The 115,724-nt window shown below is 43.3% G+C and overlaps 5 protein-coding genes and 1 pseudogene across 13 annotated transcripts in view; 3 read left to right on the top strand and 3 right to left on the bottom strand.

Annotated features, from left to right (window-relative positions):
- ZNF71 (zinc finger protein 71) overlaps positions 1 to 28,121 on the top strand; it is a 42,141-nt gene extending 14,020 nt beyond the window's left edge. For 2 of the 7 annotated variants that reach the window (XR_003790772.1, XR_003790773.1), the window contains exons 3-7: positions 847 to 973; positions 7,753 to 9,217; positions 13,075 to 13,224; positions 26,712 to 26,794; positions 27,934 to 28,121. Coding sequence is in view for 2 of the 7 variants with exons in the window: in XM_029202710.1 (XP_029058543.1) it covers positions 847 to 973; positions 7,753 to 9,188 (1,563 nt within the window). In the remaining 5 variants the exon portion in view is untranslated. Of the gene's footprint in view, positions 1 to 846; positions 974 to 7,752; positions 10,199 to 13,074; positions 13,482 to 26,711; positions 26,795 to 27,933 lie in introns of those variants that run through there. The other 5 variants (XR_003790776.1, XR_003790777.1, XR_003790775.1 and 2 more) reach the window with 4 other exon arrangements.
- On the bottom strand, positions 14,212 to 17,397 carry LOC114884131 (zinc finger protein 248-like). Of its 3 annotated transcripts, XM_029202825.1 has the most exons (3): positions 17,263 to 17,369; positions 16,710 to 16,836; positions 14,212 to 16,343 (listed from the first exon to the last, which is right to left on the bottom strand). In XM_029202825.1, the coding sequence occupies exon 3, from the start codon at positions 15,853 to 15,855 to the stop codon at positions 15,403 to 15,405; it is 453 nt and encodes a 150-aa protein (XP_029058658.1). In that variant the 5' UTR covers positions 15,856 to 16,343; positions 16,710 to 16,836; positions 17,263 to 17,369; the 3' UTR covers positions 14,212 to 15,402. The 3 variants fall into 3 exon arrangements, with proteins under 3 accessions (XP_029058658.1, XP_029058677.1, XP_029058668.1); XM_029202844.1 differs by lacking the exon at positions 16,710 to 16,836 and having other exon boundaries at positions 17,263 to 17,397; XM_029202835.1 differs by having other exon boundaries at positions 14,212 to 16,836; positions 17,263 to 17,363.
- Positions 27,531 to 38,802, top strand: SMIM17 (small integral membrane protein 17). The gene is made up of 4 exons (XM_029236457.1): positions 27,531 to 27,537; positions 27,934 to 28,158; positions 30,580 to 30,656; positions 38,692 to 38,802. The coding sequence occupies exons 1-4, from the start codon at positions 27,531 to 27,533 to the stop codon at positions 38,800 to 38,802; spliced, it is 420 nt and encodes a 139-aa protein (XP_029092290.1).
- An 18,391-nt stretch (positions 38,803 to 57,193) lies between these two features.
- Positions 57,194 to 68,637, bottom strand: LOC114884036 (zinc finger protein 781-like). Its single transcript, XM_029202511.1, has 5 exons — positions 67,063 to 68,637; positions 66,470 to 66,561; positions 63,527 to 63,653; positions 61,336 to 61,431; positions 57,194 to 58,006 (listed from the first exon to the last, which is right to left on the bottom strand). Exons 2-5 carry the CDS (start codon positions 66,500 to 66,502, stop codon positions 57,519 to 57,521), a joined length of 744 nt encoding a protein of 247 aa, XP_029058344.1. The 5' UTR covers positions 66,503 to 66,561; positions 67,063 to 68,637; the 3' UTR covers positions 57,194 to 57,518.
- Positions 68,638 to 76,819: 8,182 nt separating this feature from the next.
- On the bottom strand, positions 76,820 to 103,564 carry ZNF582 (zinc finger protein 582). The gene is made up of 6 exons (XM_029202858.1): positions 103,365 to 103,564; positions 101,977 to 102,065; positions 100,232 to 100,358; positions 99,885 to 99,980; positions 90,540 to 91,727; positions 76,820 to 80,166 (listed from the first exon to the last, which is right to left on the bottom strand). The coding sequence occupies exons 2-6, from the start codon at positions 101,983 to 101,985 to the stop codon at positions 79,322 to 79,324; spliced, it is 2,265 nt and encodes a 754-aa protein (XP_029058691.1). The 5' UTR covers positions 101,986 to 102,065; positions 103,365 to 103,564; the 3' UTR covers positions 76,820 to 79,321.
- LOC114885155 lies at positions 92,291 to 93,179 on the top strand (annotated as a pseudogene).
- Positions 103,565 to 115,724: the final 12,160 nt, after the last annotated feature.

Genomic DNA, 115,724 nt, shown 5'->3' with positions numbered 1-115,724 from the left:
CCACCACCACCACCACCACCACCACCATCACCATCACCACCACCACCACCACCACCACCACAATCACCATCACCATCATCATCTCTCCCTGCTAAGCCACATTCATTTCATCCCCAGGGCTTACAGCATCAGCTGGAAAGTCTCTTATGCTTCCACCACATGAACTTCTCACGATTCCTCAATGGTCTAATCTGCCTTTTAAGCCTCATGTCTTGACCCAAGCTCTTCCTCCCTCCGGAATCTCCCCCCAAGGACCTGACCACTGATCCTTCCCCCAGCCTAAACTCAGTGTCACCTTTCTGAAGTCTTCCCGGACGCCCCCTAAAGCTGCTGTTGCTCAGGCGCCTGGAGAATTTTGTTCATACCTTCATGACAGTATTGACCAGATTGTGGGTCAGTTACAGGTGTTTTCGTCTGCCCCTCCTTTGAGGAACTAGTTCTTAAACCTTCTGTGTCTGTATCCCGCACCTTGCTCAGTGCCTGCAGCTTTGTAGGGGCTCAGGAATCTTTGGTGAACTACTGGGTTCCATCTAGGTTTCTGCCTTTGTTGGGCTTCTAATGAATGTGTTGATTCACTGGGTTATGATCATTTTGCCTTTGATTCCTTCTCTGTGTCTCAAATCTGTGACTTTCTGCTCTAAACAGCCTCATATTTGTTTTATTTCTCTGTCAGAGGACCATCCCCAAATAATGAGGCACCAAGATAACTGAGTGGCTGATCCTTGTTGAAATCACTTCAGATACATCTTGTGTGCCTTCCCGAAATCCTCTTGGCTTTTCTGGCCATTCTTCCAGACCTCTGTAAGGAGGGCCCTGCGGTGAGTGGTTGTGGGTTTCCTCTTACAGGAGTCAGTGACGTTCAGGGATGTGACTGTGGACTTCACCCAGGAGGAGTGGCAGCAGCTGGAACCTTCCCAGAAGGACCTGTACAGAGATGTGATGCTAGAGAACCTCCAGAACCTGGTCTCACTGGGTAAGGGGCAGCTTCGCTGAGTAACTTACCATCAGCCTGTCACGTGAGGACTACAGAGAGATAAGAAAAAAGATTGACAGATTTGACTACGTAGAAAGTTTAAATCACTGACAGATTTGACTACGTAGAAAGTTTAAATCACTCAAAGCTAAAAATAAAGTTGACAGATGATGAAATGGGGAATAATATTTACCACATGGATAACAGTCAAAGGATTATAATTATGTAAAGAGCTCCTAGGAATAAATAAGAAAAAGACTGAATGATGGCCAGACTTATAGCTGGAAGTTCATAAATGTGGAAATACATGGAATCACACTTTATAAAAGATTTTTAAATCTTACTAATAGTCAAAGAAATACAAACTGAGTCAAGGAAATACAGTTTTTGCTCATGAGGTACACAGAAATGAAAAAGAATAATAGCCTGCATTATGAAGGTATCGGGAAAGGGACTCTGTCCTTTTAGGAGTATAATGTTGGGACAACTCTTTTGGAGGACAGTTTGGCATTATCAGCCAAATTTTGAACAATTCCATTTTTAGGGATCTACCCTTTAGAAATCTTTCTATATGTGTACAAAGTTTTCCTTAGGAAGAAAAATAGAAATGACCTAAATGCCCACATGTACAAGACTGACTAACATATCAAGGTGTAGCCATATGATGGAAACCATGCTTTTCAAAGATGAGCACTCTTTGTAGGCACATGTCCCTTGATGTGTTGTTGAAACACTAACTTTCAGAGCTAGAGTATGGTCCCATTTCTTCAACAGCTTTTGTGGAAGTATAATTGACCTATAATTAACTGCACATATTTAAAGAATAATTCAGTGTATTTCAACATCTGTACACATCCAGGAAACCATCACCATGATCCAGATAATGAACATATCCATTACCCCGAAGAGTTTCTCATGCCCCTGGGTAATATCTCCCTTCCCTCCCCATACCCACCCTCCATCCCCAGGCAACCACTGGTCTGCCTTATGTCACTGTGGTTTAATTTGCATATTCTAGAATTTTATATACATGGAATCATACAGCATGTAGTCTCTTTTTGGTCTGACTTCTTTCACTTGGCATGATGATTTTGAGGTTCACCCATGTTGTTGTATGTATCAATAGTTCACATCTTTTTATTGCTGAATACCATTCTGCCTATGGATAGACCACAATTTGTTTATCCATTCACTTGTTGATGAACATTTGGGTTGTTTCCAATTCTGGACTATTATAAATAAAGCTGCTGTGAACGTGCGTGTACAAGTTTTTCTGTAGGCATATGCTTTCCTTTCTCTTGAGTAAACACCGGTGAGTAGAATGGTTGGCTCAGATATGAGGTGTATATCTAACTTTTAAAGAAACTCCAAACTTTTTTCCAAAGCAGTTGTAACATTTGACATTTCCACCAGCAGTGAGTGGGAGTTTCAGCTGCTCCATGTGCTTGCCAAATCTCAGTATGCTCAATCTTTTTCATTTCAGCCTTTCTCGTTGGTGTGTAGTCTTATCATATTGTAGTTTTCATTTGATATTGAGAATCTTTCCATGTGCTTATTTGCCACATGTATATTCTCTTCAGTGAAATATCTGTTCAAGTCTTTTGCCTGTTTTATTTAGTTGGGTTGTTCGTTTCCTTATTATTGAGTTTTGAGAGTTCTTTATATGTTTATTATTATTATTATTATTGACATAAGTCCTTTATCGGGTAGATGCTTTGCAAATATTTTGTCCCATTCTGTGGGTAGACTTTTCTCTTTTTTGATGGCATCATTTGAAACACAAACATTTTTAATTTTGATGTGTTCAATTTATTTATTTTGTTGTTGTTGCTTGTGCTTTTGGTATCGTATCTCAGAAACCATTGACCAACCAAGGCCATGAAAATTTACTCCTGTGTTTTCTTCTAAGAGTTTAACAGTTGTAGCTCTTCATGTACATCTTTGGTTCACTTTGAGTTAATTTTTGTGAATGATGTTAAAAAGGGGTCTAATGTCACTCCTTTGAATGTGGCTATCCAGGTTCCCCAGCATCATTTGTTTGAAGAGAAGTTTTTAATTGGAAGTCCAATTGATAAATTATTTTCCTTAGGGATCATGCTTTTGGTGTCAGATTTTAGAAATCTTTGCCTATCTCAAAGCCACAAAGGTTTTCTTCTGTATGTTGTATAGTTTTAGGTTTCATATTTTGTTCTATGATCCCCTTAGAGTTAATTTTTCTAATGATGCAAAATGTTAATTCAAGTTCACTATTTTTGTCAAATAGATGTCCTGTTGTTCCGCCATGTGTTGAAAAGACTGAATATTTCCACTGAAAAATTTCCACTGAATTTTCTCCACTGAATTGCCTTTGCACTTTTGTCAAAAATCAGCTGTTCATGTATGTGTGGGTCTAATTCTGGACTCTGTTCTGTTTCATCCATCTATTTGTCTGTCTTGACACCAATACCACATCATTTGACCTGCTTTCATTTTTGCCTTTGTGGCTTGTGTTCAGTCTAGGACGACTTAATCTCCACAAGACCCTTCTGAGTGTTCTGCCCAACGCCCCATGAATTATATGGTGCGAGTTACATGGCTGGTGTGAGGAGGCACTGTTCCCAGCCCTGCGTCGGCTCTGGGTACTGTTTTCAATTCCTTTCGGGTGGTTTTCTCCAGCCTTGGGTAGTTTCTGTGTATGAGTGTTCTGATCAGTAACCCAAGTCCTGGAGGGAGGACCTTGCCTGTCTCCAGAGCCCACTCTCCACACTTTCCTGTCCAGTACTCTGTTCTGTGAACTCCACCTGCCTCCGTCTCTCAATTCCATCTCCTCAACTCAGGGAGTCTGCGGGGCTTCACCTCAGTTTCCCCTCCTGTGCTGTGGCCTGCGAACTTTCCTGCGAGTAAGTTGGGTGGTCGTAGGGCCTGCCACTGTTGAGTCCTATGTCTCAGGAATCACTGCACTTTGTTGACTCATGTCCAGTGTCTTGAAAACCTTTGCTTTATATATTTTGTCCTCTCTTCCTCCCATTGCTTTAGGCTGTAGGCTGGAGGGAAATCTTATCTTTGTTACTCTATCTTGGCCACGTTTCAGAAAAACAACAACAACAGTGTGCGTTCATATGTGTGTGTGCATACAGGGTGTGTTGTGCATATTTTTTTAAAGTATGCACTGGGAGAAAATTCTAAAAATATACATCAAACTGTTAGATGGTGAGATTGCAGGAGACTTCCATTTTATGTTATTTTTTGAGGTTTGATGTTTTAATAACAAGTGTGAATTACTTTGTGATCAGAAGCAATTGTGGAAATACATAATATGGAAAAAGAAACTATAAAGGACAAGAAATCTAGTACCATGAAAAAAAATCCACATTTAGACCAAAAGGAATGAATAACATTTTGGATGTTTGTAGCTTGTTGCCGAAATGGCCTCTGCAGACGTTGTCCTGTTAACATTTCCCTTGACCGTGGGCAAGAAGGCCCATGTCCACACACTGTCACCAGCCACACATCATCAAATGCTTTGCTCCTTGCTGATCTGGTTGGTGAAAAGCCATATGGCAGGGTCCTTTTAATTTGGCTGATGTTGAGCTGTGTTTGCATACCTTTTCACGAGTAAGAGCTGATGTTTGCTTTTTTGCAAATCATCTCTCCTGAAGGGTGTTTGTGTGTTTTTTTTTTAATTGAAGTAGAGTTGATTTACAATAGTGTGTTAGTTTCAGGTGTACAGCAAAGTGATTCAGTTATATACACGTATGTATTTTTGGATTATTTCCTATTATAGGTTATTACAAGGTATTGAATGTAGCTCCCTGTGCTATATAATATATCCTTGTTGCTTATCTAGCTTATGTATAGTAGTGTGTATCTGTTAATCCCGATCTCCTAATTTATCCCTACCCCCCTTTCCCCTTTGGTAACCATATGTTTGTTTTCTGTGTCTGTCTGTTTTATACAGATTCATTTGTATTATTTTTTAGATTCCATATATAAGTGATTTCATATAATATTTGTCTTTCTCTGTCTTACTTCACTAAATATAATATTCTCTAGGTCCATCCATGTTGCCACATCTCCTGAAGGGTTTTAATCCCTGAAAGGGAGGCCGCCTCCTTTTAACTGCCCCTTAACTCTGGGATTTTGCTGTCATGCTCCCTCCAGCTCTCATATTTATTCCAGAAGACTTCCAACTGTATTCACAACCGAGACTCTGCTGCCTCCCATCTCTGCAGGCTCAGGCCAGTGTATGTCCCCAGCACGTCTCAGACCCCATGCACCCCAAACCAAATCCACCATCAGCCTTCCTTTCCTCCTCCTACTGAGAAGTCACCCCCACCCATGCCACGGGGCCTTCATGCCCCATGCCTCCATCTGCCCTAACATCTGGGCGTCACGCTACACCCCAGGGTCACTAAGCCAGGATCACTCTCAAGTATTTCTCAAATCCTTTGCTCTGGCATGGGAAAGCATAAGAACACAGCAAAACAGTGACTGACCAGGGCCCGTGGCTCTGTGGTCATAGGCTTCAATCTCAGCTCTGCCTCTAGTATGCTGTGTGACCTTGAGTAAGTGACTTAATTCTCAGAGCTTGTTTCCTTGTCTGTAAAATGGGTATAATCTCAAACATAACTACATGGTCGTGGGGACCACACGGAATGATCTGTGCCAATTGCTCAGCCCCGTACTGGGCACATTGCAAGTGTGCAGTGCATGTTTACCTGCTACCTTCTGTGTGCCAGATCCTGTAACTAACCAGGCACAGGCCAGGGTCTTGCCCTCCTGGAACTCACTTTCCACTACGGGGCAGGGGCTGGTAGTAAACAGATCAAGGGACAAAGACAAGTTGCCACGGGCTATAACGAACGATCACTAGGAAGCAGGCAAGAGGATAGCAAGAGAGATCTTCCTTTGCACCGTAGGATGGAGGATAAATGCTAACTGAGGCCTGAGGATGAGCACGCAAGGAGTATCAAGGAGCCAGCAGGTGCAAAGGCCCAAGGCAGGAAGAGCTCAGCACAGACAAAGGGGTAAAAAGGGAACTGCAGGGCAAGCGTGCCTGAAGAAAAGGAAGGTGCGTCAGTCCGGCGTGGTCGGCAGGATCCAGGCTGGCTCTGTCTGCCCAAGGGCCCAGGAGGGAAGGTCTTGGCCCTGATTCTCAGTGTGCTGGGGAGATGCTGGAGGGCTTGGCCTGCCTGAGAAGATCCCTACCACTGAGTGGACGGCGCCTTGTAGAGGGCAGAGGGTGTAGGCAGGAAACCTGCGGTGCCTGACTCGATGGTTGGCTGTGTTGGTGGAGAGATTTGGTCTGGCTCAAGCTGCTTTGCCCATCCAGTGGCACTCAACAGCCTGGATGATGGGAGGGAAGGGGCGAATCAAAAATGACTGCTAAAAAAAAAAAAAAAAAAAAAAAGACTGCTAAATCTTTATTTTCAAAACACTTTTTAAAATGATGGTAAAATACATATAACACAAAATTTACCATTTTAGCCCTTTTTTAGGTGTACAGTTCAGTGGTATTGAGTACATTCAAATTGTTGTGCAACCATCACCACCATCCATCTCCAGAGGCCTTTTCATCTTCCCCAACCTGGTCCCCAGTAAACACTGCCCGTTCCCTCCTCCCCCAGCCCCTGGGACCCACCGTCCACTTTCTGTCTCTATAAATTTGACTCCTCTGGGGACCTCATATGAGTGTCCTTCTGTGTCTGACTATGTTGCTACATCTCTTTGATGAGCCTTTCTTTCTTTTTTTTATCATTTGGGGTGGGGGTGAGGATTCCAAAATCACAAGTTTCCTGTTAACCGGGTTTGCCATACCCAAGAGGGACACAGGAGGCTTCTGAATAGTCCTCAGCAGAACTCAGCAGGTCTGGGTGGGGGGCATACATTTGGGAGGCATCACTATATAGAAGATTCTATATAGAAGTCCAGACTCCCTTGGCGGGGCCATGAAGGCATGACATGACTTAGGGGAGGGGGGGGGTCTCAAACTCAAGTGTTGGTGGGGCCAGGTGGGGGTTAAATGAGGGGTCGGGAACAGCTGCTGCTCCACTCCTGCTTTTTATCGCCTCATAGGAATAAAGGCTTTGTGTGGTCATATCGTCACACTTTTCGTGACATTTTTGTGTAAGATCTCACAACTTTTAAATGTTGGGAATGAAGCCATTAGGTCCATGATACAGAGTCCGGACCTCAGACAGGAAACAGAAATGAACAGGATACACGTGGGAGGGGATTGGAGACTTCGCTTGGTGACCAGGAAGGGATGGATGTGCAAAGAGGAGAGGACTGGAGCCAGCCCCACGGGGATACCTGCGCTCCACGACTGGGCAGTGGAGGAGGGGAGTGAGGCCTACGGGGCTGGGGAGGGCGGGATGGAGCTGGGCCGGGGCCCGGAAAGACGGGGTAACCTGCACGCGCCGTAAACGTCAGCTGTATTTGTATCATTTCTAATACAAAATCGATGCTCTGAGAAGCATGACTGGTTGGGGATATTCAGGAGGGACCCTGGAGGGGAGGAATCCATTGCAGAAACTCCTCACTCAGGTTTGCGAGAGCCTTTCTGACCCGCCCCCTCTCAGCCCAACTTGTGTGTCTCCTCCGAGCTCCGAAAGGGACATTTCTAGTTCTCCGCTCACCTCCTAGGTTGGTTCTGCCTTCTGAAACCACGTGTGTCGTCAGCGCATTGCTTTGCTCTTAGCTTCTCCATCCGTGCCCTGTCGTTTACCCACCCCCGCTTGGGAAATTACTTCCACCCAGCATTAACTGCGTACATTTCTTCTCTCCTCCTCCCCCGCCAGACTTGGAAATGAGACCTGAAATGAAAGAACCGGACCTGAAGGAAGAGATTTCGGAAGACAAACCATCCGGGGCCTGGGGTTCAGCCGTGGACGGAGCGCGGACGCAGGGTGACAGGGTGGAGTCGCGGCGGGGAAGCGCTAGGACCTGCCCGGGGCGGCTGGAAATCTCCCGGGAGTCGGACCCCGAATGTCGTGAATTGCTGGCGTTCGTTAACCAGAGCCCCACCCCGGCGCCACCCAGGTCGGGGGGTCCGAGGGAAGCAGGGATCCACCCGTTTGCCATGCGGGGCAAGAACCTCGCAGGTAACTCGGACCTTGGTAAACCCTCTAGACCGGACGTGGAGAAGAAATCCTACGACTGCAGCGAGTGTGGCAAGGCTTTTGGCCGCAGCTCGTCGCTGGTGAAACACCAGCGCATCCACACCGGGGAGAAGCCTTTCCAGTGCGACGTGTGTGGGAAGCACTTTCTGGAACGGTCGTCGCTGACCATCCACCAGCGGGTCCACACGGGCGAGAAGCCGTACGCGTGCGGGGACTGCGGCCGCGCCTTCAGCCAGAGCATGAACCTCATCGTGCACCAGCGCACGCACACCGGCGAGAAGCCGTACGCGTGCGGCGTGTGCGGGAAAGCTTTCCGGAAGACCTCCTCCCTCGCCCAGCACGAGCGGGTCCACACGGGCGAGAAGCCGTACGCGTGCGGAGAGTGCGGCAAGGCCTTCCGCCAGAACATGCACCTGATCGTGCACCAGCGCACGCACACGGGCGAGAAGCCGTACGTGTGCGGCGAGTGCGGGCGCGCCTTCAGCCAGAACATGCACCTGACGGAGCACCAGCGCACGCACACGGGCGAGAAGCCGTACGCGTGCGGGGACTGCGGCCGCGCCTTCAACAAGAGCTCGTCGCTGACGCTGCACCGGCGCAACCACACGGGCGAGAAGCCGTACGCGTGCGGCGAGTGCGGCAAGGCCTTCAGCCAGAGCGCCTACCTGATCCAGCACCAGAGGCTGCACATCGGGGTGAAGCCTTTCGAGTGCGGCCAGTGCGGCAAGGCCTTTAGCAAGAACTCCGCTCTGACCCAGCACCAGCGCATCCACACCGGCGAGAAGCCGTACGCGTGCTACATCTGCAAGAAGCACTTCACGGGCCGCTCGTCCCTGGTGGTACACCAGATGGGCCACACCGGCGAGAAGCCCTACGCGTGCGGCGAGTGCGGGAAGGCCTTCAGCCAGAGCGCCTACCTCATCGAGCACCAGCGCATCCACACGGGCGAGAAGCCGTACCGGTGCGCGCAGTGCGGCAAGGCCTTCATCAAGAACTCCTCGCTCACGGTTCACCAGAGGATCCACACCGGGGAGAAGCCCTACAGGTGCGGCGAGTGCGGGAAAACCTTCAGCCGGAACACCAACCTCACGCGGCACCTGAGGATCCACACCTAGGGAGCTTGGGGCGCCCCAGTCTACACCAGGTGGGCGGCGTCCTTAGCACGGGCCGTCGGCTCTCTGGGAGTTCTCAAGTGGGGGCCGAGGGTGGCGCAGCCCCGCGGCTCTTAGGAATTGTGGGGGTCTTGGTTCCCACGCGCTCCTTCCCGGCCGGGCGTCCACACCACCGAGCCGGAACGCAAGTTCCTCCGTGCCCAGTGTACTTGGGAACGTTGCAAGGTTGGCTGTGGCTGGTAACTCACGGGAGTTCCAGGAACGGAGCGCGTCAGGGTTCCAGACCAAGCGCTCAGTACATTTTAAGCGCTGAGATGGAGCCTCCGGTCGGTCTCCGTTCCGATAGTAAAGTTGGGGAGAGGCGTGCAGGACTTGATAAGAGCGTGGGGACGTTTTTCCCCTTGTCACACACACCCTCGGTCTAGTCCAGACGTAGGTTGTCTGTGAGTTTCCCCTATGGGGAAGAGCTAGAGGGGGACCCTTCGTCGTCCTTCCACATCCCAGACCCCCTGCAGTCTCCCTAAACCGTACTGGAAGCTTCCTCCCCCCAGGCTAATAAGCGGTAGAAGTTGGCAAGTTCGTGAGAGGAAAAAAATTCTTTTTCAGAGTTAGCAATAACAGTAACCGGTTTGGCTGCCAAAGTTTCTCATAGTGGTCTGTTAAATTTTTTTTTTAATAAAACTTTTCATGAAGGGAGACCAGTGTCATCTTAAACAGTCATCAGGTGAGAAAGATACAGGTAACAGGTGTGCTGTCAAAGTCGGTTTCAGTGCTTGTGGGAGAGGGCAGGGGAGCGAGTAACAACAGGCTTGATATTCAGGTTAAAATACTTAACCGGATTCAATAAGTTGCACATCTGAGTCTCTTTACATAGTTATTTTTTGCAGTTAAACTTGGAGTCTCCTAAGGCTGACCTGAAGCTTTGTGTACACATAGAGTTCCCCCAGTCTCCCCTCTCTGGGAGCTTTTCCACCACCTTTTTATTTTAATGTTTTGTGCTACTGGTCACAAATGTCCTGGCGTGTCTGAATGTCCCACACTTCCTGACGCCGGGGTGCAGAAAGAATAATTCATTTTAAGCAACCACTTATATCAGTAAGCACACTTCGTGTTGTAGGTAGGAAAAACAGCCATGTAGAAACATGGACAGTTTTTGAATGTCAGGGTGCAGGCATCAGGGTGCAGGCATCAGGGTGGGCTTGATCCAGATGCACGGCGCGTCAGAACCACAGCTCTGCCTCCCCGTGGTCTGCTGGCTCTCCCTTCACGCACTGGCCTCGTCCTCAGGCTGGCTTCCCTTGTGGTTTCATGGTGGTTTCCAGCAGCTCCTCTTGACACACTTCCTCAGTCTCGTGCAGATGGAGACAGACCTCTTCCAGTCATTGGCAAAAAAGCCCTACGCTTCATTCCGCTGGACTCACCAGGGCTGATTGTTCTGACCAGAGAAGTGCCATGTGCTGATTGGCTTAGATATGGGTCTTGCCCTCATCCTTGAAATAGTAGCTGTGGAAGGGGAATGAATGGGAGTGACTGCCCAGATCGGCCTGAAACCACTGTCCACCCTTGACGTGGGCATGGGGTCCATTCTGCCCAGGTCACAGTCGGGGAGAAGTGGGATGACACGGAGAAGCTGGCCCCAGCGTCATCGGATGGCCTCTCTGGCTTTTGTTGTGACAGTGAGGTCCTGCTGCACGTGACATTTTCTTTGGGGAGCCTTCTCATTGCCTCAGTCACCACGAGAGCCTCCGGTCCTGGCTGTCCTCTGTGCTCTCTTGACCACGGGATGGGGGCAGGGCCCAGAGAGACTGAGAGGCTCCGGGTTACATCTGTTTGCACCAGCTTTCGTCGCCATGCCCCCATTCCTGTTGGCAAGAACAGATGTCATGTGATCAGGTTTCCTGCTTGGGGGGGCGGGGCAGGGGTGGCCGGGTGAGTGACTGTGACGCACAGGGCAAGTGTGAAGCCTTGGATGGATCGAAGGTGAGCCCCAGCTGTGAGCGAGTGAGTTCCTTCTAACCCTCTGTGCTTCGGTTCCCTCTGCTTTAAAAAGGGGGTTGTGGGCATCTCCGAAGTCGATTGATAGGATAGTCAGGGGCAGGCTAAGCTGCAGGTCCTGGCAACACAGAGCCTCAGACAACAGAGCCCCCAGCCTCTCTGCCTCTCTCCTGCTCCCTCGCTTCTCTCTCAGTCTCAGACCAAAAATTCCACCCAGTCGCACTTCTTGTGGTCACTTAGGACCTACATCCCATCCACCCCTGAGGACACAGGGCTGGTCAGAGCTGGCTGCCAGCCGCCATGAGCGTTCCAGCGGCAGGTCAGGGGAGGCATCCTGGAGGAGGTAAGTCTGACCAACACCTTAGCACCGGACCGGAAGTGGCCCAGTGTCTCCCACTGTCTCCCACTGTGTACCACGCCTTTGACAGCTGCCTCCCCTCAGGCCTACATGGAGGCTGGGAGGTGTCGTCCAGGGGTGTTTCCAGGACGAAGTGGAGACAACCATCCCTCAGGCTGCACCCTGAGGACCTGTCCAGGCAGATCGTGCAGTCAGGCAGGAGCATGAGACATGGTCTTTCAATAAAACGAGCACGTGGAGCTTGGCAACCTTCTAGGCCTCCCAGTAGGAGCTAAGAGTCAGGGTCTCTGACGGTTTGGCCTAGCAGCCATGTCGCCACCCTCCTCCTGTGCTTCCCTCCCATCACCTCCTATCATGAGACGGGACACTCAGCCTCTCCCTGCTAGACCTTTCCACACCTGGCCCAGTCCTCTCATCAAATGGGAAAGGACGGGGAGGAGGGGTGTGGGAGCACCCTCTTATCTCAGCGCCACCCGGTCCCTGGTAGGTCAGGACGGGATGCAGGTAACTGAGACGTTGGACAGAGACAAGCCCTGGAGAGTTATCAGAGGCCCGTGGTCACCGTCCAGTATTATTCACTGAGGGCCTGGACACAGATCCAGAAGCTGGTGATGGCCAGGAATCTCCTGGAAGTTTTGGAATTTCAGGAGAGGTGCAAACCATCCTCTCTCAAATCACAGGTTTATGACCCCCCGACATACTGGATGGGATTCTTGTGAACATAAAGTGCTTTGAGTCAAGCAGGCTTATTGTCTAATGTATGCCTCATCCACAACCTTAATAATATCTTATTATTTTACTATTGATAATAGTGCTCTATTGTTATCATTAATTAATAGTAAATAATAAATACAGTGCTCTATTATCAACAGTCAAATAAAATATTAATAAGTACTGTCTAGAATGCTATTATTATCCTGGCTTTTCAGCTGAGGAAACTGAGGCTCAGAGTACTAATGCTTTGCTCAAGATCTTGGAGCTGAAAGCTTTTATGTGCAATGTTTCCGTTTCCTAAACAGCACCAAATTCCCATATTTAAGAAATGCTACTTGGGCCAGGCCCAAGCAGGCCACACCAACGACATCTGGGGCAAGAAACAGATTGGACCCCTGGTCTGCAGCCCCTGCAGAGTGGAGGAGTGATCAAGTGGGCTCTGGGGTCAGGGGATCCTGGGCTCAACCACTGGTACTGCCACTCACCCAGTGGTCAGCCTGAGCTTGCTCGGTGCCTCCTTGTCTGTTCAATGGAGGTGATGCCTGACCTCCCACACAGGGTGGAGGTGATGGTGAGGTCACAGAGCTGGGTCAGCATGGACGAAATGCAGCAACAAACCCCAAAGACCTGGGGCCTAATTCCTTGCAGCCGATCGTAGGAGGATCTCCACAGGGTGACTCGGGGGTCCACACTCCCTCTACTACCTTCAGCTCACCGCTTCTGGAAACACTCTGGGGTTGGCATCCAGGGGGCGGATGGGGGAAGGGCAGGTGGCAAAGGCCCAGCCTTTTCTGGACACATCCCTCTCCTCACCTTCCACAGGGAGGAGTGGTCCATGCCCCTTCCTGGATGCAAGTGGGAAATGCGGTTTCTGGCAGGACAGCTGCGTCCCAGGACTAACTCTGCACCAGGAAGGATGGAAAGTGAGGAGTGTGGGGGGTTGCTGTCTCCCCCTGCCACCCAAAATGCAAGGTGGGTGCTCATGCTTTCCAGTAACATGTAGACAGCAGCTACAGTTGCAAAAGGCTAAGTTTCTAGCCATTTAAGGATGTTATAGATTGCATGTGTTCTGCCTATATTCATATATTGAAATCCTAACACCCAGTAACTTCAAAATGTGACTGCATTTGGAGATAGGGCCTTTAAAGGGATAATTAGGGTTCTGTGAGGTCATATGAGTGGGCCCTAATCCAATGACTGGTGTCCTAAGAAGAGAGAGAGAGATGCCAGGCCGCACACGGGCAGAGGGACAGCCACGTGAAGAGGCCACAAGAGGGCCACCATCTGCAAGCCAAGGAGAGAGGCCTTAGGAGAAATCAACCCTGCTCACACCCAGATCCCAGACGGTGAGAAAATAGATTTCTGCCATTCAAGCCCACTGCACTGTCTGTGGTCTTTTGCCATGGCAGCCGGAGCAAACGAATACAGTGAGTGAGCTACAACAAGCTCCCACTGGACAAACCTTTCTGGCAGAGACGCCAGATCCTGCAGTGGATAAGCAGCCATTTAACAGAGAATCACGTTTATTCCTGGTAAAGTGCCAGGTACGCAGGTGATGTTCAGCACCAAGGACAGCAGCTGGTCTGAGCCACAGTAAGGGCTTCCCTGGCGGCTCAGTGGTTAAGAATCCGCATGCCAATGCAGGGGACACAGGTTCGAGCCCTGGTCCGGGAAGATCCCACATGCCGCAGAGCAACTAAGCCCATGCGCCACAACTACTGAGCCTGCACTCTAGAGCCCGCGAACCACAACCACTGAGCCCACGTGCCACAACTGCTGAAGCCTGCACGCCTAGAGCCCGTACTTCGCAACAAGAAAAGCCACCACAATGAGAAGTCCGTGCACCACAACGAAGAGTAGCCACCCCTCGCTGCAACTAGAGAGAGCCCACGTGCAGCAACAAAGACCCAATGCAGCCAAAAATAAATAAATAAATATTTAAAAAGGCCTAGAGGGAAATGAAAGAACGGAGCCGGCCAGTCTCCTCCACTTAGTCCCAGGAGCCCACCCGAGGGAACCACCAAGAGGGACCATGAGACCAAACGGGTTTTGCCAGCCTGTGCTGAGGAAGGGTGTGGAATTCCACAAATAACTGTTGGTTGATGGCAGGGGTTGGCCAACCTTTTCTGCAAAAGGCCAGAGACTATGTATTCTTTGCAAGCCACAAAAGCTCTCTCTGTGTCATATTCTTTTTGCTTTATTTTACAACCCTTCACTTTATTTTACAGTGTGAAAGCCATTCTTACCTTGGGGGCCATGTGAAAGCAGGTCTGGCCCCCGGGCTGCGGTTTGCCAACCCCTGCCTGATCTAATCTCTCCCCTGGTAACGGGGATAATTTTTGGAGTCTGGTGCAACATGAAAATATGGGGCCTTCTGTCCAGAGGTTATTAAGCATTTCAAAATGGTGACTGCAGAGCGTGAGACCGAGCGTGGGCCAGGCCCTGTGTGGTTGCACAGGTCGCACACTGCTGAAGTACGGCAGCTGTCGCCTGTCCTGAGGGAATTCTCAGGAATGTGTCACAAGCCCCAAGGGCATCTCTTGACGTCCCTGAGTTAATTCTAAAGTGATGACGGGAGGAGGCTGAAACTTGGCCGCCATCTCAGGCCTGACCTGTGACAGGTTATCTGGGAGAGTGGGCAGAAGGCTGGGCTCCCTGGCGGGCACCCCCGCAGCAGCGTGTGTCTTCTGGTGGCAGGTGAGGTTCCCGATGCGCCTGAAGGCCTTGCCACACACCTTGCACTCATAGGGCCACTCCCCGGTGGGGATCCTCCGGTGCGCCGTCAGCGTGGGCTGGTGCCGGAAGTCTTTCCCACACTGCCCGCACTGGTAGGGCTTCTCCCCTGTGTGGATTCGGCCGTGCTGGACCAGGGCGGACTTCCGCACGAAGGCCTTGCTGCACACGCCACAGTGGAAGGGCCTCTCGTCACTGTGGATGGCCTGATGCTAGAGCAGGAAGGACACCTTCCGGAAGCTTCTCCCGCATTCGCCGCAGCGGTAAGGGCTTCTCGCCCGTGTGGATCTTTAGGTGAATGGAGAGGTGCGCCTTCTGGCTGAAGGTCTTGCCACACTCCGTGCACTCAAAGGGTCTCTCTCCGGTATGGGTCCGCCAGTGCACGGTGAGGTAGCCCTTCTGGCTGTAGGATCTCCCTCAGGCTTTGCAGTGGAAAGGCTTCTCGCCCGTGTGGTTGCGCCGGTACACCACGAGCTGCGCCTTCTGGCTGAAGGCCTTGCCGCACTCGTAGCACTTGAACGGCCGCTCGCCCGTGTGCGTGCGGTGGTTGTTGACCCGCTCGGATTTCTTGCACAAGGCCTTCCCGCACACCCTGCACGGGTGGGGCCTGTCGCCTCTGGCGGCCCACTGGTGCCCGAGGAGGGAGGAGCGCTTGGTGAAGCGCTTACCGCACAGGTCACACACGAAGGGCTTCTCCCTGGTGTGGATGCGCTGATGGTCCACCAGGTTGGTGATGAGGGTGAAGGCCTTGCCGCACTCACAGGACTTGTAGGGCCACTCGCCGGTGTGTGTGCGCCGGTGCCCAAGCAGCTGCTTGTTCTGCACGAAGGCGCAGCCGCACTCGGCACACCGGTAGGGCCGCTCGCCCATGTGGATGCGCCGGTGCACTGTGAGGTTGGCAAGCTGGCAGAAGGCCTTGCCGCCCTCGGCGCACGTGAACGGCTTCTCGCCGGTGTGGACGCGCCGGTGCACCGTGAGCGTGGCTTTCCTGAGGAAGCGTCTCCCACACTCGCCCCACGCAAAGGGTTTGTCCAGGGCGTGCACGCGCTGGTGCTGCGCCAGCTCGGTGCAGTGTGCAGAGGCCTCCCCGCACTCCTGGCACACAGGGCTTCTCAGTGACAGCAGGGGCTCTCCCAGTTGGGATTCCGCGGGCCGCACTTGTGGGGTCCCCTCCCTCCTGGAATTCCTGGCTGGGGGTCTCCTGGCTGATGCTCTGAAGGGGCCCTTCCTGAAGCTGTCCCGGCCTCTCCTGATGCACAGCCCCAGGGGCAGCCACCTCCCAGATCTTCCAGGTCCAGCTCAGGGGATACTCCTGCAGGGACAGCTTCCACTGGGCCATTCCTCTCCAGTCTCCATTTCTGAAAGAAACGGAAAACACGAATGTCAGCCATGTCACCTACTCCCAGAGCTGGAAGGGGTGAGGGCTGGGGGCTGGGAAAGCAAAGAGAAGCCTCCTCAAGTACTTGCCAAGGGCTCTAGAATGAGGTCTAGTGTGTGTGTGCAATGGACAGAATATATGTGCCCCCCCTGCAAATTCATATGTGGAAATCCTAATCCCCAGGTGATGGCATTAGGTGGTTGGGAGGTGATTAGGTCATAAAGGCAGAGTACTCACAAATGGGATTAGTGAGATCTCTCTCACCCCTTCCTCCTTGTGAGGACACAGCGAGAAGGGGCCACCTATGAACTAGGAATAGGGCCCTCCCCAGAACCCCCCGTTTTACCCAGGGAGCTCAAGTTCTGGAAGTTCTCAAGCATCACATCCTTGTACAGGCCCCTCTGAGCCGGCTCCAGCTGCTGCCACTCCTCCTGTGTGAAGTTCACGGCCACATCTTTGAATGTCACCAACTCCTGTGACAGCAAAGATGTCTGGTTCAACCAGGCCGGCAGGGCTGGAGGAGCCAGGGAGGTGGGGCAAGGCCCTGGCCTCAGTGGGTCCTCCCAGGGAATATCCCCCTCCCCCAGCACAGAATGGCACTGGCACACAGTAGGTGCTCAAGAAATGTCAGCTGTCATTAGGATGACATCATTATTAGGGCTGGGACTCGATTTGGTTTGGGGCTTCAGGGCTGTGTGGCGGTCCCCAAGGCCATCCCAAAGTTTGATGATTCTCTATGAGGACTTGTGGGACTGGGCATAAAGTTGTATTCGTGGCCACCCTGCCCCAGGTGACAGGGCACAGGCCCCGGAGGGGGGCTCCAGCAGGGCCTCATTTGACTCTGGCGGCCCAACCTGAGCCACCCACGAGGAGGAGGGCAAGGAGCTGACACTACTCACCAGGGCCTTGTCAGCCAGCAGCTGGGCAGCCATCCCTCCACTGCCCACAGTGACCAGGGGATGGGTGGTGGGGTCTGGGGGCTGATGGAACTGTGGTGGAGGGAGAGAAAGAGAGGGGGGACAGTGAGAGACCAGGCCTAGCCCTGCCCCCTGGATTCACACACACACACACACACACACACACACACACACACACAGCTCTTCTCATCCAGAGAAACACACAGAGACACAGCACACCCCCCCCATGGGCTCACGCTACCCAGACACCGCCACAGTGTGGTGGCTGGGGAAGTAGGGAGTGGGGATGTCTCTCCCAGGTGGGTTCAGACCCAGGGCCACTCTGCCTACACACCCCCATCAGGACCTGGACCTGAGATCCACCCTTAGGGCCAAGCGGCTGAGCCCCCACCACTGCCCCAGGCCCCAGCTTACACTTGGGGTCCGGCTCTGCTACCAGATGAAAAAGCCCCCAGGAACAAAGGCCCAGGGACAGAGAAATCAGTCCCAGCTGCAGAGTGTTCATCACGCCCTTGACTGCTCCGTACTGCATCAGCTTCCTCTGGCCACCATCCCTGACCCAGCTCGTGGGGCTCTGGAGAGAACCAGGGCCTCTCACCTAGGCGCTGACCCAGGCCTTGACTGCCACTCTCCTTTGACACCTGTTGCCTGGGCTGGTGAACTGTGAGGCTGCAGGAGCCAAATACCTGGGTTTCAGTTCTGGCTCTGCCACTTACCTGCTGTGTAGCTTTGGGCAGGTTACTCAACCTCTCTGTGCCTCAGTTTCCTCATCTAGAAAATGGGCATAAGGTCCCCATCTCATGGGGTCATTATGACATTTCAACAAGTTAGTGTAAGTAACTCGTTATGAACAGTGCTTGCCATGTGGTAAGGGATATATGTTTTATTGTTGTTGTTATTTTATTATCGCCATCTATATATTCAACATTCTTCCTACTAAACTGGGCTTCCCTTTATTATGTTTTATTCCAGTACCCTACAAAGGATTTGGCTCACAACTAGCCACCCCCCACCCCCTCCTTTTTTATTATGCTCAAATACGCATAAAATTTAACATTTTACCCATTTTAAAGTGTACAATTCAGTGGCATTTAGCACATTCATAATGTTGTGTAACCATTACCGCTATCTAGTTCCAAAACATTTTCATCACCTCCAAAGGGAAACCTTGCACCCATGAAGCAGTCCCTCCCCATTCCCTCCTCACCGCAGGTCCTGGCAACCACCAATCTGCTTTCTGTTTCCATGGATTTGCCTGTTCTGGACATTTCATACACAAGGAATCCTACACTACGTGGCCCTTTGTGTCTGGCTTGTTTCACTGAGCTGGGTGTATTTGAGGTTCACCCATGTAGTAGCATGTATCAGGGCCTCATTCCTTTTCATGGCTGAAAAATGTTCCATTGTGTGAACATACCACATTTTGTTATCCATTCTCTGCTAATGGACATCAGGGTTGTTTTCACATTTTGGCTGTTGTAATGCTGCCATGAGTATGCATGGTCAGGTGCAAACATACCTTGAAGATATTGTGGGTTAGGTTCCCAACCACCACAATAAGGCAAATATCGCAATAAGGAGAGTCACACAAATTTTTTGGTTTCCCAGGGCATATAAAGTTATGTCTATATTATACTGTAATCTGTTAAGTGTGCAGTAGCATGATGTCTAAAAAAAATGTACGTATCTTAATTTAAAAATCCTTTATTGCTAAATAATGCTGACCATCATCTGAGCCTCAGTGAGTGGTAGTTTTTTTGCAATAGTAACACCAAAGATCACTGATCACAGATCACCGTAACAAATAATTTTTAAAAGTTTGAAGTATTTCCAGAATTGCCAAAATGTGACACAGAGACAAGAAGTCAGCAAATGCTGTTGGAAAAATGGCACCAATAGACTTGATCAATGCAGGGTTGCCACAAGCCTTCAATTTGTAAAAAAACGCAGTATCTGCGAAACACAATAAAATGATATATCTACATTTGAGTACATAAGGTGCACACACATTCTAAATACCGTATCTATGTGCATATGAGATGTAACCACACACTAAATACCATATGTACATGCATATAAGATATATAGAAACTGATATACATGACATGTGTATAAGATATATGCACAAAATATCACATATACATGTATATGTGGTTCAACCACACACTAAATGCCACATATATATGTATATAAAATATATGTGATCTTATATCTGTGTGCTATGGTACTAAATACCATTTATACCTGTATAAATGTGTAATGTGTAATCATGCACACTAAATACATAGGCACGTGTGTAAGATATATGTAAACTGATTATATATATACTACAGTTCTGAATACCATATACATTGGCATATAAACTATTTACACAGAACAAATACCATATATACATATATATAAGGTAAATAAACTCTAAATACCATATTCCCTGTAAATAAGGTGTATATATAAAGATATACTAAATGCTGTACATACATGTATATATTAAGGTCTATTAGTACATGCTCACATGAAATACCATAATTACATTAATACACGTAACTACGCCAAATACCGTATATATGTATATACATGTACTCTAGTAAAAACCGTATTTCATTTACTCCAAGAGACCATAGGTTGAAAGAAAACATGATTTTATCTCACTAAGGAAAAAAAAGAATCTGCCAAATAAACCACAATATACCGTCAGTGGTAAGACACATCCAAATTTCGGAGATATTACACTATGAAAAAAAACGGATCTTTGAATTAAGGAGTAAAGTTGAATCACTATATGTTCGGACTGAAACGACCCAGGAACACAAGCTCTAACATTCTCTGGCTGCACCCCACTGCATGGCCTGGCAGACGCCCCACCCTGGAGAACACTGTTCTGACAGAGACCAGACTCTGGATCCAGACTGCCTGGCTTCCAGTCTCGGCTCTGCCACATCCTAGTTGTGTGTTCCTGGGCAGGTCACTTAACCTCTGTTTCCTCCTGTGTAAGGTGAGGGACATAATACCCCTACTTTATAGGGTTGTGAGAATTAAGTGAGTCAATACAGATAAAGACCCCTAGAATGGTGCCGGACACGGAGCTTCCTAAGTGTGGTTATTAAGTCGCACTTAATAACCCCCTGGTGGTGATGGTGCGAGGGGGTGGGGTGGGGAGTCTTTTCGGTGCCTCAGTTATGGGGAAGTCACAGTGCGTACCGGATCAGGCTACTGCAAGGGTTTAACGAGCTGAAAGGGCGTCTCTCTCACTGCATCAGCATCAGCATCACCGGGAAAGCTTAGGAGGCCACGGCCCCGGGGGACACACCCAGGGAATCTGGGTCGGTCTTCCCGGGAGAGGGGCCCCGAGAATCTGCATCTCTGACGACCTCCGGGCGGGCGACGCTGGCACTGCTGGAGCGGGGCACCCTCTGCGGGGCGCGGAGTGAGTATTCAGCTAAGCACTCAGCTTAACTGACTAAGCACTGAGCACTCAGCTCAACGCCCGGCACTGAGGAAATCAACGTTCCGTGACTGCCAGCGGCGGCGGGGCCGTTACTATTACCTAAACAGTAGCGAGAACGGAGCAGATCCGGCGGATGGAGCCCCGCGGAGCACCTCAGCTACAGGTGGGGTCCTCGCACCCACTGTCCAGGCGGGGAAACTGAGGCACGCAGGGGCGGGGCAGGGATTCAGAGCCCCCTCCGGGGTCCCTCCCGCGATCCAGGGTGCATGGTCCTCCCCGTCGACGAAAACCCGGCGGGACCGCTGTGGGGTTCTGACCGCAATGTGGCCAGCGAGAGCGCGGTCTGCGCCTGCGCGGCTCGGCTGCTCCCGCCCCGCCCCCGCGCCGCGTGAGGCCACACCCACCCCGCGTTCCCAGACTCCTCCGCGCGCCGATCGGAGTGGGCGGGGACTGAGAGGTGGGAGAAGAAGAGGGATTAGTGGGGAGCGGGGAGATGGAGAGGGGCTTGGAGAGAGTGGGAGGGGAGGGGGAAAAGGAAGGAAGGAGGAGGAGTTAGGGGAGGGGTGGAGGGTGGCGGGGGAGATGGAGAGGGGCGGGGAGGAGAGTGGTACTCCTACTGGGAGAAGGGGAGGAGGATTAGGAGGGAGAAATGGGGAGGAGGGAAGACCAAAAGAGGGGCAGGAGGGGAGGGGCTTGAGAGGAGAGGGAGGGGAGGGGGGAAAGGAAGGAGAGGGAAGAAAAGAAGGAAGGGAGGGGGTTGGGAAGGAGAGCGGGGAGGGGAGGAAGATGCAGGAATGAAGAAGGGAAGAAAGGTATTGCTTCAACAATACTGAAAAAAACAACAAGAATTGATTAGGACTGGTTGGGAGACAGGTCTGCCCGGTTCAAATCCCAGCTCTGTGTCTTTGGACCCGTGTCCTAATGTTCTGAGCCTCCGTTTCCTCGTCTGTAAAGAGGTTGCAGTCACTAAACCTGCACTATGGATGGGATTGTTGTGTGGATGACGTGAGTTAATTAGCATAAAGTCCTTTCAAAAGGAACTGGGGCCCGCAAAACAGCGCTGTCCTACCCAACTTTATGCACAGATGCGGAAGTTCTGTGTCCGCGATGTTCAGTATGGTGGCCACTGACCACGTGTGGCTCTTGAGCACTTGGCATGTGGCCATGGAACTGAATTCTTAGTTGTACATAATTTGATAAATTAAAGTTTTCATAGTTGCTATGGCTACTGGCTACTGCGTTGGACGTTGCAGTTCTAAAGCCTTAGCTGTTTTCGTGACATATACTAAGCTCGTGTTTTGTAACAGTTTGATGGGGCCTCTTAAAATACCCACAGCAACCACAATAGCAACAGCACTTTGGGGGTCTTTTTTAAGTGCCAGGGATTGTCCTAAGGACTTGACGTGGATTAACCATTTGAATCTTCTCATAGTCATGAGACGTTGCCTCTCACTGGGTATAACAAGTCTTACTACTGTTATCATTTGAGTGTGTACTGTGCTCTCCCTGAAACTCTTGATACACATATCATGTCATTTAGCTGCAGGAGGAGAGGCTTAGGTATAATATATTTGGGAAAGGCCACAGGACAGGGTCAGCAAGATGGGAGTAGAACGTGGTTGCGTTTTGTCTTTATTTGGATCTGCGCTAGAAGGTCCTGAAGCTTGCAGAGATGGAGGAGGCAGAGCAGAATCTGCCTGCCCTGAAGCTGCGACCACCGTCCCAGGGCATGTGTGTGGTCCTAGGACTGGGGCCCTCACGCTACCTCTTCCCATAAGCTTTAAAAAAAATTTTTTTTTTATTGCTCCTCTTTTCCCCCCATTTCCTTTTTCCATTAAAAATTTTCTCTGGGAATCCCCTGGCGGTCCAGTGGTTAGGATTCTGCGCTTCCACTGCCAGGGTCCTGGGTTCTATTCCTGGTCAGGGAACTAAGACCAGGAACTAAGATCCCACAAGCCAGGTGGTGCAGCCAAAAAACAAGCGTACAAGTATATAAATAAATAAATGTATTCTCATTTTCGATATTAAAAATGGCCATGATTTTTTGCAGCTTCTGCTCTCAGGAGCTGGACTCTGTTTTCCCATTCCCTGAACATGTGCCATCTTTGTGGGTTGCTTTGACCAATACGATATGGCAGAAGTGATGCTGTAGGATTTTGGAGGTTAGACCTTCTGATTCTGACACCAGTTCCAATGTGTGTGTGTTTTTCCCAAAACCACCAAGCAGTTCTCTGACACCAGCTGGGAGTCGGAGACATTATCTACCTGGAGATAGCATCAGTTAGCGATACCAATACACCTTCCCAGAATGATTTCCCTACTGGCACTCCCCCTGCCAATGTATAAGAATGTCTGTCTTAATTACTGCCTGGCCCATTTATGTGGGGTGGCTGGGCTGTGCATTCCCTAGTTTTTGGATCTTAACTACATGAAAGAAAGCCAAGGTTAGGGGTGAGCTGGTAGCGACTGCTCACTGTCCCGCAAAACGTGTCTCTACTTCTATTGTGCCAGAACCCCTAAGTTTTAGCTGCATTTCCCAGTCTCGCTTGTAGCTGGATGTGGCCAGGTAACTAGGTTCTGACCAACGAGGTGCAAATGACAGCATCAGGTTATAGCTTCCGGGGTGGACTGCTGCATTCAGATTCTGGCTTTGTTGTTCCCCTGTTAAGGAATGTTGGGAAAGTGACTTAATTTCTCTGCACCTCAGTTGCCTCATCTGTACAATGGGGATAAGGATAGTATCTACCTTATAGTGTTGTAATGAAGAGCAAATGAAGTAATACAGTGAAGCGATTAGAACAGTTCTTGGCACAGAAGTGTTCTATTATGTGTCATAATTATCATTATAATAATCTCATTATCACTTCCTAAGGTTGATGTGAGGTTCAAGTGCAACCATGCTCCATGCCTATTATCAGAACAAATTTCCCTGGGGTTTATTGGTCTCCCACGACCAGGGAGAAATATTAGGAGGGAATTAAATCCATCCATCTCCCCACCCACTCACCTCCACCGGCATCATCACCCTAGGAGGCTCCATAGATTTTCCATTTCCTTCATCATAGATACTCATTTACCCAACCAATATTCTCCAATGCATGAAAATTCATAGAGGGAATTTTCCTTTTGCCGAAGTTTCTTTAAAGAGCTGCCTACAGGGAATGTGGGTGTTTATTTATGTGACCACCTGCTTTACAGAGAGAGGCAGGTGTGAAGTTGCCGTTTTTCACTGCTGAATTCAATGTATCACAGGGAGGTTGGTGTGAGCAGAAGTGTGTGGAAAGGGAGAGGAGAGAATTAGGTCAAGGAGCCTGAGGTTTTTTCCTTTCTTTCATCCTTAGTGGTGGAGGAGAGGCGGTTTTAAGTATGTGAATATGGAGTACCTCTGCATCTTCTGATAATCAGGCATCTCAAGAGACAAGAGGCTTCAGGGTGAGTGGAGAGTCACTCATTCAGCGAGTATCTGAGCAGCTCCTCTGTGCCAGGCACTGTTCTAGGGGCTGGGAATCCAGCAGTGAGCAAACCAAAGCCCTTTGTCATATGGAGCCACGAGCACTAAATTCTGAGCGTGATCAGAGGTAATTAGGTGGAGGGTGAAGGGGAAGCCTACTTCAGCTTGGGCAGTCGGGGAGGCCTCTCTGAGGAGGGGATATCTGAGCAGAGCCACAGTTAGCAAAGACCGCTGTATGCATATCTGGAGGAAGGGTAGCCTCCTCTCACCCAAGGTTCACTGGAACCTTGCTCAGAAGACAGGAAATATAGGCAGCACCCAAGAATCTGTCCTTAGAAAGTTGGCTAAGTAGCTTAGGATTTGTCTGGGTAAGAAATGGTGAGGAAGACTTGAATATACTGATATGGAAGGAGCTCTGGTTACAGTATTAAATGAGAAAACAAATGAACAATTGACCACAGTGTATCTTGTGTATTCTTATTTATGTTTTTAAAAAGTATATATATACATTATATACACAGTGCATATATATACTGTACATATATAACTATGTAACTATATATAAAGTATATATACTTATGTCTATATAACTATATAACTATACGGCCTTATATATATAGAGAGAGAGAGACAGAGAGAGAAGTATCGATAGAAGAAACGCTACTACTTCTGTACAGGTTGTTAATCTATTGAGATGCTTCTCTGAAAGTTGGTAAATTGCTGCTGACTGAAGGCCTCTGACCCTGCTGCCTTGTCCTGTCCTACGTATCACCCAAAGTGTGCCAGATGTTGGTGATTAAAATTCTCAGACTGACTCCTACTTCTTTACAGGCTGCTAATTTATTGAAACACCTCAGTGAGACAGGGCAGAGTGTACTTACTGTACCTCACCTGAAACTGGGACCCGCCTGTTGCCCTTCAAAAAGTAATGATGAAATCCTACAAGCCTATGGGACAGTATAGAGAATAAGACAACTTACCTCCCATGTATTTTTTTTATTGACATATAGTTGATTTACAGTGTTTTGTTAGCTTCTGCTGTACGGCAAAGTGATTCAGATATATATATGTATGCATTCTTTTTATGTTCTTTTCCATTATGGTGTATCCCAGGATATTGAATATAGTTCCCTGTGCTCTACAGGAGGACCTTGTTGTCTATCCATTCTCTGTATAATAGTTTGCATCTGCGGATCCCAAACCCCCACTCCATCCCTCCCCCATTACCTCCCATGCATCTGCCACTCAGAACTATTTGATTTTTCTTAAGTATGTGGGTACATGACTTTGATTTCAGAAAGAAGGTTTTTTTTTAAGTAATTTAATATTTTATTTATTCATTTATTTTTGGCTGTATTGGGTCTTAGTTGCTGTGTGTCAGCTTTTCTCTAGTTGCAGCGAGCAGGGGCTACTCTTCGTTGTGGTGCGCGGGCTTCTCATTGCATTGGCTTCTCTTGTGGAGCATGGGCTCTAGACGCACGGGCTTCAGTAGTTGTGGCACGCGGTCTCAGTAGTATTGGCTCACGGGCTCAGTAGTTGTGGTTCATGGGCTCTAGAGTGCAGGCTCGGTAGTTGTGGTGCACGGGCTTATTAGTTGCTCTGCGACAAGTGGGATCTTCCCGGACCAGGGCTCGAACCCATGTCCCCTGCATTGGCAGGCGGATTCTTAACAACTGTACCACCAGGAAAGTCCCATAAAGAAGTTTTAAATCACTGTACACCTCATGTCAAAATTGTATCCCAATTCTTTATTCATTTTATCCTAATGTTTTAAAAACATACATATTTTTCCACCTTATGCCTTTATTATTTATTTAAGAGCTTATTTGATACAACACTCAAAAGGGACAGAGAATATAAGACAATAAACAACGTTCTCCTAATCTTCCAACACCGGATTCTCTTCTGGTAACCACAATTATCAGTTTCTTTAGAAACCTTCAAGAGATACTGTACACACACATGCACACACACAGCCCTCATCTTATCCTATCAGGCCCAACAAACCAGGGAATCAAAAGGTAGGACTGTCTTTCCCATCGCTGGTGGTCTGGATCTTTGGGAGGATGATGTGGGTTTCCATGGCAATCAACTATCTCCCAGGGATGGAAAGAAAAACAGGTTGGCTGCCCAAGGATGGATCCAGGATCCTCTCTGGGAGGAGAGGACTCTTGTGGAGAACTGACCGCCATCCCCCAGCCCCCTCCCTGGGGAATTTACAAACCCTATTTTGGGGTGAGGCTGGGAAGGGGAGGGCTGTCTCTTGTGGTGTTGAAAAGCCTTCTGAAGTAGGCTGTCTGTGGGGTGGAGTAGGTTTTAGAGCCTGTGAGTTTCAGGTCTGAATCACAACTCTGCTACTTACTGGCTGTATAAGCCAGGTGATCTGGTTTAATAGGGATCAGAAGGGTGACTGCTGTGTGCTAGACAGTGGGAATTAGGGTGGGCAAGACCATTCATAGTTCACCTCTCAGAGAGGAACTTACCTTCTCCAAATCTCTCTTTTAAACTTATTATTTTATTTTTCTTTCTTGACAGTCAACAAGTACAAACATTTTCTCTGTCAAAGATCAAGATTTCCTGCTGATCTCACTTCAGCAACCCCAGTCTCTGCTCTAGAGGTGAGTGACTGCTGTGGATTTGGGGTGCACTGGGAGTGTGCTTTTACTTTTCATTTACATACATCTCTGTGCCTACAGAAGGAAATGGAATTTGTGTGTGCATATCTGCAAATACATTGATACTGGCCTGACTTTCCTTATCTTGGCTAATATTACCCATCCCATAATAACAATGTCAAATGCATATCAGCCTCTTACTATGATATACGCACTGTTGTTATTGACTAAGTTGTCATAATTAAATCGATATGTCATATTTCATTGATGTTAAGGTGCACTTTTACTTTTTTATTGCTAACATCTGTGACATTGAAATACAATGGTCAATGTTTGGATTTTAGGATTTTTAACTTCTTATTTGGTAAGCAGTACACGTGGAAGCAAAACTGTCACATTCACGGCATGCCATAGTCCGGGAAGAAAAATTAATTTACACCCTGAGATTAACCAAATATAACAGGGTCATCCTATTTAGTCCTGATCCCCCCAAAACAAAAAACTTCCTGTAAACCTGGAATTTAAGCATAATCAACTTTATCCGTGAGTTTTGCCATGCTGAAATTTGAGGGTCTGTCATGAACTTTCTGACTGTGATAATCGTTTAACAAAATTAGTGGTTTTTTGGGGGAAATTCACTGGAAGTTCAGCGACTCGAGTCCTTCAGTGAAATGACTCAGTGCTTTCACTCCCGGGGGCCTGGATCCAATTCCTGGTTGGGAAACTAAGATTCCGCAAGATGTGCAGTGTGGATTTTTTAACCCTTATTTGGCAAATCCTTCTCCTTCTCCTTCTTCTTCTTAATGACAGCAGAGGAGAAAGTCATGCTATAGGGGGCTGGAGGGAAGAGTAGGATCCTTCTCTCTGTAGCTACAGGGATTATGGGGGTAACTCTCTTTTCCTAAAAACTTCTAGCTCTATGCTTTGGGTTGTGGAATGTGTGTATGTGTGTGCGTGTGTGTGTGCGTGCTGTCATTTGGCATGCTGTCTGTCTCTCTCCCCCCACTAGAATGTAAGCCCCAAGAGGGAAAGGAGCTTTGCTTCCCTCACTGCTGTATCTCTGGCACCTAGGAATCATGCCTGACACAGGGCTGGCACTCTGTAACTATTTGTTGAGTGACTAAATGTCTGTCTGTCCTCAGGTTCTGAATCCTGTTCCCTGGGAAACCCAACAGAACCCTGGACTGGGGAGAGGAGAAGAAGCCTGCCTTTAAAGTTGAGCCTCCTGGAGAGATGCAGTCTCAGGCCTGAGAAGATGCAGGGGCTGCTGTCTCAGGAGGACAGGGCCTGGGAGAAGCGTGCTTCCCTCACCAAGGACTGCGTGGCTGTGGAGGTTGGGGCCTCTGGCTGTGACAGTGACAAGAAAGGTGAGGGGCAGTGGTACTGTGGAGGGGGGGAGGTCATGGAAGAGCCTAGGGAAAGACACAACTTCATTCCTTTGCTCCTTTCAACACAGTTTTATGGAGCCTTGTGTCAGTCAGCTTTTGCTGTGTAACAAGTCAGCCCCAAACTGAGTGGCTTAAAGCAACAGTCATTTAGCTGCTAACAATTCTGTGGGTTGGCAATGTATGTGGCCTCAGGGGACAGTTCTGTTGCCCTTGCCTGTGTCGGCTCCCGCAGTGCAGCTGCAGTGAGCTGAAGGGCAGCTTGTTCATCTAAGATGGCTTTACTGGTGTGTCTAGCTGGTTTGATGGTGCTGACATAAAGCCATGTGCCTCCAGCAGGCTAGCCCAGGCTTATTCTCACGGGGGTGGTTGCAGAGTTCTTGGGACCAGCAAGCAAGGGAAAACCCCAGGTCACAAGCACTTTTTTAGCCTCCACTGGCAACCCAGCTCTTCACCGGCCATTGGTCGAAATAAGCCATATGGTCAAGCTCAGAATCAGTGGGGCAGAGTGGGGAGGGCAGCCCAAGGGTGTGGACAAAGGGAGCAGTGAACAAGCTGGAGGCCACTGGGGGCAAAAATCTATCACAAGCACCTACTATGTGCCAGGCGTTAGGGTCTTGCTGTGAACAAGATGGATTTGTAGAGCTCCAATTCTTTTTTTATTTTAATATTTATTTATTTCTGGCTGCATTGGGTCCTAGTTGCATCATGCGCGATCTTTCATTGTGGCGTGCAGGTTCTCCTGTGGCATGCGGGCTTCTCTCTAGTTGTGGCATGGGGGCTCAGTAGTTGCGGCACATGGGCTTAGTTGCCCTGCGGCATGTGGGATCTTAGTTCCCTGACCGGAGATCGAACCTGCGTCCCCTGCATTGGAAGGTGGATTCTTAACCACTGGACCACCAGAGAAGTCCCAAGCTCCAATTCTAGAGGAGAAAACAGGCACTAAAGAAAGAAGTTACAAAATAGAAAGGTCATGTCTGACGAGACCTATGGAGACAGTAAAACAGGATGATTGGTGGGGTGTGACAGTGTGATTGGGGAAGGTGGGAGAAGCACAAGAAGGATCAGTTGTTCCAAGGATGGGGGAACAGCTTCAAGGGCAGCCAGAGCTGCACGTGCAAGGACCCCACATTGGCAGCAAGTTTGCTGTGTTCAAGGAGACCACGGGGAACAGAGCAGGGAGATGGGAGGGAAAAATGATAGAGATCATCTGGGACCAGTGATGGGGCATCTTGTCGACCTTGGCAAGGAGTTTGCGTGTTACTTGAGTATTGGGAGAGCACTGGAAAGTTCTGAAGAGGAGAAGACAGGATCTCATTTGTATTTCAAAAGATTCTTCTAAATCAGTAGTTCTCAACTGGGGACAATGTTACACCCCACTGTCCTCCCCAGGCAACATAAGAGATCTTGAATTATCAGAACTGGGGAAATGCTGCTGCCATCTAGTGGGTGGAGGCCAGCAATGCTGCTTAGTGTCCTACGGTGCACAGAACAGACCCCCCCCACCACAGGGATTTCGCAGCCTGAAATGCCAGCAGTGCCCAGGTTGAGAAACTCTGCGTCCAGCTGCGTGTGAGAATGAACCGTAGGATTAGGAGGTCAAGAGTAGAAGCTGGGAGGCCAGTTGGGAGATTCCTGCAACTGTCCAGGAGTGGACAGGGGAGGAACAAAGAGATATCAAGGGTGACCCCTGGGATTTTGGCCCAAACATCTGGCGAAGAGTGGTGCCATTTGCTGAGATGGGGACACCTGAAAGGCACCCCGACAGGAGAATGGGGGCTGGACCTTCTACTAGGAAAGGTCCTTCCTTCCACAGGAGATGAGCAGATCTGGGACAGAAGTTGTGGGAAATAGAAATGTCAGTTCTGGCAGTGAGGAGGAGGTTTGGGGCTCCCGGCAGGACCTGGGTGCAGAAAGAGTGGAAAATGGCCGTCTCTGGTCCAACCCCCAGTTCTATCCAGTTGAGGAGTGAGAAGGATGTTGAGGTTCGAATATGGGGAGATTTCTTCACCAGAGGCTGGAACCTGGGGAAGCCTTGTTCCTCCTGGTTTAACTCTATGGCTTTTTCTTCTGCTTTCTCACTCAGTTTTTGCCAGAGGCCTGTAGAGAAGGAACTATTGTACCCATTTGACAGGTGAGGGAATAGAGGCTCAGGTGGTGGATCACATCAGGTGACTCGCTTTAAGTCTCCCAGGTAGTTACTGACAGAAATGGGATCAGAATTCAGGTCTCTCCTTCTCTCCACCCCACCTGAACCACATGGGCAGAGTGTGTGTGTGTGTGTGTGTGTGATTTAGGATATCAGCAGAAGAGAGTTGGCAGACAGGAAGAAAGCAGAACCCATCCAGCTGGCCTGGTCACTCACTCATGACTCCTTTCTCCTCCATTCCTCCCCTCACCCAGACCTACCTTCTCCCGAGACTGGGCATCCCCAGGAGTGGAGCTCGGTGGAGGAAGACGAAGAGTCAGAGGACTCCCAGGTAAGCTGGCGATTCCTTCCTCTTTTGATGATGCCCCACTCTGCAGATCTCAGTGGGTTGTCACACTCTCTTCCTCAGCTTGGGATTTCCCTGCCCCACAAAAGTCTGTTTGGGGATGTGAGCCCCAAGAGGTCTCCCATGGGAAACAGGACATATTCCATGGTAGTCAGACATGGAGTGGAGGGTCTCAGGTGGTGGGGGCAACTCCACTCATGTGTACCCTCCAACCCTTCACTCATAAATCCTTCATAAATTAACCATTCATTCATCTGTCCTCTCATTTATTCACCCAAGCATCCATCTGTCTACTCACCCATATACCCATCCATCCATCCATCCATCCATCCATGTGAGGTCATCTGTCTATTGACTTATTCATCCATCCATCGACCCTCCCAACTACTCACCCTTCTACCTATCCATTCATCCATCTACCCACTGAACATCCACCATCCATTCATCTGTCCTCTGATTCATCCACCCAGCCTTTCTTTTACCTACTCATCCACACACCCATTCCATCCATCCATATATCCAGTTATCTATATACCCAATCATCTCCCCATTCATCCATATGCAACCACTCCATCCATTCAGCCCACCCACTCACCCCTCCATCGATCCACTCATCTATCTACCCACGCATTCATCTGTCTACTACCTGTTGGCTGTTGGAAGGATGTGGCTACTATTCATCCACCCATATGCCTACTCATCCATCCATCCATCCATCCATCCATCCATCCATCCAACCACTAACTACCTACTGGGTTTTAATCCAAGTACTGCAAGTAAAACCAAAACGAGTTATCAAGCACATTCCTCTCACTGAAATACCTAGTGTTTTCTGTGGGGGGCATAAGACATCAACATGTGAAATAATAACAGTGGTTCTTTTATTTACGTATTTATCTTATACATTAGGAAAAAAACCACATAACCACTCTTGGCAACACATGAGGGTCCCATCTGCCAATCGTATATCAGAAATCCAACTTGGACTGGCTCAAGCCAGGAAAAGGTTTATTGACACAAGGTGGGGGGAGGCAAGCTGAACAACCAACCATGATAGTGTAGAAATAAGTGCTGGCTGCACGTGAGATAGCTCAATGGAAGAAGAAAGTAACTCTGTGGGCCAGGAGGTTTATTCTTGAATACCCAAGAGACACCATACCTGAGATTTTAGGGATGAGTAATTTCCCAGGCAGAGCAGGGGAGGAAACAGCATGTGCAAAGACGGAGGCATGATGTAATAAGGCACATTTGGGGAAACACTGGAGTTAGGGGCATAGCAGGGACTGGGATGAGTGGGATCATTCATTCAGTCCATAACTATTTGTTGCGCACCTACTATGTGCCAGGCAGTGTTCAAGGCAATGAGGGTGCAACAGTGAATGGGAGAGCGATGGCTCCTCTTTTCATGGGTTCACAGTCACCGAGGTAGACAGACAATCGGCAAAATGAGTAGCTAACCTATACTTCATGCTGGATGGTAATAAGTGCTATGGAGAAAAATTAAGCAGAGTTATGGGCGTACGAGGTGAGGGTAAAGGTTGCTATTTTAAGAAGATTTTCAAGGAAGTACCCCTGAGAGGGAGCTATTGGAGTACAGACCTGAAGGAGGTGGGGAGTGAGACTGGCAGATATATCTGGTGGGGAGAGGTTCTGGGCAGAGAGGGTACAGCAAGGGCAAAGGCCCTGAGGTAGGAGTGCGCCTGGAATGCGTGAGGAACAGCGGGGCTGGGGACTGTTGGTTGGCTGGAGAAGAGTGGAAAGGAATAGTAGGATATGAGGTCATGGTGGTGATGGGGGTGTATGATGTAGGGTATTGTCAACCATGCTAAAATATTGGCTTTCACTCTGAGTTGGGTGGATACTGTAAGGCAGAGAAGGTTCCAGCTAATGTTTCACAGGACCCTCTCGCTGCTGAGTTCCACGCCAAGGAGGTTGGGTGTATCTTTTTTTTTTTAATTTTAAAGAAGTGTTTTTATTTTTATTTATTTATTTATTTGGCCGTGCAGCATGTGGGATCTTAGTTCCCCAACCAGGATGGAACCCTCACTCCCTGCAGTGGAAGCGCAGTCTTAACCACTGGACCGCCAGGGAAGTCCCCAGGTGTATCTTGTAGGCAGTGGGGAGCCTCTGGGGATTTGGGGATCTACAGAAACCACTCTGTTGGCCTCTGAGGAAGGAAGGGAGATTGGATGAGGCAGAGGGAGAGGCAGAGGTGTAGAAACCAGTTAGGAACCTCCAGCTGGTTGGAAGTGATCCAGGTAAGACACGCACTGATGTCACACGTATTATGGGACTGACATGATTCTAAGTGGTTCTTGTTATTTTATTTTACATTTTTTTAAAAAATTTTTTATTGGAGTAGAGTTGATTTACAATGTTGTGTTAGTTTCAGGTGTACAGCAGAGTGAATCAGTTATACATGTACATATTTTCATTCTTTTTTAGATTCTTTCCCCATATAGGTTATTACAGAATATTGAGTTCCCTGTGCTAGACAGTAGGTCTTTATTAGTTATCTATTTTGTATACAGTATAGTGTGTATGTTAATCCCCAACTCCTAATTTATCCCTCCCCTCCCCTTTCCCCTTTGGTAACCATAAGTTTGTTTTCTACATCTGTGACTCTATTTCTGTTTTGCAAATAAGTTTATTTTCATCACTTTTTTAGATTCCACATAAAAGCAATATCATATGGTATTTGTCTTTCTCTGCCTGACTTACTTCACTTAGTATGATCATCTCCAGGTCCATCCATGTTGCTGCAAATGGCATTATTTCATTCTTTTTTATGGCTGAGTAATATTCCATTGTGTATATGTACCACATCTTCTTTATCCATTCCTCTGTTGATGGACATTTAGGTTGCTTCCATGTCTTGGGTGGTTCTTGTTATTAACTCGACACTCACTAGCTCTCATTATTAATTCATGAGCCCTGTGAAGTAGTTAGTATGGTTTCCCTCCCTTTAAGATGAAGCTAGGGTGGGGGAGGTGCCCAGAGACCTCTGTGACATCATTCATTCATTCACTTATTCACTCCGTCATGGCTCATTCAACCAACATTGATGGAGCACAGGCTGGGACCCAGCAGGGGTGGGCGGTGGGTCCTGACCCAGCTGACCTTTCTGCATGGACTCAGCCTCCTTCCTATAGGTGGCCCCCTTCCAAAAAATAAAAAAGAGAAGATCAGGCCATATGGGACCAGAGACCTTTAATATCAATAAGAGGCAGGCTCCACAGCCCTCACCATGGGGCTAAATCAATTTATTTGATTCTCTTAATAGTTCTTGATGTGGGATCCGTTACAATTGTATTTTACAGACAGGGAAACTAAGGCACAGAGAGGTCAAGTACACTTTCCCCAGAGCACCCAGCTTGTAAGTGGTAGGGGTGGGATTTGAATCCAGTGCCTTTCTTAACCACTAAAGTATCCTGTCTGTCTGGGGACTTTATCCTCCCCCAAGAGAGGACTGGGGATAAGGGGTGAGGGCTTCTCCCCATCCCACTACTCAGTTATGTCCCTCCACCCCTCAGGTGGGGAGGAGTGAGTGAAGGAATGGAGGGGAGGAAAGGAGTTACTTTCCTAATATTTCTTTTTTTTTAATTTATTTTACTTATTTTATTTTTGGCTGCATTGGGTCTTCGTTGCTGTGCGTGGGCTTTCTCTAGTTGCGGCGAGCGAGGACTACTCTTCGTTGTGGTGCGCGGGCTTCTCATTGTGGTTGCTTCTCTTGTTCCGGAGCATGGGCTCTAGGCGTGCAGGCTTCAGTAGTTGTGGCACATGGGCTCTAGAGTGCAGGTTCAGTAGTTGTGGTGCACGGGCTCAGTAGTTGTGGCGCATGGGCTTAGTTGCTCTGCGGCATGTGGGATCTTCCCGGACCAGGGCTCGAACCCATGTCCTCTGCATTGGCAGACAGATTCCCAGCCACTGCACCACCCAGGGAAGCACCCTGATATTTCTTCGTGTTTTTTAAGATTTTTTTTTTTTGATGTGGACCATTTTTAAAGTCTTTATTGAATGTGTTACAATACTGCCTCTGTTCTATGCCTTGGCTTCCTGGCCGAAAAGCATGTGGTATCCCAGGTCCCCGACCAGGGATAGAACCCACACCCCCTGCATTGGAAGGTGAAGTCCTAACCACTGGACCGCCAGGGAAGTCCCCTGACATTTCTAAGAGGCAGAAATTCCCACTCTATGGCCCCAGACATAGGAAAGCAGGGAGGAAAAAATAGTCCCATCACTCCCATACCATAAAATACAACCATGTGTCACAAATGCAAACCTTCTCAGAGTATGAGGTAAGGAAAGAAATAGACTTGGTAAAAGTTGCTATAAAAGCAAAACTCATCTACAACATTAGAAATCCAGATACAGGTTCCCTTCGAGGTGGGGTAAATGAGGGAGCATGAGGGGGGACATTTTGGGGTGCTGATAATGATCTGCTGCTTCTTCTGGGTGCCAGTTACACGATTCACCTTCCGGAGATTCATCATGCTTGTAGGATACGTGCAATTTTCTCTTTGCTTATTATACTTCAACAGAATGTTTTTAGAAGGTTGTCCCGTTTCCTTGCAGGCATTTTTTTTCCTGGAAGTTGAGACTGAACTAGGATTCTTGTGCAAGGGATTTATTGAGGAAGTGTGTTCTTGGGTAGAACCCGTAAAGGGTGAGGGAGGCTGGGAAGGAGGAGAGGGAGTGAGGCAAGTATTATATGGGTTTAACTGAGGTCCGGCTTCAGTCTGATCCCACAGGGAGCTCTGGAGTGTGAATAGTACCAGTCCTTCTCTGAGCCAGTGGGGAGGCTATTATCTCCCATCGCTGGTTGTGGACAGTGAGTGTAACCTTCTAGGTAACTCTCTAGAGAGGTGGCTCCTCTTAGCAAAGGGCATTTCTTAGGAGAAAGGGGGCAACCATAAATATAAACCATAAACCATCAAGTTAGCAGCCAACACTCACAGCAGCTGGAGGAGAAACAACGAGGAACTAAGTGAGGCACTGACGGGTCCATTACGTGTGGTGTCGTGTGCGTGTGTGTATGTGTAAAATTTTTGGATTTCGGATGAGCCATATTAACTACATTTTCTTCTTTTTTAAAACTTTTTGTTTTTTTACATTTTCCTGAATTTATACTCTGCTTTTTTAAAATGGAGGAATACCTGGGACTTCCTTTGTGGTCCAGTGTTTAAGACTCTGTGCTTCCACTGCAGGGGGCACGGGTTAGATCCCTGGTCGGGGAAATTGAGATCTTGCATGCCGCGCAGCACAGCCAAAAAAAAAAAAAAAAAAAGAGGCATAATTATTTCCAATAAAATGCACATGTCAGTAAGTGTCGAACCATATGCTTGTGTAACCAACCTGCCATCATCCTAGAAAATGCCTTCATCTTCCTTTCCAGTCTGACTTACTCCCTCATCCCAGTTCTGATTTCTGGTTGCATAGATTCGTTTTGCCTTCATATAAATAGAGTCCTACAGTAAATGACATATATTTCTTAACCCCCGAAAAAGGAAATTATAGCAAGATTATTATTCTGCCATTTGGTGTTTTCACAACAATATCGTCTGGATAACTTTCCATCCTGATCACTTTCATCCTTTTTAAAAATTACGTTTTACAGCTGCCGAATATTCTATACAGCAGTTGTGTCATGCCCATTTCCTCAACAGATGAATTGTTAGGTTATCCTTGTTTTTGTTGCCACAGGAGAATGAATGTTTATCCAGTTGGCTTCATTTTCTGTAGTGTGGATTATTAGAGACTTCATAAGATCTCTGAATGTAGATCCACTGAATCCAAAATTCCCACGGTAGAGCCCAAAATATGTGAAAAACTCCCCCAAGAGGTTTCTGATGCTCTGCCAGGTTTGGGAACAGCTGACGTGGGTTATTCTCTCCAGGTTGTAAAAGGAAGGTTTGAAATGAGGTGGCATCCAGTGGGGGAGAGCAAGCTAGAGGGAGGAATTGGTCCTTTCCCGAAGATTAGAGATGAAAATCCCATTAATGGTTTATAACATGCTTTAACATCTCATAGTACGTGTCCCCTTCATTTCTCTCCTTTAACGGAATTTTTTTAATGTTCACCACTGCCTAGCTCTCCAGATAACTCATTCATGCCCATTCCTAAAACTTCCCAGATATTTTAATAGCAATTGCATTTAACTCATCGTTATTTTGCAGAAGAATTGTCACCGTTTTAAACATTTTGTCTTCCCATCCTTCGTTGTGGTATGTCCTTTTTTGGGGGGGGGCCGTGCCACGCAGCATACGGGATCTTAGTCCAGGGATCAAACCCGTGCCCCCTGCAGTGGAAGCACAGAGTCCTAACCACTGGACCGCCAGGGAAGTCCCTGTCTTTCCATTCATTCATTCATTTGAGAAATATTTATAAACTTGGACTCTGGGTCAGGCACTGGAGATACAGCCACGAGCAAACTAAAATCTCTGCCCTCTCTGGACACGGGAGAAAGAGAGCTGGGGAGGGCAGATGGGTGGTCTACCGTGGGGAGGTATTGGGGGATGCTGTTCTATACAGAGTGGTGCGGGCGGGGGTTTCTAAAGATGTGGTGGAAAATGTGGAGCTGGAAGATGTGGCGGAGATATCCAGGCAGGAGAAAGCATAACTGCAAAGCTTGGAGGTGAGAGTGGCTGGGGCAGAGTGACTTTAGCTTTGGAGGGATCGCTCTGGCTGATGCATACAAAAGAAATTGGGGGTGAGGGGAGTGTCAGGATAAGAAACAAGAGTGCCCAGTTTTTAACCCAATTGTTTGGAGGTTTTTTTGTTTTGCTTTGTTTTTTGGTATTTAGTTGCATGAGTTCTTCATATGTTTTGGATATTAACTTTTTGTCAGATGTATGATTTACAAATATTTTCTCCCATTCAATAGTTTGCCCTTTTGTTGATAGTTTCCTTTGCTGTGCAGAAGCATTTTTGTTTGGTGTAGTCCCACTTGTTTATTTTTGTTTTTGTTGCTTGTGCTTCTGTTGTCATATTAAAAAAAAATCATTGCCAAGACCAATATGAAGGAACCGTTGCCTTATGTTTCTTCCATGAGTTTTGTGGTTTTAAGTTTTACATTCAAGTCTTTATTCCATGTCGAGTTAATATGGCAGTATGGTGTAAGATAGTGGTACAGTTTCCCATAAAATAAACTCTGAAATTGAATTAAAACAAAGAAAGAAACAAGAGTGATGGTGACTTTGACCGGTGTGGTGGTACTGGGGGGAGTGGATGGAAGTGGTCAGCATCTGGTTGTATTTGGAAGGTGAAGCCAACAGCATTGGCTGGTGGGTTGGAGGTGGGTATTGAGAGACAGGAGTCAAGGGTGCCACAGTTGGATGCCTGGAGGGACCTGAGGGGTAGACTGGGGGAAAACTGCAAGAGATTTTTTTTGGCCAGTGGGGAGGGATATTAGGATATTTGGGAAATGTAAAGTTTAAGATGCCCATGAGATATTCAAGCGGAGATGGCAGGTATACAGTGAGATTTATGTCAGGAATTTAAGAGAGGGGTTGGGTCAAGAAAAACACACACACACACACGTACATGTGAAGATCATTAGAGTACAGGTGGTATTTGAAACTGTGAGAATTTATATATCATTTTGAAATTTTCACCACATGTATCATCATTCTGATATTTCCTCTGCTAGGACATAGGTATAGTACTTACTTTTGTATATTTATATCTGGTCACTTTGTTGTATACTTTTTTATTTGTTTTTATTGAGGTATAGTTAATTTACAATGTTGTGTTAGTTTCAAGTGTACAGCAAAGTGATTAGTTATACATATACATAAATTTTCTTTTTCAGATTCTTTTCCGTTATAGGTTATTACGAGATATTGAGGATAGTTCCCTGTGCTATAGTTTGTAGTTTTTAATTCAAACAGCTTTACAGCTGATACACTGTCTCATTCCCAATCCTGTAATCCCATTTTCCTGCACGTGACAATGGTGGCTCCCCCTCTGATATTTATAGTTTTTCTTTCTTCTTTTTTTTTTGTGTGTGTGTGTGTTTCAGGGCTTTGTGGAGTGCTCAAAAGCTCCGCAACAAATGACCATAGTCTTGGTAGTGTGTGTGCTTTATTTGTTCCTGGTTTTAACAGGGATGCCTATGATGTTTCACATTTAACTATAAAAGTGGCTATTGTTTAGAAATAGATGCCCTGTGTCATGTTAAGGAAGAGCCCTGATTAAAAATCAGGAATAGGTCTTGAATATTATCAAATGCCTTTTAAACATCCATTGAGATGATTTTTCTTTTGTATTTAACCTTTTTGTGTGAGGTTTTGAATTACTGTATTTCACTGACCTTAAGACATCATCGATTGTAAAACACGCATTATTTTGTATACCCCTGAGAAAGAAAAAAAATGCTACTTAAATCTAAGATGCCACCAAGTGGAAGATGCATCCTGACTTCAGAGAAGGTGAACACGTGCAACTTAGAAGCGATAAAATCTGGTAGATTTCTTAACTACAAATCATCTTTGCATTCTTAGGATGGTGGTACAGCAGTCTTTTCAGATATTGAATTCTATTTCTTGATATTTTCTGTAGGATTCTTGCCTCTATCTTCTTATGTAAGACTGGTGCTATCTTTGTTAAGTTTTGGTATCGTGGCTAAGCTTGCATCATGGAAGGACTTGAGTAAAGTTTAACCTTTTTCTGTGCTTTCGAATACTTTCTGTAGCTTGAGAAGTATCAATTCCTTGACATTTTGAAAGAATTCACCAGTAAAGTAATCAGGTCCTAGAGCTATGGAGGGGCCGTTTCAGTGAGTTCTTGGATGGCTTTCTCCATTTCTTCTCATGTTATTAGCTTATGAATACTTTTTACTCCATTAATTTTTATGATTTACAGTGTTCTCTTATCCCCTAGGCTATGCTTCATTCCACTAAGCTTCCCCCCCCAGATGATTAGCTTATTTGTGCACAGTATTTTATAATTAAACAAAATCTTCTCTTTATTTTATTCTGTCCCCTTTCTGCCTTTCAACTTCGGTTTGTGGTTATTAGATGTGTCAAAGTTTTATCTAGTTTATTATTAAGTTTCTGAAGAACCATCATTAGGATTTATTTATGTCCATTATTTCTCTAGTTTATAATTTGTTTTCCTTTAACATGTATTGGGTTTATTTATTTATTTTTTATTTATTTATCTTTGCCGTATGCGGGCCTCTCACTGTTGTGGCCTCTCCTGTTGTGGAGCACAGGCACCGGACGCGCAGGCTCAGCGGCCATGGCTCACGGGCCCAGTCGCTCCGCAGCATGTGGGATCCTCCCAGACCCGTGTCCCCTGCATCGGCAGGTGGACTCTCAACCACTGCGCCACCAGGGAAGCCCAGTCATTTTGTTTTAATAGGACTTTCAGTGGCCTCCCCGAGTTTGCTAGAGAAATCAGGGCAGGAGAAGTATGGGCTTCTCTCTCTCTCCATTCCCCTCTCTGGATGATTGCACCCAACAAGCCAACAACTGGCCCTTGAAAGAAAGAAACACAAGCCTCAGCTGTTTCATTCATTAGTATTTTATTGGTTGCAAATAGGAGAGTCAATTCAAACGACCTCAAGCAAAGAGATTCATTATAGATTCACTTACACCAAAGTTCAGGATGAAATCAGCTTCATTTAGAGCTGGAATGAACTGTTGTGATGATTGAATATGTAAATGAGGATATGTAAGCTGTGTTAAAGAAGTTATTTGTAAAAGGCATTGACCAATGCAGAAAATAATTTAAAATAAAATATCTCTTTTCAGGAATGGTATTCTTGGAAATGCTGGGAAAAGATTCCTGGGTCTTGGAAGATAATTACTAGAAATATGCAGGGGAGGTAGTATATGTTTTTTTTTTTTAATGTATTAAGTATTCCTGGAACAAAAGCAGTGAGTTGGAAGGGGAGGATTGTCCAAGTAAAGAATGGATTTATAAGGAAAAAAATTTAGAGCTGGTTCTCCAGGTCTAAAAATATTGCTGAGGACTTTCCGCTGGCCTCCTAGTTACCTTCCTTTTGGGGGTGACCTCCTTCTCCTTCTCCACGTGCCTGGGAGAATAGCTACCACCCCCATTACCTACTTGGCAAGGCGGGGAGGCGGGGGTGGTTTCAGGGCAGATTCTCGTCACACACACCCCACCTCCCGTCGCTGCTTGGCTGCAGGGACCAGAGTCTTGCAATAAAGGATGCAGAGGCCCGAGGCAGGAACAAGCTGTTGGAGGAGCAGGCGAAGAATAATGTGCAGCTGGGCAAGAGTGGAATGGAGATGCCTGTGGAGACCATCATAGATGTCCAGGCCAAGGGACTGTGATTAGCTCAGACGGAGCCGGTATTCTTAATCACATTTGTGAGATATTGAAAATAATCACGCTAGTAATATAAATCATATTAGCAGTGGTTATTTATTTGGGCTCTACCACATGCCAGGAACCTCATTTCATGGATGATTAAAGTCTCCACCAGCACCGCTGATGCTCTGTTCTCCACCCAACAGCCAGGCAGATCCCATTAAACCATAATTAAGACCATGTATAATGCACACCTCAGCAAGTAAAAGCTAAAGTCCTCACAATAGCCGGGCCAGCCAGCCCCACGCAAACCCGCTTGCGCCCCCATCTCTGCTTTTTGCTCCCTCCGCTGCTCCAGCTGCTGCTCCAGCTGCACTGGCCTCTTTGCTGTTCCAACAAGCGCATCGTGCACCAGCCTCAGGACTTTTGCACCAGCTCTGGAATGGACCTCTGCCTGGAATGCTCTTCCCCCAGAAGCCCACATGGCTCCCTCAATCCTACAGGTCTCTGCTCCAACGTTCGCCTCCTTAGAGAGGATTTCCTTGACCACCCCCTCCGCAGTTCACTCTGATCATCCTTATAGCCTGTATCACCACCTGACAATTACGGATTAATGCGGCTGTTTTCTGGCGTCCTCCTACTCGGGTGGCTTTCCCCAGAGAAACTTGGTCTTGGGATGGTTGAACTGGAGAGGGCTGCAGAGATCAGGCTCTGTCTCCCAGGAACCCTTCCTACACCCACACCACCTTGTGGGGCCCCAGCCTCTTGGACCCTCTCCCCCAAATGCTTGAAACTGCTCTGTCCCCTCCTGGAATGGAGATGTTGGACCCAGGGTAGTATCTGCATATAGTATGTGGGGTACGTGATGGAGGGGGAAATAGGTCAAATAAGTTGGCAAATATGGCAAATTTAAAATCATACGGAAATAGATGGGATGCCCAGCCGCTGGTCCATAGCTTGTAATTCTCATCATGAGACTGCCTACTCCGAGGATGGGCAATTCCGGTTGTGAGAGTGGTTTTGGGGTCGGTGGGCTTGCTGCAAGCTGCCACCAGGGAGCGGCTTCAGCATCCAGCACCGTGGTGTTCATGGACTGTCCACTTCTCTTCCTCTTGACCTTATCTGTATGCCTAAATTTCAAAAGCTCCGAAACAAACATTTTCGATGACTGCTGCTCCAGGGGCTCAGCTCCTTCTGCAGCTGTAGACACTCAGACTCTGACCTCGCGGGGGCTCCATTCTTTCTGCAGCAGGAGGGTCTACAAACTCCTGCTTCCTCTGGGGGCTGCTGACAGCAGCAGGAGGGACTCAGGGCAGACTCGCCACACACATCCCTACAGCCCATCCCTGCTCCTGGGCAGGGACAGGAGGTCACAGCCGGCCAACCAGCCTACACGCGAGGCCGGAGCAGCACAGTCCCCCACGAAGTCAAAATCAGCTTGGGAGCCCTTCATCCAGCGAATACAGGCTGGTGCCTGTGGACTCAAGGGGCGCCGGAGCCCTCTGCGCCTGCGCACTCGAACCAGGTAGGCTCTCCCTGAAGTCTTGATGGGAGGGCTCAGTGGACAGTCCTGTGGCCCCGCCCACGGCCCTGTGGCCCCACCCCCACCCAAGGCGGGGCTGACCCGCAGCTCTTCAGCTGCTGAGGGCCTGTTTCTTCTGTTCTCTCGGGTCATTGAACTCAGCACCATGTCTGTAAACTAGGTTCCATTTTACTCATTCACCCATTTCACCTGGCATTTACTGAACACCTACTGTGTGCATAGGCCTGAACTGAGCAAAGGTCAGAGGGAGGAGCCAGACTGTGTGTGGTCCATGACCCTGAATGGCTCTAGGGCTGGGGCTGGGCATTTCGACTATCCATTCAGTCACTCAGTATTTCTTGAGAACCTACTGTGTGCTATGGCCTGAGTGATGTCTGGGGCACACAGAGGAACCAACTCTGTTGTCCCTGATTCTTAATGACTCCAGGGCTGATGCTGGGATGTATAAACTACTCATTCAGTCACTTGGCACTTCTTGGAGACCTACTATGTGCTGAGGTCTGGGCTGGGCAAAGTTTGGATCACAGGAATGGACCAGAATTGCATGGTCTCTGACCGTGAAAGGCTGCAGGGTTGGTGCTGAGGATGTTCGCCTACTCATTCATTTACCTGACCTATTCATTCATGTCTACTGAGGGCCTACTGTGTGCTAAGGCCTGGGTTGCATGATATCTGCGGCACAGGGAGTGCCAACTCTGTGGTCCCTGACTCTGAATGACTCCAAGTGCTGGTGCTGGGGATATACAACTGTTCATTCAGTCACCTGGCACTTCATCAGGACCTACTGTGTGCTGTGGCCTGGGTGATACCTAGAACACAGGGAAGACTCAGACACTGTGGTTCCTGACCCTACAGGATACCAGGGCCAGGTCAGGGGTTTTTCTCTTATTTATTCATTCACCTGATGTTTCTTCAGGACCTACTGTGTGCCAAGGCCTGTGAAGAAAATGCCAGGAGAGAAGTAAAAAAGGCTGACAGATTCTCTCCTCCCAGGCCCCTCACTAGCTTCTTTTGTAGGGCTGGGAGCTGAGGGAGCTGGTGGACTGGGAGGCAGATGTGTCCCCATTTGTTATATGTCTGCATCTCTCCCTTCCTGGCTTAGCTGAAGATCACTTGTGCTTGAGTTATTTTCAAGGCTTGACGTATCAGTTTCTGATAAATTACAACAATTTTTCAACCTTTCTTGGGGGGCCAAGGAAATCTAAATATGGACTGGTCACTGGCTGATATTAAGAAATTATTTATTTCATTATGTGATAATAATATTGTGGTTGCAAAGATTTTCTTTATTTCTTAGAGATGCAGGCTTAGGTATTTACCAGTGAAGTGAGATATGTCTGTAATTTACTTTAAAATAGACCTGAATAGATAGCTAGTGGGAAGCAGCCGCATAGCACAGGGAGATCAGATCGGTGCCTTGTGACCACCTAGAGGGGTGGAATAGGGAGGGTGGGAGGGAGGGAGATGCAAGAGGGAAGAGATATGGTGATATATGTATATGTATAACTTTGTTATAAAGCAGAAATTAACACACCATTGTAAAGCAATTATACTCCAATAAAGATGTTAAAAAAAAACAACCAGACCTGGAAAATATACATATAGACATATTTTCATGACCTATTTTAAAAGCAAATATATGTTATAAAATGCGGTAAATTTCATTATTTAAAAAATTTTAGGTATTATATTTTTATGTTACCAAAATTATCATTATTATTATTTTTTGTGTGTGTGTGTGCAGCACGGGCCTCTCACTGTTATGGCCTCTCCCTTTGCGGAGCACAGGCTCCGGACGCGCAGGCTCAACGGCCATGGCTCACGGGCCCAGCCACTCCGCAGCATGTGGGATCTTCCCAGACCAGGGCACGAACCTGTGTCCCCTGCATCGGCAGGCGGACTCTCAACCACTGCGCCACCAGGGAAGCCCCCAATATTATTTTTTAAAACACATCTTTGTTGGAGTATAATTGCTTCACAATACTGTGTTAGTTTCTGTTGTACAACAAAGTGAATCAGCCATATACATAAATATATCCCCGTATCCCCTCCCTCTTGAGCCTCCCTCCCACCCTCCCTATCCCACCCCTCTAGGCGGTCACAAAGCACTGAGCTGATCTCCCTGTGCTATGCTGCTGTTTCCCACCAGCCAACTATTTTACATTTGGTAGTGTATATATGTCGATGCTCCTCTCACTTCTCCCCAGCTTTCCCCTCCCCTCCCCCGTGTCCTCAAGTCCATTCTCTATGTCTACATCTTTATTCCTGCTCTGCCACTAGGTTCATCAGTACCATTTTTTTTTTTTTAGATTCCATATATATGTGTTAGCATACGGTATTTGTTTTTCTCTTTCTGACTGATTTCACTCTGTATGACAGACCCTAGCTCCATCCACCTCATTACAAATAACTCAATTTCGTTTCTTTTTATGGCTGAGTAATATTCCATTGTATATATGTGCCACATCTTCTTATCCAGTCATCTGTCGATGGACACGTAAGTTGTTTCCATGTCCTGGCTATTGTAAATAGAGCTGCAATGAACATTGTGGTACATGACTTTTTGAATTATGGTTTTCTCAGGGTATATGCCCAGTAGTGGGATTGCTGGGTCATATGGTAGTTCTATTTTTAGTTTTTAAAGGAACCTCCATACTGTTTTCCATAGTGGCTGTATCAATTTACATTCCCACCAACAGGGCAGGAGGGTTCCCTTTTCACCACATCCTTTCCAGTATTTATTGTTTCTAGATTTTTTAAAATTTATATATTGGCTGCGTTGGGTCCTCGTTGCTGTATGCGGTCTTTCTCTAGTTACGGCGAGCCAGGGGGGCTACTCTTCGTTGTGGTGAGCAGGCTTCTTATTGCGGTGGCTTGTCTTGTTGCAGAGCATGGGCTGTAGGCGCGCAGGCTTCAGTAGCTGTGGCACACAGGCCCAGTGGTTGTGGCTCACGGGCTCTAGAGTGCAGACTCAGTAGTTGTGGCGCACGGGCTTAGTTGCTCCGCGGCATGTTGGATCTTCCCGGACCAGGGCTCAAATCCGTGTCCCTGCATTGGCAGATGGATTCTTAACCACTGTGCCACCAGGGAAGTCCCTGTTTCTAGATTTTTTGATAATGGCCATTCTGACTGGCGTGAGGTGATACCTCATTGTAGTTTTGATTTGCATTTCTCTAATAATTAGTGATGTTGAGCATATTTTCATGTGCCTCTTGGCCATCTGTATGTCTTCTTTGGTGGAATGTCTATTTAGGTCTTCTGCCCATTTTTTAATTGTTTTTTTTTCTGATATTGAGCTCCATGAGCTGTTTTTATATTTTGGAGATTAATCCTTTGTCCATTGTTTCACTTACAAATATTTTCTCCCATTCTGAGCGTTTTTTTTTGTCCTGTTTATGGTTTCCTTTGCTGTACAAGAGCTTTAAAGTTTAATTAGGTCCCATTTGTTTATTTTTGTTTTTATTTTCATTACTCCTGGAGGTGGATCAAAAAAGATCTTGCGGTGGTTTATGTCAGTGTTTTTCCTATGTTTTCCTCTAAGAGTTTTATAGTGTCTGGTCTTACATTTAGGTCTTTAACCCATTTGGAGTTTATTTTTGTGTACGGTGTTAGGTAGTGTTCTAATTTCATTCTTTTACATGTAGCTGTCCAGTTTTCCCAACACCACTTATTGAAGAGGCTGTCTTTTCTACGTTGTATGTTCTTGCCTCCTTTGTCATAAATTAGGTGACTATATGTGTGTGGGTTTATCTCTGGGCTTTCTATCCTGTACCATTGATCTGTATTTCTGTTTTTGTGCCAGTACCATACTGTCTTGATTACTGTAGCTTTGTGGTATAGTTTGAAGTTGGGGAACCTGATTCCACCAGCTCTGTTTTTCTTTCTCAAGATTGCTTTGGCTATTCAGGGTTTTTTGTGTTTCCATACAAATTGTAAAATTTTTTGTTCTAATTCTGTGAAGAATGCCATTGGTAGTTTGATAGGGATTGCATTGAATCTGTAGATTGCTTCTCTGATCTTCCAGTCCAAGAACATGGTAAATTTTTCCATCTATTTATATCATCTTTGATTTCTTTCATCAGTGTTTTATAGTTTTCTGAGTACAAGTCTTTCGCCTCCTTAGGCAGGTTTATTCCTAGGTATTTCATTCTTTTTGTTGCAGTGGTAAATGGGAGTGTTTCCTTAATTTCACTTTCTGATTTTTTGTTGTTGGGGTATAGGAATACCAGAGATTTCTGTGCATTAATTTTGTATCCTGCAACCTTACCAAATTCATTGATTAGTTCTAGTAGTTTTCTGGTGGCATCTTTAGGATTTTCTATGTATAGTATCATGTCATCTGCAAACAGTGACAGTTTTACTTCTTCTTTTCCAATTTGTGTTATTTTACTTCTTTTTCTTCTCTGATTGCTGTGGCTAGGACTTCTAAAACTATGTTGAATAAGAGTGGTGAGAATGGACATCCTTGTCTTATTCCTGATCTTAGTGGAAATGCTTTCGGTTTTTCACCATTGAGTATGATGCTTGCTGTGGGTTTGTCATATATGGCCTTTATTATGTTGAGGTAGGTTCACTCTGTACCCATTTTCTGGAGAGTTTTTATCATAAATGGGTGTTGAATTTTGTCAAAAGCTTTTTCTGCATCTATTGAGATGATCATAATGGTTTTTATTCCTTAATTTTTTTATGTTCTGTATCACATTGATTGATTTGCGTATATTGAAGAATCCTTGCATCCCTGGGATAAATTCCACTTGATCATGGTGTATGATCCTTTTAATATGTTGTTGGATTCTGTTTGCTAGTATTTTGTTCAGGATTTTTGCATCTATGTTCATCAGTAATATTGGTCTATAATTTTCTTTTTTGTGATATCTTTTTTGGTTTTGGTATCAGGGTGATGTTGGCTTCATAGAATGAACTTGGGAGTGTTCCTCCCTCTGCAATTTTTGGAAGAGTTTGAGAAGGACTGGTGTTAGCTGTTCTCTAAATGTTTGATAGAATTTTCCTGTGAAGCCATCTGGTCCTGGATTTTTGTTTGTTGGAAGGTTTTTAATTACAGTTTCAATTTCATTACTTGTGATAGGCCTGTTTATATTTTCTAATTCTTCCTGGTTCAGTCTTGGAAAATTGTACCTTTCCAAGAATTTGTCCATTCCTTCGTAATTGTCCATTTTATTGGCATATAGTTGTTTGTAGTAGTCTCTTATAATCCTTTGTATTTCTGCAGTGTCAGTTGTGATTTCTCCCTTTTCATTTCTAATTTTATTGATTTGCGTCCTCTCCCTTTTTTTCTTGATGAATCTGGCTAAGGATTTATCAATTTTGTTTATCTTCTCAAAGAACCAGCTTTTAGTTTTATTGATTTTGCTATTGTTTTCTTCATTTCTATTTATTTCTTCTCTGATCTTTATGATTTCTTTCCTTCTACTGACTTTGGGTTTTCTTTGTTCTTCTTTCTCTTGTTGTTTAGGTGTAGGGTTAGATTGTATATTTGAGATTTTTCTTGTTTCTTGAAGTGAGATTGAATTGCTACAAACTTCCTTCTTAGAACTGCTTTTGCTGCATCCCATAGGTTTTGGGTCGTCATGTTTTCATTGTCATTTGTTTCTATGTTTTTTTGTTTTTTTGGTTTTTTTGCAGTATGCGGGTCTCCCACTGCCGCAGCCTCTCTTGCTGCGGAGCACAGGCTCCGGATGCGCAGGCCCAGCGGCCATGGCTCACGGGCCCAGCCGCTCCACGGCATGCGGGATCCTCCCGAACCGGGGCACGAACCCGTGTCCCCTGCATCAGCAGGCGGACTCTCAACCACTGCGCCACCAGGGAAGCCCTCTATGTATTTTTTTATTTCTTCTTTTATTTCTTCAGTGATCTCTTGGTTATTTAGTAGCGTACTGTTTAGCCTCCATGTATTTGTGTTTTTTACAGTCATTTTCCTGTAATTGAATTCCAGTGTCATAGCATTGTGGTCAGAAAAGATGCTTGATATGATTTCAATTTTCTTAAATTTTCTGAGGCTTGATTTGTGACCCAAGATGTGATCTATCCTGGAGAATGTTCCATGTGAACTTGAGAAGAAAGTGTGTTCTGCCACTCTCAGTTGGAATGTTCTATAAATATCAATTAAATCTATCTAGTCTATTGTGTCATTTAAAGCTTGTGTTTCCTTATTTATTTTCTGTTTGGATGATCTGTCCATTGGTGTAAGTGGGGTATTAAAGTCCCCTACTATTACTGTATTACTGTCGATTTCCCCTTTTAAAAGCAAATATATGTTATAAAATATGATAAATTTCGTTATTTAAAAATTTTTAGGTATTATATTTTTATGTTACCAAAATTATTTTTAAAGGTATTGAATATGGGCATTTATTGTATTTTATACCTTTCTGTGTAATTGAAAATCTCCTAACAAAAATTTTTTTTAAAAGGAGTCCTATGCTGCATTACAACACAGGACAATTCATTGGTCACACTCGGCCGAAAAGCATTCTTCATTCATAACTGAAAAATATTTTTCAGTGATCTCTTTTTCTGGAGCCAAACAAATCACAGTGAGATCAAAATAATCATAAGGAATTCTTTTAATAAATCTTATGCCCAAACTTTGTGAAAAGATAACATCCACCCCCCTTGTCTAAGGACACAAGGGGTCTCAGATGATAATGGATAAAAGCAAGACGGAAAACTGTTCCACATGTTACCATTTGTGTAGAAAGGTGTACTATACAACTTTTTGGAATATTTATGTATATAAAAAATCCACATAAATATTTGCTTATATATGCATAGAATGTTCTGGAAATATACCAGGAAACTGTTCGGGGTGGTTGCCTCCAGGGAGAGGAACTTGCTGGCTGTGGGGGAGGGGGAGGATGGGGTAAGATTTTTATTTTTCTTTTACTTTATAAATTGGGGACATATGGATTACATAAAATAATTTTTAAAAATAATTTATTTTTGGCTGCGTTGGGCCTTTGTTGCTGCGTGTGGACTTTCTCTAGTTGCATCGAGCAGGGGCTACTCTTCATTGTGGTGCACAGGGTTCTCACTCCCGTGGCTTCTCGTTTTGGAGCACGGGCTCTAAGTGTGCAGGCTTCAGTAGTTGTGGCACGTGGGTTCAGTAGTTGTGGCTCATGGGCTCTAGAGGGCAGGCTCAGTAGTTGTGGCGCACGGGCTTAGTTGCTCCATGGCATGTAGAATCTTCCCAGACCAGGGCTCGAACCCATGTCCCCTGCATTGGCAGGTGGATTCTTAACCACTGCACCACCAGGGAAGTCCCATAAAATAATTTTGTAGAGGTCATGCCATGTGATTGACACTTGTCTTCCACCGAAACAGCAGATGGATTGCATTAGTGATTACCATGTTTCACTCTTCCCTGTAGCCACACCATTGGGTAGGCCCTTCCTAGGCTATTCCTGGCTTGGCCATGGGGCCTGCTTTGGCCGATGGGATTAGAAACAAACTTGAAGCTGTGCCTGTGTGTCCCCACTCTCATAAATCCCTGCTCTGTCCATGAGAGCACACCCAGGCAAGATGTGAGTCAGCTGAGCCCTTCTGTACCAGCCAGCCCCCATCCAACCCACAGCTGACCACAGATGCATAACTGAGCCCTTCATGTGTTACAGTGGGGTTCCAATGGCCATGCACCTGCTGTGAGCACACCAAGAGTGAGGGTGCTATGGCGCCCCCCCTTCACATGCCCCTGTGGTGGGCTTGGGTTTCTTCCCCATACACCCCCAGCTGCACGCCTCTTGGGCTGGGAAGTGCAGCTTGGTAGCACAGACCCTCTATGTCAGTCTCTCTCTGTTCTGCCTGCTGCCAACCTGCTGCTGTGCTCTCCTCCAAGCTTCTGAGGCTCCCTTTCTGTCCCAGCTGAAAGGGCTTTGAAGGGGCTTCCCAGGGTGCAGGAACCTTTCCTCTTTCACAGCTCCCTCCTAGGGGCACAGGTCCTGTCCTGCTTCCTCCGGTTTGTTTGTTTGTTTTTTCTTTCTTTCGTCCTACCCTGCTACATGGTGATATTTCCTGCACTTCTGGTGTCTGAGTTCTTCTGCCAGCATTCAGTAAGTTATGCTATGAGAACTGTTCCACGTGGAGATGTACTTTTGATGTATTTGTGGAAGGAGGTGAGCTCCACGTCCTTCTATTCTCTTCTATTCTGCTATCTTGATTCACCTGCCTCCAGAGCTTTCTTTATCCCAGGAGCTGAGAACATTGTTGGCTCAGTGAATGACCTCACAAACAACAGCCAGGCATAATGCTATTATTACAGTCATCATCAAAAATTCTAAGGGCTACATGCTGTGTGATTCCACTTATGTGACACCCTATAATGTTATATAAGACAGGAAACAAAGCAGTGGTAGCCAGAGGCTGGGGGCAGGAGGAGGAGACTGACTACAAAAGACGTAAGGGAATTCTTGGGTCCTCTACATCCTGGTTGTAGAGGTTACATGCCTGTATGAGTTTGTCAAAGTTAGAATTCTACACCCAAAATGAGTACGTTTTACTGTATGAACTTTTTAAAAAAATTTTTTTATTTTAGTATAGTTGCTTTACAATGTTGTGTTCATTTCTGCTATACAGCAAAGTGAGTCAGTTATACATTTATGTATATCCCCTCTTTTTAAGATTTTCCCATATAGGTCATTACAGAGTATCGAGTGGGGTTCCCTGTGCTATACAGTACGTCCTTATTAATTATCTGTTTTATATATAGTAGTGTGTATATGTCAATCCAAGTCTCCCAATTTATCCCCCTCTTTCCCCCAGTAACCATAAGTTTGTTTTCTACATCTGTAACTCTATTTCTGTTTTGTAGATAACTTAATTTGTACCTCTTTTTTAGATTCCACATATAAGTGATATCATATTATATTTGTCTTTCTCTGTCTGACCTTACTTCACTCACTATGACAATCTCTAGGTCCATCCATGTTGCTGCAAATAGCATTATTTCATTTCTTTTTTATGGTTGAGTAATATTGCATTGTATGTAGTACCATGTCTTCTTTCTTTCCTCTGTTGATGGACATTTAGGTTGCTTCCATGTCTTGGCTATTGTGAATAATGCTTTGGGGTGCATGTGTCCTTTTGAATTATAATTTTTTCTGGATATGTGCTCAGGAGTGGGCTGCTGGATCATATGGTAACTCTATTTTTAGTTTTTTGAGGAACCTCCATACTGTTCTCCTTAGTGGCTACACCAGTTTACATTCCCACCAACAGTGCAGAGGGTTCATTTCTGTCCACACCCTGTCCAGCATTTGTTATTTGTAGACTTTTAAATGATATGGCCCCTGAATTGACTTCTTGCACCTGGCAAGTTGCTGCTATCTGGAGCTCAGCTTTCCTGGGCTCCTGCATTTACGGGAGTTCAGAAGCAGCCCCCACCCCAGTAAGCCCAGCATCTTAAGAATGACCATAGGGCTTCCCTGGTGGTGCAGTGGTTAAGAATCCACCTGCCAATGCAGGGGACATGGGTTCGAGCCCTGGTCCGGGAAGATACCACATGCCACAGAGCAACTAAGCCTGTGCGCCACAACTACTGAGCCTGCACTCTAGAGCCCACAAGCCACAACTACTGAAGCCCGTGTGCCTAGAGCCTGTGCTCCTCAACAAGAGAAGCCACTGCAATGAGGAGCCTGTGCACCACAACAAAGAGTAGGCCCCGCTCACCACAACTAGAGAAAGCCCACGCGCAGCAACGAAGACCCAACGCAGCCAAAAATAAATAAATAAATTTTTAAAAATACTTAAAAAAAAAAAGGAATGGCCATAAAGCACTTTCTGAATATAGTGATGCTTTCCCCATGGCATGGATTCAAGGAAAGGCATTTGGCCCTGTCTCACGGAACCTAATGATAGAGTAAGAGAGAAACTCACTAATAAGAAAGCAAATTCAGCATCCCCAAGTTTTCCCAGGTCTTTCCTGTGTATCAGGCAAGATCATTTCTGGTCGTTCAATGTCATTTAGTCATCAGTTAGGACTGAATAGATTGCATTTGTCTACCCAGAAAACTACTGGAAAAGCAATAAGCTGCACAAATTAGCACATTGAATATGTAATTCCTGATGTGTAAACCTATAAATAAATTCAACCCAGCTCAAAATTTTATTCCAACTTCTGAGGCCAAGCACTATTAAAACCCATTCCTGAGGCCATTTTCTAGATTCTGATATGAATGTTGATAAATACTTTGGGGAGTCCTTCATCCATTTCCTAATCTCTTATATCAACCTCTAGACCACTTGAGAATCAGACCTTTCTTTCTGTCTTTTCTTTCTTCCCTTCCTTCATCCCCCCATTCTTCCTTTCTTGTTTTTAAATCAGTGAAGCCATAATATTGGTAAGCTAAAAGGGAAATTGGTTAACCTTCATCCATGGCTATCTCAGGCAAATGTGAATTAGTTGGTATGTTTTTTGTTTTAAGGTTTCTTAGCGGCTTAGAGTTTCAAAATCTCAAAATTCTCCCACAAGTCCTCATTCCAATAACCAGGATACCAACTGTTCCTAATTAATATCAAACATTCTACTTAAGAGACCTGCCAAAATTGTGAATTAACCTGGCACTGTAGCTCATTCTTTGATAGTTAGCAAGCACAGCCTGATAGCTACAAGCAAGTCTTTCAACTATGTTACAAAAATGGCTTGTGTTCTACTCCATGCCTTAAAGCAAAAATTTTAAGAAACAAGCCCTTTTTTCTTCTTGCTTTATGCTATTCAGTTCCACTATGAACAAACATCATACATATTTCTTGGACTGGCACTTCTTGTCCTCTTTGAATTCGTCCAAAGCAAAAGCCATCTAGGCCGCAGCTGATCAGCTGTTTTACAGTTGCTATGAAGGCATATTACTTCCATGGCACAAAATATGATTAGGAGCCTCACACTGCTTTGCTCCATTTCATCCAATAACCGTACTTTAATAATAATTCCACATTTTCTAAGGATCTTTTGCCTAAAACCCATTCAAGGTTACCAATTTCTATATTGGTAGGTTTCCTTGTTTGACAGCAAAAGAACTTAATCTAATTTTAAAATGAAAACAAGGGACTTCCCTGGTGGCACAGTGGTTAAGAATCCGCCTGCCAATGCAGGGGACATGGGCTTGATCCCTGGTCTGGGGAGATCCTACATGCCACGGAGCAACTAAGCCCATGTGCTACAACTACTGAGCCTGTGCTCTAGAGCCTGCAAGCCACAACTACTGAGCCCACACACCACAATTACTGAAGCCCACATGCCCTAGAGTCCATGCACCACAACTACTGAGCCCATGTGCCGCCACTACTGAAGCCCTTGTGCCTAGAGCCTTTGCTCTGCAACAAGCCACCGCAATGAGAAGTCCGCACACCGCAACAAAGAGTAGCCCCCGCTTGCTGCAACTAGAGAAAGCCCGTGCACAGCAACAAAGACCCAGCACAGCAAAAAATAAATTAAATAAGTAAACAAATAAATTAAATAAAATGAAAACAAAATGCTTGTGGGAAACAACCTACCAGAACATGAAACAGGTCAGCTCTAGCAAGCAGAGCAGCAGGAACTCAGGAGCCATCTTAAAATTGTGGCCAAAGGATGACTCATATTCAGCTTCCTCCTGAGTCCCAAGGAGAGAGTATATGACTGGATTAAAGTGAACTGTGTATAGCTGGCAATGCAAACAAAACCTCAGCGAATGACATCAGAACAGCCCAACCAACACAGCTGGGGGAAGGAGTCTGTATTTGTGTATGCATGGTTTCTATTTGTACTGTAGACAAAAACAACACATTTCATAATTTTAACTTTAAAAAGTTTGTGTTTATAACTATGCCATATTATATAGTTATGAAAATTACATTCTCAATAAACTACAAAGCATTGTTTTGTGAGCATAGACATCCACCTCATTCTTTCCAGTGACTGTTTAATAATCTACTGAACTGATTTTCCACAATTAAGTAACAAATTTACTACTGCTGGACATTTAAACTGTTCCAAGTTTTTTACAATTCTGTAATGAATGTGCTTATGCATCTATATTTCTGCACCTGTGCTTTTCGAGAAGATAAGTTCCTAGATGTAGAATTGCAGCAGTGATTAATTACATTTTAAATACTGACAGGTCACACCATATTGCCTTCTAAAATGGCTTTCCACCTATTTACCCTCCCAATGTAATATAAAAATATGGTTTCTCACATCTGCAATCTTCATTTAAGATTTGCTGTTATACTGTGTATCTCATCTTATCAGACTTTGTCAGACTGTGTATCTTACCTTATCCTTGCTGCTTTCCAACAGCCCTTTTTTAAGGGCTATATGCTTCGTAATACATGGTTAAAATATATCTCAGTCTGGGGGCTTCCCTGGTGGCGCAGTGGTTGACAGTCCGCCTGCTGATGCAGGGGACACAGGTTCGTGCCCCGTTCTGGGAAGATCCCACATGTCACGGAGCGGCTAGGCCCGTGAGCCATGGCTGCTAACCCTGCGCGTCCGGAGCCTGTGCTCCGCAACGGGAGAGGCCACAACAGTGAGAGGCCCGCATACCGCAAAAAAAAAAAAAAAAATATATATATATATATATATATCTATATCTCAGTCTGTCATGTGCCTTTTAACTTTGAATACAGTGTCTTATACCATGGAAAAGTTTAAATTTTTTACATGGTCCTATCACTCTGTCTCTCTTCATGACTTCTGGACTCTGTGTCCTGCCTACCAAAGCCTTCCTGAACTCAAAGGGATAGAAATATTCTACATTCTCTTCTAGAATCTTAATATTGTTTCATATTACATCTTTAATCATATTGAATGAACTTCTCTGTAAGGGGTTAAATGTGGATCTGACCTTATTTCCAGTTGGATAACTGTCAAGCACCATTTAAGTAATCCATCTCTCCCACCGACACATCAAAAATAATTACTTTTGCAATAAACTAAATTCATGGGTATACGATCTTTTTCAAAAATTTCCTTGTGATGCTTTCCTATTTACCATTCTACATGATTTTCAGAACAAAACTGTCAATGTAAAGATATCCTATAGGGATTGTGACTGGAATTGACTGTACAAACATGTTAACAATATTGAAACTTCCATCTGGAAACACAGATCTCCATTTATTCAGAACCTCTATTCTCCTTAACAGAGGTTAATAATTTCCTTCCTATATATAAAACCATGAGTAAATTCATCTATAATTTTTTTTCTTCTGGGTTTGATATTAGGGTTGAATTAGCCTCATGAAAGAAGTATTCCAAATACTGCAAAATAATCCATTTCATTATTTTTTCTACACTCTAGAACAGCTTAATTATGATTCCTTGAAGGTTTAGAATTAATCTGTTAACCCAGGTGTCTTAGAAGAGGGCTACACTATTCAAGTTCTGTTTCTTCCATTTTAAATGTTAGGAATTTTTACTTTCTGCCTTGAATAAATATAGTCTTACATTCTTCCCAGTAAATTCTAGTTCTTTTGTTCCAGTCTTATCCAGAGTTCTAGACATTTCCTAAAACATATTCTATGTATCAGGTCACACTGAATTTCCTCATCAACAAAGGAACACAGCTTTATTTTGTGGTGATCTCAAGCTTTAAACATACTACTCATGCTAACCCTCATCATATACATTGTTTCAGTTCCAAAATTGTTATGATCTCCAAGTAAATATACTGCCTTCCAGAGTTCACTGTTTAAAAATAACTCTCAAGCAGACTCTGAAGGATACTGAGCTAACATTATGGAGCACTTAGTCTGGGTCAGGCACTGTGCTGAGTACTTTGTATGCATCAAGTAGTTCAAAATTTCATAGCAAGGGTTTTAAGGGAGTCATAAAATTACATTTACATTTTGAAAATACCACTGTGGCAGTAGTGTGAAAAATGAACTTGAAGGGGACAAAAGAGGATGCAAGGAGACCAGTTATTAGACAATTGGAATAGTCCAGGTGAAATGACAGTGTTTTGGACTAGGACAACGAGAATAGAAAGATGTGGATGAATTCCAAAAATATTCAGCAGACATATCAACAGGACTTGGTGACACAGAAGGTGAGGAAGAGCTGGGGGCCCGAGATGACTCTACAGCATGAATTTTCTGATGATGAGCAAGGTGCGCACTTTGTCTGAAGACCTTTCTGCATTCCCTACATTCATAAGATCTCTCTCCAGTGTGGATTCTTCTATGTAGATTAAGGTGTCCAATCTGGCTGAAGGTTTTCCTACATTCCTTACACTGATATGGTTTTTCTCCAGAGTGAATTCTCTGATGAACGGTAAGGGATTGCCGATGGCTAAAGGCTTTACCGCACATGCTACATTCATAAGGTTTCTCCCCCGTATGACATCTTTGATGACAAATGAGCAACGATTTTGTTCTGTATGCCTTCTCACACTTAACACATTCGTAGGGCCTTTGGCCAGTGTGAAGTCTCCGATGCTGAGAGCGGGATGAGCTATCACTAAAGGCCTTCCCACATTCAGTACATTTATAGGGTTTCTCTCCTGTGTGAACTCTCTGATGTTGAATAAGGCGGGTAGTCTGGCTGAAGGCTTTTCCACATTCAGTACATTCATAAGGTTTCTCTCCGGTATGAATTTTATGATGCTGTGCAAGGTGTGCTCTCTGTTTGAAAGCTTTGCCACATTCCTTACATTCATAAGGTTTCTCTCCAGTATGAATTCTCTGATGAGTAGCCAGCTGTGAACTGATGCTAAAAGCTTTCCCACATTCTTTACATTTATAGGGTTTTTCGCCAGTATGAATCCTCAGGTGACTAGCAAGGTGTATGCTCTGCCTAAAGGCTTTCCCACATTCCCTGCATTCGTAAGGCTTCTCTCCAGAATGCACTCTTTGGTGCTGAGTGAGTGAGGCATGATGGCTAAAGGCTTTCCCACAGATATCACATTCATATGGTTTCTCTCCTGTGTGAATTCTCTGATGGACAGTCAGGGATGAGCCATAGCTGAAGGTTTTTCCACACATATTACATGTGTAGGGTTTCTCTCCAGTATGAATTCTCCTATGCTGAATAAGTCCTATGTGATCACTGAAGGCTTTCCCACAGTCGATGCAGTCAAAGGGTTTCTCCCCAGTGTGATAATACCTCCAGTGACGGATAAGGGATGTGTTCTGCCTAAAGGCTTTTCCACATTCAATACATACATAGGGTCTTTTGCCAGTGTGACATCTCTGATGTCGTGCAAAGGATGAGCCATCACTGAAGGCCTTTCCACATTCCTTACATTTATAGGGCTTCTCTCCAGTATGAATTCTCTGATGCTGGGCAAGGTGTGCAGGCTGGCTGAAGGCTTTTCTACACTCCTTACATTTATATGGTTTTTCTCCAGTATGAATTCTTTGATGTTGAATAAGGTGAACATTTTGGCTGAAGGCTTTCCTACATTCCTTACATTCAAACAGTTTCTCTCCAGTATGTATTCTGTGGTGCTGGGCAAGGTGTTGACTCTGGTTGAAGGCTTTCCCACATTCCTTACACTCATACGGTTTCTCTCCAGTATGAATTCTCTGATGAACAGTAAGGGATGAGCTCTGGGTGAAGGTCTTCTCACATTCATTACATTTAAAAAGTTTCTTTCCTACATAGACTTTCTTGTGTTTTATTACCATGGAATTTTTAGAAAAGCTTTTTTTATCTGACTTGTGATTATAAATATTCTCTTCTATATTGTCCAGTGAGACAAATTTCCCAGATTTGTTATATTTGTGGTCTATTTCCACTGTAAGGGTTTCTTTATGAGTGATTGTTTCTTGCCTGATAAATGTCTCTTGGCTTAACCACTGCCTCTCAAAAAGATCTTCACATTTCCAATCTTCTCCAAAAGTGGGACACTCAAGTCCATAGCTTATAATTCTCTCCATTAATACATCATCACACACAAATTGCTTCAGAGGTAATTCTTGTGTCTCATATACAGATTCCCAATCTGAAAGATTCAAAAAAGCAAATGTTTCCTTTATCATGGGCTATAACAAAGGAAACATTTAACACGGAAAAGGTGAATTGAAAATAATGAATCCCACAAAATGTATGATACACAGGCATGTCAACTGAACAAATATGCAAGCAGACCCTAGAGAATGAGACCTCATAGAGGAACATGGAAAAGGTGATTTAGAATATTAAATGTAGGATAACAAAGTCCTGAAGTAGTAATGCAATGGTAATAATATGTTATGCCTATATTAACATAACAGACTATAAATGAAACTTCCTCTATTCTTTCCCACTTCTGGGAGACTTGCATATATAGCTAGGCTAACTTTGTTTAAAAACCAATATCATCACATAACTACTGCCACTCAAAAATCTCTGTAGATTCCCAGAAATCACAAATACTTTGTGCTTTGTGACTTCTCTTGGGATTTAGGTAAAATCTTAGAGTCATCTCTTCATAATCAGAAAATAGTGTCCCTATGAACCATTTCCATGTGTCTTAATACAGTAAACTCTCTTCACTTCTCATAGATCCCTGAACTTCAGGCTGCATATTAAGGGATTTTTCCATTCACCTTCTCACTTTCACCAGGAAAAGTGGAAAGTAGGAAAAGTGTCACATCTTAATAGGGTTTTGCCATGTGTCTTTTTGTAGAAACAAGTCTTACAGTGATATGTGGGTTGATATCACTATTATTAATCACGTTCTTATTTCCTGCCACATAAGTACCTGTCTTGCCTTGTGAGCTAGAATATAAGCTTTGGGGAAGGACTAGATGAGCCTTACACACTACTACTAAGTCACTTAACATGCATCACAGAAACTCAGGCATATATAAGAAATTCTCGATAAATCTATAAAGAAGAAATTTGTATTGAAGAGGTGACACTAAGAGAAAAATTTAGGGGAGAGGTGATATCAAGAAAGGGCAAAGGAGAAAGTGCTTTCCTTTCCCATCTTGTCCATAGCAAATTATGGACTAATCCAATGCTCCCTAAATAGTTTTCTATTACATGTCAAGCATTAGGAACACTAGAGTAATTAGACAGTTGTTCTTGAGAAGTACAGAAAGTGATTAGGAAGACAAGGCCAACAAAGGAAGTAATCTGAGAAGAAGAAAATATGGAATATCAAATGCGAACCCATGTGGTAAAAAAGTAAAATTGGTATAAAAGTTCAGAGATGGGAGGGATCAAATCTACCAGAGAAGTTAAGAAAGACTCTGAGGTGTTAACAAGCTTCCTACCCCAGGTCATCTGTGGTATCAGAAACACCCAAGCTTCAAGAATTCTAGAACTGAGGCCATAAGAGTTCAGTGAACCAATCACCTACAGTTTTTCTTACATAGATGGGCTGAGGGGAGAAATACTAGAAAGAGAAAAACAGAAACCTGATGGCATCATCTACTCCTCCCTCAAATTCTTTCTTTTTTTTTTTTTTTTTCAAATTCTTTCTTGTCTGTGAAGGCTGCCTTCATCTCCAGCCTCCCATGAAGAGTCATGGTTGTCCCTTATCTTTTGGGCTTTTCTCAACACAGATGCTGAGATATCTTAGTCACTGAATTATACTTACATCTATACTGTGACTCAATGTCCCAGCAGATTTACAGGCTTCTTTATCCCCTTTCCCTCATCCTCTATCTATTCTTCACATGGCCAACTATTACCTCTTATCAGGAAAGTTCCTCTTTCTCTTTTCCTATTTAAGGCAGATGGTAGCTTCCTACATAACCAAAGTATAAAGTGTGTCTAAGCACAGCTTATTTCCCTCCTAATATTTGGGTATTTGGAGGATCCTAGAAGTCTAGGGTCCAAATCATCTCCAAATGTAAAGATCAAATACTGTTATAGAAGTGAAAGGAGAATTTCATAAAGGCATAATTATCACGTGTGATCCCAATATTCCCTTGTGTTTGTGAATTTTTGGTTCATTGGGGGAGGCATAAAATAAGCATGTACACCAGAAAAAAGTTAATTATAGGCTCTCCTAAGTGTTACAAAGAAAATAAACAGTGGCTTAGTAGAGAGTAATTGGGTTGGAAAAGGGAAAAGTTCACTATACAATGTGGTTAGGGACGGCCTCCAGTGAGATGATTTTTGAGCTCTGGCCTGATAGCCAAGCATGGACAGAGAGCTGACAGAGGAGTCTTCTAGGCAGAGAAAATAGGGAATTCAAAAGCCTGAGTCAGTAAAGAACTTGGTGAGTTCAGAAAAGGTGACCAGTGGGCTAGAGCAGTGCTTTTCAACTGTATGTCAGGCACTCATTGATAATGACATTTGTAAGACACATGGCACTGCTTATGATCCAGAGGCAACCAGACTTGGAACTCAGACTGCTGCTAGCCCCATGTGGTCTTCCAAGGCTTAGAGACTCAGGATATTGGCATACCTGTAACAAACTTGGAACATACCTGTATACCTTGCATAGTTTAGAAAACTCTGGGCTAAAGTATAGTGAAAAAACTAAAAAGTGATAGAAGATAGGGTTGGAGAAGTAGGAAGGAGCTGGTTACATAGGGGCTGATAGGGTTTGGATTTTTCCTATTTGCAGCAGGGTATGTTATGATTTTAGGTAGCATCTAATTTTAGAGTTAAGCAAAGATGTAAGGAGAGAAGCTTATATAAGTCTGTATGGCACAAGAAAAGAGGATGGGAAGGAGCTGGATAAAGATTTTTGCAAAATGAGTTATTAGAGAGAAGAGAGTCAAGTAGAAGAGAAGATATTTGGGGAGCCCATGCTAAGTAGTCAAGTTTCAGTTTTTTCCCAGGCTTGAGTCAAGGCATGACTCAAGGCTTGAGATGTTTCTAAGAGCATAAGAAAGCAGGAAGTATCACCTTGAAAAATGGCTGAGCCATTACCTAGAAAGAATTCCCTTATCTGGTTCTTCCACACTCACCTGGGAATGGGGTTCTTCTCATCTCACTCTTCATCTCCCAAGGCTCTTTCCCTTGCTCCAATAAGGAGATGACATATGGCTTAGAGATACAAAGTCCTGCATACAAAAATCGATATGAAAATTGGCCATGTTTTGGGCATTTCAGCTGGTTCCTTAATTCTGATGGAATGACATTACAGGAATGAATAGATCAAGGGGTGACAGACTATATAAAGCTTTTGGCATAGTTTAGTGGGACTGCCAACAGTCAATTCTATAAAAGTTAAACCATTTTCTAAAGGGCCAGGGCAGAAATTCAGCCCAGCATTTTCAGAGGATCATCAGACAGCAGTAAGTGAGGTAATACAAAGGACCCCTAGAGGACAGGGTGTTCGACTCCTGGTCAGGGAACTAAGATCCCACATGCTGCAGGGCAACTAAGCCCACTCGCCACAACTACTGAGCTTGTGCACCTCAACTAGAGAGGCTGCATACCCATGCGCTCTGGAACCCATGTGCCACAACTACAGGGCCCACACACCCTGGAGCCTGCATGCCACAACTAGAGAGAGAAAACACACAAGCCACAACTAGAGTGAAGCCCATGCGCCGCAATGAAGAGCCCACACGCCTCAAAAGAAGATCCCACATGCCACAACTAAGACCTGATGCAGCCAAAAATAAATAAAATAAATAAACAAATAATAAATCTTAAAAAAAAAAAAGAGGGGGCCCCTAGAGACAGTTTGGAGTTTGAGTCAGGTCAACTGCCTGATTAAAAAAAAAAAAATCAATATTCTTCAGAAGAATATAACAGAATCCAGAGTTTCCACAATGCATTATTTACAGTGTCCAGGATGAAAACCAAAATTACTACATAAAAGGAAGAAAAAATGAATCAGACTCAGAAAAACAATTAATGGAGACCTAACCTGTGATAACACAGGACTGATAACACAGAATCAGTAGACTAGGCTTTTAAAACAGTTAAAATATCTATATTCAAGAATGTAAAGGAAAATATGCTTGTAATTTCTCAGCAGCGAAATAGAAATTATAAAAAAGAACCAGTAAAAAGTCTAGAATTGAAAAATACAGTATCTGAAATACAAAAATTCTCTAGATGGGCTTAACAAGACATTGAAGAAGACATGGAAGGAATCAGTGAACTTGAAGACACAACAATAGAAATTATCTAATAAATCAATAGAAAAAATTAGTTGAAGAAATAATGGCCAAAAATTTCTCAAATTTGGTGAAAGACATATTTAGTTTCAAGAAGTTCAGTGAACCACAAGCAGGTTAAAAGCGGCCTCTAGGCTGAAGCCCACGCACCTAGAGCCCGTGCTCTGCAACAAAAGAAACTGCCGCAGTGAGAAGACCGGGCACTGCAATGAAGAGTAGCCCTCGCTTGCTGCAGCTAGAGAAAGCCCAAGTACATCAACAAAGATCCAATGCCGCCAAAGATAAACAATAAATAAATAAATAAATGTAAAAAAAAAAAGGGGGGCCTCTGGAATTTTGCTGGTGGTCCTGTGGTTAAGACTCTGCCCTCCCAATGCAGGGGTTGTGGGTTCAATCCCTGGTTGGGGAACTAGAATCCCTCATGCCATGCAGCACAGCCAAAAAAATAGTAATGTAATAAAAAATAAAGATAAAACACCCTCCTAGGGGAAAATGAGGAAAAAAAAGGGGGGGGGGCCTCTAGACAACAGAGAGCTAATCCAGCCAATGGTGGGCCCCAGGGTTGAGAAGGGTCCATTTTAGTTTCCCTAAGAACATCTGAAGCAATTTTCATAGTTTGTGCCTCGCTAGTTCATTTATTGCAAGTTAATAAAAATATACAGATTTTAAAGCAATATTCTGAATTTTTAACAATCCAGCTATACTCTTTGTGAACTTTGTTATGGTGGTAACAATACCATAGGACAGAGGAAACAAGGCAGCACAGGAGACCAGTGAGAGTCACATCACATCCTGTTCCCAACTGACTAAAGGGCACACTCATGAAATATCTGATACACACCAAATTCACTTATTAAATCTGAAATTTTCATCAGTTCCTGAATACCCTCTTTATTTCCCAGATTCGATTCTGACCTACACACAGTAAAAAAAAAAAAAAAAAAAAGTTTTAATAATTAAACAAAAACCAAAACCTAAAGAGTCCCTAAGGGTAATTCTGAAATATGAGAGGGGAAAAAATCCTCACCCACTGATACCAGGCTCTGATAGTTCTCCAACATCATACTCCTGTATAAACTCCTCTGAGCAGGGTTCAGCCATTCCCATTCCTCCTGGGAAAAGTCTATTGCTACATCCTTGAATGTCACCAAGTCCTGAAATGACACAAAGACATTCTTGACCAACCAATGCTCATGTCCACATGTGACTTCGAGTTGAAGTGTTAAGCTGTCCCTACTTTATGTGAGAAATAGCCCTTAGAGAAAAAAAAAAAACAACTTAAACATATAATATTAAACGCTAACCTAAAATAGTACTTATTGAACTAAAATGCTAACCTAAAATGCTAAACTGCATTGTATATGATGGTGCTAATCCATTACTCAGCATGGGGAAATATGGATGGGTGGCCACAGGGCAGTAAACAAGGGCTTCAAGTAAGGACGTATACCTGTGGTTGAACCTTCCAAAACAGCAAAAAAAGAATATCTAAGTTGATATTTTGTAAATTTTACTCTATGGGATCCTAGTGTTTCAGGGGAAAGAGGCATTGAACTGACATGGCTGTGGTTTTTTTCTTACATAATAAAAATATATATCTAGAATGCAATTTTTTTGTGCTGTACCATTAAGAATTAATTAGCATGCCAGGCCATACCACAGTGACCTGGATAGCAATATGAGAAATCACCCAGCATAAGACTACAACACGGGCTTTCCTGGTGGCGCCAGTGGTTGAGAGTCCGCCTGCCGATGCAGGGGACACGGGTTCGTGCCCCAGTCCGGGAAGATCCCACATGCCGCGGAGCGGCTGGGCCCGTGAGCCATGGCCGCTGAGCCTGCACGTCCGGAGCCTGTGCTCCGCAACGGGAGAGGCCACAACAGTGAGAGGCCCATGTACCACAAAAAAAAAAAAAAAAAAGACTACAGCACATCAACTTGTGTGCTGAATTTGAGTATAACAAACCAATATATACTTAGACAATATCAAAATGAAATAATTATAATTTTTAGTTTCATAAAGACTTAATGTCCAGTTACCATCACCATCAGGTTGAGATAAATTTTTTTCTGTTTTTTTTAAACTGAGGTATAGTTGATTTACAATAAGTTTCAGGTGTACAACATAGTGATTCACAATTTTTAAAGGTTATAATCCATTTGTAGTTATTATAAAATAGTGGCTATATTTCCCTTTGTTGTACAGTATATCCTTGTGGCTTATTTATTTTACACATAATAGTTTGTATCTCTTAATTCCATACCCCTATCTTGCCCCTCCCCCCAGTAGCCACTAGTTTGTTCTCTATATCTGTGAGGCTTGTGACAATTTTTTTTAAGTATTATGGGCATTTTCATCTTCACATTTATTTCCACTGAAAATAAAAATCTTTGTAATGCTGTGTTGTCATTTGCAGCAACATGGATGGAACTAGAGGGTATTATGCTAAGTGAAATAAGTTAAAGAAAGACAAATACTGTATGATCTCACTTATATGTGGAATCTAAAAAACAAAACAGAAACAGACTTTGTATAGATATAGAGAGCAAACTGGTAGTTGCTAGAGAAGAGGGGAGTACAGTATGGAAAAGTGGAACAAAAAAGAGTAACCTTACAGTGCAGAAACCTGACAAATACTACCTCAACCAGGTAATCAAGGTATAGCAATAACTCAGGTTGATAGTATGAACCCTTGATATATGATGAAAATGGAACTCTGTGATCTTCCTTCTAAAAACACATTACTCCAGTCTAACCAGGAAAAAAACATCAGGTTTGAGAGATGTTCTGAAAAATACCAGAGAACCTCTCAAAACTGACAAGGTCATCAAAAAGAAGGAAGGTATGAGAAACTGTCACAGACAAGGAGACAAAACTACCTAGAAGATAGAACTACTAAATGTAATGTGGTATCCTGGATAGGATCCTGGAACAGAAAAACGATATTAAGTAAAAACTAAGGAAATCTGAACAAAGAATGGACTTTACTTAATAATAATGTATCAATATTGGTTCATTAATTTTAACAAATGTCCCATACTAATGTAAGATGTTAGAAACAGGGGAAGCTGAGTGTGATGCATAAGGATCCTCCCTGCTATCAGCAAATTTTCTATTATTAAAAACAGTTTATTTTTAAAAATCTATTTTAAAAAGTAAATCCTATAGGGAGTTCCCTGCTTGCCTAATGGTTAGGATTCCAGGCTTTCACTGCATGGCCTGGGTTCAATCGCTGGTCGAGGAACTGAGATCCTGCAAGCCACACAGCGCAGCCAAAAAAAAAGTAAACCCTATCAAAAGGAAGACATCAAAGCTTTAAATTTTCTCTAAGATTTTTAAATATACAAAGTCCAGCACTTAACTCAAAATAATGAGGCACATAAGACAAAATTAAGAGGAAAAAAATCAGAAAATAAAAACTCACAGAGGGACTTCCCTGGTGGTGCAGTGGTTAAGAGTCTGCCTGCCAATGCAGGGGACAAGGGTTCAAGCTCTGATCTGGGAAGATCCCACACGCCGTGAAGCAACTAAGCCCATGCACCACAACTACTGAGCCTGCGCTCTAGAGCCCGTGAGCCACAACTACTGAGCCCACACGCCTAGAGCCCGTGCTCCGCAACAAAGAGAAGCCACCGCAATGAGAAGCCCATGCACTGCAACAAAGAGTAGCCCCTGCTCGCCGCAACTAGAGAAAGCCTGCACACAGCAACGAAGACCCAATGCAGCCAAAAATAAATAAATAAAATAAATAAATAAATAAAGTGGGAAGAAGAGGGGGCTCTATGCCTCATCACACTCAGTTTTATTTACCCATTAGGCAGTCTGAGTTAAGGACAGTGCTCTCTGGGAGAAGTGGGAACCAGGCCCTTAGATAAGACTGTTAATCAGGGAATTTTCAAAAGGAAAGCAGCTTTACAAAGTCCTAAACAGTAAGACTGCTTTTCAAGAAGGAGAAATGAAATAACTAACCTGAGGTATGGCTTTCACTAGTTCAACTGTCATTTTTGCCTCCTTTTCCTGGCTTTTCTCTTGGGGAACAGCACTGTCCTGGAAGGGTAAGGCTGAAGGGAGAAAAAGGAGAGTGAAAAGATGAGGCCTTTGCACTCCCAGAATCACCAGCCTAAAAACTCTATCTTCTCTTTCTTCCTCCCAGCCTTCTTTGCTTCCACTGCCCACATAACTGGGAGATTATGGGCAACCGATGGCAGTTGAGATGTATAACTTATAACTCTGTTTCTCTTATGCTCAAGGTCCTAAATTTAATCTTTTTTCTAAAAGTTGCTTTCCCATTCTTTGGTCTTATTATGAATAAAAATAATGAGATGTGCTAGGTACTCTGCATAGATTATCTTCTCTCACCTTATTTTTAAAATGATCCCATGAAATAGCTGTTTCCTCTATTTTATATTTTGTAGGTAAAGGTGGACTCTTTCCCTTCCTGCGTCCCTGCTTCATGCTTTGATACAGTCTTCAGTTTGAAAATCTGACTCCTAAATGCCACCAGAGGCCAGGGTTATCCACCTTCTCCTGCCAAACCCCCAGGGGCTTTGCTTTCCTCTCACCCTGGGACAGTGGATCCTTTAGCACCCAATTCTGCCACCTTCACTCTCATCTCTGTCTTCAACCCCTCGGTTTCCCCTCCTTTTTGTCACCCAGAACTGAGGGTGTCTCCTGCTTCAGTCAGGAGCTCCAGTCACCCCACCTCTTGCTTCTCACTGGAACTCTTGGACTGGGAGCAGGGAATTCTACTCCAGGATCCTTATCCTGGCAACACACAATTCCATAAAGCAACACACACAAAGAAGCCAAAGCTATCAACCTTCCAAGTAGTCTCCCCACACACACCACAGTCACACAGGGCCAGTTACAACCATACAGGGTAACACACAGACACTGACACAAGACCTCACATACCTCCTGATTACACAAAGGACACAATCGCAAGCACCCAACGGAAGGCACATCATATGCAGTCACATATATCACAGTCTCAGAGAGGCCATGGGTACAAACACACATGGTGATACACAAACATCACACATATACTCCCGATCTTATTCTCTCACACACACCCATGGCTCACTGCCCCTCGGCTCTGTCTCACTCACACCCACACTCTCCGCAACCTCACAGAAGCTATATTTGCAAGCCTTGTGGTGACAATCCATGGTTCACAGTCTCTCTCCTACTCACTTTGGTGTCACACACATCACTAGTTTTCCTCTCTCTCTCTCTCTCTCACACACATCCTTAATGGTCTCTGTTTCAGAGACACACGGATTTCTCACATAGATACACAAACACTGCAATTGCTACCTCTCTCACACACACACAATACACACTGGGGTCTCCCTCACACTCGGACACACACGGACTGTCATACAACCTCACACGCTCACACCAACATGCTTTCGGTCTCTCTCACACACACACCCGCCCCCACGATCTCTCCCTCTCAGCCTCTCACACTTGCTGACCTCTCACACTCGGGCACACCCGTTTCCCTCACACACACCAACATGCCCTCGGTCTCTCACACTCACAGTCAGGTCTCTCTCTCTCTCACACACACACCCGCCCTCAACACGATCTCTCCCTCTCAGTCTCTCCCGGGGCCCCACACCTGCTGACCTCTTACACACAGGCACATCCGTTTCTCTCACACCCACACCAACACACCCCGCTCGCACTCTCTCTGTATTTTTCACAGTCCAGTCTTGTCTCTCACACACACGCCGCTCCAGCCGCCCCACAGCCCAGAGCCCGGTTCGAGCCGCGGCCTCGGCGCAGCCGCGCGGGCCTCTGGGAAATGTAGTCGGTCCGGGAGAGACGGCGCAGCGGCGCTCAGGCCAGGGCTTCACGGCCGGGTCCGAGCCGCTTGCCTCGCTTGCCCTGCCCCGCCCCGCCCTCGGGCTTGGACACCCGACCACCCAAAACAACCCAGAGGCCTCCCCCCGGAAGCCAGCCGCACTCACCCGAAAGACTTCAGAGCCGACGCCCGGGAACAGAGTGCGCAGGCGCCGAATCTCCCAGGTGGGCGGAATAAGGGGAGGGGTTAGACTCGAGGGGCGTGGAACGGGGCGTGGTTTAACGGAGAGGGGCGTGTTCTTAGGCTGTAGAGAATGGGAGGCGGAACCTTAGCGTCAGAGCGGGGGTGCCTGCGCAGGTATGTGACTACGCTCGAGGGTCTTGGCCCAGGGTTTCAGCAGAAAGACTATGATCGGGGGTCGGGGCCCAGGGTTTCGGGGGGCGTGGCGTGGCTGGGTGCGAGTGTACGCAGGCCCACAGAATGCGCACTCGCCCCTCCCGCGCCTGGAGACCAGAAGTGTCCCTAGTTACGGGGTCTAAGCGAGGTGCGGCGGAGCCCCTGGTGTGCTCCTGTGTGTACCTGTGATTTGACGCTGTCTGTGTCCGTGTGACCGCCGTGTCGCTCCGAGTGCGGCCCTCTAAGCCTGTCTGCGGGAACGTGATTTTCTTTCTGTGCTAAGTTTTATGGCAGCAAGATCAGCGAGGGAACCCCGAATGGGCTCTATCACCTCTGTGATAACAGCAAATTATTACACTTCTCACCTGCAAAATGGGAATGTCGTTATTATCACTGTTCAGAAGTAGTGAATATGAGACGCACGTCTTTGGACCAGATCACTGGGATTGAACCCCATTCTGCCCCTGACCAGACTGTAAATGGTTCGTCATATGGGAGACTAAGAAAAGCGGTAAATTAGTAGCTGCCTTGGAAGTTGAAGTAAATAAGGAAAAGCCATTCAGAGGGATATAGCAGAGGAAAAAAAACCCCACAAAATCCCCCGACCTCTCAGATCTTACTTTCAAGTGAATGGAAACAGACCACCAAAGAATGAGTAAAATAAATAGTATATCGAATGTTGAAAAGGCTGTGGAGAACAAAGGGAAGAGGAATAGAGAGTAGAGGAAATTAGAATATTTATTGTCAAAAAATGAGTAGTCAGGGCATTGCAACCCTTAACCACCATTCAAACTTTCATCCTGAATTTCAACATCGGCTCATTTGGGGAAGGGGGCGGCGGGAGATTCTTTACGTTGAATCTACTGTTATATTCTACCATTTCGTATTCACTTTGTTTGTAGTAACACTTTTATGTAGTCTTTCGGTTTGTATTTTCTCATTTTTCTATTTGAACTCAGAGACACCTTAAGTATTACCCTCCACCAATTCTGCCGTGGATATCCAAAATATTCTAAGACCATTTACTGAATAAATAGTCTTATTTTCCTGCTGATTTGAAATGTCCAATTCTGTTGTATCGTAAATCTCTATACGTGAATCCAATCCATCTATTTATGGACTCAGTGTCTGTTTCAACCCTCACACCCCCCTTTGCTCTACAGAACAACTATCACACTGTTTTAATAGTGGGAACTTTATACTTCTGTGTTTGATAGTGGGTACCACATTTCCTACGTAAGGGTTCACCATTTGCAAAGTTGTGGTATTTATTCTTGTGGATTCCTCCTTTGTGTGGATTTTAAAATTGTCTTGGAAAATCTCCTAATAAATACTATTGGTACGTGGATTGGAATTTTAGTGAATTTATAGATTAATTGGTGGGGGAACAGACATCTTTGAAATTAATAATTTTTCCTTTCAGGAATATAACGTTCCATTTACCATGTTGTTTTCACTCTCCTTTATTAATATTTTATAGGTATATATTTCATTCCAGTCTAGTATTTTTTTCATACTAAATCTATTCCTAAGGGTTATATTGGCTTCATCACTATTGGGAAGGATTTTTTTTTTGTTTTATTCTGATTACATTTTTAACTGGTTACTTGGTTAAGATTGCTTCTTCCTCTGTTCTAGATCAGACCGGGTTTTTAATCCGCTTGTCAGTTCCATTATTTTGTTTGTTGAATCTCTTGAATGTCTAAGCTGTACAACCATATGACAATTTTTTTTTCTTTTTCTATCCAACATTTACCTCTTATTTCTAGATTTAGTGTGTTGGCAAGTTTCTCTGATATAATACTTGTCATGGTAATTATGGGCCTCTTTGTATTGTTCCTGTCTTGACCACAAATACTATCAATATTTACCATTAAAAATCAGGCTTCCTGGGCTTCCCTGGTGGCGCAGTGGTTGGGAGTCCGCCTGCCGGTGCGGGGGGCGTAGGTTCGTGCCCCGGTCCGGGATGATCCCGCGTGCCGCGGAGCGGCTGGGCCCGTGAGCCATAGACGCTGGGCCTGCGAGCCATGGCCGCCTGGCCTGCGCGTCCAGAGCCTGTGCTCCGCAACGGGAGAGGCCACAGCAGTGAGAGGCCCGCGTACCGCAAAAAAAAAAAAAAAAATAATAATAATAATATTGTTAGGCTTTTGAATCAAACTAAGAGGTTTTATTCCATTTTGAAATTGCAGACAGTTTTCTCTGGTTTGGATGAAATTTATTTGTTGGAACCTACAGAGATGATCATTTCCTCTTTAAATTATCCATTTTCTGAGCTGTGTTAATAATGTGAGCAATCATTTATTCCTGGGATGTGCCTTTTTTAGTTATGGTGGGTTACTCTTCAATGAAGTTGGTAGATTAAATTTGTTAACACTGCATTTGGAAGTTCTGCATCTATATTGATAAATAATATTGGTCTATAGTTTTCTTGTTCGATGCCATCCCTCTTGGGTTTTTATGGGTACATTTATGTATGTATGTGATAATATTTACAAAAGTGTCTGGAATCATTCAGACCAAAGTTATTTTTAGTTACTTCTTGGGAAGAATCTTCAAACGGTAAAGACTTATCCAAAGGAAATTTTGCTCCATTTATTGTATATTAGTATATTATTATATAGCATATTATAGTTCTCCACTGGGGCGATATCATCCCCAAGGGGGCAAAAAATGATTTTTTAAAAAAATTGATTCTTGGTGGGGGAAAAATATTCCTTTATTCTTTAAAAGAAACAGACCTACATAAACATATACATAAACATATACAGTACTTCTGTGGTATTAAAATTTCATGGAGGTGGGAATGATTAGAAAAAGAAAAGTCTAAAAAAGGTTTCTTGGGAGGACAATACTGAAAAACAGTTTGAGAAGACAGTGATCTCTCTATATATATTTTGCTCTTTCATAAAGTAATATGTTCTTGTTTTATTTGAATCACTAGAAAATTTAAATTATTGAGTAAGAAAATATCAAAATTAAACTAACCCTCTGGTCAGGTGATTCAGATTTACAGCCAAGTTTGGAATTCACTGTCATCAGAGATGCATAAGACTCCTGGATCTAGGATTAGGCAGGTTGTTGGGAAAACAGGCAGAAACATAAAAGGCATTGTAGTTCTTTGATATAATACTTTGGGTGTGGGGCCCTTAGGAGAACTCTGGTAGAACTGTGATTATCTTAAAGAAGGAAACCGGTGATGAGATACACAGGCGAGAGTAGGAGTTTTCCACCCAACACTGCGTTTGGTGGACTCAGAATTTAGAATATCCATGTTGTTGACGTCATCAAAGTGAGCCTTGGCAGTTGGAAGACAGAGGTTCCTAATGAAAACGGTATGGCATCCTAGAAGAAAAAAAAAAACAAACGCATCAGTTAAAAAAAAAAAAAAAAAAAATCACCGTGGGAAATGCTGTTTCGCAGTACGGCAGCGCCACCTTCGGGACAGAGGCCCCAGGTGCAACGGCTCTATGTCCTGGAAGCTGAGATTTCTCTCTTGGAGGCCTTGTGAGTCTCCCCTTGACATCCGCATGCCTGAGCAAGTCGACGAATGATTAGCAAGCAAAGGACCCCACTGGCTTCGCTGGCCAAATGAACATAGTATATTCAGGGGTGTAGCCGACATGGCCCTGGCGTCATCTCACTTTTACACGAAGGGGTGACAGCCACCCTTTCTGGGAAATTCTATCCCTATCTCTGCCTCCTAAAGATGCACTAGCTCTAGGGGCCTTTTTTCACAGAGGTTCCTCTGAGACTCCTGGGCCCAATTTGTTGATATTTCGGCCAAGAAGAAGGCTGATGGTACCTGCTGATGGTGGCAGCTCTCCAGACCGATGACAACCTCAAAGAGTGAGAATAAAGGTCAGGTAGCAGAACAGGCCAAATGAAAAGCCATCAGCGTGCCTTAGACAACACTCTAAGGACCAGGCCTCACAAAACACTAAGAATCTAGAGGAGCAACGGCCTACTTTCTACCCAAACAGGAGAGAGAAGAAAGGGCAACTGATTTTATTAGTAATTGTTACATACTTTACTTAAAAATTTTTTTTTTTGAAGTATAGTTGATTTACAATGTTGTATTAGTTTCTGGTGTACAGCAAAGTGATTCAGATATATATATATATTATGTATACATGTATTTTTCATATTCTTTTACATTATGGTTTATTACAGGATATTGAAAATAGTTCCCTGTGCTATACAGTAGGACCTTGTTGTAATTTTTACATACTTTAAAAATCACAGCAGTTGGCTAAGACAGGGAGAAATAGGTCATACTAGTTGTCTCACATTTTAAGAGATACGATATGCAAATTGATGCAAAACAAAGCTTACGACTGTTAAAATAATCCTGGGATCTTAGATAAGGACTTTCCCCTCCCTAAGAACCAGAAAATATATTTCATATAAAACCATAGTTCCTGGGGACCTCCCTGGTGGCACAGTGGATAAGACTCCACGCTCCCAATACAGGGGGCCCTGGTTCGATCCCAGGTCAGGGAACTAGATCCCACACGCATGCTACAACTAGGAGTTCACATGACGCAACTAAGGAGCCCGCATGCCGCAACTAAGACCCGGTGCAACCTAATAAACGTTTTTTTAAAAATTATCATCATTTATTAAAAAAACCAACAATACTTCCTATAAAATCTCTACTGAGATTGTGTCCAGTGCAGATGGGGGTCCCACTTAATAATCCAGGAAGATAAGATATTCATGGTTTTATTTTATTATTTTTTTAAAGATTCTTTTTTGATTTGGACCATTTTTAAAGTCTATTTTGAATTTGTTATAATATTGCTTCTGTTTTAGTTTTTTGGCCACGAGGCATGTGGGATCTTAGCTCCCCAACCAGGGATCAGACCCGCACCCCCTGCATTGGAAGGCAAAGTCTTAACCACTGGACTGCCAGGGAAGTCCTTAATGGTTTTAAAATACTGTCAGTTTAACTCTAGTCAACAAATATTCTCTAGGCACATGTTGGATCCTGAGAGTTCAGAAACCAATAAAATAGAATGTCAGCCCATAAGGAGTTCATGGTCAAGCTAGAAACACAGATAGGCAGGCACTTTGTATTAGTCAGGTTTTTCTCCAGAGAAACAGAGTCAATAGGATGTAATATAGACATAGAGATGTGTTGTAAGGAATTGGTTCATTTGATTACAGAGGTTGGCTAACCCAAAATCTGCAGGGTGGACTGGCAGGCTTGAGACCCAGGAACATTGATGTTTCAGCTCCAGCCTGAAGGCCATCTGCTGTAGAGCCAGGAAGAGCTGATGTTTCAGATGAAGTCCAAAGGCCACTGTGAGAGAATTCTCTCTTGCCCAGGGGAGGCTGGTCTTTTTGTTGTATTCAGGCCTTATTATGGAGGACAATCTGCTTACTCAAAGTCCACCAATTTTAAAGCATGATTTTTTTAAAACATAAATTTATTTATTTATTTATTTTTGGCTGCGTCAGGTCTTTGTTGCTGCGCGCGGGCTTCCTCTAGTTGCGGCGAGAGGGGTCTATTCTTTATTGCAGTGCACGGGCTTCTCTTGCTGTGGAGCACGGGCTCTAGGCACGCGGGCTTCAGTAATTGTGGCATGCAGGCTCAGTAGTCGTGGCTCGTGGTCTCTAGAGCACAGGTTCAGTAGTTGTGGCACACAGGCTTAATTGCTCTGAGGCATGTGGGATCTTCCCGGACCAGGGCTTGAACGCGTGTCCCCTGCACTGGCAGGCTGATTCTTAACCACTGCGCCACCAGGGAAGTCCCTTCACCAATTTTAATGTTAATCCCACGGGACTTCCCTGGCAGTCCAGTGGTTAAGATTCCACACTTCCACTGCAGGGGCATGGGTTTGATCCCTGGTTGGGGAACAAAGATCCTGAATGCTGTGCAGCACAGCCAAAGAAAAAATTTTTTTAATTTTCTAAAATGTTAATCCCATCCAAAAACACCCTCACAGAAACACCCAGAATAATATTTGACCAAATATCTGGGCCCCATCCCATGGCCAGTTTTGCAAATTACACGTTCATACATATAGACAATGTGAAAGAGAGGTGTGGGTGTAAAAATGTATCTAAGTTTTTCAACAAAATATGAAAAGTGGGCTTCCCTGGTGGCACAGTGGTTGAGAGTCCGCCTGCCGATGCAGGGGACACGGGTTCGTGCCCCGGTCCGGGAAGATCCCACATGCCGCGGAGCGGCTGGGCCCGTGAGCCATGGCCGCTGAGCCTGCGCGTCCGGAGCCTGTGCTCCGCAACGGGAGAGGCCACAACAGTGAGAGGCCCGCGTACCGCAAAAAAAACAAAACCAAAAAAAAAAAATTACATTTCTATATACTAGCACTAAAAATCAGAAATTGAAATTAAAATACTTATTAAAATAGCACCAAAAAATGAAATACTTAAAAGACCTGTACACTAAAGACTACAAAACACAGTTGAGAGAAATGTTGAAGAAATACAGATATGTTTATGCATTGGAAATCCCAATATTGTTAAAACATCAGTTCTCCCAGAATTCATTTGTAAATTTAACAACATCTCAATCAAAATCCCTGTAGCCTTTTTAATAGAAATCAATAATCTGATTTGACCATTCATATGGAAATGCAAAAGTTGAATAGTCAAAGCAGTTTTTATTTTAGGTGTTTTTTTTTTAATTTATTTTTTGGCTGCGTTGGGTCTTCATTGCGCATGGGCTTTCTCTAGTTGCAGCGAGCAGGGGCTACTCTTTGTTGTGGTGCGTGGGCTTCTCATTGTGGTGGCTTTTCTTGTGGCGCACAGGCTTCAGTAGTTGTGGTGCGTGGTCTCAGTAATTGTGGCATGCGGGCTCTAGGGTCCACACGCTTCAGTAATTGTGGCACACAGGCTTAGTTGCTCTGCGGCATGTGGGATCTTCCCAGATCAGGGATCAAACCTGTGTCCCCTGCATTGGCAGGAGGATTTTTTTTTTTTTTTTTGCGGTACGCGGGCCTCTCACTGTTGTGGCCTCTCCTGTTGTGGAGCACACGCTCCGGACGCGCAGGCTCAGCGGCCATGGCTCATGGGCCCATCTGCTCCACGGCATGTGGGATCTTCCCGGACCGGGGCACAAACCCGTGTCCCCTGCATCGGCAGGCGGACTCTCAACCACTGCGCCACCAGGGAAGCCCGGCAGGAGGATTCTTAACACTGCACCACCAGGGAAGTCCCAAAGCAATTTTGAAAAAGAGTAAAGTTGGAGGGCTTACATTACCTGACTTCAGGACTCATAAAGCTACAGTCATCAAGAGAGTATTGGCATAAAGACAGAAAAAGGTTAATGGAACAAACTAGAGTCCAGAAATAAACCTGTACATATATGGTCAATTGATTTTTTTTTGAAAAAGAGCAAAGGCAATCCAGTGGAGAATGGAAAGTGTTTTATCAGTTGATGCTGGAACAACTGGATATCTATATGCAAAACAAACAAACAAAAAACAACCAACTTTGATCCATCTCTTGAAGCGTATACAAAAATTGACTCAAAAATATGATAGAGCTAAATGTAAAACCTAAAACTACAAAACTTTTAGGAGAAAATATTTGTGGCTTTAGGTTAAGCAAAGGTTTCTTTTGATATGACACCAAAAACACAATTCATAAAAGATAAAAATGATAAATAATGACCTCATCAAAAATTAAGAATTTCTACTCCTCAGAACATACTCCTAAAATGAGAAGATAACAGCCTAGAGAAAATTTGCATTTCACAAATATGAAAAGGGATTTGATCTGGAATATATAAAGAGCACTCAACGCTCAAAAGAAGGCAAACAAATCAACTTTAAATGGGCCACAGATTTGAACAGATATTTCATTAAAGATTAACTGATGGCAAATAAGTACATGAAAACATGTTCAATGTTAGTCATTAGGGAAATGCAGATTAAAACCACAGTGAGATACCACCACGCATATTAGCATACATAAAATAAAAGGAATGTCCACATACCAACATTATGATACGGAATAAATGTTGGAAAGGATATTGTTTGTAGGCATGTCAAGGTATATGTTAATATAAAAATATACTTGGAAGGAATAATGTCAGTGTATTAAAGTATTTCACATAATTATACAAGATTATATATGAAATTGACTGATTTTATTATAACCACTTAAACATTCTGTTGGTATAGTGAAGAACAGTTGTCACAAATCAAGAATAACTGAAACATAATAACTGATTGCTGTAATGACTTCATTCTGATCTTGTCAATTATCCTAAAACCTAACAAAAGTTGGAAATAGAGAATATTGCTTTCTCTCTGTTTAGAAATTTTCACAGAATATATATGGTTGGAAGACTAAAGCAAAAAGAAGAAAAATTATATTGATGTCGTTCACGATGTAACAGAGGAATTTAAGGAGCATATATTTCAAGGACTATTAACATTATTTCCTACAAAACAAAAACAAAATAATACATTTTAGGACTGCAAGCAGTTCTTTCAAGATTCATGCTTAAAGATTTCAGAGATGCTTAAATACAAACTTTAAAAATAAAGCAAAACACTGATATTATGAAATCTTCCTTTTTATACTTGACTGAAGGAAACCTCAAAAGTAATGTTGTCATTTGGATATAGAGGAAGACATAGTTAGAACTGGTCTTCTTGAGACATATGTTAAACTTGCTTAGCTAAAGTTTTGTTCAATTCTCTTCCAAGGACAGCCTTTACAAACATTTGTATAAGTTATGTAAAAATTGAGAAATGTAACTTTCTACTCATTTTTTAAAATTTCCATTTTAAAGAAGGCTGAGTAAAAGAAGACATTCCACATTTTCTAAAGAAAATGCATATGTCCAGGTGATTCTAAGTTGTTCTTATTTTTTGTGGTTAATAATTATTTTTAAGTATCACATTCTGATTCTACCTATGTCATCATGCCATTCTTCAATGCAAGGATCAAGTAATTTTTAAATATTTTCCTTTTAGTTAATCTGTGTAAACTGTGGAAGGATAATCAAACTTGGAAATAGATACGTTCTTCTAAATTCCTGAAAAATAATCTTCTAGTTTAAAAAATACTAATGAATATATTACTGGCTTAAAAATATTTCCATTTTAAAGAGAAAAAACTAAGATGTATTAATATGCTAGTTCTTATGACTTTTTAAATTTAAATTCACAATTAACATGTAGAAAACTACCTGGCTCTCATAGGTACTCAACATTTTTTTTGTAATTGGGAGGTTGAGGACATCTGCAAATCTTGGTTTCTGTTTATATATTGAAATTATGCAAGATTCAGAAAAGGAGTTGATGAAATCTGCATGTTTTCAAACTTGGAAATTTGTATCATAGATATTTTCTATACACTTATAGTTTGGTAAATCTTTGCTCCTAACAACTGATGATACTACAGTTTAAAAAAAAAACACTTAAGTGAATTCCCTATAAAATCTGTCCTTTTCTAATATTCAGGCAACTCTGGAAAACTTAGGTTTGTCTTTATAGGAAGTGAAGTATATCTAAATTTGAAATTTATTGGTATCAAAAATGTAAAGCATTCAACCTTATTTTTGAATACTCTTTATGTGTGTTATTACATCCTTTTTTTTGTTTGCTTGTTTACATCCTCGTTTTTAACAATACTGTAGCATACTTTTACGAAATTTATAAGTGCTTATATTTTCTTTTCAAAGAAAAGGTTTCAAGGTTAATAAAACCTACTTCTCTGTTTAAATTTCAATTAATTTTTTTTCTTAATGCTGTCTGTTGGTGAGTTATGTTCATTTTCTACCTTCTCGAGGTCTCTGGTTCACTTATTACTTACATTGTTTGTAGTTTTCTTATCTGTAAATGCATTTAAAGTAGTAACTTTGAGTATAGATATGGTCACATCCCACGGGTTTTGTTTTATACTGCTCATTCACTTCATCTTGCTCTCATTGTTTCACTGAAGGAGAAAATATTAGGTAGTATGTAACATAAATATTTTGTTAATGTCTAACTTATTACATTTTTACCTGGGCTATAGCCCTATATGATTGGTTACAAACTTCTCCACACCTTCCTCAACTTGATAGTTAAATGTTTAACTGTTGTTTTTAAATGTGTGGTGTTTTATTCACTGTGTATTTTCTGATGCACAGTAAATGATGAATGGGGATTTTTTTTTAACTTACATTCTTCAAATATGAATTTTCTTTAGCCATAAGAGACTTATGGCTAAAGAACTTCCCACATACCTGACATTCACAGGATTACTTTCTCTTTTGCTTTCTTTATGTAAGTTAGAATTAGCTTAAACTAAAGGGTTTCCAAAATTTCTCTACTTTAATGGTTGCTAGCCAGCATGAATTTTCCAATTACTAATGATTGATAGGTAGTGTTGGGAAGCTTTGCTACATTATCACATTAATATGGTCTTTAATGTTGAATGTGATGGTGATGAATCTGCCGATGAATGTAACATGAGTTGAACCAAAAAGCGTTTCCACATTTCACAAGGTTGTACATAATTACCTGATGTTCCTTGAGGGATGAGACCAGTGAAGTCTTTGCTTCACTTATTTATGGGGATTTTCCATAGCATGAATTCCTTAAAGTTGAGGAAGAGGAGAGTGCCCGAAGGCCTTCCCACATTTCTTACATACGTTAGGTATGAATTTTCTTATGTCGAGTAAGTTGTGAGCACTGACTAAAGGCTTTCCCACATTCCTTGCATTCATAAGGCTTCTCACCGGTGTGAATTATCTGGTGTTGTTTAAGCTGTGAGCCCTGCCTAAAGGCCTTCCCACATTCATTACATTTATAGGGTTTCTCACCAGTATGAATTCTTTGGTGGTGGTTAAGCTGTGAGCCCTGCCTAAAGGCTTTCCCACAAACCTTACATTTGTAAGGTTTCTTACCAGTATGGATCCTCTGATGTTGAGGAAGATATGAACGATGGCCAAAGGCCTTTCCACATTCATTACATTTATATGGCTTCTCACCAGTATGGGTTCTTTGATGTTCATTAAGTTGGGTGATACCTCTAAAGGCCTTTCCACATTCCTTACAGACATAGGGCTTTTCTCCAGTATGAATTCTCTGATGTTTAATAATCAGTGATAAGTAACTGAAAGCTTTTCCACATTCAGTACATTGATAGGGTTTTTCACCAGTATGAGTTCTGTGATGTACGTTAAGTTGTGAGAGCCGAACAAAGGTTTTTCCACAATCCTTACATTCATAGGGTTTCTCACCAGTATGAATTCTCTGATGTCTGGTAAAGAGTGAGACAGAACCAAAGGCCTTTCCACATTCGGTACATTCATAGGGTCTTTCCCCACTATGAGTTCTCTGATGTTGAGGAAGATAGGAACGGCGATGGAAAGCCTTCCCACATTGCTGACATTCATAAGATTTCTCACCAGTATGAATTTTCTGATGACTAAGAAGACATTTCTTCTGCCAAAAGCCTTTTCTACATTCATTACACACATAGGGTCTACTTCCAGGTGGAATGTTATGAAGCAGGTTATGGGATGTTTGCTGTGTCAAAGCAGGTATTTCTTCATGAGTGATTATGACTTGACTGGAACGTCCTTCCTCATTTCTGTGATATGTTTCAAATGTGCCTTCACATTCCCAGTCATCTTGGAAACTGGGGTTCTCAGGATCTTTGTTTATAAATTTTTCCATTTTCTCCCATTGGGATACCTGATCTGAAAAATAATGAAAAAGCAGAGATGCTTTAGTGCCTGGTGTCAGTTAGAGCTTCTTTAGTAGAAATAGTTTTAAACTGAAAATAATGCTTATGGAAAAAGTAAGTGTTCCATACAGCTCCCAAATGTGACTACGCAGTTCCTGTTCTCCAAAATCCCCAGAGTTCCTGCTTTAGCCAGAAGGATCCAGCCAATCAGCAATGCATGCCTGAAACATTGATGGGATACTAGGTGGGCTCTGACCTGGAAGAGCTGCCCCCCTGGCTGCAAGGACCAGACACAACCTCATCAGGGCAGCACGCAGGATGAGGTTGGGTGCCCTTGGCCAAGGAGCAGTGCACAAGCCCAAACCAGGAGCAAGAACAAGACAGCAGCATATATTGAGAGAGAACATAAGTATGGCTTAAAATGCATCAAGAGATCAAGGAAGAAACAAAAATCTTAACTGCTGAAAGGAAAACAAACCAAGCAAAGGACACTGACAAAAACTAAATAGAAATTTTAACAATTGAAAGTACAGTGACTGTAGTTAGTTTTGTCAACTGGCATTCAGTATCCATTCCCACCTCCTAGTTGGCCTTCCTCTACTTAGGCTGGGAAAGTAATTTTCCAGCTCCTGGCACTGAAGACTCTGAAGGGAACTAAGTTTCCACCCTTTAGGCACACTTGTGTGAAATTCAGATGATAGAAGCAACATTTTCTGCTGCTTTGGCTATCAAAAGGTGGTTGCTGGCCTCTTCACTCCAGTTTCAAAGTACGTGTGGCAGCAGTGGTGGTGGCTTCATCGCCTTACTTTCTGATCCCAGATCATAGCTAAGGCAGTGTGCACTTGCAGGTGGTGGTCCTAGTGGCAGCTCCTGTGTCTCTACATCTTGGCTGTGGCTGAGGTAGCACATCTTCCAAAGATTCAGTGTTGCCACGTTCTGGAAGGCATTTCTGGAGAGCCAGCTCCTGTTACCCTTCTAACAGTTTTTAAGCACCCATTTCCCATATTTTATATCTTTAAATACCTTCCTAATTTAAAAAAGACACACACATACACAGTCTTAATACTGATCTTAAGAAATTAGGAAAAAAAAAAAAACAGGATTTCAGGAGAAGATAAGCCAGAGCAACCCTTCCAATAAAAACACATTTAAAAAATAAAACTTACACCAAAAAATCTTTATCAAAGATCTGAAAAAAATAGCCCAGAATTACCAGGCAAAAATCTAAGGAAACTTGAGCTACCAGCTCAAAGAGTACTGAAGCTGGTTTGCCCTGAGTACCAATCCTAATTTTAGTTCAGGTGATCGTGTGTGTGTGTGTGTGCGTGTGTGCGCGTGTGTGCGTGCGTGTGTGCGTGTGTGTCTTTTTTGCCCAAACCCATGTCAGGTGTCTTAGTCCATTTGGGCTGCTGTAACAAAATAGCACAGACTGGGTAAGTTATAAACAACAGAAAATTTTTTCTCACAGTTCTGGAAGCTGGGAAGAATGAGCTCAAGGTGCTGGCACTCAGTGTCTAGGAAATCAATTCTTATGTTGAGCCACCATATTTTGGAGTCAAGCTAAGTTTGCAGCTTAGCTTGAGCCCTAAGACAAAAGTAAAGTCAGTTTAAGATCGCATGTGAAAGGAGCCTCATTTTCTCTGTAAACCTTTGAGAAAAGAGTTTAAAAGGAAAACCTTTGAAAGCCAAACAGGTGAGGTTTGTTTGTTTTTCCTTCCTCACTAAGCTACTAGGCTGCTGTCTCTTCACCACCAACAGCTATTCCCTTGTTCCAACAATCGATCACACTTGGCTGAGAATTGCTAAACTTTCCATGTAGGAAAATGAGTGGGACCTGGTCATGCTATTGCTATCCAAATGCCCAATCCCTTGAGGGTACATGGATACAGCAAAGTAAAGAGAATGGCTTGAAAAATCAGGAAGGTGAAGTTTCAGAAGTAACTCAGACCTATTTCCAGCTTTACAAATCTCAAACTGTTGCTTCCAAAATGCAGTCAAACACTTTAGCACTTCCCTGGAGGGTCAAGATGGAGGAATCATGATGCTCAGGTGATAGTGAATTATGAGAGGACGGTCTTAACCAACAGCTGAGACTCCTGTCGTTCTCCAGTTTGTACACATCCCTCTGGGTGGCTATGTGTGGGAGGAGAGGGAGGGAATTAGCCACCCACACACACTCTGCTTAAGTGGAGTTGATGGCCACATCTTTGTGGCTATCCTGATAAGAAAAACCAACATTTTTAGACTTTGAGAGCTGAGTGACAACATGACCCTAAGGGGAGGGGCAAATTTGCCTCGGAAAGGGAAAGAGGGCACTATAAAAAAATTTTCTCAGATAGCCTTAATGTATTGAGTCCAATACTAGTTAAATAAATTACCTAACACCCATGAATTTACTCATTTAAAAAAGTATTTGAATGTAATCAGCAAATTTCTTTCTGACAGTGCAATTTAAATACAATTATTTTTTGAGAACACATACATCATTGTGAATGTTTAACATTACCACAGACATTTTCCCTTGTTCTGAAAAATTCTTCAAACATAATTTTTATTAACTGTAGAGTAATCCACTACATGAATGGACATGAGATTCACATGTAAGTCTATGACTTGCCCAGTCATTCTTGATTGTAGGGCACTCCTTTTAGATAAGACCTTAAGGTCTTTCCCAGAATCTGCTTCTAGACTAGTGGTTCCAAATTTCTGAGAGGTGGTATACATATATTGAGTCTAAACAGGGTGAGACTGCTGGAGTTGGAAGGGCAGCTGCACCAGTATCCTTAACTTCTCCATGCCTCAGTTCTCTAATCTTTAAATGGGATAGGTGACATTATGTACCTCAAAGTGTTGCTGTGAGGATTGACTTATGTGCTTACTATATTATAGTGCTTGCTACATAGTGATTAGCAAATATATATATATATATATATGTATATATAAATCTGTATGTATATATACACACATCTATAGCTACAGATCTTCCTCAATTTACTATGGGGTTATGGCCTGATAACCCCATGGTAAGTTGAAAATATTCTAAATCGAAAATGCAATTAATACACCTACTGAACATCATAGCTTAGCCTCGCCTACCTTAAACGTGCTCAGACCACTTATATGAGCCTACAGTTGGGCAAAATCGTCTAACACAAAGCCTATTTTATAATAAAGGGTTGAACATCTCAGGTAACTTATTGACCACTGTACTGAAAATGAAAAATAGACTGGTTGTAAGTATATCCATTGTTTACCCTCATAACCTCCTGGCTGCCTGGGAGCTGCAATTTGCTGCTGCCTAGCATCATGAGAGCATCATAGAGCATAGCACTAGCCCAGGAAAGGGTCAAAATTAAAAATTCAAAGTAGAGTTTCTACTGAATGCATATCGCTTTCATGCCATTGCTAAGTGAAAGAATCCTAAACTGAACTATCGTAAGTTGGGGACCATCTGTATATATAGGGTGACATCTATATCGGCATATATCATATATTTATCAATGGATATCAGTCAGTCAGTCTCTTTCTTTCTCTAAACTCACACACACACTCTCTCTCTCTCCCTGAACTAACTCTAGTCAGGCTCCTCTAGGCCCCAGTCTTGGGCTCTGTCCTTCACCCATTTAGTCCAGTTTTAGGAAGAATTCCCCTAGGTCAGTTTATCAAGAACACCACCACCCGCCCCCATCCTTAACATCTCATCACTCTCGCCAGCCCTCAGCAAGAACCCTATTAAGTCCTTTTAGCCAGATTCTCCCTCTTACCCTTGATGGTTCTTTTTTAGTAACCGTATATCCAGTGACACCGCCCCCGTTCACTATAAATCCCCACTTGTTCTTGTATTTGGAATGGAGCCCAGTTATGAACAAAGGTCTCTCGCCCTATGGCAATAATTCCTGAATAAAGTTTGCCTTGAGAAGCTTTCGATTCTGTCCGGCTCTGGTATTTTTTGACAATATACTGAGGAAGGCTCAGATAACTTTGGGAATCCATACAACTACGGTCCTATTCCTAAGAGAAAACGCAAAAAAAAAAAAAAAAAAAAAAAAAGCAAAACTGCACAAAACCTTAAGTGGTTTGTGGGGTCTACGAATCCCAGATTAAGTATCTTTAAGGAAAAGACGCTGGGATCTATTTGTGGCTGGACACATTCCCTGCCGCCATGGTCTCTGAGAAACGTAGTCCAGAGGCAGGATAGCCAGAACTTGGTCATCCCATCACCACCCCCGAACCCCCAAAGTACCTTCCCCGCCACCCATAAAGAGCTCGGACCCGGCCCCGGGCGGAGCCGAACGTCGACCCGCTCTAACGCGGAAACAATCGCCCGGAATTAAAACGCGCGAAGACTCCGCGGACGAACCCGCTTATAAATTCCAGGGAGCGTGGGCTCCTCAGTTGGACAAGAAGAAGGCATCCGAGAGCGGCCCCCGCCGCAGTGCCTTCTGGGAAATGTAGTCCAGAGCCGGAGGGCCGGTCGCCCGAAGAATGCTGGGAAGACAAACCCGGACCGTGATTGGGCCCCGGCCGCAGTTGGCTTTTGGGAGTGTAGTTCGGCGTGTCGCTCTGGTCAAGCTGGAGCCCGGTCTTCCATCTCCTCAAACTTGGCCTCGTATGACCGCCCAGAACCGAATATTTCTCCGTGAGTTGTGCCTGTGGGCCATTACCTGTCCTGCGTACTTCTCCGGGTATGAGCTGTTGGGCAGCCTGTTTGTGACAGAGGGGAGGCTGTGGGTCTGTGACGTGAGAGGTTTGGCCCAAGACGGTGCCAGTGACTGAGGGTGGGGAGAGGCAGGTGAGTGGATACACCTGCCTCTGCGTGGGTGGCGGATGGGATTCTGCGACGTGGAGCGTGACCGTGCGAGGAGGGCTTTGAATGTGACGTGTCTTTGTGTGTGACCGCAGGTCTTAGAATGTGTGGCCTTGGTTATGTGTGAAAAGTTGGTGTGACTCTCAACCTTCCTTCAGTCTATCAGTGTGACCGGAGTTGTTCAGAAACTGTGTAGGTTTAAGAAAACATGAATGTGGGTTTCTGTTTGGTTGCCTGTGGGATTGTGATAACTGCTTCCAGGTTTGCTTTCCCCCTTTACAAATAGGGTAATAACTCCAAATTTCTTATTACCCTGAAGTTCTGCAGCAAAGCGCAAACAACATGAAACATGATAAAAACATGACTTTTACATTAAATAAACTCAAAATTATTATACAGAAAAATTCAAAAACAGCCTAAAATGTTAAAACATGAAGATGGGTTTGTTCAAAACAATTTCTTATCAATAGCACGGTACGGCCTGTCTTGGCTCTGCCCCAAACACCACAGTTAGTCATTTCCCTTTGCTGATTGTAATGTACCTGCAGAAATTCAGGAAGCCTTGGACTGCAGAATTAGCGTTACCCATCCTGAAGCGCTCATCTACAATATGCATGGCCTGGTCTGCCCACTCTCTGAGGAAGGATGCTTTCCCTCAGAAGGTCTCGAAGCTTGCCCAAGGCAACAGTTTCTCCCTGAGCCAGACCCAGAACTCAGAGTTTCTATCCCTTAATATAGTTTTGTTTTCATCTGGCCTCATGGCTTCTGTGATGTCATGAAGCAAATGTCTGCTATCTCTGATATTGCTTTCTCTAAAGAGTTTACCACCTTGATTCCACCCATATGGGGCTGGAATAAATAGAGGAACATTTCCCTGTAGGCCTTGTATTTCATGGAAGGAAATTTTAGAGTCACAGAGATCTGACTGTAAATACCAACTCAACCACTCACATTCTACAAGTCACTTGTAGTTTGTGGTTTTCAGCAAGTCACTTTTCTACATCTGTCTTATTTTTTCTCCTACAAAGAAAATCTGACTGCAAGGTTATTTTGAGGAATTACGATTACTGATATTAAAAGTGATGTTAGCATAAAGAGGTTGAATCTCACACTTTAGTTGTTACTGCATCCCTTTTACATCTCCAAGTTTTTGAATCATGAAGATATACTGCTTATTCAAAATATTAAACATTTTTAAGCAGAAATAAAATAGAACAATTGAGAAGTAATAAACAATATTTAGAAGAAAATTACCTTGGGCTAAAAAAAAGACATGAGATATTTAAATATATCCTGCTAAGTTCCCGAATTCTAAGGATAGAAAGAAACTCTTGCCAAATGCTGGGATGGAAGCAGTTACTGTGGTAGGCAGAATTATGGCCCTCCAAAGATGTCTATGTCCTAATCCCAGGAACCTGTGGGTATGTTTTTACATGGCAGGAGGGAATTAAGTTGCAAATAAAATTAAGCTTGTTAATCAGCTGACCTTAGGACAAGATTATCCTGGGTTGTCCAGATGAGCCCAATATAATCACAAGGGTCCTTAAAGGTGAAAAGAAAGGAGGAGGCAGAAGAGTCAGTGTCAGAATGATGCAATGTGTGAAAGACTCAGCTGGCTACTGCTGGCTTTGAAGGTGGAAACGGGCCACACCAAGAAAGGTGGTGGGTAGCCTCCAGAAGCTGAAAAGGCTAGGAAATAGATTCTCCCATAGAGCCTCTAGAAGAGAACACAGCCCTGTCAAGACCTTGATTTTGGCCCACTGAGACCTGTTTCAGACTCTGACCTCCAGATAATAAATGTGTGTTGTTTTAAGATGCTAAGTTTTGATAATTTGTTACAGCAGCAACAGGAAATGAATACATCCCCATAAGCTAAGAGAAACAGACTAGCATTGGGTTCCTCTTCTAGATCAGAAGCCAGAATTCAGTGAAGTGACATCTCTGGATTACTGAGAAAAAAACTGTAATCCAAGAACATTCCACTAACCAAAAATATAACTTGTGAAGGTCCAAGGAACTCTTTTGGACATATAAGGATTCAGAGAATACCAACTAACATTTATTGAGATAAATATAAATACTCAATAAAATAGTCTAACCAAATTGCATTTGAAATAAATCTGTTACCTCAAGACAGGGGAAAACAGTAAAAAAAAGAGTGGCCAGCAATGAATGTTACTCTGAATACTATATTTAAGTTTAAATGGAAATCATGAATGGGTCTGGCAGTAAGTAATATAAGCATCAAATACAGTGAGTCCCCTACGTACGAACCTTCAAGTTGCAAACTTTCAAAGATGCAAACATGCATTTGCATATCCAATCACGTTAGTTCATGTGTCTGGCGTACATTGTCATGTGTATGCATCCTCTCCAAGTGGTTGTGCTTTTGTGTACTTTACTATGCAGTACTGTGTAGAGTACAGTAGTACAGTATCTTTAAGCCCAGGATGTCTGGAAGCATAAAAGCAGCGGTGATGAAACTGGTAAGAAGCGCCAGCTGTTGTACTACAATACTTTTCAAGGTACTGAACTGGAAGATTAAAACTGTTTTATTTTTGTGTTTGTTTTTTATGTATTATTTGTGTGAAAAGTATTATAAACCTATTACAGGAGGTACTATATAGCCGATTGTGTTAGTTGGGTACCTAGGCTAACTTTGTTGGACTTATGAACAAATTGGACTTACGAACATGCTCTCAGAACAAAACTCGTTCGTATGTAGGGGACTTACTGTAAATAAGAGTAAAACTAGTAAAGCTATGAGTTTTCATTAGGTTAATAAAATGGAGGAAATGTTAAAGAACAGGCTGTGAAGGAAAGGAAAGAGAAAGCAAGGATGGTCTCTTCTCAGAGGACAGTAACAAAGAAAACTAATGATGGGCTAGAAAGTATAATAGTGCTCTCATTCTGCCCAATAATGATTAAGAATGGGGAGATAACCACTACCCTAAGCACAGTGGGAAGTTCCAATTTAGCAAGAGAAAAGGAACATAAGGAAAGGAAAAGACCAAGAAAACATAAATAGTACAAAGTAAAATGAAAGGAATAAGATGAAGTTATTACACTAAATAAAAATGTGGGGCTTCCCTGGTGGCGCAGTGGTTGAGAGTCTGCCTGCCAATGCAGGGGACACGGGTTCGCGCCCCGGTCTGGGAAGATCCCACATGCCACGGAGCGGCTGGGCCCATGAGCCATGGCCGCTGAGCCTGCGTGTCCAGAGCCTGTGCTCCGCAACGCGAGAGGCCACAACAGTGAGAGGCTCGCGTACCGCAAAATAAAATAAATAAAAAAAATAAAATAAATTGAATTTCCCTACAGAAAAAGAAATTTGTATTTTGAGTTATTAAAAAATTAGCTATATGTTTTTTTATAAGAAATAACTAAAATGACAGAGGTTGAAAATAAATGGATGGGCAAAAACATGCCAAGTAAACAAGGATAAATCATTATTATTAGTGTTATACAGTATGGAAATAAAATACCAAAAGGATTATACTAGGCCAAAGTTGGCAAACTTCTTATCTAGAGGACCAGATAGGAAATAAATAGGCATTGTGGCCACAGTCCTTGTTGCAACCACTCAGCTCTACTGTTGTAGACAATATGTAAATAAATGAACATGACTGTGTTCCAATAAAACTTTATTTATAAAACAGGCAGCAGGCCAGATTTGGTTTGTTGACCCCTACACTCAGCAGAGTAGGATATTGTTTAGTGATAAAAGTATGACTCTTAAATAGGGGTTAAGTTATATGTCTTTATAGGTCAAACAACATAAAGTAAAAAATCTCTGGATATTCAAGATTGTGGTTAAAAAATTCAATTTTAGGAAATTCTGATCCAGTATACCAAATTATATAAGAATGTGGAGAATTTTATCATTATAATCTACTGCTTAAATAGAATCTAGTATCCAAAAAATAATATACATTATTTTTCAATGTTATGGAACACATACAAAAATCAATCCTGTACTTAGCCACAAAGAAAAATGCTAAATACAAAAAAGTAGATACTTTCAGGCCACATTTACCAATCATAATAAAATAAAATTTGAAGTTACATCACTTAGGATGCTTTCAGCTCAAGTTTACAAAATGTCCAACTAAAAGTAACTTCAGCAATAAAGGTTTATTTTTCTTAGATAACAAGGCATCTAAGAGACAGTTCCAAATTGGCCTCGTAGCTCAGTGTTAGGGTGCTGGGTCAGCTTCTTTGATGTCCTCTCTTTTCTGCTGTTGGTTCCAAGATGGCTGCAGCAGCTCCAGGCATCAAGTTCTCAGAGGAAAATGTTTAAAAGCAAGAGATGAAAGAGGAGGGAGTCTTCCTAATGTATTTGTCTCTTCTGAATGAGGAAGATCTTTCCCAGAAGGCCCTGTAGATTCCTAGAACATACTGGCCATACACTGGAACATCTGGGCCATCTTGAGCTGCAAAGCGGGCTGAAAATTAGCATGTGACATCTGCAGCTTCTAAGACAAGACACAAATGCTGCCAACAGGAATGGGAATTGGGTATGGCTGCTAGGTAGGCAACCAACCCCTTCTGTCTGTGATATTATAAAAGATAATCTACAACCTGGAAACTAAGAAACAGTCTCCTAAATTTAGTTTACTCTTGGATCAGAAAGAAATAAAATATGAGATTATTGTAGGATAACACTTTCTATTTCATCATTTTCTGTTTTTGTTTTCTGTTCATTTATTCATCATCAGGGTGTTTGGTATTCTCTTTTCTGGCTTCTTAAATAGTACATTTAGTATATTTGAGTACTATCTTTCAGGTTTTCATGTTTTGCGTATACTTAAAGGCCATAAAAGTTCCTCTGAGTAACTTCAGCCACATCACACATTTCTTGACATGTAAAAACTCTCATTGTCATTCTGTTCATTACCACTGATGGTAACTGCATGACTTAGTTTCTTGTTAACCCAAGAGTAATTCAGCTGTTTTTTTTTTTTTTCTTTTTAATTTCCAATAAAATTCACACTTGGCTATTGTTAAAATTATTACACTGTGGTGAGAAAATGTGATTCTGGTGTGTGTTAGAGACAAAATTTTTTCCAACCTTTTCATCTTTGACAATCATGGTCTAAAAAATTTGCATCTGTATAATTTTTCTTCAATATGAATTTTATTACTCAGGATAAAGGACAACTCTGAATAAAGGAATTTTCACTTGCATTACATTCTTCATGTCTTTCTCCAAGATAAAAAGAGTAAGTTGTGATTAGCCTAAGCTAATGGACTCTTCCCATTATTTCCATTCATATGGTTGCTTGCTAACATAAATTCTCTGATGATTAATAAGGGATAAGTGCTGATGGAAGGTTTTTCTACATTTATTAAATTCACTTGTGTTTCTCTATTATGCATTCTCTGATGTTGAATGGTAGTTGAGTCATGATTTAAAGTCCTCCCACATTCCTTATATTCATAGGGCTTTTCCTCAGTATGAATTACCTGATGTTGAATCAGTTGTGAGCAATGGCTGAAGGCTTTCCCACATTCCTTACATTCATATGGTTTCTCACCCGTATGAATTCTATAATGTACAGTAAGATGTGAGACCCGTTTGAAAGCCCTACCACATACCTTACATTGGTAGGGTTTCTCTCCTGTGTGAATTCTCTGATGTTGCTTAAGTTGTGAGTTCACCCTAAAGGCCTTCCCACATGCCTTACATTCATAGGGTTTTTCACCAGTATGAATTCTCTGATGTCGAATAAGAGTTGAGCCTTGATTAAAGGCCTTCCCACATTCTTTACATTCATAGAGTTTCTTGCCAGTGTGAATAGTGTGATGTTGAATCAACTGAGAACGATGACTAAAGGTCTTCCCACATTCCTTGCATGCATAGGGTTTTTCACCAGTATGAATTCTATAATGTACTTTAAGATGTGAGATCCGATTGAAGGCCTTGCCACATTCCTTACACTGATAGGGTTTCTCACCAGTATGAATTCGTTGATGTTCAATCAACTGTGAGCTTCGACTAAAGGCCTTTGCACAATCCTTACATTCATAAGGTTTCTCACCAGTATGAACTCGCTGATGTTGTATGAAATTTGAACCAGAATTGAAGGCCTTTCCACATTCCTTACATTCATACGGTTTCTTGCCAGAATGAATATTCTCGTGTTGAATTAGTCGTGAGCCATATTTAAAGGCCTTCCCACATTCCTTACATTTGTAGGGTTTCTCATTAGTATGAATCCCTTGATGATTAATAAGGAAGTCCTCTTGCCAGAAGTCTTTTCTACATTCATTATATCCATAGGGTTTTTCTCCAATATGAATTTTCTGATAAAAAGTAAGAGATGCTTGCTGGTCAAAAGCGGACATTTCTTCATTATCGATTATCATTTGACTCAAATGTCCATCTGGATTTCCCTCTTGCCTGTCAAACTGACTTCTGCATTCCCAATCATCTTGGAAACTTGAGCACTCAAAACCATAACTTGTAAGGCTTTCCATTATCTGCCACTGGGGTGACTGTACTTCATAACTGTGCTGCTTTGGAGATAATACCTTAGTATCATACCTGGACTCCAATACTGAAAAAGAACAAAACAAGTATGTATTTGTTTTTTCCTTTTCCAGAAAAAGTAACTTCTATAGTAAAAACTGGAAAGTTCAGACTCAGGATAATATCTGTAAGCTCTTCAATGTGACTAAGAAATTAGAAAATGGAGTAGAACAGAGAAAGAGGAAATACCATAAATAAAGATGAATGAGGTAATCAGAGAGATTATAAGAGTAGTTCTAAAATGTTGGTGTGGATCAGAATCACCACTGAACCATGGTTTTAAAAAATGAATGTTTCTATGAAACCCTAGAAAAGACACATATGAGTAACAGAAAGCAAATCATTTGTTGCCAGGGGCTGGGGGGTATGAGCAATTGTGTGGGAAAGAGCATAGGGAACTTTTCAGGGTGATAAATATGTTCTCTATCTTGTCTGTGGCAGTGGTCATCTAAGTGTATACATTTGTCAGTAGCCATTAAAATATTGTACTTAAGATGCATGCATTTAATTTAATATAAATTATACCTCAATAAAGTAGATTTTTAAAAATGATGGAGAGGGGTGACTGGATACTTCTCTGGCCAGAAGAACATGACGGTGCATCTGCTTGACAGGGGATGTGGTGGTATAGGAGGGCTATTTTCACATGTCCACTGGAAGGTGTAATAACACAGCTGTGGCCTTCTGCTGTAATGCTTTCTGTCTCTGAAGTTTAGCTGAACACCGTAGCTAGAGCTAATGTCAGCTGGACCAGTCTCTCCTGGACTTTTCCACTGCCTAAAAGTGTCCTTGGAAAAAGGAGGGCCTTTTTCCTTGTTTAGAAGATTAGGCCCAAATTTAATAGGGGTGGCCTCTTCCAGAGCAATATTCTTTGCTGGTTATTCAAACTGCGAGGAAAGGCTGAATGGTGTATTTGATCTTGATTCTACCTGGTACATGATTTCCGTACAGTGGCCCGTTTTACTGCAGTCACAGAAATCAGTCCCATTTGGTTAATAAAGAATTGGTTTCAGCTTCATGCAAGGAACTATGGGGAAAAGTGAATGGGTGCTTTTGAATGTATTCATAGGTTATACACAGAAGGCCAAAGGGGACTTTATAGGGGCACGTCTGCTTCCTGTGGTAGCATATCAGAGACCACTATTGCTTTTTTTGTGAAATTATTAAGCAAAAACTACTGGAATAAAAGATTACTTTGACAATGCAAGATGATGAAAAGTCTGTGAAAGAAGTATCAATTTTCTGGGAATGATGCTGCTGTCACCTCAAAAATTTGCACCACGTGAAGTTGTAAGAACAAAAAGAGTGAAAAGAGCAAAAAGTAGAGGTATTTTTTCAGACACCATGTTTGGTTGTTGAAGAGGGAAACTCTCTTTACGGGTCTCTTTATTGTGCTCTAACAACTGTGCTAAGACAGATTCCAAACACATCCATTATAATGGCTACCTATGAACTGGTGGTCCATCTACTCAATGGTTAGCAACACCTGGCTGCCATCCTATAAAGAAGGGACCAAAAGATTGCAGTGGACCAAGGAATATTAAAGCCAGCCTGGTGGACAGAAGAAAATTAGTTTGGGAATGTAACTATGCCCTAATGGAAATCTGGTTTTAGGAACTAAAGTGGTAACACATTACTTGGTCTTTTTGGCAATGTGAAAAAAACTGCTGCCTCTAAGGACATGACATTAAAAGCACTCCTCTCTCCAAAATGCCATATTTTCTGTCACAGACATCAGACACAGTTGAGTTTTGCTGATTTATGGCGGTCAGAGTACAGTGTTTATTCCATGAGCACTTTGCACTCATCTGGATTAAGCCATCTCTAATCATATATTGTGCTATAACTATACAAAGATAGTACTAATTTTCTAATTTCTGGCTTCTGTTCTACTTCTTGTAAAGTTGCAAAATAGCAACAATAATAATGAGGTCCTCTGTATTATTTTTATATTTTCCTGATAGGATCTGCTGCAGTTTTGTAGAAGCTGATTATTTAGCATTAGTAGTTACTGTTTTTAACAACAAATGAAATAATGTCTAAAAATCTTATGTATAGCCTTAGCATTAAAATGTTTTGTTTTCCTCATATGGAAACTCAAAGGATCCCAAATGGCCAAAACAATCTTGAAAAGGAAGAACAAAGTTGGAGGCCTCTCTCACTTCCTGATTTCAAAGCATATTAAAGAGCTACAGTAATCAAAACAGTGTGGTACTGGCATAAAGGAAAACATAAAGACCAGTGGAACAGAATAGAGAGCACAGAAGTAAACCCATATACATATTGTCAAATGATCTTCAACAAGGATGCCAAGACCACACAATGAGGAAAGGACAGGCTCTTCAACAAATGGGGCTGAGGAAATTGGATATCCACATGCAAAAGAAAGAAGCAGGACCCTTACTTTATACCACATTTAAAAAAATAACTCAAAATGGATTAAAGACCTAAACCTAAGACTTAAAACTATAAACTAGAAGAAAACATAGGGGAAAAGCTTCATGACACTGTATCTGGCAATGGTTTCTTGGATATGGTAACAAAAGCACAGGCACCAAAAGCAAAAATAGACAAATGGGACTATATCAAACTTAAAAACTTCTGTGCATCAAAGGAAAAAAATCAACAGTGAAAAGGCAACCTACAGAATGGGAGAAAATATCTGCAAACCATATAACTGGTAAGAGGTTAATAGACAATATAAAGAACTCCTAAAACTCAACAAAAAACACAAATAACCTGATTTTAAAATGGGCAAAGGACTTGAATAGACATTTCTCCAAAGAAGACATATAGATGGCCAACAGGCGTATGAAAAGATGCTCAACATCACTAATCATTTGAGAAATGCAAATCAAAACTATAATGAGATACTGCCTCACAGCCATTAGGATGGCCACTATTAAAAAAAAAAAAGTGTTGATAGGGTGTGGAGAAATTGGAGCCCTTGTGCACTGTTGGTGGGAATGGAAAATGGTGCCGTCACTATGGAAAATAGTATAGTGGCTCTTTAAAAAGTTAAAAACAGAATTACCATATGATCCAGAAATTCTACTTTTGGGTATATATCCAAAAGAATTGAAAGCAGAATCTGAAAGAGATACCTGCACACCCATGTTCACTGCAACTTTATTCACAATAGCCAAGAGGTAGGAGCAACCCAAATGTCCATTGACAGATGAATGGATTAAAAAATTGTGGCATATACATACAGCCTTAAAATGGAAGGAAATCCTGTCACATGCTACATTATGGGTCACCCTTAAGGACATCACACTAAGTGAAAGAAACCAGACACAAAATGCCACATATTGTATGATTTATGCAACATATCCACAATAAGCAAATCCATAGAGACAGAAAGCAGATTAGTGGTTGCCAAGTGCTGGGGGGGAGGGGGAATGAGGAATGACTGCTTAATGGGTATGGGTTTCCTTCTAGGGTATGTCTAGGAAAAACACAATTCTCAACACCATTCTACTCTCCATACTTCACTTCTGACACTTCTGGTCACCAAATGTGTGTGGGTTTTTCGCTTACACCAAGCAGTCCTCCATCTCTCTGGTAGATACTGATTGGGCAACCTACAAATTCAATTCCAACACTATCTTGCTGCAGATCTCACAGATTAAGGGCTCAGTCTCACAAGACTGCCCCTACCAGCGCCCCACCCCCCATAAATGGAAGTTCCCACAACCCCCTCCATGGGTTTTAATCATTTGCTAGAATGGCTTGCAGAATTTAGGAAAACAGTTTACTTACTATATTACCAGTTTATTACAAAGGATGTAACTTACGACTAGCCAGACAGAAGAGATGCATCGGGCAAGATGTGGGGAAAGGCTGTGGAGCTTCCATACCACCTCTGGGCACACCACCCTCCCAGCACCTCCATGTGTTCGGCAAACTGGAAGCTCTCTGAACCCCATACTTCAGGGACTTTTATGGAAACCTCACTATGTAGGCATGATTGATCAAATCATTGGCCATTAGTGATTAACTCAACCTCCAGCACCCCCTTTCCTGGGGTTGGGGGTGGAGCTGAGAGTTCCAACCCTTTAATCACATAATTGGTTCCCCTCTCAACCAGACCCCATCCTGAAGCTATCCAGGAGACCCCAGCCACCAGTAATCTAATTAGCATATAAGAAGACACTTATGACTCTGGAGATTCCAAGGGTTTTAAGACTTGTGTGCCAAAAAAACAGGGATGAAGAACAAATATATATTTCTTATTATAAATCACAATATCACAGGGTGATAAAAATATTCTGAAACTAGATAGTGGTGAATGTACTAAATGCCAATGAACTATACACTTTAATAAGGTGAATTTTCTTATGTATATTTTACCATAAGTTAAAAAAATTTTTAAACCATTTTCCATAAAAACTATAAATGACCACAACTGGCTCAAGAAATGCAACACTTGAATGTTAGATTCAGTATTCAGTATCAGGAGTTCAGTATTAGGAAACCTATTCATATAATGCAGATTTTATAGATGGAAAGAAAAAAATAAAATATGAAAAGGTGGATCTTCTTTAACCTAAGAAAATACCCCTATCTCATTCCTATGGCTGATATTATGCTTAATGAAAGACACTAAAAATATTCCTATTAAGGCCAAGAACAAGATTAGTACGTAAAACCCCTCTTAACAGTGTTCTGCGGGTACTACATAATCAGCATCCTAATCAGGCAAGAGAGAACAACCTGCAAGGTATAAAAATGTAAAAAATTATCACCATTTGCAGGTGATATAATTGAATACTTGGAAAGCTCAAGAGAGTTACATAAGAAACTGTCATAAACAATGAGAAAATTCAGTAAGTTGCGTTAGCTACAAAATTCATCTGAAGATGTGAATGGCTTCTGTCGTATATAAAAAAATAACCAGTTGGAGTATAAAATGAATGCCATATTAGTCTATATTATAGATTATGCCAGTAACAGCAATAAATATAAACTACCTAGGAATAAATGTAATAAGACACATATAAGATCTATATGAAGAAAATGTTAAAACCTTGATCAGGGATGGACATAAATGAAAGGAAAATCCTGTCGTGTTCTTCAATAGAAGATTCCGCATAATAAAATCAGTTTTCTCCTAAATTAATCTATAAATTTACAGTGATTGCAGTAAGAAAAATTGCATGATTTTATTTTTTTTGAAAGCAAATATTCTGATTCTAGGGTTTGGATAGAAAAGTAAATGAGACTAGCCAGGAAAACTCTGAAAGATAAGAACGAAGAGGTACTAATTGTACCAGATATTTAAAACATTTAAACTCTTAATAAATTAAAATCATAATGGTATAGACACATGGTTAGAGAGGGGCTAGAACAGAAAGTTCAAAAATAGATCCAAATACAGAGGTGATAAAGCAGACAACAAAGGTGGCTTTATACATTAGTGGTGAAGAGATAAATGCTATTTCAATAAGTGGATAATAATCTGGAAAATAACATGAAATCACATCTTACACTGGACAAAATTCCATATGGGTCATAAATTTCATCATAAATAAGCTAGAAAAATATCACAGGAGACTCATAACCTCAGAGGGTGAAGTTCTCTTTAAATATGACACAAACCCACATATCTAAGGAGTAAACAAATTGAGCACCTCAAACAAACACATGCTGTCAAAACTCAAACGACAAAAGCAAAAAAATCTGTTCTGTGACATTTCAGGTGTGGTAGGCAGAATAATGGCCTCCCAGAGATGCCCATGTCCTAATTCTCGGAACCACGAATATGTTAGGTTACACGGCAGCACACAGCTTCTCTCCCCATGTTCACTCCACCCCTGATCTCACTCACTCCAAGGGGTTAACTACCACTTCAACGTGGATGAACCTACCACATCAGTAACACTTAGTTCTTAGCTTCCCATTTGAAATTCTCTTGAATGCTGCAGAAACTGTTTATGGACATGATTTTGGTCTCGTGTCACACTGTAACTTTGGGTCTAATCAGGGAAGATTTTGTCCCCTCAGGGGACACTTGGCAATGTCTGGAGACATTTTTGGCTTCACAAGTAAAGGGAGGCCAGGGAAGCTGCTAAACATCCTGCAATGCATAGAATGACACCCCCTCCACCCTGGCCCCAACAAAGAATTATCCCACTCAAAATGTCAATACCACTGAGGTTCAGAAATCCCCCATCCAGAACAGGAGCACCCCAGGCAGAAGGGACAGCAAGGGAAGAAGCCTCGAAACAGGAATACGCTTGATGTTTCAAAGCCAGGATGCATATACTTGTATTGTCTGCTTTCGTGCTCCCGTGGCAGAGCTGAGTACTTGCGACAGAGCCCACAGAGCGGGCAAAGCCTGAAACACTTAACTGTCTGGACCTTTAAACAAGACATTTGCCAACCTCTGTTAATGTAACAGCAAAGAGGCTTGTGTGGCTATAACCGAGTCAGCAACATGGAGGGTGGTAGGAAATCAAGTCAGAGTGGAGACCGCAGGGCAGATTTCCTAGAGCAACTTAGTCCAACACAAGTTTCTGTGATACTGAAAATGTTCTATTCTATTCCAGTACGGCAGCTACTAGCTACACATGGCCACTCAGCATTGGCACTGTGGCTAGGGCGACTGTGAAATGGAATTCTATGTTTCATTTTAGTTAAAATTTAAACAGCATGTGTGGCTGATGGCTACAGTACAGACACAGAGCCTTCTAGGCCATGGTATGGGTTTTAGGTTTCCTCTTGAGTGATGGGAAGTTGTGGGCAGGTTTGTTGTTTTTTGTGGGGTTTTTTTGTGGTACGCGGGCTTATCACTGTTGTGGACTCTCCTGTTGCGGAGCGCAGGCTCCGGACGTGCAGGCTCAGCGGCCATGGCTCATGGGCCCAGCCGCTCCGCGGCATGTGGGATCTTCCCGGACCGGGGCGCGAACCCGTGTCCCCTGCATCGGCAGGCGGACTCTCAACCACTGTGCCACCAGGGAAGCCCTGTGGGCAGGTTTTGAGCAGAAATGTGATACACCCTCACTGAAGTTTTGAGACGGTCCGGCTGCTGTGTGGAGAATGCACTGTAGTGGACAACAGTGCAGGCAGAGGCACGGGGAGGAGGCTACTGCAGTAGTCCAAGTGGTGCTGGGGACATGGGTGGTAGCAGTGTTGTTTGTTGGTAAGAAGTGGTTAAATTTTGGATATATTTCAGGGCAGAGTGAACAGGATTTCCTGACTGACAGACTGAATACATGTGTGAGACAGAAAAGTCAAGGGTGCTTCAGCAGTTTTTGACTTGAGCAATTAGAATAGAGTCCCCTGTTACTGAAGTGCAGAAGAAAGGGGGAAGAGTATATTTGTTAGGAAGGATCAAGGACTCCCTTTTGGACTTAAGCTCAAAGTGTCTGGTGAACATCCAAGTGGAGTTGATAAGAAGGCTGTAGGATAGAGGTATCTGGAGTTTTAAGGGAGAAGCTGAACATGAAGGTAATAATTTGTGTTGTCCAAAAGAACTTTCTCCAGTGATGGAAATATTCTGTATCTGCATTGTCCAATACTGTAGCCACAAGCCACAAAACTGCTATGGAACATTTGAAATGTGGCAAGTGCAACTGAGGTACTGAATTTTAAAGTGTATTTAATTGCAGGGAATTCCCTGGCGGTCCAGTACTTAGGGCTCCATGCTTTCACTGCCAGGGGCCCAGGTTTGATCCCTGGTCCAGGAACTAAGATCCCACAAGCCACACGTCATGCCCCCCACCCCAAAAGTATTTAATTGTAATGAATTTAAATTTCGATGGCCACACGTGGCCAGTGGCTCCACATTAGACAGCACAGGTGTGAGTGGTACGTATAGCATGGTCATGGAGAAGGTCCTGGGGAATGGAAATAAACAGAAGAGGCCCAAGTCTGAGCCCTGGGGTGCTCCAGCTTTTACAGAAAATGAGAAGATCCAACAAAGGAGGTTGAGGATGGTTAATGAGGTAGGTGAGAACAAGAGGTAGTGATGACCCAGATATACATAAATGTTTCAGGAAGGAAGGAACAACCACTTTTGTCAAATGCTGACGATAAGCTACGGAAGATGATGACTGAGACCAGACCTCTGAGTTTGGCAACTTGGAAGGAAATTTTTCTAACTCAAAAGGACTGGCCCCTCACCAGCCAGCTAGACAGTTATCTGCAGTGGGCTCTCTCTCCCCACACATGCCTCACTCACCTGGGCACTGGCCTCCTGTCGCTACTTTCTCCACCATCCAGGGCTCTCTGCCTTGTTCCAGGAAGGAGATCACATCAGGTTTGGAAATGGCAAAACCTGGATGTGAGAAGAAAACATGCCATGCAGTTACGGTGCGGGGCCCCAGAATTCAGACCTAGGGCCTGGTTATCGAGCAGGAGAGGCAGTTGCAGGACGGGCCAGGGGAATATGTGAGTCACCTGAAGACTGAGGAAGATGTAGCTTCAGGCCATAGAGCTACCCTTTAACCAATCAAAAGACACCCCAAAATTGGTAAGAAGGAAGAGATGTGCCCAGGGGTAACCTCCAAACTGACCACATTGCCTTACCCAGTGAGACCAGGTTGCTATAGATCTCCAACATCACATCTCTGTACAAATCCCTCTGAGCAGGCACCAGCTGTTCCCATTCTTCTTGGGAGAAGACTACGGCCACATCCCTGAACAAGTCTGAACCCTGGAACAACAGGCAGGTATGTTACATGTGTATTTCAAGGAAATGTTTTTCACTGGGGTGAGAGGAGATGGAGGAGGTCTCTGCAAGAACGGGGTGTTCTGGTGAAAAAGAAGGCTGGGGCTGGAGGCCTTAGATGTGAAAAAGTGACAGGAAAAGATGAGCACAGGTAAAAGAGATGTTCAAATATTCTTGAACTTCCCTTTTTACTACAAACCAAAGCTCTTGTACTCAGTTCTGGGATGAAAATTAAAATCCAGCCAAATGGAGTTTCTCAGTTGTGACAATATAATCAAGCACACTGCCTACTCTGTCCTTGGTATATGATAAATTCTCAATGTGAAACCTATCATTTGTACTTTTATGGAGTAACAACAACAAAACCCAACAATTTTTGGTAGACTTTCCCCAAAATGTTTTATTAAAAAATATTTTGTATCTTAGAAAACAGAACTTTCATTTAAGTCAAGAATTGCTTCAAAATGTAGGCTCATGATTATGTGAAAGCGTATCACAAACATTTTTCCTTATGAGAAAAATCTTCAATGAAGATTACTTTATTAGCTGTACAATTTTCTATCAAGTGAAATAACTGACTCAACCATTCTCTTCCTTTGGATGCAGAGGTCTCCAAGGTCAGATCTCTTAAGGCTGTTCCAAAACTATGACTACCCAGATTCTGAACATCTATCCATCTGTCTATCTTTCAGTCCTCAGCTCTGCACTTTGTTTGCTTTTAAACTCAAGAAGCTGATGGAGAATATCCAAGATTCCAATGCTCTGTTCAACTCCAAACTGAACCTTAATTCTGGCATCTTAATCTCTCCTAGATTCCCAGCTAAACTTCAGTTACACACCCAGTTGTCAATACAGGAGATGTCACCCCCCACACTGAAATTGAGACCAACCAATACCAGCTTCCCTGCTTTTTTGTGTGTGATCCCTCATCAGTAACCATCACCATTTCATCAAACCTCAGTTCCTATAAGGGATGCTCTCATTTTGTGTAAGGAAATGGATTTCTTCTCCCTCTGGCCTCCCAGCAAAATACCAAGCAAACAGAAGATATGGAATGCTATATAGAATGAATCCGTGCGGGCACTGATCAGAGTGGATGGGGCTATGGGAGAGGGTACTAGCTGCCTGGTCTTTTTTTTTTAATTTTTATTTTTTTTAAATTTTTGGCTGTGTTGGGTCTTTGTTGCTGTGTGCGGGCTTTCTCTAGTTGTGGCGAGTGGGGGCTACTCTTCATTGTGGTGCGAGGGCTTCTCATTGCAGTGGCTTCTCTGGTTGAGGAGCACAGGCTCTAGGTGCGTTGGCTTCAGTAGTTGTGGCACATGGACTCAGTAGTTATGGCTAGCGGGTGTAGAGTGCAGGCTCAGTAGTTGTGGCGCACGGGCTTAGCTGCTCCACGACATGTGGGATCTTTCCAGAGGCCAGGGCTCGAACCCGTTCCCCTGCATTGGCAGGCAGATTCTTAACCACTGTGCCACCAGGGAAGCCCTGCCTGGTCTTTTTATTCCCTAAAATGGGAACCTCTGAGAACCAGATTCTTGGATGGAACCCAGGTGGGAAGCTTCAGGATAAGGAAAGCAAATACTTATATGATTTTAAAACTCACAAGGGACATGACTGTCAAAATTTCATGGGTTGACGGGTCCTCCTCCTGGTTTCTCTCTTAGGGAAGGGCAGAGTCCTGAGATGGCAGAGCTGAGGGAGGAAAGAGCAAACATGAGAGGCTAGGCTTGCTTCACAGCTCCCAGAATGCCACGGTGACAAATGCCCACCTCCTTTACTCCCCATCCCCCCAAATTAGAGGGAGCTGGGACAAACTGTGGCCTTTACCCAGCTCCACCCTGTTACTGATGCAAATCTGAGGTGGGGATGCTCAGACCTGGTCCAGTGACTAAGGATGGTGTCCCAAGGACAAGGAAGGCCGTCCTTAGGCCAGGGAGCAAAGCCTGCCTGATCTGCATCAGCCCAGCCCACAATGAAACATTCCCAGAACCAAAGCATTTAACTGTCTCATTCCCACAATGTAACACCTTTGGAAGTCTCCCTGGCTCTTACCCTAACTTCCTAACTCACAAAGAACCTTACAGCCATACCTAAGGCCTGGCAGACACCATTTTGTGGACCCTGCCTGAGTCAACAAATGTTTGCAGTGGGCAAATTAGATGGAGCAGGTCCCGTACTCCATTATCATCACATAAACGTGCCCCTGCACAGAGATATAACAGTGAGCAAAACTGTGTGCACAATATTTGCTGAAAAAACAGAACCAAAGATTAGTACCTAACAGTTCACAAGTAGGCAAGTAGTTGAATCATTTTTGGCACAGCCATATTATGGATGCCAAGCAACTATCAAAAATGATGTGGAACAACATCAACTGACAAATATATTCACAACTGGACCCTTTGTACAACAAGAGAACATTCAGCAAAAGAAGTCAAACCCACCTACTGACACACAGGTTAACCACCCCCCCCAAAAAAAAACACCCACAACTGGAATGGAAAACAACCAAGTGTTAACAATGATGCCATTTAACCACTTCCTGAGTTCATCAGTAAAACCTCAGTATTTTATAAAAGAGCTTAGGACAGTGCCTGGCATGTTACAAATATTTAATTCTAAGTAATGTAATGTGTAAATGAAATAATGATAAGTGTTCCTTAATATCATGTAGTAGGACTTTTTCCTTATGACCACTTTTTTTTTAAGCATTATTTGTATTATCTATAAATAGTCTATTACAGCGGTGGCTAGTGATTTACTCAACCACTTCCCCACGGTTGGACAAATTTTCAACAAGATCCTCTAAATTGTCTCCAAGTTGCTCCTTCTAAACTAGTGGTTCCAAATCTTCTGGGGTCTTGCAACTCGTTGACAGTCTCATGAAACAAGACTTCGCCCCAGATCTTTTAAAAAGCACGCGTAAGAATAAACGCAAAACATTCGTAAGTATTTTCTGGAGGTGGGGACTCCCCCAACAGACACACCCACCTAAGGGGTCTATGGACCCGGGCTATGAGCCCTGATGCCGACAGGGGGCGCAAGCAGGGCGCGCGCCGCGGGGGACGATGGGAAGTGTAGTCCAGAGCCGGGAAAGCCGCAGACCAACGATGAAGCGAGACGTTCGGGTTCTTCCCAGGCCCGCGACCCGCCCGGCCGCGGCGCTCAGTCCTGCGTGGACTCCGGAGCGCTTGGCAAGCTCCGAAGCCCCTCACCTGCCGCCTCCTCGGGTCCAGTTGCCCCCGTGGTCGCGCCCCGCGCAGCCCCAGGTGCGCTTCCCCCTCCGTACCGGCGGACTCGGGAGCCGGAAGACAGCGCAGACGCACAAAGCCCCTTGGCTGGTGTGTCGCGATTGGGCCAGCGCCGCAGTCTCTTCTGGGAAACGTAGTCTCCAGGCCTAAAGGCTGAACCAAACCGCAAGGCCGCGTCTCGCGATGCTTCGGGTGGGCGGGGTGCTTGGTGTGTGGGAGGCTGTCGGGGTTACGGCAGAGCGTGTTGGGTTCCCTGAGTCATAGGGTGAGGGTCGGTCTGTTGGGCCCGTTGTCTGCGTGTGACTGTCTCGCTGATTGCAGGTGAGTGTGTGTGACTGTGACTGGGCGCGCCGTGTTCGGTTCTCACCCGGTCGTTCAGTGTGTGACTGGGACCGTTAAACGCCAGGTACACGTTTGCGTGTGGCTGTGTAAAAGTGGTATATGACAGAATTTTTCTCGTCTATTGTTAAATCATCTTTGCCGTGGAACAGCCATTTTATTGAAAGATTTGGAGAGAGGAAAAAGCCCGAGAGTTCATTTGGTAACTAATTTTAAAACATTATGTCGAAATACTTGTAGATTATGAAGGAGAATGCAGAATCAGCAAAAATGTTTTAAAGGAGTTGTCAAGGAGTTTCCTGTTATGAGATGACATTTTCCGGCTAAGGCCTCTAGTGCTACAACTTTGGTTTGTGAAAGCATGAGAAGCTCTGAACTTCACCCATCCCGGGACAGCGTGTTCCAGTATGGTCGGAAGTCCAATGTCCTGGTTGCCGGTCAGACCCTGTTATACCTGGTCTGTGAATGAGGAAAACATCCCTATCCAAGGTGGTACATTTGTCCTTGACCCAGGCCCACAGTCCAGAGACCTTTTCTCTTGATTTCTCTTCGAACATGTACTCTTGTGTCTCACTTCTTGAAACATTTTTTTGAGATTTGTGCACATCCATGTTGCTGCATATCTGGAGGATGTCTTTTTCTCTAAATTAATTTAGAAATGTAATTTAAACCCAGTAAGAATACCAGTACTGTTTCTTCATTGGAAATGGACAAGTTGATGCTAAAGTTCAAATGAAAAACTAAACATACAAAAATAGCTAAGAACACTCTGAGAAAAAAAGCTATGGTGTATGCTAACCTGATCAGATATTAAAGCATTCTAAAAACTTCTATAATTATACCTGCTGTGTGGTATTGGCTCATGAATTGTCAGGTGGAAGAGACTAGAAAGTCCAGAAATATCAAATACAGAGGGAAATCTACTCTGTAGTAAAGGTGGCAAATCATTGGGATAAAAATGAACTTTTTAATAAATAACCTTGTGGAATAATTGGATAGTCAGTTGGAAAAAAATAGAATTGTATTTTATACAACTATTATAATAATTATATTTGTAAAATATAGTTATTATTGTATTATTGTATAATTATTATACAATTACTATACAATTTTATACATACCTCTCACATCATGCAAAAGAATAAACTCCAAATTGATCAGAGTTCTAAACTAAACCATGCAAATAGCAGACATGTACAGAGGTGAATTCTACTATAACCTGGATGTGTGGAAAGACTTTCTAATTTCGACTTAAAAATCCAGACTTAATAAAAGACTGCTGCACTTAAAACATAAAATTAAAGCACTTACGTAAGGCAAAATACACCACGAACAAAGGCAAAAGACAGATGGCAAAATCTTTACAACTTTATAAATCTCAGATAAGGAGCTAATATTCCTAATATATAAAGGCAAAAAGCCAGAAAATGCAAGCAATCTCTGAACTCAACTTAGTAGATTGTTTTTCCTAATAGCTTTGGTGTAGTGGTTTCGAAACTGTTTTGTGTGCATCATAGGATTGAGCAAATGAATAAATATATAGATTTTTTGGGAGCCAGTGTTTTACTGTGGGAAAAGAGAGACATAAATAAAGGATTATGGAAGGTAAGGAAGAACGCTGTGATGTTGGGTTGGGGTGAACTCATGATTAAAAGTGTGTCTGTATACCTCACCCAGATCAGTGTTAACACCCATAGTGAGGGCATGCTGATATCATTTACTTTTGCTAAGATGTGGTGGAAATGACAGTTTACCTCTATGGTCTTCCTCCCCAAAACGCATAACCCCACTTTGATGAGAGAACATCAGACAAATGCCAGTTCAGGGACATTAGACAAAATATCTGACTCAAACTCCTCAAAACTGTGAAGGTCATTGAAAATGAGGAAAGTCTTAGAAACCATCACAACTAAAAGAAGCCTAAGAGGACACAACTACACTAAAAATAATGTATCCTGAATGAGATCCTGGAACAGAAAAAGGACATTAGATAAAAACTAAGAAAAAATAAAGTGTGGACTTTAGTTAATAATAACGTATCAATGTTGGCTCATTGTTAAACAAAAAACAGACTAATGATAGGGGAAACTGGGTGCAGAGTATGTGGGAATCTTCTGTACTATCTTTGAAGTTTTTCTGTAAATCAAAAACTTCTAAAATAAAATTTATTTAAATTAATTAGTCTTACTATTACTTAAAAAAAAGTATTTATGTACTTATGTATTTTCTATGTTTCTATTTGGTGAATGGGCCTGGAAGCAATGATGCCTCAGTAGCAATAAGCAGATCTTGGTCTTTAAATACAATTCTCTAATAAAAGGAACCAAAGCTTCTTGGGGTAATGTCTGAGTCCAGGACGATAGCAGGGAAAGTACAAGATGAGTATGGAATATCTTCTTGTGCCAAAAAGTAGGGAGATGCTCAAAAAATATCACAGAGGATTCCCTGCTCACAACTGTGATGGTGTGATAGTACTAAACTAGGTAACATGTAGGAAACAAGTTTTTCCATATATTGGACAACTGGAAGTGCAAGACTTTGATCCCCAAGAGAGGGAAGAATAAATGAGTTCCTACAGCTGCAATGGCTTTCTCCCTGGAGACATATTCTAGACAATGCAGGAAGGAGGAACGCAAGCACAGCGCAACAGATTTACTAAAGTGAGACAACAGAACTTGGGGAAACTGAAGTAACTGGAATTTGCCGAGCAGAGCGTGGAAGAGCAAGGAAGAGGAAGGAGGGAGATACTCTGACAAAGAGCTCCAGAAATATGCATGAGTCTCCCTGAGTTTTTGGCTGAAAGCTAAGCTGCACATAGATCTATTTAAAGTGAAATTCTAGAACATGAAAAACTGTAGGGACAGAAAGTAGATCAGTGGTTGCTTTGGTCCAGGGGTCCAGGGAAAGTCAGAAAAGGAATAGAAGGGGAATTTGGGGGATGATGGAAACCTCCCATATCTTTATTGAGGTGATGATTGCATGGATGTATATGTTTGTCAAAGCTCTTTGATGTATATTCTTCAGGATTCAGCTTGAAGGGGGCTTCTGTGGGCAAAACCAGGACAATTGAAGCATCAATATAATTAGAGTAGCAGTATGACTCAAAATATTTCATATGTCCATACTAAAATAAATGATGAATTAATGAGATGAGAAAGAACTTACAGAATTCCAGCTAGTAAATGTAGAAGGAATGATAGAGTTAGAAAATATCTTTCAACCATCATGGTAGTAATTGATTCAGGCAGAAATCTCATTGATTATAAATCTGTTGCTAAAGATTGACGATGAACAGGATATTCTTGTAGTCTCAAATTATCTCCCCACAGATAACTTGCTACAAAAACAAAAATACTTTAGCGTGATCACAGTTAATCAAATGATTTGAATTTGCAACTGTCTTCTGGACTGTAGGTTCTCGAGGTGTGAAATTCAAACTTGCTGTGCTCAGTCACTTCTTGATTTAATATAGTAACCAGATCTTGTCTCTAAGATGTTGATGTTTTGTTTATCATGAACTTTTTTTTTAATTGAGACCACCAATGGGTCTTTTCCCCCCCGCCCCCACATTTTATTTATTTATTTATTTTTGGCTGAGTTGGGTCTTCGTTGCTGCGCGCGGGCTTTCTCTAGTTTCAGAGAGCGGGGCTACTCTTCGTCACGGTGCACGGGCTTCTCTTGTTGCGGAGCATGGGCTCTAGGCGTGCGGGCTTCAGTAGTTGCAGCACGTGGGCTCAGTAGTTGTGGCTCGTGGGCTCTAGAGTGCAGGCTCAGTAGTTGTGGCGCACGGGCTTAGTTGCTCCGCCACATGTGGGATCCTCCCGGACCAGGGCTTGAACCCGTGTCCCCTGCATTGGCAGAAGGATTCTTAACCACTGCGCCACCAGGGAAGTCCCTATCATGAACTTTTATTTATTTATTTATTTTTGCGGTACGCGGGCCTCTCACTATTGTGGCCTCTCCCGTTGTGGAGCACAGGCTCCGGACGCTCAGGCTCAGCGGCCATGGCTCACGGGCCCAGCCGCTCCGCGGCATGTGGGATCCTCCCGGACCGGGGCACAAACCCGTGTCCCCTGCATCGGCAGGCGGACTCTCAACCACTGCGCCACCAGGGAAGCCCGAACTTTTTACATTGATCTTTATTTTAAAAAATATTTCATTGATCTATCACGTTTTTTGATTTCTGGGGTTTTTTTTTTTGGTGCCCCATTAAACGTTGTGCTTGAAGGAGTGCTTCACTCACCTCACTCTAGTTGTGGCCTTGGCTTAAGCATGTTTGGGAGAGGTTGAGGAAAGGAAGGATGGAAGAACAGATGCGCTGCGGCATCTAAACTCTACCCTATTCTCAGGTTCCTGTCCCTTCTGTTCTTCGAGAAAAGTTGTTTTCTTCTCACCTCTTTGAAAAACTCCTTGGCCTTTGAAAAGCTGTCTGATTCCAACAATCCCAAACTAATCATTCTAAAAGCTGCGCTTTGTGCTTCACATACACTGACAGTGTAAAACAGATACTATTTTCCTCATTTTGACTATGAAGTAAATGGAGATGGACAAAGGTTAAATGACTTGCTAAAGGACACAGAGCTGGTGGAGTGGAGGAGTTGGTATTTCCACCAAACCAGACCTTAGTACCTGTGGGTGGAGGAGATGCTGCCTCTGCCTTCTGAGTGATGAGTGAGCCAGTGTGGTGGAACCTTGGAGAAAGCATCTTCAGAGACAGAAGACATTTGCTTCATGATGTCACAGAAGCCATGAGGCCTCTTGGAAACAGAACCAAAGAGACTGGAGCCCTGGACTCTGGGCTGGGACCTGAGGGAGACGGAGTGTGAAGGTGCCCAGAAGAGAAAGTCACTGGGCCATTCAGGCTTGTGCTGGTTATTCCAAGAAATAACCACAAAGGATAGGTTTCTGGTCAGGGCTGTAGGGTAGGGAATGGAACCACAAAGCCATAAGGCTGAAGGTGAGGAGCCTCAGGCACCCAAGTGGGGACAGGTTGTTTGTGGCCGGCCAGTATAACAGACCAGAGTCTTAACCTCTGTGGAGGTAAGATTGGGCGTTTGGTTTGGAATGTGATAGTTTGAAATGTCTGTTAGGTATATAAGTAGAAATATTGACCATGACTTCAGGGGAGATATCTGGACTGAAATCTTAAATTGAGAAATATTTTTATCGGGTAGCTGTTTTGTATTCTGTTACATACTGAAGCATATCAGTTTTTCCCTTTCTACCTGTTATTTTGCTCAAAAGTTGTTTCCTTACTCCTAAATTATAAATGTCTATCTTTATTTTTCTGTAGAACTTTATGGGAATATTTACAATGCATTTATTTCCATCTGTTTGGAATTTGTTATGCTGTAAAGTGTGATGAATCAAATACTATCTGTAAAATCTGTACTTTGAAGATTTATTAAAGTTTTCTTCATGACTAATTATCAATGATTAATATAAAATATTACATGGTTATTTTAAAAGTATGACTAAAATTTTTCTTATAGTTCTTCATCTCTTTTTCTTAATTTTAATACTCCTGTTATATTTTGGGTCATTTGGATTTGTTTTTTATTCTCTGATGTGGTCTTTCATAGTTTTAATTTATTTGATTTCTGCATTAGTTACCTATTGTTGTATAGCATATTACCCCAGAACTTAATGGCTTAAACAACAGTCAACATTTATAATCTCCCACAGTGTCTGTGAGTCAGTAATTTGGGAGCAGCTTAGCTGGCTGTAGTCAAGATGTCATTTAGGGCTTCAGACAACTAAAGGCTGAACTGGGACCAGAATATCTGCTTCCAGGTGTCTCACTCATGTGACCGGTAAGTTGGTGCTGGCTTTGGGCAAAAGGCCCTAGTTTCGGGAATTGCCTGGCAGTCCAGTGGTTAGGAGTCCACACTTTAACTGCCAAGGATTCAGGTTCAATCCCTTGTCAAAAAGAGGCCCCAGTTCTACTCCATGTGGGTCTCTCCATAGCACTAAGTGTCTTTATGACATGGTGGCTAGATCACCCCTAGAATGAGTGATTCAGGAGCTGCAATGACTTTTATGACCAAGTGTTGATGAAAAAATTAACGGTTGATCTAAGAAAGAAATGGAAAATTTTATTCAAGCCAACCTGAGGATTATAATTGGGGAGACACTCTTTCAGAAAGCTCTGAGGACTGTTCCGCCCGTTAGAGGTCAAAGCACAGTTATGTAATTTTTTTGAGACAAAAGGTTATATGTATTATACGTGTCATTATATCAGATGACATTGACTGCTTACACAATCCAGATCTACACGTACAAAGCAAGTCATCAGTCATGGGTCATCATGCCCCTTATAAGACTGAGAAGGAAGGCTCTCTCCTAAGGAGTTTTGACCCTTTATGAGATAAGAAGGAAGGTTATCTCCTAAGGAGGTCTGGTTAATGCAGATGCACAATTCACAATAAAGGGGAGGGAGGAAGCCCAAAAGGGCAAAGAAAAATTTTGTTTTTAAATTTTTCTTGGCTTGCCATAAAACGTGAATTTTTATTTCATCGGAAGTCGTACACCACCATACTTTGTTGGTCACGTAGACCAGTTCTAACTGAGTCAGTATGGGCAGAGACTACACAAGGGCATGAGTACTAGGAGGCAAGTATCACTGAGGGCCATTTGGGAGGCTGACTACCACAGTTTCCTTCAAGTGTTCACCTAAAAATGTACAACATGAGAGTTGTGAGTTTAAATTTTATTCAGTCTTAACTGGATAGCCCGAGAGACACTCAGTAGCTCTGAGTGAACTCAGAGCTCCCAAGAGGTGTAGAGGAGGAGCCCCGGTATATGTATGATTTTGAGGGGCTAGGATATACATGCAATCAAGCATACATCCTGGTAAAAGATTACTGCTGATCACAAAGAACAGATATCTCACATAAATGATTTCAGTGCTTTTCTGTGTATGGGAAGATGCAAGAGTCTGGGGTCATTGAAATGCTTCCTGAGATACACATCTTAACTGTCATAAGGGCCTGTTTTGCCAAAGCACTGAATGTCTCATACTGGTTTTTCATCCTCATTTCTCCTCGGGGTGCACTGTTGGTGGGTGACTGCAATGGGTTGAGACTTAACCCTTGTATAACTGGATGATGAGTGATACTCTTTGTTCCTTTTTTGTTCACACAAGAGTACATGAATGTCTTGATGCCTCTCCATTCTATCAGATCCACAGCTGCCTTGTCAACCACTTCCCAAGAGATTACCCTGTACACTCTCTTGTGCCAAAATACATACATAGTAACTCTAGCTCTCCCCTTCTATAAACCCTCAGCTACATTCGTGGTTTTGCTATATTCTTTCCATGATGGGACCTGCCATTATCACATGAATGAAATCAGCTGTGGGGAGGCCATATCTTCCAGGGAATGTTTCTGGAACAAGGAATGGAAGAAACAACAGAGTGGATTCTAACCCTATCTTAGCTACTCCCTCCCTGTATGACCATGACCATGGACACCTCCCATAACTTTTCTGACATACAATCTCTATAAAGAAGGAAAGGAAACTCTGTGGGTTTTTGGTTTGTATACTTTTGTTGTGTTTTTCTTTTTCATTAATAGCAGTTATTCAGAATTAACCCTGTGTTTTGCTGTTATTACTGACACACTATATATGGTTCTCAGATTGCATCTCTCTCGCTGGTAGAAAATTCAAACATAGTTTCAGTATTTCAGTATTTTAATATTTTAAATATATATTTATTTGTAAAGAAAGTTTTATAGGTAATACAAATTTGTGTCCTCTAATTATTTGAGAAGGTCTTTAATTTCCCTCAAATTGTCAAGTATTTTACCTAGATCTCTTTTCACCTTTGGCTATTGTCTTCATAGCTTCTGTTGTTATCTTCACATATGTCTATTCAGTCTATGATTATATGACCTTATTTCAGAGGACTGTGTTTGTGTTTAAGCAGACTTATGGAGTTGTGCAACTAAACCACCTGGCACCTCTGTCCACTTATACTAGAAACCTAGGTGGTATCCTTGACTCTTACCTCATTACCCTCCCTTCATCCAATCAGATGCCAAAGCCTACTGAGTCTACCTTCTAGATAGTGTTTTTTTTTTTTCCTAGTGAGTAGATTTTATTTGCTCAGTCCTATAGATTGAATGCTCCCTCACCCTTTCCCAAATTCATAAGTTGAAAGCCAGTCCTCAATGTTATGGTATTTGGAGGTGGGGCCTTTGGGAGGTGATTAGGTAACGAGGGTGGAACCCTCATGAATGCGTTTAGTACCCTTAAAAAGGAGGCCCCTAAAGCTCCCCCACCCCTTCCATCATGTGAGGTTACTGTGAGAAGATGGCCGTCTGTGAACCAGGAAGCTGGCCCTTACCACCTACCCAATGAGCCTCTTTCATCTGGATGTTCATCTGTACCCTTTGTCATACCCTTTTATAATAAATGGGTAAACGGTAAGTAAACTGTTTTCCTGAGTTCTGTGAGCGACTGTAGGAAATTAATCAAACTTGAGGAGGAGAGTCGTGGAACCTCCAATTTATAGCTGATTGGTCAGAAACACAGGTGACAACTGGGGTTTGTGATTGGCAGTCTCATGGGACTGAACCCTTAATCTCTGGGATTTGATGCTATCTCCAGGTAGATAGTGTCAGAATTAAGTTTCTAGGACACCCAGCTGGTGTTGCAGAATTGCTTGGTGTGTGTGTGGGGGGGCACCCTCACACATCTGTTGTCAGAAGTGTAGTGAAGTGTTCTTTGTAAGAAGAAAGGAGACACACAGGAGTGTAGGTTTTCTTTTCAACAACCTAACAAAACATGTAAGATGTATTTAAAGCAGGGCTAAGAGGGAAATTTAGAGCACTAAATGCTTACATTAGAAATAAGGAAAGGTCTTAATTAATATTCCAAGTTCCTACATCAAGAAACTAGAAGGGCAAAAATAAACCCAAACCAAGCAGAAAGAAAGAAAGAAAAGAAAGGGTTTTTTTTTTTTTGTAGATATAAGATAAACTTTTCCTAAAACTTACATGGAAAGGCACAGGCTCTAAAATAGCTAAACAATATTGGCAAAGAATAGTGGGAGAACTCAACCCAATATCAGTGTTTAACTGTATTGCTACAGTAATCAATACACACATAGGTCAATGGAACAGAACAGAGAAACCAGAAGTAAGCCCTCACTGTATGCTGAACTTACTGTAACAATTTTATTGAAAATATAATTCACATACCATGAAGTTCACCTATTCAAAGTATACAATTCAGTGGTATTTCAGTATATTCACAGGGTTATGTAACTATCACAATTAAATTTAAAACATTTTCATCACCACAAAAAAGAAACCCTCTGTCTATTAGTGCTCATTCTTCATCTCCTCCGTCAGCCCAAAGCAACCACCAATTTACTTTCTGAAATTTGCCTATTCTGGATATTTCAGATAAATAGACTCATACAATATGTAGTCTTTTGTGACTGGCTTCTTTCACATAGTGTGATGTTCAAGGTTCATCCATGTAGTGTGTGTATCAGTACTTCATTACTTTTATTACTTTCGATGGCTGAATAATATGGGCATTTGGGTTGTTTCCACTCTGGCTATTATGAATAGTGCTGCTATGAACAATTTGTGTACTAGTTTTTGTATGCATGTATGTTTTCATTTTTCTTAGGTATACACCTAGGACTGAAATTGCTGGTTCATATAGTAACTCTATATCTTTTTAAGGAACTTCTGGAATGTTTTTCCAAGGCAGCTGCTTCATTTTAAATTCCCATTAACAATATATGAGGGGTTCAGTTTCTCCACATCCTCACCAGCACTTGTTATCTGACTTTTTGATTCCAGCCATCTTAATAGGTGTGAAGTGTTAAGTCATTTTGGTTTTGATTTGCATTTCCCCAAGGACTGATGATGCTGAGCATCTTTTTATGTGCTTTTGGACCTTTTGTTTATCTTCTTTGGAGAAATGTCTATTCAAATCCTTTGCCCATTTTTAAATTGTGTTAATGTATTTTTATTAGTTACTTGTTAAGTATTCTTTACATATTCTGGATACAAGTCCTTGTCAGAACTGAATTTTTATTTTTTTTTTTTGCGGTACGCGGGCCTCTCACTGTTGTGGCCTCTCCCGTTGCGGAGCAACAGGCTCCGGACGTGCAGGCTCAGCGGCCATGGCTCACGGGCGCAGCCGCTCCACGGCATGTGGGATCTTCCCGGACCGGGGCACGAACCCGTGTCCCCTGCATCGGCAGGCGGACTCTCAACCACTGCGCCACCAGGGAAGCCCGGAACTGAATTTTTGATAAAGCTGCAAAAGCAATTTAATGGAGGAAGAACAGCATTTTCAACAAACAACGCTGGAGCCATTAGACATCCATAGCCACATAAGAAAAAAGAGAGAACTTTGACCTCAGACCTCTTACAAACCTTAAAGTACAGACTTAAATTTGCTCCAGTACTAACCCATGAAAAAATAAATGTATCTTCATTGTGACAGTGAGGGAAAAATAAATGGTTCCTTCTGTCTCGGATTCCATATTCTATCTCTAATAATCAAGATTATGTACTTAGATTATTACATTAAATTTAGATATGCTAGGCAGACATCTGTTTGCTGATTATCGACTTGAAAATGATAAATGTGTTTTTTATGCAAGTCACAGTAGATTTTGATACAAGCTTTGTAGAGGGTTCTGTCAACAGAAAGAGCTTAAAAGGTAATGGTTGGAAACGAAAAATGTTATCACCTATCTTCTTCAGGCTAAATATGCCCAATTTCTTCATACATTTGTGAAATGTGAAAAAGGCTGCAAAAACCTGGACGTCTACTGATATGTCTTTTTTTTTTTTTTTTTTTTTTGCGGTACGCGGGCCTCTCACTGCTGTGGCCTCTCCCGTTGCGGAGCACAAACTCTGGACGCGCAGGCTCAGCGGCCATGGCTCACGGACCCAGCCGCTCCGCGGCATGTGGGATCTTCCCGGACCAGGGCACGAACCCGTGTCCCCTGCAACAGCATGTGGACTCTCAACCACTGCGCCACCGGGGAAGCCCCTCCTTTTACTTTTTATACCCAGGAACAGTTTTCCAATTTTGCAATCTTAGTGTAATTGTAACAGCTCTGTTCCTCCTCAGAACAAAACTTAAGAAATATTTCTACAGGTTGCTTCATCATCACACGATTATTTTTATGTTGTATAGTTTCAAACAGATGTAGTTATTTATTTACTTCTCTATTTTTAGCCATATTGTTTATATTCAACATTTTATTACTATGTACAGTGTTTCAATAACTTTGTGAATATAACATTTGCATTTTTACATTTCCTCAATATAAAAATTACCAGCTTATTTGCTTTTTGTCATTGGTTACTTTGGTGAGACAAGTTACACTGAAGCTCTGCATCTTATAAAAAAATTTCTAAAGAGGTGAGGCATGAATGTGGGTTAGGACTAGAGATAGAAGTTTATGAAGTATTTTCAGACATAGGTTGAATATGAACCAGAGGGTGTAACAAAGAACTAAGAACTGAAAGAATGATGTTTATACTCTGTTTTGCTTTTCTTTATAACGCGTATCAATTCCCAGTATATATTAGTACCTTTTTTTTTCCTATTAAATTTCTCCCATAATAAAATGTCAGCTCCACGGGTGGGGATTTTTGCACGTTCACAGTTGCGTCCCCAGCATCTACAACAGTGCTTGGCACACAGTAGGCGCTCAATAAGTGGCGAATGAAAGGATAGGGAGGACAGAAGAAACAGAAAAATAGAGCAAAGAAAGAAA

Source organism: Monodon monoceros, unplaced genomic scaffold (assembly GCF_005190385.1).
Source record: "Monodon monoceros isolate NGI ecotype Baffin Bay Population unplaced genomic scaffold, NGI_Narwhal_1 Super_Scaffold_10, whole genome shotgun sequence".
Lineage (NCBI taxonomy): Eukaryota > Metazoa > Chordata > Mammalia > Artiodactyla > Monodontidae > Monodon > Monodon monoceros.
This window is presented reverse-complemented; position numbering and strand designations above follow the sequence as displayed.

What these genes read in the sequence shown, in the direction of transcription:
- LOC114884131 (XM_029202844.1), bottom strand. Translation starts at nt 15,855, where the DNA reads ATGGGCGAGCGGCCCTACCGGTGTGCCGAGTGCGGCTGCGCCTTCGTG.
- SMIM17 (XM_029236457.1), top strand. An exon ending in CTGTGACAGTGACAAGAAAG is followed by an intron (nt 28,159 to 30,579) that starts GTGAGGGGCAGT and finishes CCCCTCACCCAG; the next exon opens with ACCTACCTTCTCCCGAGACT. An exon ending in AAGAGTCAGAGGACTCCCAG is followed by an intron (nt 30,657 to 38,691) that starts GTAAGCTGGCGA and finishes TGTGTGTTTCAG; the next exon opens with GGCTTTGTGGAGTGCTCAAA.
- LOC114884036 (XM_029202511.1), bottom strand. Translation starts at nt 66,502, where the DNA reads ATGACAGTTGAACTAGTGAAAGCCATACCTCAG. An exon ending in TAGTGAAAGCCATACCTCAG is followed by an intron (nt 63,654 to 66,469) that starts GTTAGTTATTTC and finishes GTGTCATTTCAG; the next exon opens with GACTTGGTGACATTCAAGGA. An exon ending in TCAGAGCCTGGTATCAGTGG is followed by an intron (nt 61,432 to 63,526) that starts GTGAGGATTTTT and finishes TTTTGTATGCAG; the next exon opens with GACTTTGTATCTCTAAGCCA.
- ZNF582 (XM_029202858.1), bottom strand. An exon ending in TAGCAACCTGGTCTCACTGG is followed by an intron (nt 99,981 to 100,231) that starts GTAAGGCAATGT and finishes TCTCACATCCAG; the next exon opens with GTTTTGCCATTTCCAAACCT. An exon ending in TCAACATCAGAGAATGCATA is followed by an intron (nt 80,167 to 90,539) that starts ATAGAGAAACAC and finishes ATAACATTCCAC; the next exon opens with CTGGAAGTAGACCCTATGTG.